Consider the following 144,179-nt stretch of genomic DNA (forward strand, 5'->3'; position numbering starts at 1 on the left):
TTCTCCACACTGGTCAGACCACCGAGGAAGCCAGCGGCCACCATCTTGGAGAGCTGACTTTGCCATCGCCAGTTTTCGACTGATCACAGCTCATTCAGTGATGGAACAGGTCTGTGACATCTTGACCATCCCCTATACAGCAGGGAAATCACATAAAATCTCTCCCCGGCTTTCCAGGGGCATGATTAATAGAGTGAGCGTGAGTAGAGGCCTGGGGGAAAGGTAAAGGCACCTGACCCCCAACTCCTCCCTCCCACCAGCGGTGAGAACAAAACCTGTTTCGCCAGCTCTAGGAGGAGGGGCTAGCGGAGGGAATCAAAACAGTAAGGTGCCGGTTCCCAAAAGCCGCGCTCCACGTCCAGGAAACTGCAGGCACAGAGTGCAGTTTGAACTGCCGAGAGGTATCACACTGGGAAAGGCCTGGCTGACAGGAGAAGCCAGGGGACTAGAAACCAGGAATAAACCTAAGCTAACAGGTTTTGAGAGACACCAATGGTGGGAGGAGGGAGCAGACTCACACGGATTGTTTCCTATAGCCGGAGGGCAAAATCTTGGCCCGGAAGGCACAGCACCACCTACTGGAAGCGAAGAAAATAGAAGCCTAACAGTGTCCCTTTTTTCTTTAAATTTTTTTTTTAATTTTTTTAATTTTAATTTTTTTTCTTTTCTACAATTATACTATTGTTTTTTTAAATGTAATTTTTATTTTACTGCATTTTATTTTTTTAATTATTATTTCCTTTTCTTTTCTATTCTTTTTCTTTCCTCTCTCCCTCTCTCTTTCTTGGTTTGCTTCCTTACCTTTTCCCCATCTTTCCTCTTAAGCATGACCACCCAGATTACGTACAACTTACTAAATGCAAATAGATGAATACTACGAAACGGTCCATAGTCCGCCTAAGCCCTTAACTACCCCCAAGTACTCCTATTCTCTTGTTAATATCTGCCTGCATTGGAGCAACCCCCCAAAGAAGCTAACATATACTAACCTCCATACCATCAAAGCACCCGACCTCAACATAAAATCCTAAGTTCAAACCTCAATTATATACATGCCATCAAATTCTGTAGGCCTCTAATGCAATTAATGATTTACCTTAAGTCACAATTAAATCCAACATCTCGAAACATTGTCTCCCAACACAAAGGAGAGATATTGGAACTATAAAAACCAAAACAAATTTAAAGAAGAAAACAGAAACACAGCAGTCAAACAGAGTTGGAAAGCAATGTGAGTACCATGAAAAAACAAGGGAAAAAAAGGATTACAAACAATGCAGGACAACTTAAATTCACAGGAGAACCTAGAGGCTTCAGAAAAATGGACAGAGAAAGAACTCAAGGTATACCTAACTCAGATGGAACGGAATCTTAGAGAAGACATTAGACAGCAAGTCCAAACAATGAAAGTATACTTTGAAAACCAATTAAATAGGCAAATTCAAATGGCAAAGAACAAGCTATACCAGGAGATAGAGACTTAAAAAAAAATCAAACAGTATGCCTAGAAATTCAAGAAACCATAAACCAAATTAAAAACTCAAATGAGAATATTACAAATAGACTAGATCAAATAGAAGTCAGAACATCAGATAATGAAGACAAAGTATATCAACTTGAAAAGAATATAGTCAACACAGAAATGATGCTAAGAAATCACCAGCAATTTATCCAAGAGATGTGGGATGTTATAAAAAAACCAAACTTGAGAGTCTTTGGGATAGAAGAAGGTATAGAGGTTCAAACCAAAGGAATGAACAATCTATTGAATGAAATAATCCTAGAAAACTTCCCAGATATGAAAGATGGAATGGATTGCCAAATCCTGGAAGCCTACAGGACCCCAAACATACAAAACCGTAATAGACCAACTCCAAGACACATAATTATGAAGATATCCAACAGAACAAGGAGAGAATATTAAAAGCTATGAGAGAAAGGAGGCAGATAACATTCAGGGGTAAACCAATTAGGTTAATGGCTGATTTTTTCATCACAGACATTGAAAGCAAGAAGATCCTGGAACAACGTATTTCAAATGCTGAAAAATAATGGATTCCAACCAAGAATACTGTATCCAGCAAAATTAAGCTTCAGATTTGACAATGAAATTAAAATATTTCACGATAAACAAAAGTTAAAAGAATTCGCAGCCAGAAAACCAGCACTGCAAAGCATTTTGAGCAAAATACTACAAGAAGAGGAATTGAAAAACAGCACCCAAAACTAACAATGGGAGGTAACTCAGTAAAGGGAAGAACAAAAAATATAACCAAAAAGGAAAAACAAGCCATATTAAAATAAATAAATAAGCATGACTGGCAGTACAAACAATATATCAATAGTAACCTTAAATGTTAATGGCTTAAATTCACCAATCAAGAGACAAAGGCTAGTAACCTGGATTAAAAAAACAAATCCAACAATATGCTGCCTTCAGGAGACTCATATGATAGGAAAAGACATACACAGGTTGAAAGTGAAAGGCTGGGAAAAAATCATACCACTCACATGGCCCTCAGAAGCAAGCAGGAGTGGCCATACTCATATCAAATAAAATTAACTTCAAACCTAAGTTAATCAAAAGGGATAAAGAAGGCCACTATATACTGTTAAAAGGAACCATCCACCAACAAGACATAACAATTATCAATATGTATGCACCAAACAATGGTGCTGCAACGTTCATAAAACAAACTCTCCTCAAGTTCAAGAGTCAAATAGACCACAACACAATAATTATCGGTGACTTCAACACACCACTCTCTCCATTGGACAGATCCACCAGACAAAAACTGAATAAAGAAACTATAGAACTCAATAACACAATTAATAACCTAGACTTAACTGACATATATAGAATATATCAACCATCATCAAGTGGATACACGTTCTTCTCAGCAGCACATGGATCCTTCTCAAAGATAGACCATATATTATGCCATAGGGCAACTCTTAGTAAATATAAAGGTGTAGAGATAATACCATGCATCTTATCTGATCATAATGGAATGAAACTGGAAATCAATGATAAAAGAAGGAAGGAAAAATCCTGCATCACTTGGAAAATGAAAAATATGTTACTGAATGATCAATGGGTTACAGAAGACATACAGGAGGAAATCAAAAAATTCTTAGAGATAAATGAAAATACAGACACAACATATCAGGATCTATGGGACACAATGAAAGCAGTTTTAAGAGGGAAATTCATTGCCTGGAGTTCATTCCTCAATAAAAGAAAAAAACAACAAATAAATGAACTCACACTTCATCTCAAAATCCTAGAAAAGGAAGAGCAAAACAACAGCAAATGTAGTAGAAGGCAAGAAATAATTAAAATCAGAGCGGAAATCAACGAAATTGAAACCAAAAAAACCATTGAAAAAATTGATAAAACTAAAAGTTGGTTCTTTGAAAAAATAAATAAGATCGACAGACTCTTAGCCATGCTAATGAAGAGAAGAAGAGAGAGAACTCAAATTACCAGCATACGGGATGAAAAAGGCAATATCACAACGGACACTACAGAAATACAGAAGATAATTAGAAATTATTTTGAAACCCTATATTCCAATAAAATAGAAGATAGTGAAGATATGGATAAATTTCTTAAGTCATATGATTTGCCCAGATTGAGTCAGGAAGATACAATTTAAACAGACCAATAACAAAGGAGGAAATAGAAGAAGCCATCAAAAGACTACCAACCAAGAAAAGCCCTGGACCGGATGGATATACAGAGTTTTACAAAACCTTCAAAGAAGAATTAATACCAATACTTTTCAAGTTATTTCAAGAAATAGAAAAAGAAGGAGCTCTTCCAAATTCATTCTATGAGGCTAACATCACCCTGATCCCGAAACCAGACAAAGACACTTCAAAGAAAGAAAACTACAGACCAATATCTCTAATGAACTTAGATGCAAAAATCCTCAATAAAATCCTGGCGAATCGAATACAAAAGCATATCAAAAAAATTGTGCACCATGATCAAGTAGGATTCATCCCTGGGATGCAAGGCTGGTTCAATATACGGAAATCAATAAATGTTATTCACCACATCAATAGACTTAAAGATAAGAACCACATGATAATCTCAATAGATGCAGAAAAAGCATTCGACAAAGTACAGCATCCCTTTATGTTCAAAACACTAGAAAAACTAGGGATAACAGGAACTTACCTCAACATGGTAAAAGCTATATATGCTAAGCCTCAGGCTAGCATTATTCTGAATGGAGAAAAACTGAAGGCATTCCCTTTAAAATCTGGAACAAGACAGGGATGCCCTCTCTCACCACTTTTATTAAATTTAGTTCTCGAAATACTAGCAAGAGCAATTAGACAGACAAAAGAAATTAAAGGCATAAAAATAGGAAAAGAAGAACTTAAATTATCACTATTTGTGGGTGATATGATACTATATCTAACAGACCCAAAAGGGTCTACAAAGAAACTCCTAGAGCTAATAAATGAATTCAGCAAAGTGGCAGGATATAAAATCAACACGCATAAATCAAAGGCATTCCTGTATATCAGTGACAAATCTTCTGAAATGGAAATGAGGACAACTACCCCATTCACAATATCTTCAAAAAAAAAAATAAAATACTTGGGAATCAATCTCACAAAAGAGGTGAAAGATTTATACGATGAAAACTACAGAACCCTAAAGAGAGAAATAGAAGAAGACCTTAGAAGATGGAAAAATATACCCTGTTCATGGATAGGCAGAACTAACATCATCAAAATGGCGATATTACTCAAAGTTCTCTATAGGTTTAATGCAATGCCAATCAAAATCCCAACGGCATTTCTTGTAGAAATAGAGAAAGCAATTATGAAATTCATATGGAAAAACAGAAGACCCAGAATAGCAAAAGCAATTCTAAGCAGGAAGTGTGAGTCAGACGGTATAGCGATACCAGATTTCAAACTATACTACAGAGCAATAGTAACAAAAACAGCATGGTACTGGTACCAAAACAGGCGGGTGGACCAATGGTACAGAACAGAGGACACAGAGACCAATCCACAAAATTACAACTTTCTCATATTTGATAAAGGGGCTAAAAGCACGCAATGGAGGAAGGATAGTATCTTCAACAAATGGTGCTGGGAAAACTGGAAATCCATATGCAACAAAATGAATCTGAATCCCTTTCTCTCACCATGCACAAAAGTTAACTCAAAATGGATCAAGGAGCTTGATATCAAATCAGAGACTCTGCGCCTGATAGAAGAAAAAGTTGGCTCCTATCTACATATTGTTGGGGCGGGCTCTAAATTCCTTAATAGGACACCCATAGCACAAGAGTTAATAACTAGAATCAACAAATGGGACTTACTCAAACTAAAAAGTTTTTTCTCAGCAAGAGAAACAATAAGAGAGGTAAATAGGGAGCCTACATCCTGGGAACAAATTTGTACTCCTCACACTTCAGATAGAGCCCTAATATCCAGAGTATACAAAGAACTCAAAAAATTAAACAATAAGAAAACAAATAACCCAATCAATAAATGGGCCAAAGACCTGAACAGACACTTCTCAGAGGAGGACATACAATCAATCAACAAGTACATGAAAAAATGCTCACCATCTCTAGCAGTCAGAGAAATGCAAATCAAAACCACCCTAAGATACCATCTCACTCCAGTAAGATTGGCAGCCATTTTGAAGTCAAACAACAACAAGTGCTGGCGAGGATGTGGGGAAAAGGGTACTCTTGTACATTGCTGGTGGGACTGCAAATTGGTACGGCCAATCTGGAAAGCAGTATGGAGATTCCTGGGAAAGCTGGGAATGGAACCACCATTTGACCCAGCTATTGCCCTTCTTGGACTATTCCCTGAAGACCTTAAAAGAGCATACTACAGGGATACTGCTACATCGATGTTCATAGCAGCACAATTCACAATAGCTAGACTGTGGAACCAACCCAGATGCCCTTCAATAGATGAATGGATAAAAAAAATGTGGCATTTATACACAATGGAGTATTATGCAGCACTAAAAAATGACAAAATCATGGAATTTGCAGGTTAATGGATGGCATTAGAGCAGATTATGCTAAGTGAAGCTAGCCAATCCCTAAAAAACAAATGCCAAATGTCTTCTTTGATATAATGAGAGCAACTAAGAACAAAACAGGGAAGAAAAGCAGGAGGAAAAGATTAACATTAAACAGAGACATGAGGTGGGAGGGAACGGGAGAGAAAAGGGAAATTGCATGGAAATGGAAGGAGACCCTCATTGTTATACAAAATGACATATAAGAGGTTGTGAGGGGAATGGGGAAAAAAACAAGGAGAGAAATGAATTACAGTAGATGGGGTAGAGAGAGAAGATGGGAGGGGAGGGGAGGGGGGATAATAGGGGATAGGAAAGGTAGCAGAATACAACAGTCACGAATATGGCATCATGTAAAAATGTGGATGTGTAACCAATGTGATTCTGCAATCTGTAATTGGGGTAAAAATGGGAGTTCATAACCCACTGGAATCTAATGTATGAAATATGATATGTCAAGAGCTTTATAATGTTTTGAACAACCAATAAAAAAAAAACAACAGATGAATGGATAAAGAAAATGTGATATATATACACAATGGAGTTTTAGCATAAAGAAGAAAGAAATTCCCAGGTGTGGTGGCACACACTTATAATCCCAGTGACTCAGGTGGCTGAGGCAAAAGGACCTCAGCAAATTAGCAAGCCCCACAACAACTTATCAAGACCCTGACTCAAAAGATAGACGTCATTATCCAAAGGACATGTATGAAGACATAAATTGGGTGTCAAAATACTTTATATACAAACAGAGATATGAAAAATTGTGGTGTATATGTGTAATAAGAATTGTAATTCATTCCGCTGTCATTTATTTTTTTTAAAAAATCAATAATAAAATCTGTTATTTGAGACTCAACTAATTCTGAATAATCTATAAATATTAAGGTTTCTTCAAGTTCTTTAATATAATCCCTTATGAGGGTGTGAATGCAGTTGTAGAAAATATGCATAAAGTTGGTATAATTTTCTAAATAAAAATCACATTTTTCTGTCTTAACAAAATAAATAAATAAACAATAAAAAGGACTGGCGTAGAGCACCTCTGAGTTAGTTCACTTCCCAGAGCAAAAAAAAAAAAAAGAAGAAGAAAGAAATTATGGAATTTGCAGGAAAATACATAGAGTTAAAGAGCATTATGCTAAGTGAAATTAGCCAAATTCAGAAAGTTAAGGGACATATGTTTCTGCTCATATGTGGAAGGTAGAGAGAAAAAAAGTTTTAAAAAGGGGAGGATTCTTAGAAAAAGAGTAAGGTAGAGGTAGAAGGGAGGAGGGGAGGCCAAAAGGGGGTACTGTGGAATGAAATTAATCAAAGTAGGTTTTGTACATAAACAAAGATGCCACAATGAGACCTGCTATTATATAAAACTATTATGCACTAATAAAAAAAAGTAGACTATTCCAAAAGAAAAGTTCTTTTGAAAGCAGCAAGCTAATTAGAGGATCTTGTTAACATAATTGAGGAAGGCAGCTGCCCTAAACAACAGATCTTAAGTATAAACAGCCTTCTACTGGAAGAAGAGTCTCATGGGACATTCATTCCTAGAAAGAAGAAGTCAATCCTGGCTTCATCTTCAAAGAAAGGACTGAGTCTCTTTTTAGGAGTTAAAGCAGTTGGTGACTTTAAGTTGAAGTCAATGCTCATTGTCCATTCCAAAAATCCTATGGCCCTTAAGATTTCCACTAATTCTACTGTGCCTGTGTCCTATATATGGAATAACCAGGCCTGGATGACAGCACATCTCTTTACAAGATGGCTTACTGGATATTTTAAACTCATGTTGAGACTTGCCACCCAGGGAAAAAAAGAGATCTTTCAACATATTATTCCTCATTCCAATGCATATGGTCACCCAAGAGCTCTGTTGGCAGTGTAAATGAGATTGATGTTGTTTTCATGCTTGCTAGTACAATATCCATGCAGCAGCTCATGGATCAAAGAGTGATTTTTTATTTTCAAGTCTCATTATTGAAGAAAGAAATTTCATAAGACCATAACTGCCATAGATAGTGATTCCTCTGATGTATCTGGGCAAAGTAAATTGAAAACCTTCCGGAGAGGATTCACCTTTCAAATGCCATTAAGAACATTAGTGATTCAAGGAAGGAGGTCCAAATACTCATGGGTTTTGAAGAAGTCGATTCCAACTTTTATGGATGAATTTGAGAGGCTCTTCAAGGGAACTTCAGTGGAAGAAGTAATTGTATATGTGGAGGAAATAACAAACTAGAATTAGAAGTGGAAGCTGAATATGTGACTGAATTGTGGCAGTCTCATAACATTTTAACAGATGAGGAGTCTCTCATTATGACTGTAAAAAAAAGTGGTTTCTTGAGATGGAATCTACTTCTGGTAAAAATGCAGTGAACATTGTTAAATGACAACAATTGATTTGTGATATTACATAAACTTTGTTGATAAAGCAGTGGCAAGATTTGAGAGGATTGATTGCTATTTTGGAAGAAGATCTATTATGGGTAAAATGGTATCAAGCAGTATTGTGTGCTACAGAGAAATCTTTTGTGAAGGGATGAGTTGATCAAAAGTCTCAAAAAAATTTTAAGAGTTGAAATCACAAACAGTACTTTTTCTTTTGCCAACATTGTGATGCATGCCTATAGACCCAGGTACTCAGGAGGCTAAAGCAGGTGAATTGCTTAAGTCCAGGAGTTTGAGGGCAGCCTGGGCAATACAAGTGAGAACCCAAATGAATAAATAAATTAAAAGGAGTGGGTGGAGAAAAGTAGAAAAAGAGGGGAAGTATGTTATCTGAAAAAAAAATGAAGCTAAAACTCAACAACAGAAATATATCTGGAAAAATCCCTGAATATTTGGAAATTGAATAATGTCCTTTTAAATAACTCATGTGTCAAATAAGAAGATGGAAGTTGTGAAATAATTTGAAATGAATATAATTAAACATGAAATCAAAATTTGTGCATCTAGTTAAAGTAGGGCATAGAGGGGAATGTATCATATTAAGTGCTTACATTGGGAAAGGAAAAATCTCTCCAATCCACAATCTAAGTTTTTGCCTTAAACTGGAAAAATAAGAGCAAATTAAATTAAAAGTTCAAGAAAGGAAATAATAAAGATAAGATAATTAAAACATAAAAGTATAGAAATCAATAAGTCTCAAAGCTGATTCTTTGAAAAGATCAACAGGTGAAATGAACTTCTAGCCAAACTGATTAAGATAGGAAGAGAGAAGACTTAGATTACCAATATCAGGAATAGTAGAAGATATAGCGTGTAAATATTTAAAAAGTAAGCAAATATTATGAATAGCTATCAACAAATTCAGCAATTTAGAAAAAACAGACAAATTCCTTGAACAACACAAGCTATTAAAATTTATATAGAAAGAAAATAACTTGAATAGCCCTGTATCTATTAATGAAATTAACTCTAGTTAAAGACCTTCCAAGATATAAAATTCAAGGCTTAGAAGTCTTTATCGGCAAATGCTATCACACGTTTGTGGATCAAATAGTATCAATTATGAATAAACTCTTCCATAGAGTAGAAGAGGGAACATTTGATACAGGACTTGAAAGTCAATGTGTAATTGACTTCTTTGATTCTCCACATCAAAGAAGAAAGTCCATATGAACATCTCAATAGATGCAAAGCAACATTTTTTTTTTGGTCTTTTTTCTTTTTTTGGTGGTGCTGAGGATTGAACCCAGGGCCTTGTGCATGTGAGGTAAGAAGTCTACCAACTGAGCTATATTCCCAGCCCCAAAGCAACATTTGACAAAATTCAAAGAGCATGTTAGAAAAACTCACAGAGGTCTTGGTCCGGGTCCTGCTGAGGGCTGGTCAGGACTCACCCGTTGCTTGGGTTGCCCGGCAAGGGGAACGAAATGCTGCCATTCGCATAGGATACCAACATGGCAGAGATCTGATGTCAGCAGAAAGCGGTGGAGGAGAGATCTTCATCAATACCAGCGGTGACATAAGCAGTTGGTCTCCTGGTAAGGGGGGTGAGGCTCAGTCACCCACCCGAGTCTCCTCAATTTGTCCTCGAGCCAGAGGGAAGGAGCCGGGCCGCCGCCAGCCCCTGGAGCAGGCCCAGCGGCTCGCCAGCGTGGTGACCGCGTGACCCCAATTGGAGAGGGGGCGGAGCGGAGCCGCCACCCACAGCCGCCAGGTGGGCAGACCCACGACCCAGTAGTACATGGGCGTGGTAGGAGGGGCAGGGCAGAGCCACCCTTCGCGCTTCCAAGGTAAACAGACCTGTGACAGCCTGGCGGGTCAGGCCCAGTGGCCTGCCAGTGTGGTACACACGTCACCCCAACTCGAGTAGGGGCAGAGCAGATCCTTCTCCCACGCCCGGATCAGGCCCTGCCGGTGTGGTGGTCACGTGACCCCAATTGGAGTGGGGGCGGAGCGGAACCGCCACCCGTGCCCGCAGGGTGAGCAGACCAGTGATCAACCTGCAGATCAGGCCCAGGGGTCCGCAGGCGTGGTAGGAGGGGCAGGGCAGATCCGCCGCCCGTGCCTTCAAGGTAGGCAGACCTACAACAGACCGGCGGATCAGGCCCAGGAGCCTGCCGGCGTGGTACAAACACCACCCTAATTGGCGTAGTGACAGAGCAGAGTCGCCTCCCTTGCCAGGAACAGACCCAGCGTCCTGCAGGCGGGGTAGTCACGACACCCCAATTGGAATAGGGGCAGAGCAGAGCCTCCACCCGTGCCCGAAAGGTGGGCAGATCTTCGACCGACCAGCGGGACAGGCCCAGTGGCCTGCTGGTACGACAGACACGTCACCCCATTTGGAGTAGGGGCAGAGTAGAGCTGCCGCCCGCGCCTGCAGGGTAGGCAAACCTGCAACCGACCGGCAGATCAGGCCCGGTGGCCTGCCGGCGTGGTACACTCGTCACCCCAATTGGAGTAGGGGCAGAACAGAGCCGCCACCAGCTCCCAGAACAGGCCCAGTGACCTTCCGGCGTGGCAGCCACGACACCCCAATTGGAATAAGGAGAGAGCAGAGCCGCCGCACGCACCTGCAGGAAAGATACGCAAGCAGTATGAAAAGACAAGGAAAGAAAGGACCACAAGCAATGCAGGTCAACGCAACTTTAGAAGAGGTAACAGCTGCAGCAGATGGAATGTCAGATAAAGAATTCAGGATATACATGCTTCAGATGATCTGGAGTATCAAGGAAGACATTAGACAGCAAAATCAGACAATGAAAGATCACTTCGACAACGAATTACGCAAACAAATCCAGGAAGCAAAGGATCAACTATACAGGGAGATAGAGGTTATAAAAAACAAGCAATCAGAAATCCTAGAAATGCAGGAAGCAATAAACCAACTTAAAAACTCAATGGAGAATACTACCAGCAGAGTAGAACACTTAGAAGATAGAACATCAGACAATGAAGACAAAGTATTTCAACTGGAAAAGAACATAGACAGCTCAGCAAGACTGTTAAGAAACCATGAGCAGAACATCCAAGAAATATGGGATAACATTAAGAGACCAAACTTAAGAGTCATTGGGATACAGGAAGGTACAGAGCTCCAAACCAAAGGAATGAGCAGTCTATTCAATGAAATAATACAAGAAAACTTCCCACACTTGAAGAATGAGACAGAATCCCAAATCCTAGAAGCCTACAGGACGCCGAATGTGCAAAATCATAAGAGATCCACACCTAGACACATTATAATGAAGATGCCCAACATACAGAATAAGGAGAGAATTTTAAAAGCTACAAGAGAAAGGAAGCAGATTACATTTAGGGGCAAGCCAATCAGGATAACAGCTGATCTTTCAACACAGACTCTGAAAGCTAGAAGATCCTGGAATAACATATTTCAAACACTGAAAGAAAATGGGTTCCAACCAAGAATTGTGTATCCAGCGAAATTAAGCTTCAGGATGGAGAATGAAATTAAAACCTTCCACGATAAACAAAAGTTTAAAGAATTCGCAGCTAGAAAACCATCTCTTCAAAACATCCTCGCCAAAGTATTACAGGAAGAGGAAATGGAAAATAACAATGAAAACCAACAGTGGGAGGTAGGACAGTAAAGGGGGGGGGAAATAATCAAAGAGGAAAACAAACAATGTTTAGTAACAGAAATAAACAAATATGGCTGGAAGAACAACCCATATCTCAATAATAACCCTAAATGTTAATGGCTTAAACTCACCAATTAAGAGACACAGGCTAGTAGAATGGATCACAAAACAAGACCCAACAATATGCTGCCTACAGGAGACACATTTGATAGGAAAAGACATACATAGGCTGAAGGTGAAAGGTTGGGAAAAATCATATCACTCATATGGACTTCGGAAACAAGCAGGAGTGTCCATACTCATATCAAATAAAATAGATTTCAAGCCAAAGTTAATCAAAAGAGATAAAGAGGGACACTACATACTGCTTAAGGGAACCATACACCAACAAGACATAACAATCATAAATATTTATGCCCCAAACAATGGTGCAGCTATGTTCGTCAAACAAACTCTTCTCAAGTTCAAGAGTCTAATAGACCACCACACCATAATCATGGGAGACTTCAACACACCTCTCTCGCCACTGGACAGATCTTCCAAACAAAAGTTGAATAAGGAAACTATAGAACTCAATAACACTATTAATAACCTAGACCTAATTGACATATATAGAGTATACCACCCAACATCAAGCAGTTACACTTTTTTCTCAGCAGCACATGGATCCTTCTCAAAAATAGATCATATATTATGTCACAGGGCAACTCTTAGACAATATAAAGGAGTAGAGATAATACCATGCATCTTATCTGATCATAATGGAATGAAACTGAAAATCAACGATAAAAGAAGGAAGGAAAAAGCATACATCAACTGGAGAATGAACAATAGGTTACTGAATGATCAATGGGTTATAGAAGACATCAAGGAGGAAATTAAAAAATTCTTAGAGATAAATGAAAACACAGACACAACATATCGGAATCTATGGGACACATTGAAAGCAGTTCTAAGAGGAAAATTCATTGCTTGGAGTTCATTCCTTAAAAAAAGAAAAAACCAACAAATAAATGATCTCATACTTCATCTCAAAATCCTTGAAAAAGAAGAGCAAAACAACAGCAAAAGAAGTAGAAGGCAAGAAATAATGAAAATCAGAGCTGAAATTAATGAAATCGAAACAAAAGAAACAATTTAAAAAATTGACAAAACTAAAAGTTGGTTCTTTGAAAAAATAAACAAAATCGACAGACCCTTAGCGATGCTAGCGAAGAGAAGAAGAGAGAGAACTCAAATTATTAGCATACAGGATGAAAAAGGCAATATCACAACAGACACTTCAGAAATACAGAAGATAATCAAAAACTATTTTGAATCCTTATACTCCAATAAATTAGAAGATAGTGAAGGCATAGATAAATTTCTTAAGTCATATGATCTGCCCAGATTGAGTCAGGAGGATATAGACAACCTAAACAGACCAATATCAATTGAGGAAATAGAAGAAACCATCAAAAGACTACCAACTAAGAAAAGCCCAGGTCCGGATGGGTATACAGCAGAATTTTACAAAACCTTTAAAGAAGAACTAATACCAATACTTTTCAAGCTACTTCAGGAAATAGAAAAGGAGGGAGAATTTCCAAATTCATTCTATGAGGCCAACATCACCCTGATACCTAAACCAGACAAAGACACTTCAAAGAAAGAAAACTACAGACCAATATCTCTAATGAACCTAGATGCAAAAATCCTCAATAAAATCCTGGCGAATCGGATACAAAAACATATCAAAAAAATTGTACACCATGATCAAGTAGGATTCATCCCTGGGATGCAAGGCTGGTTCAATATACGGAAATCAATAAATGTTATTCACCACATCAATAGACTTAAAAATAAGAACCATATGATCATCTGGATAGATGCGGAAAAAGCATTCGACAAAGTACAGCATCCCTTTATGTTCAAAGCTCTAGAAAAACTAGGGATAACAGGAACATACCTCAATATTGTAAAAGCAATCTATGCTAAGCCTCAGGCTAGCATCATTCTGAATGGAGAAAAACTGAAGGCATTCCCTCTAAAATCTGGAACAAGACAGGGATGCCCTCTCTCTCCACTTCTGTTCAACATAGTTCTCGAAACACTGGCCAGAGCAATTAGACAGACGAAAGAAATTAAAGGCATAAAAATAGGAAAAGAAGAAATTAAATTATCACTATTTGCAGATGATATGATTCTATATCTAGCAGACCCAAAAGGCTCTACAAAGAAACTATTAGAGCTAATAAATGAATTCAGCAAAGTGGCAGGATTTAAAATCAACACGCATAAATCAAAAGCATTCCTGTATATCAGCAACAAATCCTCTGAAATGGAAATGAGGACAACCACTCCATTCAAAATATCTTCAAAAAAAATAAAATACTTGGGAATCAACCTAACAAAAGAGGTGAAAGACTTATACAATGAAAACTACAGAACCCTAAAGAGAGAAATAGAAGAAGATCTTAGAAGATGGAAAAATATACCCTGTTCATGGATAGGCAGAACTAACATCATCAAAATGGCGATATTACCAAAAGTTCTCTATAGGTTTAACGCAATGCCAATCAAAATCCCAATGGCATTTCTTGTAGAAATAGAGAAAGCAATCATGAAATTCATATGGAAAAATAAAAGACCCAGAATAGCAAAAACAATGCTAAGCAAGAAGTGTGAATCAGGCAGTATAGCGATACCAGACTTCAAACTATACTACAGAGCAATAGTAACAAAAACAGCATGGTACTGGTACCAAAACAGGCGGGTGGACCAATGGTACAGAATAGAGGACACAGAAACTAATCCACAAAACTACAACTATCTTATATTTGATAAAGGGGCTAAAAGCACGCAATGGAGGAAGGATAGCATCTTCAACAAATGGTGCTGGGAAAACTGGAAATCCATATGCAACAAAATGAAACTGAATCCCTTTCTCTCGCCATGCACAAAAGTTAATTCAAAATGGATCAAGGAGCTTGATATCAAATCAGAGACGCGCCGTCTGATAGAAGAAAAAGTTGGCTACGATCTACAGTCGGTGGGGTCGGGCTCCAAATTCCTCAATAGGACACCCATAGCACAAAAGTTAATAACTAGAATCAACAAATGGGACTTACTCAAACTAAAAAGTTTTTTCTCAGCAAAAGAAACAATAAGAGAGGTAAATAGGGAGCCTACATCCTGGGAACAAATCTTTACTCCTCACACTTCAGATAGAGCCCTAATATCCAGAGTATATAAAGAACTCAAAAAATTAAACAATAAGAGAACAAACAACCCAATCAACAAATGGGCCAAGGACCTGAACAGACACTTCTCAGAGGAGGACATACAGTCAATCAACAAGTACATGAAAAAATGCTCAACATCTCTAGCTGTCAGAGAAATGCAAATCAAAACCACCCTAAGATACCATCTCACTCCAGTAAGATTGGCAGCCATTAGGAAGTCAAACAACAACAAGTGCTGGCGAGGATGTGGGGAAAAGGGTACACTTGTACATTGCTGGTGGGACTGCAGATTGGTGCAGCCAATTTGGAAAGCAGTATGGAGATTTCTTGGAAAGCTGGGAATGGAGCCACCATTTGACCCAGCTATTCCCCTTCTTGGTCTATTCCCTAAAGACCTAAAAAGAGCATGCTACAGGGACACTGCTACATCGATGTTCATAGCAGCACAGTTCACAATAGCAAGACTGTGGAACCAACCTAGATGCCCTTCAATAGACGAATGGATAAAAAAAATGTGGCATTTATACACAATGGAGTATTACTCTGCATTAAAAAATGACAAAATCATAGAATTTACAGGGAAATGGATGGCATTAGAGCAGATTATGCTAAGTGAAGCTAGCCAATCCCTAAAAAACAAATGCCAAATGTCTTCTTTGATATAAGGAAAGTAACTAAGAACAGAGTAGGGACGAAGAACAGGAGAAGAAGATTAACATTTAACAGGGATGAGAGGTGGGAGGGAAAGGGAGAGAGAAGGGAAATTGCACGGTAATGGAAGGAGACCCTCAGGGTTATACAGTGGAGGGGGTAGAGAGAGAGGAGGGGAGGGGAGGGGAGAGGTGGGGAGGAGGGAGGGTGGATGATGGGAAGGGCAGCGGAGCACAACAGACACTAGTATGGCAATTTGTAAATCAATGGATGTGTAACTGATGTGAATCTGCAATCTGTGTATGGGGTGAAGGTGGGAGTTCATAACCCACTTGAATCAAAGTGTGGAATATGATATGTCAAGAAATTTGTAATGTTTTGAACAACCCACAATAAAAAATTAAAAAAAAAAAAAAAAAAACACCACATACAAACAAAAAAAAAAAAAAAGAAAGAAAAACTCACAGAAAACATTGTTCTTAATTGTGAAAAACTAAATGTTTTTCCCCTAAGAGCTGGAACAATGCTATGATATACACTCTTACCATTTTACATTATATCTAATAATTTAATAAAGTAATTATTAATAAGGCCAGTTTAATAAGAAACAAGAAAAAATAAATAACATCATTCAGTTTGAAAAGGAAAAAATAAACGCTTTCCTATCCACAATTATGACTGTGATTATCTACACAGAAACTCCAATGATTCTACAAAAAAGTTAATAAAGCTAATAAATGGATGCAAGATATAAGATCAATATATATATATATACATATATATATATATATATATTTATACACAAGACTTGTGTACTAAAAACTACAAATATTAATGAGAGAAATAAACACAACCTACATAAACAAAGAGAAATATCATGTATGGGAATTGAAAAACTTAATATTGTTAAGCTATCAATAATCTTTAAACTGGTCTGTAGATTCAGTCCAAGCGCACTCAAAAATACCAGCAGGACTGTTTTTAAATAGAAATTTAAAAGCCTATTCTAAAATTCACATATGGAAAAGAAAACAGAGAAACTCTAAGAATAGCTTCATAAATTTTTTTTAAACATGAACAAAGTTGGGGAACTCACACTCTTTGTTGCCAGAGTCACTAGAAAAATTTATAGGAATCAGACTGAGTGGGATTTAAAACAGCACGGATAAGTACAGTAATGGACCCACAACAGAGTTCAGAAATAGGTCCATATACATGTGGTCAAACGATGTTCGACAAAATGTCAGTTTTATTCACAATAGCAGGGTGGGGCACTAGGGAAGAATAGAGTTACTTTAGGTTAGGTAGAGGGGAGTGAAGGGAGGGGAGAGGGCTAAGGGATAGGCAGGATAGTAGAATGAATCAGACATTATTACCCGATGTACATATATAGTATATACAACTGGTGGGATTCTACATCATGTACAATCAGAAGAATGAGAAATTATACTCCATCTATATATGATGTAACAAAGTGCATTCTACTGTCATGTATGTGACTAATTAGAACAAATAAAAAAAGATCAAAGATTAAAACAAAAGCTTTCCATGCAAAAAATGTGGGCAGGTAGTATATTTCTGTGGGTGGGTCTAATTTGGTAATGGTTCGATTGTGCCTGGGTTTACTACCTATTCAGATAAGATTTTTAGCTTTGGTAGCATTAATAATGGGTAGAGGTGGGTCTGGGGTTGTGGCTCAGGGATAGAGAGCTCACCCACCTGTGAGGGCACTAGGTTCGATTCTCAGCACCACATAAAAAATAAATAAATAAAATAAAGGTATTGTGTCCAACTATAATTAAAAAGAAATATTTTTTAAAAAATGGGTAGAAGCCATTAAAAGCCACTGGTGGGGCTGGGATTGTGGCTCAGAGGTAGAGTGCTTGCCTAACATGTGTGAGGCACTGGGTTCCATCCTTAGCACCACATACAAATAAAATAAAGGTATTGTGTCTACCTACAACTAAAAAATAAATGTTTAAAAAAATAAAAGCCACTGGTTATTTTATTTTTCATTAGGCAATTTTTTAAGATTTTATTTATCTGGCATTTTTTTCGCTGTGGAACATAAAAGCAACTTTAATAAATGATAAAGATATGTAGTTAAATTTCACTGGCATATACATTTTTTTCATTTTATGTTCTATGATCTGAAAAACAAATACTTTCGGAATTGTATAAGATTTATGTCTATTGTAAACATTGCTTAATTTTTTTGTTCTTGGTTTAAAAAAACATTTTGTTGAAAATGCTTTTGAATATTGCAGTCTGTATCACGTACTAGATGGCTTATTTTGTCTACATGATCTCCTGTGTCACCAGTGTGTACTGTCTCCTCCTTAAAACAAACTTTTTCTTTGCTTTCTTTGCACAGTCTTTGGTTGCAAGTCGTAAGCCTGAGTCCAACAAAATTCCAGTAATTTCAAAAAATGTGGTATTAATGCTTTTCTAATAAACAGATAAGTTAGCTCAAGAAAAACAAAAGAAAAAGAAAAAATGATGAATTGGACTTCATCAAAATTAAAAATTTTTCCTCAAAAATGTCTGCAAAACACATATTTAAAAAAAAGACTGGCATCCATAATATATGCGAAATATATATATACCTATATATATGTATTGGAAAAATCCGGCATTCTCACATCCAGTTAAACATACACATACTATATGACACAGCAAGTCATCCCTCCCTTGCTTTCCCTGTCTCAAGGTCCTAAGCCTCGATCACACTTGCAGAATCCCTTTTGTCACGCCATGTAATATGTTCACAGGGGAATAGGCCATGGACATCTTTGGGGACCTATTATTCTGCCTTCCATAGATACTTAGCAATTGATCCAAGAAAAATGGAATCTTATACCCCCCCACAAAAAAAAATGTATATAATGTTTCCAAACTTTCATTAATAATCTCCAAACACTGGGAAAAACCCAATACATGGTGGCTGGTGAAAGAATAAACAAACTGTGAAGCATCCATACAATGGAAAGCTAATCAGGGGGGAAAAAAAGGCAAGAATGAACTGCTAACACAAGCAATAACAGATGACTCTGAAATGCATTTGCTGACTCACAGGCTACATTCTGTATGATTCCACTTATATAACACTACTGAAAAGGTAAAACTATGGAAACAAAAAACAGATCATCAGTTTCCAGGGGAAAAGTGTTGGCAGAGGAAATTAATTACAAAGGAATATGAAACAACTTTTTAGTATGATGGAAATGTTCTGGATCTGCTTGTGGTGATGGATGAACAACCACAGTATCTTTCAAAATTCATAGAATTTTACATTCGAAAAAGGTAAAAATTTTTGTATGTAAGCTATACCTCCATAAACCCCAACAAATTATGCTTTTGTAGTAAGGAAAGATTTGTTAAAACAGAAGTCAAAAGACATATGAAATTAAATACTTAAAAGGTTAATAATTTTTTTACCATATCAAGACCTTTTCAAAATATAATGACATGAACAGATGAAGTTTAATGGCTGTTACTGGTCATCTTGACATTCCTAAGTTCCCTTGGAATCCTTTCTCATGGCTTTTCTGGAGGTAGCCGTAAGGTTTCCTGGAAGCACTGAGAATACAGCTTGGATACAGCAGATTCCAGAACCAGATATAAGATGGACCTCTTTAGGTTTCCTGTCCTCTGGAGGCAGCCACAATTGAAAAGTAAGAGAGCTGAGCAGTAGGAATTGAACTGGGGCATGCTTCCTTGGAAGAAAACGGTATCTATGGTCTAAAGTATCCTGGAAGCCGGTGTGGGAGTCTTGGCTAGAATGGCATCATCCCTGCATGAAGAGTGCAGTATCTTCTCAGTGCTATGTGGAGACCACTCCAACAGGACACCACAGGATAGTGAGAAGCAAAGGAAATAGCAAACTAAGGAGGTGTGGGGGCTGGATTTAACCCTTTGAGAGCCGTGCTGAGACTCTGGAGTTCTTGGGAGAATTCTATAAGTAGAGTCAAGCTCAAAGGTGGGAGATTCTGAACTAATGCTAATTAGGCAGATATACAAAAAAAAAGGAAAAATATGAAACATTACTATAATTATATTCTGAGTTTATGAAACATTTCCTACTAAATGTTACCACAAATGCATGACTATATGGAAATGTTTTACTTTACGTATCTGCATTCTTCCACATTTTAAGAATTTGTATTATTTTTCTACTGCTATCATAATTACCACAACCTTGGTGGCTTAAACAACACAAATTTATTATTGCAGTAAGTTGGAACTAATGGGTGTGCCAGACTAAAGTCAAGTCATTGGTAGGAGTGTGTTCCTTTCTGGAGACTGGGGCGGGGCGGGGGGCGGTCCATTTCCTGGCTCATTCACCTTCTTTGCAGAATTCAGTTCCTTACAGTGCAGAACTAAGATCCCTGTTTCCTTTCCAGCTGTCAGCCAGGGCCATTCCCAGCATCTAGAGGCACCCACATTCTTGGCTGGTAGCTTCCTTTTCCCTTCTTCAAGCCAGCAATGGCAGGTTGAATCCTCCTAACACACTCTTCTCTTTCTCTTCTACCTCACTTTTCAAGATTGATGTGATTAGACTCTAGGGCCCTCCCAAATAAACCATATATTCCCAATTCAGGGTCCTTAAACTTGATCACATCCACAGTGCATTTTATCCTATCATGTAATATATGCACGGGGGAATAGGATGAGAAGATTTGAGGGGACCCATTATTCTGCCCTCTATAGATTGTTTCAGGTTTTTTAATACTTAAAATATTATCTTTTGAACTCCAATGAACAAATGCTTGTTTTAATTGATTCCTACAGACCTAAAACTCTTACTTCAAAGAGCAGAAGAATCATTTTATTTTTCATACTTTGCCTTTAAAATATAGGCTGTGTTATAGAATATGTGGAGAAAAGGAAAGCCTTGCACTGTTGGTAGGAATATAAATTATTATAGCCATTATGGAAAACACTATGGAGCTTTCTCAAACAATTAAAAATAGAACTACCATATGATCCAGTAATCCCACTACTGGGTATATATCCAAAAGAGAAGAAACCAATATGTTGAGGAGACATTGCATTCCCATATTCATTCCAGTGTTATTCACAATAACCAAGATATGGAATCAACTAAAGAGTCCATCAACCAATGAAAGGATGAAGAAATGCAGTCTATACACACAATGAAATACTACCAAAAGAAGGAAATCTCTCATTTGTGACAGCCTGGATAAACCTGGAGGACAGTATGTTAAATGAAATAAGCCACGAACCCAAAAAAACAAAACACTGTTTCACTTATTTGTGGAATTAAGAGTTGAACTCATAGGAGAGAGTAGTTACCAAAGGTGTAGGGTTGGGGAGATATTGGTCCCAGGACACAAAATTTCAACTAGGAGAAATAACTTCAAGAAATCTATTATGCATGTAGTGACTATAATTAGTATCAGTGTGTTATATTTTTTAAAATATCTGAAATAGATTTTAAGTGGTTTCACTTTAAAAAAATGCAAGGCAATGCATGTTAATCAGCTCTATTTAGCCATTCAGCAATGTATACATATTTCAGAACATGTTGTACACCTTAAATTTAATATATACTTTACATATATATGTATATATATATGTATATTCATGTAGTCTTCAAAATGCCTTGGCTTTCTTATCAGAAAAAAAAAAGCCAAACTTTTTAGTACAGCATTTGCCCTGCCATTACTAATATTTTCTTCAGTCCATTTCCTTATTTGACTTGGGGTTGATGAAGTAGTTTCGATAAACCTCCTGAAATAGATGCTAAGTGTTGTGTGTATGCTTATTTTTCTTTTAGGAAAAAGGTCCAGAGCTTGAATCAGATTTTATGTAAGCATTTGTAAATATGGCCATGTGCTGGCATAACATTTGTCAATCACAAACTACCTATACGGTGGTGGATTCCATAAGATCAGCAGGGAGCCAATTGCCTAATGGCATTTTAGCCATTCTAATGTCATAGAACAATGTATTTGTGGTGATGCTGGGGTGAACAAACCTACTGCACTGCCTATTGTATAAAAATATAGAACATACAATTATGCACAGTACTTAGTACTTAATAATGATAATGACTTACTGGTTTACGAATTTACTGCACTCTACTTTTGCCTATAAAATGCACTGTTTAACATACCTTATATATAATCAGATATGATAAATTATGGTATAATGGTGTATTAAGAATTGTAATGCAAAAATAAATAAATAAATAAAATGCACTATTTCTATTGATTTAAAAAATAATAATTTAGTATAAAACAGGATGCCATGAGGGAAAAGGATAGACTTTGGATCTCCTATGTTCCTGATCCAAACTAAAACTGCTTAAGTGGATGATGACACTTATGCAGGCGGAGAGGGAGGAAGAGGAGAAGAAATAGCAAAGGATAGCTAATTTGGTGTTGAACCACTGAGATGAGAACAATTCAGGATGTGTTAAACTTGATGAACTTTCAAGATGGTCCAAAAAATCAAAAGGAGAAGGAAAGTCATCTTAACTAAGGGAACCTAAAAAAGAAAAGATAGTCACATTATTCATAATCAAATTCAAGTATGGATATGGTAAGGGTTACCATAAACTGTGTGGATGAACAACAAATAACAGAGCTACCGCTGAGCCATAGCCACAGCCCCAATATACACAGTTTTTAAGCAGTTTTTTACCTTTTACCTGGCTAGCTTTCGAATCCCATCACATACCTCCCCATTGCTGTTAATAACCTACTATGTAGCCTCCAATGTTTTAAAACATCGGAGATATAGCATATATTCAGTAAAACTCATCTATTTTAAATGTATAGTTTGAAGCTTGACATTTTAATAGATTAAGCCACATAGATAATTTATGTAGCACTTTCATCAAGAAAGTGTATGCATTAAGTTATTATAAATACATAAACTTTTGCCAATAGTCCAATACTGCAATCCAACACTGGCCTCAGTATTTCCAAAAGACTAAGTATGAACACGTTCATTTCAGATGATTGTTTCTTGGGGGTTCCACACAAGCAGTTTGTGGAGCCTAGGTAATATTCAGTCTTTCTGGAAAGACCCAACGTTGGTACAGATCAATTATGCCTCAAAGATATCCAACAATAAATGCCTCGGTGCAAGTCCAAGTGGCCAGGCTACAAGTCTGAGTAAAGAAACTCCAGCTTTGACAGAAGTAGTCTGGGTCTATGATGAATAGCAAATTGGTCACACTAAAAACGGAGATGTCACTGTTTCTTTAGTGGTTTCCTTTAAATATTAGCAATTATGTGCACAGGACATGACACAAAGAAGTACTCAATTAGAGATAGCTGCATTATTTTTCCTTTGCCTAAATAGGACTCTGGAATATACAAGGCTATCACAAAATGGATGGATGAATGAAATTATGACCAGAGTCAACTGTTTCCTATGCACTGTTTCCTGACTGAACTTCTTTCAACTCTTCATTCCAAGCTGCATTCACATTTCTCACTTAGTGTCGGATATAGAGCCAGACTGACTGTGCTCGATTCTTGGCTCCATTATTCATTGTTTTTGGGAAACTCACACAAACTACTCAACTTTCTCAACTACAACATGGAGCTAACAGTAGGGCTTCTATAAGGACTAAAAAGTTAATACAAAAAAAAAAAAAAATAGACTGGCTTCCATATAATAAGCATTCAATAAACATTAGTAATTGCTTAATATAATATATAACACATTTTACAAATTATTTGGTTTTGCAGCCAAATTTGCAGTTCTATGAAAGCAAGAACTTATTTTTGTTCACCACCTAAAACTATGTTCTTGAATGAATGCCAACTACTCAGTTGGTGAAAGACCAGGGCTTTGCATATAATAAGCACACAATGGATGTTTGTTGACAGAGGAATAAATGGAGATGATAAGATGGTTAAGTGATTCAGAAAACTCACAGTACTGTATCCAAAAGGTAAAAAAGAGATTTAGGAACATTTCAGTTTATCTTTATAAATTTATTTTAAAAATAAAATTATAAACAAAATACAGAAAAATATTGACACCTGTAATAACAAGGAAATAACTAATCCATAGGGCAGCTTGTTGGAGAACAAAATCATGAGTTCATAAAGAAATTTTTATTGTGCAAAGGAGAAATATAATATCTAAGATTCATTTACAGTGGGCATTTGGCATTGACAAAAAAGTATTTCTATGTATACATTCAACATTTTGCAGCATATTTCCTTCAATTTATATTTCCAAATTCTATGCCAAATACACTCCAACTCACTACCAAAAATTTCTAAGATACTACTAAAATTCTGTATATTTGGTAGGAGTGCAATATTATTTTACTGGAAAATAATTTTTATGTTCCTACTAGATCAATTATATTTTTACTACTTCAATAAAATTCACCAATGTTTTCTTCCCACCTGAAGCCAAGCCTCTTCAGACAAATTAAATACTAACTCAAATGTGGCCAGTTATGAAATTATATTATAAATTTTCCTCCCTCATTGGAGATATTAAAACTTTTCAATGAAAAGATATCAGTTTTAATAAATTACTTTTTATTTTACAGTAGTTAGAGGTATTTCAGAATCAAGTTGCAGAATTTTAACTTCTTTCTAAAAGACGGCTGAAAGCACTTACCCACTGAGAGTTATTACCAAATTCCTCATCAAAATAAAACACATTAAGAAATCCACACAGTAGTTTTCTGAAAACTCTTCTCCATTTTCCCCACATTTCTCAAATCTATTATTTATTCATTAACAATATGTGACTTTCTTGCTTTGTTTTTCTAAATTATATAAGGTAGCTATTCTAGTTTCCTGATAATCCTCCCATTTCATTTTTAAATTATGATTTTATTAAAATCAACATAAATTACAAGTAACTTTCATTTTTGCTACAGTTCACTTAGAAATGTATTTTAACTTATTGAAGGCAGAATATTTCATGGGGCCTGTCTATATAGACTAGGCAAACAAAACATCAAGATTAGAAATTCTCATGCCTCCAACAGATTCCAGACAAAAATCTACGCATAATGTATCAATTCTTTCTTAACTATTTCAAATTAATTTCATTTCTTTTTGTCTAAGACGATAATGACAAAACAATGGAGATAGATAAATCTCAATGAGGTGACACGCTCTTTCTTTCCTATTTTCTTCAGGTTGTAACATCTTCTCCAGTACATAATGGCTGGCAGTTGGCAGTAGGTTGCTGAGTTGATACCACTTCTAAGTCTGATTCACGAACAAAAATCACTGCATCACCACTTACATTTATAAGACACTGTGCCTATAAGAACAACAAACAGGACCAGTTCAGTTACACTCAACAATACTCTCACAGGCTTCTGTTATACAGGGATAGTGTTGTACAGCCAAAACAAAACAAAACAAAATGCAGACTTACAAATCACTAGGAAAAACAACTAACTCAATAAACAAATAAGAAAAGAATGAGAGAATAATTCACAGGAAAAGAAATTCAAAAAGCCTAGAAACATATGAAAAAATACTTAGATACATATGTTCGTTAAAAAAAGTAGCGTTTCATTATTACCACGTGTTGGCAAAGACATGGGGCAATATAAACACATTTAACATTTCTGGTGGGTGGGGGTTGTGAAACCACTTTGGAAAGGAGTTTGATGGTATGAAGCAAAAAAAAGTAGACACTTTGTGATCTGCCAGTCTTACTCTCATTTATGTGTGTGTATATAAGATACACATACTGTATATACATTTTTTTCATGCACTAGAAAAAAATCTTGAACATGTTACTAAAAAATTACTATGATTTTCACTGCAGTGTGTTTGTAATAAAAAAAATAGAAAACAGCCTAAATAAATAATGGAATATAAATGAACTAAAAGTTCTAAGAACTTAGGATAGAACTCATAAATGTCATGATGAATTAATGAAAATAAATAGAATGTGGAAAATATTCTCAAAGGAGGGAAACTTCTGCAATATCTAAGAAAACTACAAACAAAGGCCTATGTTTTGACCTACCAATTTCATTTTAAGGAATTTTTCCTACAGATACATTCAGACCTCTGCTAATCACTTCTGTTTCATATTCGTTACAGTGCTGTATGTATTAGCATAACATTTATTAGAAACACCCTAAAAATTCATCAGTGGGGAACTAGTTAAAGAAATTCTGGTTGATCCATACCATGAAGCATTATGTGGCTATTATAAACAGTGAGGATAATCTTTTTGCCCTTAAATGGAACAATTGCCTAGAAAAATTCAGTGAAAGAACAAGCTGTGGAAAAAGGGCATATCTTTGCTTGAATGTATCTAAAATCTCTCATGTTACATGCTATGAAGTGTTATAGCTCTAGAAGTGATATACAAAAAAAAAACATGAATAACTTTGGTTGTACAGGGGAAGAAAGTGAGTGGATATAAGACAGGGAGAAATTTTCTGTTTATATTCTTTTAATACCCCTTCTGAATTTTGAATTATGTATTACCTATTTTAAAAATACATTAAGACATTTTAACACAAAATGAGACTATAGTTACATACATATATAATTTTTAAAATATAAAAGCCTACCTAGAAATGACAACAAAATAAGGATGGTCCACTAGGTAGCAAAAAGAAATAGGTCCATAGAGGCTCCCACCATATTTTTAATATTTATTTCTGAAGCTGACTGTCAGGTTAAAAGTGTTTATGTTAGACAATTCTCTATACTTTTTAAGGGTATGCAAGATATCACAATAAATTAAAAGTGAATAAAAACTAAATGACATGAAGTATAGCACCCGACATTTGAGCACCTAAGTGACAAGCAGTAATTAACAGTTATCATTCAGGAAGACTGGCTGTGGGAAGGCCCAAAGCATTTGGAATGAAAGAAGTGGGAGTATACTCTAGCTTTTCTATTTAGAGCCTCGTATTGAGCAATGAAATTCTGCAAGCCTCAGTTTTCTCACCTACAGAAGGGAGTTAATAATACCAATGTTACAAAGTGCTAGAAATGCAAAAAAGCACAGTTCATTTGGTGGAAAACTACATAAATCAATACATAGGTTAAGGGCATTGGGAAGAGGTAAAAGGTAAAAACATAAGTCTAAAAAAGTTGGAAGAGTCCAAATTTTGGAAGACCTTGTATGACATACTAATAACCTTAAATTTTATCATGTACTCTCATTAAAGACTTTGTAATATTTAAAAGATAATAGTAACAACTTTTATGGTATTTACTATCCACCAGGCACTTTAGTATATTACATATATTTCCCCAGTTTTTATCCCAATGTTACAGATGAGGAAACTAAGGCACAGAGAAAGATTTTGTTTTGGACAAGTTGATTTTGAAGTACTTGTCAAAGTGGTAATTGTGACAAATCGAATAAATCTAATACCAGGGAAAACCTAAAACTACAAATCTCAATCTCAAATACAAAATAATTAAGCAAGAAAGGATCTTTTCAATAGAACTAGGGAAATCCTATTACACTAAATAAAATTATTGTAAAGAAATGTTCAGTTGAACAAGGTTTATTTTTAAGATCTGATAGATGCTTTCTTCATGATCAGATTATATCAGATTGTTTACAACAAATTATTAATCCTAATCAGGATGCCCCTTCTCTGGTTTCTTCTCCTTACAGATGATCTGTCTTGAGGTAGTTCTTAGCGTCTTCTGATTTTTCTACCTCTCTCTTTCTACCTTTTTCTGCTCCACTATATACCCTTTTTACCTATTCTATACAATCTACTTGGCTCCAAATCTGATCAATAAACTGGTCCTGAATATACAACTTCAGTTAAGAAATCTCATTGAGCCCTAAATGCACACTGGCTATCTACCAAAAAATTTCCTAGATGTTTGATAGGTCCCCTTCCTTCTCTCCCTTCTAACTTTCCTTAGCTATCGCTGAAATTTATCAGAACGTTGTCTTCCAGTCTCACAGCATTACTTTTTCTTCAATATCTATTAATGAAATATGATATACTCCAATAAGAAAAAGATATAAATTGTTGAGAAAGTTAAGTAAATGAAGCACCCTTGAGAAGAAACTGATTGTGAAGAAACTGAAAATAAAGGTGAAATCACTTTCAATGGTCCCCTCTGCTGGGCCAGAAATGAGGAGCAATCACCAACAGCCATAAGGAATTTCATCCATCTACCACTGCATGTCATTCAAATAATATGATTTTTGATGTATGCCAAGAGGAGCACGTTGAGAAGTACTGCCTTTATCACAGCTCATATAGCCATTTACTTAAAAAATAAATCCTTTACAATTTTAAGTGAGTTATCTTAACTCAAAACTGATAAAAGAGGGGCTGGGATTGTGGCTCAGTGGTAGAGCACTCGCCTATCATGGGCAGGACCCGGTTCGATCCTCAGCACCACATAAAAATAAAGGCATTGTGTTGTGTCCATCTACACTTAAAAAATAAATATTTTTAAAAATGCAAAAAAAAAACTGATAAAAGAACCTTATTTTATAAATTTAACCTAGTAAGACCCTTTTTATTCCCCATGAACAGAACATTATTTAACAGAAATAAACTAGTATAAACAGAAATAAACTATTATGATATACCCTGCACTGTATGGCAGTTAAAACTGTTCAGCACCACAGGATAAACTAACCTGTACTTTTAGCTCTCTGCAGTCAGACATCACTGTACTCCAAATATCCACCAAGATGATGTTAGAAATAGTAGCTCAGGAGCAGAAGTTCCAAAAATGGTTAAGAATAACTTGTTTCCTGAGATGTGAGAATAGCACCTAAGCTATATATGACCATACTTATTAATAACTTCACTAAACTATGTTTTTAGCATCTAGAATCAAAGAAATCTGAAGAGCATTTTTATTCTGGGAGGGTGATGAGGTCGTTGGCTGGCCATAAGGGAAATTCTCAGGTTTCCCCTAAATCAGAGATTTCTAATTGTATCTCACCTGGTTTTTATTTGGATTCTCCATGAAGACACACTGCTTCATTATATAGGAGACGACAGCATTTCCTCCTAATGCAGCAACGTGAGCCCTCACCATTGCAAACACTTCAGCAATAAAGGCATGGAGGAAACCACTGACTCCTCCTTCCTAAACAACAATGTGCAAAATAATCATATTATTTATATGTATCTAGGAATGTACATAAAATGTCAAAGATTATGTATTAAATCATCCCAAGTTATCCTAATAACAGGCAAAAATTCATAGGATTTACTGTATGGATGAACAAACAAAACTTAATTACAAACATGGCTGGATGAGGATTCACTATCCTTACTTTAAACTTAACTGAAGCTCAGAGAATTTGTAATCTGCCCATGATAAACTATAATCACATAAGTAGTACTGACTGAATCTGTTTTGCACATTATATACTTATACCTAACAGGTACACAAAATAAGTATTCCATAAATATTTGTTAGGGAGTAAAATCCATTAGTTCAGGGAATTTTTTCCATGTTCAAAAAACAAACAAAACAGAAATTAAAGGTCAATCAAAGTTTACACTGTTTTGTCCACCTGTTTTCTAGAAATTCTCCTGGAGATTACTTAAATCTAGGAGGAAATTTCCAATTTTAAATTGGAAGTAAGGGAAAAGCTGAGTACACTGTTAGAAAATCATTTTAATAAATCACATCTTTCTAAAAAGCCAGGGCATTCTACATAGTCCTATAAAGGTCTTGCTTTTTGCAATTAAGGAATTAAGTGAGTTGTTTCAGATTGCCTCCAACTTAATCACAGATCAGTACGTTTTTTTTGTGGGTCTTATTGGTTTCCTTCTGTCTATTAAGAAATTTTGAAGGTAGAGTACCTATAGAACTTTAATTTTAAAAAGTTTCATTGATATAAGAAAATAATTTATCAGGCTGTGAATAGAACTGTAATACTGTGCTGTAAAGTCTCCATTAAAGAGAAATCTACTATGAAGCAACATTTTTGGGTACAGGAGCTTATGCAGTAGAGAAGATGTAGAAAATAAAGTCTTACAGATTTGCCAGGGGTCATGGTACATAATTGTATGTAATCCCAGTGACTCAGGATGCTGAGGCAGGAGGATTACAAGTTCAAGGCCAGCCTGGACAACTTAGCGAGACCCTGTCTCAAAATAAAATATAAAAAAGTCATGGATGGAGTTGGAGAATATAATGTTAAGTTAGCCAAGCCAAAAAATCCAAATACCAAATGTTTTCTCTGATTTAAGGATGTGATTCATAATGTGTTTGGGTGGGTGGGGAGGGCATGGGAGGATTAGATGAACTCTAAATAGGGCAAAGGGAGGAGGCATGGGGGACGAAAGACAGTGGAATGAGATGGACATCATTACCCTAAGTACATGTATGAAGACACGAATGGTGTGACTCTACTTTGTGTACAACGAGAGATATAAAAAAAATTGTGCTCTATATGTATAATATGAATTGAAATCCATTCTGCTATCATAATATAACAAATTAAAAGTCTAGTGTTATATAACGCTCAGTGCCAAAGTACCCCTGCATTCAATCCCCAGCAAAGAAAAAAAAAATTTTTTTAATATTTAAAAAAATAATTTATCTGGGGCTGGGCTGTACCTCAGTGGCAAAGCACTTGCCTAGCATGTGTAAAGCACTGGGTTCAATCCTCAGCACCACATAAAAATAAATAAAATAAAGGCATTCTGTCCATCGACAACTACAAAAAAAAAAAAAAAAAAATATATATATATATATATATATATATATATAAAATATATATATATTATATATAATATATATAAAGATTTTGAAAAAAATAATTTACCTCAAAATCTCCATCTAATTAATGAAACAATCTGTCAGAAATCATCATTCATTTACATAAAATGCATCATGTTACTCCATGCCAAACACTGTGCTAGATGCAGGACAGTGAGCATGATATTGAAAACAGTATGCAAGCTTGATTTCTTTTAATATTTTTCTTTTTTAATTGTAGGTGGGCACAATACCTTTTATTTTATTTTCATATGGTGCCAGGGATTGAACCCAGTGCCTTACACATGGTAGGCAAGCACTCTGCCACTGAGCTACAACCCTGGCCCCTGTAAGCTTGATTTCTAAGAAGTTTTTCTAGTAAAACTAAGGCGGGGGTGGGGGGTGGGGGGTGGGAAGCACAACTAAGTCATTTCCATAACAAGCATACTTTATTAAGTACAAACTGCTACTAAAGTAAAATATAAAGCAATTACCTGCTTTCAAGCCTCAGTAATTAAAAATTATCCCTATATCACAGTATTAATTTGCTTATAACATAAGATTCAATATAATTTCTTTTTACTGAGTGAAAATGAACAGCTCCATTCTCTTTTCAGAGGGATGAAACAATTAAGCTAAATTACATAAAATATCTACATAAACATGTCTATAATATGGTCCTCCACTATTTCTAAAGGTGATCCCTTAAAAATTGCTCTTTAAATGTATCTCAGGCAAATAACTACTGAAAACACTAAGCTGTTCTTTCAGGGCTATTATAAGAATCTAATAAAACATAGATAAATTTGTTTGATTTAATAAAGCTCTTGATAAAAATCTAGAATTTCTAACAACAAATGTGTTTAAACCTAACACAAACTCCTGGTAATAATACTAGCTACTGTATGAAATGCATTAGTTTAATCCAGAATCAATATATTTAAGTTATTAAAATAGAAATAAATAAGTAAAATATGTATTTGTACTTATGTATATTTATTATTTTAGGGAAAAATTATAATTTGAAACTTGGTTTTGTTACTAGTCAATCAAAGAAAATCCAAACGCCAACAAAATAACCTCAGTAAAATTACCTCACGAAGAGAAGTAGTTTCCCGAATAAAAAACATGTTAATTATCCCAAGATATTTAGTTATTTTTGCTCCAGGAATGAAAGAAAGAGGTGTCATCTTAACAACCCCAACTGTGGAATTTGTACAAGGTGGAGCAGAACGGTTCCGGAAATTTCCTTCACCCATTGGACTTGCTTTTTCAACTGTCACAGCTAAAATTGAAGAAAAGAAGAGGTAACATTAAGAACAGATACTGGTCATGCATATCGGTCACTTATTCCCTAAGGTTTCCAAGTAAGTGGTGACAACATTCAGCTGTCTGTGAGGCTAAGCCATGTCATGAAAGAAAAGAAATCATCATGCACTGCATGCAATTAAAAGAGAGAGAAAGAAAAACACATGAGGAAATGCTGGAATGAATTCTTTTGGAAGAAAAATGGCATTCCTGCAAAAGAAAATGTTGATGCGGAGTAGCTACACACACAATGATCAGTTATGAAGTGAAGAAAAAGAAAAAGCGGCAGAGCATTAAATTATCTGCTGTAGAAACCAATTATTACAAAGAGAGTGTGAAAGTTGTTATATTTCCCAGTACAGTTATTTCCATCTTTTTCAGACGACTTCATCATTGTCAACTTGTAGATAAACCTTATGTTAACTAGTGGTATATATTTCCTTTCCAAACCTTTTGATTAAACAAACTCATAATTTAAAAAACTTAGCAAATGACCTTGGCCATCAAAAGGTTATTGTTTATAAAGTAACACAAAATAATTACCACTTGCCAAACAACTGCTATCAGCCAGACATATTATGTGTATGTGTATTGCTTACAACCCAGCAACATAGGTTATTATCATCCCCAGTTTACACATGAGGAAGCTGAAACTAAGAGAAATTGAATAGCTTGCCCAAGGTCACACAGCTATTAAATTGGCACTTCCAGAATTCAAAACCAGACCTGGCTGGTTACATAGCCTCTGTTAATTACTCTAAAAGGTAGTTCCTTCCCTTTTAATGTAGTTTTTTTTTTTTTCTCAAATATAGTTACTTTAAAATCTACCAAAACACATGGGGTATATATAAAGAACATAAACATACTGAGTCTAGCAGTAAGATGAGAGTTAATTACTTTCTCTCCAGAAATACTTATTCTTTTAGCCCTCTGGATATCGCTTAGTAAGCTGACAGATGCAATATACAAAATACGCTGGGTCCTAGAAGAATTACCTCTTTGATGAGAGAGCTGGTGATTACCTTCCATCTAGAAGGAGATCATATCTATTTATATATTTTTAGTTATGCCTTCACAAAAAGTAATATTTTAAAAAAATTCTGTTTTGTTAAAATTAACAAATCTAAAGGCCCTTCATTTACTCTTCCTACATGACCATTAGAATCTGCAGCTTTCACACTCCAACACACGACTGATTGGCAATGTTAATACTAGGTAGTAAGGTCTAGCCTTCATCACTGCGAAATCAGGGATATGCTTCTCAGATCATCATAATGTGGTAGAAACATCCGCCTACTTGTCTTAATTGATCCGCGCCTTATGGTCTGAGCTTTCAGTTTAATGAGCTCTATCCAGCTGCTGCATCTGTCTGCAAAGGAACTGTAATCAACTGACGTTGCTGAAAACACAGACAGAAAACAAAAGAAAAAACAAAGAAAAAATATGGATGACGTCTCTTACTCGTCATAACACTCCTTCTGATGATGTAATTTAACTGCAACTTAAAAAAAGAATGGTCTTTTAAAGTCAGATAAGAGAGGTGGTAAAGAGTCAAGCTTTCGACACTGATTTGTCCAAAACCAAGTTCTTGATCATCTGGCTGAGCATTTTTGGTGATGTCACAGCTGTATGGTCTCTTGGGGAGAATGTTAGTGGGGTCTAACAGCAATGAGAGGACCACACATAAATAACTTTATTTTCCATTCTATTTAACTATTTTAGCTATTCCTATTAGAATTTAATTTACAATTTCAACATTATAACTAATCCCCTTCTCTATTTTTATCCTAAAATAAAAAATAAAAAGAATCAAAATGTTGAAAACACTTGGAAAAAAAAATCCTTACTAGTTGACTTATCTTGAATGAAAATATCTTCTTTCTACTATCAGTAATAAAAGTTAAAGGATCATTTTTGTCAATATTCTGTTTCTATGCCTGATTTTTGGTAACAAAGCCTCTGACAAAGGGGGTGGGAAGTGGGTATGAGTCTAATAACTTCCCCCTTTAAAAAAATAATTCACTACTGCTAATTTAAAAAAAAGTCAGAGCTAAAATTTTATTTTTAGAAATTGAGAAACCATTAAAATGCTAAAAAAATAAATATTTAATGAATAAAAAATACAAATGCTAACTACAATAAAGTCACATTGTGGTGTCTATTCCATTGTCCAGTGCATTTCTTCAGTGTCTGAAATTTTATGCACCACCTAACTAGAATTCCACACCTTTGGTGACTATTTGCTTAATTAAACAAACTCACCTCTCTGTGCGGCTGGTATACCTGAGTTAGAACTTGCACTCTCCAGGTGTTCTAATAAGACAATATGAACAACATTAGCTTGAATGCTAAGTACAAGCCAGCATCTCTTCTTTGTTGTTTGTTAATATCTTCTATAAGCCAGAAGAATAGGAATAAATCTTTATGGCTTCATTATAAAAGCAAACCAAATAGAAATATTTAGGTTTAAAATGTAGTTTCTATTGACATGAAAGCTAGCTCAGTTAATAAATAACATGGTAAGAAAGACTGCTTGTTACTAAAACACAAAATGAGTTTCAGAAACTTCATAGTCATAAGAAAATATAAACAGTAACAAATGTTAGTAGAATGACAGCAGAATGTAAGAAAACTAGACAAAGAGTCACTGTGTTGGGAGGCATATCTGACGTGAAACGTGGAAGAGACATGTTTGTAGGGAGTAAGAGCCAGTAAGATTAAAAATTACAAACAAAGTAATGCGCTATGACTCACAGATCAACACATGCTGCCTCCTACCCCTACCCTTCCTTACCATGAACCTCTTTTATTTGTTGGAACTATCAACAGCTCCCTCTAGTGGTAGCAAGACTTTGTGGAACGAAAACTGACTCATATTCAGAGAAATAACTAACAATTCCAAACTAGAATCACTCCCTTTCCAGCACCTCAGGAAGTTAGCATCCAAGGTTTTCCCTGATATTTTATGTTTAGTAAAGATAATTAAGGTATCATGCAAATGTAAGTAGTACTATAAGAAAGTCATAATCCAATTTTAAGGCCCATGTTCTATCCACACTAGCATATTTGAATTTTTGTTTCAAAGTATGGAACAAATGAAAGAATAGTGTTGCCAATTTAGAAATGACACATGAAATATACTGAGAATAATTTGGGCCAGTCAGTTTTTTAAAAAAATATAAATTAAATATATTTTTTTAATTTCTACTTAATGTGTTGATCTTTGGTAATATTCTTAAATTTATAAAAGTTTATTTTAAAATGTCATTTGTACATAGCATTTCTCCAAATTGGAAGAAGCTCCCTTTCAACCCCACCACCATTTTATAAGCAAGTGACCAGTAGCGAATACTAGAGAGTATACAGTGGTAGACAATCCTCTGGATAGATAGATAACAAATAAAAGGGAACACTAGGTAAGGTCCACAAAAGGTCTGCGAAGGTACCATGCTGTGCACATTCCCTGACTGTTGTGCCTAGAAGTCTAGTTGGGGACAGTCCTGATACAGGATCTTGAGGAGCTCTGCAGTCTGGGAGAAGATGGAGCCCATAGGAAGGCCAGCAGGAAGACTTATCACATATCTACAGAGAGTTCAGGACAAGAATGGACTCAATGCAGAAACTGGGACAGCAATGAACCTACCCCAGGCTTATATATTCTAGGAGAATTCAAAGGTTCTTCAGGGTTACTACCTTGGGCAGTACAGACTTGGTCAGTATAGAATTACAGAGAGTACAATAATTCATAGTAATTCAATGGAAAAAAAAATTAATGCATAGGCAGAGGAATGACTAAAATAATTTTTGAAAAATTACTAAAATTAAATTCTCTGTTATAACTCAATACTATCTGGGTAATATAGAAATCTGCAGAAGCAATTGTATACAATTTAATGACAAATACATAGACAGAACTTACTTAAATATGTAGTTATTTATTCCCACCTCTAAGTCACAAGTGGAAAAATCAAGGTACCCAATAATCTGTAAAATATGTGTGTTCCAATAAAGAATAAAAAGAGAATCTTTGTGAAGACCAATGAAACTGTTACAAGTAGTTGCCTCTTGGGAAGAGAAATAAAGGGAGAAGGGAGTTTTATTTTGGATTACATGATTTTGATGTTACTTGAACTTTTTAGTATGTATAATTCATACTTTTCCAAAACTAAATTTATAAGAGTAGGGAAGAGAGGGGACTCTGAGGAGGGGCAGGTATTTATTACCTGACTTCAAATATAAATGCATTTGAATTAAAACTGAAAAAAATGATGCTTTAAAACTAGAAACATTCTTCGGAGAAAGGATGAGAATTTCTTTAATCTCACTTAAAAAGAGCTGTGTTACATTTTAACATACTGCCTATGGTCTTAATTTTTCTCCTAACAGAAAAGACTCCAGGTGAGCAGATCCTGGCAGGAAATAGACTCTGATTGGCACCTCGGGCTAGTTTGAATACTTTAAATACCCAATGATTGTTCCTTCTCATTAAAATCAGGATTCCCAGTTAATAGGCCTTTCAAAAGAAAAGGCACCACAGTTATAAGAAATCTCACTTACTGAGAAACTAGTAACTCTGGTTAAAAAGAAATAAACTGAAGAACATGCAATCACTATCAATTTTAAATAAAAGACAGCAGACTTCATATTCAAGGGTAGAAATCTCATTTAAAGTCATTCAGGCTTTGTTGAGCATTAGTTAATGCTCAGTTGAGTGCCATTTGTATATCTATGTGGAAGAGCACTTTGTATGTTGGATCCCCATTCCAGCTGCAAAGAGAGCCTCAATCCAACCATACAGCAGTCCATTCTCTCAAAATTTCTATTCCCATTTCATAAAAGACAAAGATTAAACCCCATCATTCTCAAATAACCCTAGAAACTTAGTAAGTAGGACAACAATTTAATTATTCTTAGCACACTCTGGGAAGCCCTACTTCTAGTGGTGTGCGGAGATAAATTAACCCAGATTAAAAGCATTTTAGTGGTAATGAGCATATTGATGACAAAAGAAAAAAATGTGGCAAGGATTATTCCTCCTTCAATTTTATACTCTCCAATGTTTCTAAGGTTTGAGACTTCTTCATTCTTCTAAATAATTTCTTATAACCAATTCAAAACTATTGGCTAGCTGTTAATATGGTCTGAATGTTTATTCCAAAACTGTGGTTAAAATTTAATTGCCATCAAAATAGTATTAAGCTGGGTGCAGTGGCGCACACCTGTAATACCAGTGGCTTGGGACACTGAGACAGGAGGATCAAGAGTTCAAAGCCAGCCTCAGGAACAGTGAATGTGCTAAGCAACTCAGTGAGACCCTGTCTCTAAATAAAATACAAAATAGGGCTGGTGATGTGCCTTAGGGGTTGAGTGCCCTTGAGTTCGAGCCATAGTACCAAAAAAAAAAACAAAAACAAAAACAAAAAAAACCCCAGAATTAAGAGCTAGAAACTTTTAAGAGAGGATGAGGCCATGAGGGCTCCATTCTTGTGGAAAGGATTGGTACCATTAAAAAAGGGTGGTTCAGCCCCTCCTTGCTCTCTTTCTGCTCTTCCTTCCTGTGATGATGCAGCAAGAAGGTCCTTGCCAGATGCCAATACCTTGATATTGAACTTCTCAGCCTCCAGAACAAGTCAATAAATGTCTTTTTTTAAATAAAATACTCAGTCTTGGGTATTCTGTTACAGCAACATAAAGTGGACCAAGGCAGCTGTAATAAAGTTTCTACACAGATCACCCAATCTTTTGACGATTCATTTTATATCATTAAATATAAAGATCATCTTTGCTCTGAATAATTTTAAAAAGTATTTGAAACAATCTTACATACACATCTTTAAAAATTCCTAAAACTGAGAAAAATTCTACAAACAAGAATCTCTGGCAGATTAAAATACACATAATCTGGAGTCTTTAAATTTTATACTTTATTTTCCCATTTTAACATTCTCAGTTTTAAGTAAGCTATTATGATCAAAATTGGGTTTTATGTTCCTTTAGGCAGTCCCATCAATCCATAAGACACTGACTGGCTATGCCTCGTAACTATAAAATCTGGTTTAATGACTAAGTTAAAGCAAATGGTGTATCTGAACATTCAGTATAAATTTACCCATAAGGGTACTTAAATATTGATGAATTGATAATGAAATTGCCATTCTGTAGTTATAAATTATTAAGGTATAAAGAAAGATGGAAATAGCTTCAATTTGGGTAGTTCAAAAGAGAAAAATTCAACAGCAATATACATAGGCAATACATACATACATTAGATGACCAAAAAAAATTAACTTCTCTATTTGGGTAATTTATGTTTCCGATTAAAGGTGTACAAAGGTGTACAACATCCTAAGCCACTTGTCTTTTTCAATCCCCTTCTTATGTGCTCCTGTTTCCATCTCTATACATCCACTTTTCATCTTACTACTACCCTTTATGGCTTCTCTTCCAAGTTATTTGGGTTTTCTGGCAGTTGCCCAATTCACTTTTTTCTTTGCTTTTTAATCCCTCTGCCTCTGAATTTCACTGTCCTCAAGGTACCTTAAGAAGCTAGAGAGGTAAAGACTCTGTATTCTATTTCTTCATCAACTCCCTTCCCAACCTATTTCTTGGCTAAGTATTTGCATACATTTTCCTCATTTTGGTTTCTATTTTCCTTATTCTCTTCATCATCTCTCTCCTTTCAAAGCCTGCCACTGATTGTTTTGGACATCCAATATAACATGGAGAACATCAGTTGTTATTTTTACTGTTGTTACCATTTGGTCATAATGACAAAATACACAGTACTTTAAAAACAAAAACAGAAACAGCAGACAAGCAATAGGTTATCAGTATATAAAGACATTTTTTAGTTAGTATAAAGGAATTATATTTGTTAACTATTAATTAGTAGGAAAAATGAAAGTTCTTATAGTTTTTAGAAATTTATATTTCTAATTGCTAGTTTAAAATAATCTTAGGCAGATCATTAAAATGAAACCATCTTTTTAAAATCAAATCTGGTTTAACAAAAACAAACTTGTCTATAATAAAAATAAGGATTAAAAAAACTACTAGTGTGTAGACCTAATTATGGAAAGCAATGCATTGCAGGTACAAATCAATTAGGGTTTTTTTTGTTGTTGTTGTTTTTTACATCAAAAGCCAGACACTAATCAGTACTTGCTACACTCGTCAGGCTATAGTTACATCACTGTACACAAAGAAATCATCCAGCATAAAGCAAAATGAAAGCAAAAAACAAGATGAGTATTAAAAAAAATCCTCTTCTATTTGGTTTCACTCATATATTTGTACATATAATACTAATTAAACCTTTTAAAATATTTAAACTATCAGTGTTTAATAAAAATTTATGAGACATTATATTTATAAAGTACTTGAAATATATGGTACATGATTTATACATACTTGTCTAATCTAAGTTTATAAGCTCTGTAAAATGATAGTATAATTTAAGTCTTTAGACTTTTGAAGTGATATGCTAACCTTTTCTAAAAACTATATGCAGGGGATGAAGTTGTAGCTCAGTGGTAGAATGCATGTATGGCATGTGTAAAGCCCTGGGGTTCAATCCTCAGCACTACATAAAAATAAATAAAAATAAAACAAAGGTATTATGCCCATCTACAACTTAAAAAAAAAAAAAATTAAGACTACATGCATAAAATTCTTTAGCCAGACTGCAGTCTGAGAAAAATCTACTAGTATTTTATGTATTTCTCAGACTGCATTTACTCAGACTCCCCATTCTTATTACATTTACTCTCTCATCTTTTTATATATATAATTTTTAAAGAATCTTGAAAATGACTTAGAGAAAAATTAAGGTATGAATAATAATGATGAGGGGAAAGTACTATAAAAATTTTGATATAGTCATTTTTTTCTCATAATATAACCTCATATGAACATAAATAATTTATGTTGATACCACATCATGTATGTTCCTCATAGTATTCATATTCAGTAAGGAATTTTGATGACTTTATGGAATAATATCTTTTTGAAAATTATTGAAGCTCAGCACCATTTAATATTAAAAAAAGAGATAACTAGGAAGGTAACACCAAATCAACATAAATTTGAGACATACATAAAATTATTTTTGTACCTTGAGAAATAAAACCAAATATAATAAATGATGGAGGGAAAAAATTGAACATGGATGGACAATTCAGGCCCAGGCTTACTCAACACAATGAACCAAGATACATGTAACTACAGCATCATTTCTTCACAAAACATTTACTCGTTTTCAATAATATAAAAAGATAATGGAAGGTTTATCTACAAGTGAAAAGACAGAAGTGCTAAAAAACATACTAAGCTTGGCTCTTGAAACTACTCTGTCAACACACCAGAAAATAAGAATTTTTTTCAATCCCCTACTTGAGTTAAGACATGAGATGTAAACTAGAATCCATTGTTATTAGAATTAAAAAAAAAAAAAAAAAACTTATCAGCTTAACTAAACAACTTAGTAAATTTATCTGTATGAGTAGTTGACTTTTAAGCTTTCTGGCTACATATAAGAAAGCAGACACATTTTTTATTGTTCACTCCTAAACACTCTTAACTTTCTCTTTCCTGCTTAATTCCTCTAAATTGCTAAGCTTAAATTTTCAACACTTTCTACCATGTCAAAGCACATAATTACTCCATTCATATTATGAGGCTCTATTACCACATTTTTCAGACCTTTTCAAAACCCATCTTACCCTTAATTCTTCCAAATTACTTTCAAATAACCTTTAAAGAACAAATTTAACTCATGTCCTCCTGAAAAAACTCGAGGAAGCAAAGACAATAAATAAGCATGCATCACAAATCACAATTTAGAAACTATAAAACTATGAAGAGATACAGATGCATTTTTAGGTGTTTACTAATAATTTTAAAATGCAATATTCAACAAAAGGTACATAGGTTTTATAGTAAAGCACTCAGAGTAAAAAGCTTTACATGTATATTAGTATTAGATATTATGAAACTGATAATTACGATGATGATGATCATGATAATTTTGATGATGATAAAGGTAGCATGATCTGATTCAGTGGTTTTCAAATCTTTGAAACCCTTTCTTCAAATAAAATACAGAAAACTAATGTGTAAAATTCACTGAATCAAAGCTGCTCTGGTTCAGAGGCAGGTCCATCCAGAGATCTATCCTCTCAATCCTCACCCTTCTTTGCAGCCTGAGGCATCTCTGGAAAACCCCTATGGTTTGGAGGAGCAGACTTTAAAACTTACTGGATTAACTGATTAGAAGTTTCTTGAAAACATTTAAAATAACAAGTATAGAAGATCAGTATGACTTTGGGCACTAATTCAGCTTTTGACTTTTCTTTAAGTTTTTAACATGTTTATAGTAGAAGAACTATAAAACACAAACCCAAGTAATTGCAGAATTTTAAAGGCTGGAGAGAATCTTAACCCTCTCACATTTTACACAAAAGAAACTGAGGCTTAGAGAGGTTAAGTAATTAACCCAAATTCTTACATCTTGTCACAGTTCGGCAAAGAGGGCCACATCTGTTGCTTTTTTACCTCATTCATGATCCCTCTCCAAGCTCACTAAAATGATTTGCAAATGTTTTACCTCGTTCTTTAGTTCACAAAGTATCATCTTACACTAATGACTAAATAAGCATTAGTTACAACTACCTTGGATAGCATTTTGAAAGCTATCAATACAAATAAGGCAAACTTACAATTTAATCTTCTGTATTAATAATATGGTAACATTGAGCTAATATAGCCTGACTCCACAAATATCTGTTTCTAGAGATGAGCAATCAAATCTTTTTGTGTTGATTAGGCCTTGGAGGGTTTTTGCCACAATGTAGGGTAAGGATTAATGAAATGACACCTAAAAGTCATTTGGAATTAACCCTATGTAAAATACAAGTTTCCCTATAATATATGTGTTTTAAAACAAATAAAACTTGCTATCTAATGATTCAAGAAAGAATCTTGACAATAATGTTTTGTTTGGGAAATTATTTTTAATTCAGAAATATGAACTTAGCATATTCTTTAAATATGATTTTTCCTTTCTATTCTTTCAAGGAAATTGAGATATGCTAAAATTCTCATGGAGTTCTAAATTAGAATTTTAGGTGAGGACAAAAAGAAAATATGACCGAAGTTACTAGGTTAGAAAGCTCAGAATCTAATAATAGTTTATATTTTCATCTTCAAAATGTAAGTCACAATCCATTTATCTACAGATAAACCTTGAATTGGTTTGTAAAGATTCTACTGATACATATGCAAAGTGAACATAAAACTATTTTACACATAATTTGATATGAGATAAAATAATTAACAAGTAGGAATCACAAAACAACTTCACTTGTGTTACAGAATATAAACATAGAATATATTTGACTTTAAATAAAAAATGCATCATTTCTCAGAAAAAGCATTTATAAAAAATGCAAACTACATTTATTAAGATTATATAGTGTAGAATTAGGTATGATAGTTTTGAAAAGTTTTAAAAATTACACTGAAATCAGAAGAGAAATGGGAAAAATCTCCCATTTTTCTCCAAAGATTATACAGATCAAAATAGATGTACTGCTATTAAATTTACAGATAATTGTTTTGCACTTAAAAAAACAGCAGTGTCTTAAAAATACATAATAATGTTCTTCAATTATAGCAAAAGTTAACATATGACAGGAAGTTCATCCCTGTCTCCCTTGTACTACCCTAAAACTTTTCCATTTATCCTCTGAGGCATTCTGATGTCTGAAACTTTTGGTTATTTCTGGACAAAAAACTTACCAAATATAATACAAATATCAAATACACTACATGTGAAAAGTTATACTATGAAGTACAAATCTTTAAAAATAAAATGTTGATATATTTGAGGTCTGAGAATGGAATATCATATAAAAAATTACCTTAATAACTTATGGTGAAATTACTTGAGAAATTAAATGAGTATTACTTTCTCCTGTTAATGAACATGGAGAAACACATAATGAAGAAATGAAGGATAAATCTCAAGATTAAGAAAGATTGACTATAATGAGGAAAGTGAAAGCACTATAACTTGGATTCGCATTTGAATTTCTTACTTAACCAACCTTTAGATGGTGGGAAAGGATGTGAAGGAAGCGAATCTGAACAGAGTTCCAGTGGAAACTGCAGAAGTTCTTCATTATCTGTAGAAGCTGGAGAGGAAAGAAAAACAATAGTTATTTAGCACTGATCTATTATGATTTTTTAAGAAATTAAGAACTTGCAACCGCATATCTACTCTGTGGGAGTGTGGGAGTGTGCATGCACACACATGCACGTGTACGTGCATGTTATATTTCTCACCCCCACAAAATGTATACTGGCTATTTCATCCCTGGTTTCTTCCCTGGGTATCTTTCACCTGCATGATGTTGAAAGAGGTGCTGCTTTTCCTGATGGGAAGGTTGTCAAATTTTAAAAGATTAATTAATACCTATAAATCATTTAGCACACTGGCTTGTAAATAGTAAGCATTCAATAACAATTATTGTTCTCTTGTATAGTGTAACTTACTAGTTTATATGATGCTTAAAACAGCCATTATTTAATTTATCCAATAAATATCTGAACACATAATCATTTAATACATCTATTTGAAATTAACTCAATGATCAAATCTTATCAATTTCATCTATGTGGGATTTAAATCAACTTTAAAACATTCAGGTTAATCATGAATATTTTAGTTAGTCAATAAGTCATTTAAACTTTAGAAAGCATTATATTCTTCCCCAGATATTTCTTTTTTTATAATATCAATTTCTAATAATTCAGCTTCTTTGGAATATCTTAAGAATGGCACTTCTTAAATTTTATTGGATTAAGGACATGTCTGAGAATCTGTTTATAATTAAAATTTTCCTGAGAAAAACAGGGTCACAATTTTGCTTACTGTATCAATTAATTCTCAGGTGCCTTGAGGACCTCACCAGAGATCTTGGCATGGAACCCCTAAATTACTACAGAATTCACATGATATCATTCAAGTCTAAAAACAGCAGCATTCCCTATGTGAATACCAGTTAATCACTCAGTCATGTGTAAAAAAACAATCAAGTCAGCCATGTTTATCCAGTTACCTCAATAAAATGAGGTAAATATCTCTTCAATTAAAAAAGTCATTTAACCTACCTGCTCTTTATATTTATCACTGAATTGTAATGCAGACAATCATGAACTATACTTCCCATCCATTAAAGGTTTACCTCTTTGTAGTGACTTTTCAACATGTGGTTTTGTGGTCTGTAAAGCCTGATTTTTATCAAAAGTTATTGCAACTGCTGTGACTGTGACCTAAAATTGCAGAAACAATTATGATTAGCAAAATAATTGTTGCCAAAACTAAACTTCATAAAAATCGTTTTCCATATCATGAAAACAACCTATGTCAATTGGTTAATTTGCCTTTCCTGGTTAAGATTCCAAATGAGAATTATATATAAACTCAGATATTCTAACTACTATACTAAGCCCAATTTGTATAGCTAGATGTTCCAGAAAGAGCTCAGGAACTTCTCTAACAGATGGGGATTGGTGAAATCCCACAAAATAAGCACTCATCTATTATTCACATGCTGGAGCACATATATGAAGTCCACCTTCAGATAATCAGAGTTCAGAAAAACAAAACTGACATATTTTTTTTAAATATTGAGGTAAAACAGTATGTGTTTAAATTATTTAATTATGGCAAAATTATAATATTAAAACAAGGGGTAGGGAGGGGGAGCATGGGAGAAATAGATGAACTCTAGATAGGGCAGAGGGATGGGAAGAGAAGGGAGGCAACATGGGGTTAGAAATGATGGTGGAATGTAATGGACATAATTATCGAAAGTACATGTATGCAAACACAAATTGGTGTGAATATACTTTGTACACAACCAGAGATATGTGTACAAAAAATTGTGCTCTATATGTGTAATAAGAATTGTAACGCATTCCGTTCGTTGTCATATATAAATTTTAAAAAAAAATTTAAAAAATATTAAAACAAATCTGATAAAAGCTAGAAATCTTCAATAATAGATTGAATGTTAATTACCTGAATTAATTCGTCTTCAGGCAGAGATACTGTGAAATTTACATGGCAAAGGCAGCAGGGGATCATGGATCGTAGTTTAAAATACAGGCTCTACACAACAGAAAATATTAGTTATGTCACTTTGTTTTCATTTTTAAAAATTATAAAAGCTGATTTTGTCAATGTACACTACATTGTGGCAAATAAAAATATTTAAAAAGAGTAAAATAAAACTGTCCCACTTCTGTTTGTATAATATTAAGAATACTTTTTTTTCTTTAAGCTGGCCACATTCCAAGGTCTTCTTACATTTTATTTTGAGATAGGTTCTCACTAAATTGCTGAGGGTCTTACTAAGTTGCGTAGGCTGGCCTCAAACTTGTAACCCTCCTGTCACAGCCTCTAGAGTAGCTGGGATTATAGGCATGTGCTACTGTGCTGAGCAAGAATAAATTTTTAATGTTTAAATAAACAATAAGATTTAATAATAAAAAATAATGTGCTTTTCAAAATTTACAAATATATACCAGATTTTTTAATGAGATTTAAGCCATTAACTAATTTAAACTGCTTTTAAGAAAAAGAGGACAACTTTAGCATCCCACCTGCTGACAGAGATATGATCTTTAGGTATATAAAAACAATGCAGCCTACAACTGTGTAACGTCAAGATTCTGAAGGCCTTTAAATAAAATTTAGTCAGAAGGTTCCTACCTTGAGTAAATTTTCACAGAGATCATTAAAGTTCTTATTGAGAGCTTGATTAGTCAGGTTAAGACTGCTTAATCTGATTACTCTTACTGATGTGAACATCTAAATGTGGAAAGACAGAATAGCACGTCATTTAATGATTTTTAACTACATACTATAACAATTGATAAAAGTGCCAAATAGCAAACAATAATAATTAATATGCTATGAAAAAGAATAGTCCTTTTAATGGCAAAGAAGGTCAAAAGCAATGTCAAAAAAAAAATAGATACTTAGATGAACTTATTAAATAACTTATGTGCTATCTGCTTAAAATTAATAAAGGGTTTACCTGTATTTCTGATGTCCAATTATTTATACCAGGCATAATTTCTGTATTGCAACTATAAAAGCCTGCCAAAATAAATTATAATTAAAACATGATAATATTACTGATTTTATGTTAAAGAATAACATTTTTTTAATTATATGAAATTCCAACTGTAAAACCTTTTCATTCTTTTTTCTAAACTCTCTACCTACAAAAAACCTTTTAACTATCCTAATAATTACAGGGATGTTTTCATATATAAACATAAAAGTATTTAAAATCAGTTGTACCTAAGTTCTAACACAAGTATTTTTAAGTTATGTGTTTTAAGCCTTGAAGAAACAAAGTATATGACAGAATGTCACACTATGATAACACCTTTACAATAAAGTTAATACGCTTAACAATCATGAACTAAAACGCTGATACATAAAATTATTTTTATCTCAAACTCAATTTCTTCTGTTCACCTGAAGGAGGAGGAACATCAGTAAGGAGAGAATGCACATCTTCCATTGCATCAGTGTCATCAATCTGAAAACAGAAAGATTAAAACTGTTGTCATATTAGCAGTGAATGCATAATTATTCCAAAATTTTTAAATTAATGTTTTCTTTTTCTTTTATTTATTTGTTCTTTAGAATGCAATTTGGGGAGAGGAAGAATAGAAGATGTTCAGTGGAGTGACAAAGGGAAATAAAGGGAAGGGAAGGGAGTGGGAAAAGGAAAGACAGTAGAATGAATCTGACATAACTTTCCTATGTTCATATATGAATACACCACCAGTGAAACACCATGTACAACCACAAGAATGGGATCCTAATTAGAATAAGTTTTTTTAACTCAGACTTTTCTCAAGCTTCTATAAGAATATGTTTCAAAAGACTTTCAAAAAAAAGTAAGCAATCATTATCTCTCTGTAATTAAGAAGAATATTTTCATCAAATATAGAATTGCTTTTTAATGGAATTAAATAGGGTAAAATTTCAATGCATATCTAAAATAAGTATATATAAATTAAATCATAGTGTTCTTCTTTCACAACCTTTGCATTGTGAATAATAGTGAAAATAACTACCTGGACACATATTGACATTAACCTATATAACCCTATCCCAAAGACCTTCCCCTCACATCAAACTTGGAACGAACTCACTTTCAGTCCCACTACAGCTTAGATACCCACTGCCATACCTCAACCCACTGTTCCCTAAATGCTCCATTTGCAAGATCTCACGTATTCTCCAACCATAATTTCTTTGTACTTCAGTCTCTTACTGAATCCTCCCCTTTTCTTTCAGTCCTCTGCCCACATCTGAAGCACTGTTCCCAACACAGACTCTCAATCTCCATTTCTACCCCAACATAATTCTACCACCAGCTTCCAGCTTCACTGAGATCAAAACATCTGACTTTTTCTCTCTCAACTTGCACCCTCATTTAGTTTCCTTTCCTTTGGATTTCAGAGCACTTCAGATTTTTGGATTAGAAACATTCAATCTATATTTTCGTATTATTTCAACCCATACACTAATTGTTTCAGGAGTAAATGCATTATTCCATCAGTCATTAAATTCTGTTATTTTCAGGTTTGTCCAATTTCTATAATGAAACTTTACTGATATTTATCAGTTGTAATAACACATCAATTTAGTATCTAATTGTAAAGTGTACAATCTCTGAAAGCTTTAAGAATTAAGCTAGAAGCAATATTACCTCCAAAACAAAAGCATCTTTTTTCCCATGTGAAAGATCTAATTCCATAACTTCATCAGAACTTTCTGACTGAGATCTTAAAAGTCGTGAGCGTTGTCTAGGTTCTGGGATGGGTGATCCTATAATCTCTTCAGATATCTCCTAAAGGAAATATAATTGCTTTATATCACATGAGGCTATATTTTTCAGTCTGATTTTAAACTTTCATACTAATACACAACTTCCAAGCAGAGAAAAAAAATCTGCTAAATATATTTAATTAACTCTATATTTAAGTATACCCTTCTTAGCTATTTATAGGGGATATAGTTATTTCTTTTTATCCATAATTACAGCCTTACTGATGAACCAACCTAGAAATATATAACTGTCACAGAGATAAGCAAAACTGACAGAGAGGACTTTAAAATAAGCTCAGAAATCCATCACTCCTGACTATGTGCATTTTCTACTTAGCATTTTAAAGTCTTAATTATCCATAAATATTCAAAGAAATATTTCCCAAAATAGTTACTCACCTTTTATATCCTTTTTTACCCAGAGGTAATTTTCAAAGGTGTTAAGTATCAGAAACATGAATATGTGAACAAATACACATATACACATGTACTTATGCATATATTTGCTGTGCAACTTATTAAGCTAAATAAATTCTAATAGCTATAATAATGATAATAAATAAGTATATAGTGAAATCTCACATGGATTAGTAAGATTTTCCCTATTACTCAGTCAATGATCTTACAAAAGATTCTAAATCACTATTGGCTACAAAGAATTAACAGAAAAATGAGGACATGTGAGCACAGGCCTATCATTGGTATACCAGAGCTATCTTACAAAATCAAGGAAATTATAAGTAAAAGTTTTTCAAAAATAGAATTTTAAATGTTCATTTCTAGTACACATCTTAAACAAAAGATGACCACTGCAGTTTCATAACATAATAATCTATGGAGTACTTTCACATCCATTTATTTTATTTGCATTTCAAATTAACCTGTCCTATATAAATTTGATAAGATGCACAATATAATGACCACAAAATGAGAAAGAGCCAGACCTGGTGGCATATGCCCTGGCAATTTAGTGAAGCCCTGTCTCGAAATAAAAAGTAAAAAGGCTGGAGGTATTGCTTAGAGGTAGAGTACCCCTAGGTTCAATCCCCAGAACCACACACAATAAAAGAAATCACTGCAATTCAGGGTAAAGATATTTGCCTGTCTGAAGACTAGGTAAAGACCCTGTTTAAAATAGTTCTTTTTTTTTCTTAGTGCAATGTTCTTCTCACTAGATGCATTTCTTTTTATGATTTCATAGTAGTTGAGAATTATACCTCTGATCACTACATCATTAATCTAATAAATATAACTGTCTAGTACTTAATATATTTAAGATTCATATTGAGGTTTCATCACTAATACTAGTATTCTAAAAGTTTGTATCTTATTCTAATACCTTATCTTAAAGTTTGATTAAGTGGTACTACATCTCAACATTAGAAACATTTTTCAGTGCATTAAGAAAAAAAAAATCAAATGATCATCACATCTGGGGTTATTATCCTAAAAAGGGGCACACTGATCCATATTTTCAGGATGGGAATATATTGACTGCTGTACACAATTAAAAAAGACAAAACTATAATGTATACGGTGGCCTGGTAATTAATTTTGTTTATTAAGTTTGTCAAACAACTGAGATGTTACTCTAAAGGATTATAATGCAATTAGTATCTGAAATAAGGACATATTAGCAGATTCATAAATTGATGAACACTTTTATGCAAATATAGTCATCCTCAATACACAAAATCCATATATGCTGATTTTTTTTAATTGTGACAGACTCACTCCCTTCTCAAAATATAAGCTGTATGACATGTAATAACAATTCAATAAGTACTTACTGAATAAAGTAACCTAATTCACACTCAATTAATTACATCTCTGTCTTCAAGGAGCTTATATTGTCATCCTCAGTATCTTTAGGGAGTTGGTTCTAGGACTCCTCAAAGATTAATTAAAATCTGTGGATGTTCAAGCCCCTATATAAAATGGCACAGTATTTACATATAACCTACAATATCCTTCTGTGTTCATTCATTCACATTCTCCCTCTCTCTCTCTCTCTCTCTGTCTCTCCTTTGCAGCACTGGTGATCGAACCCAGGGCCTTGTGCATGGTAGGCAGTTGCTCTCTCTCTGAGCAACAACCCCAGTACCTTCTATATACTTTAAATTATTTCTAAATTATTTATAATAACTAATATAATGTAAATGATATGCAAATAGTTGTTATACTGTGTTGTTTAGGGAATAAGAAGAAGATAAAAGATATATATTTTCAGTACAGCTATAATTTTTTTTTCAAATATTTTTAATTTAAGGTTGGCTGATTCCACAGATGTTTGAACCATGGATATAGAAGGCTGACTATATTATATTAAAAGAAGATAGACAATAACATGTAATAGGCAATTTACTAGCAGACATTACAGTATAACAGGAACACAATGGAGGAAGAGTTATTATTTTGTGGCAGGTCAGAATGGATTTAAAAAAAATGATAAGCACTGTTTAGTAATGAATTCAACTTATTAGAACTAATAAATACAAAACAAATGGGGCTCTAAGATTTAACTTACAAGGCTTTCTCCCCAACTGGCATAAACACTACAAATAGATGTTCAAATATCAAAATACTATTACAAAAGAAAAATGTATAGCTAACAATCATTCATTATGATGGAGTAAGAGGAGTCTGGGTAGAGTGGTAGCTCAGTGGGAGAGAGTGATTTTCTGGCAATGTGTGAGGCACTGGATTCAATTCTAAGCACCACACATATAAATAAATAAAAAATAAAGGTCCATTGAAAACTAAAATATATATGTGTGAAAACTAATATATATATATGTATATATATATACACACACACACACACACACACATATGGTATATATATATATATATATATATATATATATATATATACACATACACATATGGTAGAGTATGAGAGTTTTTACAAAGATTATTTTTCAAGTATTAGTATATTAACATATCAACATTTTGATTCAACTGAGAGAAGCTCTAAGTCGGTGTTGCCCAACAGAAATATAAAGCAAGTCACACAATAAAGGGAACAAATTTTTACCCCTCACACATCAGATAGAGCTCTAATCTCTAGGGTATATAAAGAGCTCAACAAGATAAGAACCAAAAAAACAAATAATCCAATCAATAAATGGGCCAAAGACCTGAAAAGACACTTCTCAAACTTATGGAAAAAATGCTCATCATCTCTAACAATGAGAGAAATGCAAATCAAAACTACTCTAAAATACCATCTCACCCCAGTAAGAATGGCAGCCATTATGAAGACATACAACAAGTGTTGGCGAGGATGTGGGGAAAAAGATACATTCATACACTGCTGGTGGGACTGCAAATTAGTGTAGCCAATATGGAAAGCAGTCTGGAGATTCTTTGGAAAGCTGGGAATGGAACCACTATTTGACCCAGCTATTCCTCTTCTCGGACTATACCCAAAGGACCTAAAAACAGCATACTACAGGGACACTGCCACATCAATGTTTATAGCAGTATAATTCATAATAATTAAGGTGTATTAAGAATTGTAATGCAAAAAAAAATTATGAATGTAATGCACTCCTCTATTGTGATGTATAATAAAAAAGATGAAATCAATTTAATAAAAGATTTTAACTTGATATATCCAAAATATTAAATTTTCAACATGTAATGAATAAAAAAATATTCATGAGATATTTTACATTCATATTTAAATTAAGTCTACAAAATTCAGTGTGTACTCTACGCTTGGAACAGATCTCAGTCAGACTCATCACACAACAAGTGCCCCAGTGGCTACCACACTGAACAGCACAGCTCTAGGCATTAGCCTTAGAATTCCTCTCAACTTCACAATTTTGCTAATCTGACAAAAGCTATCTGTCTGAAGTTAGAATTCAGATGTACTACTGTAGAAGACCACAAAAAATATGTGGTCCATTTTTCTATCCAAAATATTCCCTTTGTGGAAGTATTTCATATCAGAGACTCATAAAAACAGTTGCATTCTAACTCCAAAACATCTTTCTTTCAATTCACACTAATGAAAAGGCATCTGTAGAGGAGGAAGCACTGTGATACTTACGGCAAACTTAGCAAGAAAACTGACTATGAAAATGACTGACAAGCAAATTGTAAAAAAGCAGCTGTAATGAAATATCTCCTTTTCCACTTTTACCATAAACACTTTCTTTTTATTAAAATAAAGACCATTTATAATCTTAAGCAAAAAAATATATTTATTAAGAAGCTACTACAAGGAACTTTTCTAAGTATCAGAAATACAGCCCTGATGGAGCTTCATTCCACTGGTTTTCACAGGCAACAGACAAAATTAAAAACTTGCCTGCATGTGAGTGTGTGTCAAAAAGTCACATCCACACACAGAAAAGAGTTACAGAAAACAACAAAACATAGAAGGATGAGAGAAAGCACCAAAAATGGTTTGCAGAATTGCATTTTAAATACAGTGGTCAGTGTAGGACTTCTCAAAAAGGAAACATTTGTGTAAAGATGTTAAGGGAAGTGAAAGAACAAGTAAAAAAAGAGAGCAAATCTAAATCAAGCACAGTAGCACACACCTATAGTCCCAGCTGCACAGGAATTTGAGGTAGGAGGATCACTTGAGCTCAGGAGTTGAAAACCAGCCTGGGCAATGTAGTGAGACCTCAAACTCCCCTCCACCAAAAAAAAAAAAAAAAAAATCCAAAATAAGATGACCTACTCATAAGCAGTGTATTTACAATGTAGAATTGTTTTACTTACTGGAGGATTGATTTCATATAATTCTTTGTTCTTAGCAATTGTATCATTTATCTTCTTTTGCATATGAGAGATATGCTGTTCATATGAACCATCATTAGGAGTCTTCCCAGCAATCTGAATACCACCAGGCATTGGTAAAGCCGCTAAATATACACCTGTGGCAGACTTGCAAAATAGAGAAATAATCAGATAAAATATTTAAGAATTATGGTCTTTAAGTTTTCATATTTAGGGCTGGGGTTGTGGCTCAGTGGTACAGCACTCGCCTAGCCTGAGTGAGGCACTGGGTTCAATCCTTAGCACCACATAAAAAAATAAAATAAAGATACTGTGTCCATCTACCACTAAAATATATATATATTTAAAAAAGGTTTCATATTTAGGAATGTGATCCTGTGTTCTGTAAGAAAACACAATAAAGCATCAGTACACACACAGGCCATCTCTAGAAGGGCATGCTAAAGCCTAACTCATAACAGGAGGTGCTTTCCTCTGAGAAGGATCCTGGGTAGATGAGACACATACAGTGTGAAAGAGGAAATTTACTTTTCAGTGCATACACCACAGTATTTTTTTAAGTTTTTACTTTGTAAGTATAAAAAATAAGCTGCATAAAAAAGGACAATAGTAATAAATAACTAAAAAGTTGCTACAAATTTTTTTTGATGAATGAGTATAATATCAACTTTTTTTAAAAAAAAATTTTGTAGTTGCAGATGGACAGAATGCCTTTATTTTATTTATTTTTATGCAGTGCTGAGGATTAAACCCAGTGCCTCACACATACCAGGCAAGCACACTGCCTCTGAGCTACAGCCCCAAGCCAGACAATTAACTTTTTTTTAAAGTTATTGACAGACCTTTATCTTATTTATTTATTTATATGCAGTGCTGAGAATGGAACCCAGTGTCTCACACATGCTAGGCAAGTGCTTTACCTCTGAGCCACAATCCCAGACCTGACAATCAACTTTTAACAGTGGCAAAGTAAAAGGGAAAGTTTTGCAAGTTAAGAAATTTAAAAAACCCTGAAGTCCAGGACATTGCACTTAGTTAAGATCACATTCAATAAATGTAAAGAAATTTAATCCAGGTATTTCTCACTGAGAAACTCAAGAAAATTTCACTATATAACCATAATTGCCACAATTTTTTTTATTTAATGTAGATTTATTTAAAATACTTAATTAAATAACTATTAATTTCAGACTCTTAAAATAGTTACCACAAACTATCAGTACTGGAAAACTACTATGGAAAATAATAACAAGATGAGATTTACATATATGTTTATGTTTATGCTACTATACACAGAGCAACAAAATAAGAAGTATAAATAGCAAATTGTTAAAATCGAAGAGGCAGAATGGGAAAGAGAAGATAATTCTTTTGACTTTGAATATTTATATATTTTGAATTTTTAATTAATTTTTAACTAATCAATTGACAATTCTGTCAAAATCCACCCTAAAAGGGGCATGGCAGCCTACAATGAAGTCTGAGCAGACCAAACTGATCTCAGGAATGCTCTTTATTGACTTGTTCACTGGCATCCATCACCACACCCATAACCCAGTGTCTGATGCTCAACTGCAGAACCTCTACTATGCTACATGAAGCTGTAGCACAGCAACTTTCTTAGCTCTATTCATTAATGAGGCAATGGCCTTGAATGGTTGAGTACTGGGCTGTTTGCAGTCCAGTTCCAGCACACATAACCATAACACTTTGTAGTCTCAACCTATAATAACATTTGTACTTTTCTCTCATAAAGTGAAGACAGTATTACATTCCTTCTAGTTTAGCACAGGCAGGACCAGACACCTAGCAGACACTCATGAGAGTATTAGCTATTATAGAAGCTACTCTTGAGATTTAAGTAGAGAAAATATAAAACAGCACAAAGAACAAAATATCAAATAGCTGTAATGTCACTTAATGATCAAGAAGGGAAACGTGAGTATGAAACCAGAAAATCAGTATTTGAGTCAAAGTTAAAATTATACCAGGGACATAAACTGGTTCCGTAGGACTCAACCATCAGAAATGTTTGGTTTAGTTATTAGTCTTTAAACCTTCAAATTTGAATCCAGTTCTTAGTTCCCATAGGTATTCATCAATTGCTAGTCTTGTATTCAGCCCAAATTACTTATTTATGTTACAGTCTTGCCAAGCATGCAAATTTTTAGACCTCTGAATTAAACATTTTTCTCTAGTTACTCTAAACATCAAGTATCTTAATGTAAACCAGATTAACTTCATTATTACAAATTTCTATTGCTAAAAAAATTATGATACCTAATAAGTACATTTATTATAAAACAATTATATATTATAAAACAATTCTCCCCTACATACAAAAATTTATATATTTGCTCTTATAGAAAAGACACATGAAATAGTAAGCAATTTGGCATTTTATCTACAAAATAAAAAGATATACTAAAAAAAATTCCAAGTTCCATAAATTTCTTAAAATTAAACATCTATGCATGTCTTAGAAAGATGCCAAGAGAATTCAAATTTGAAAATTGCCAGTGACACAGACAAAAATCCTGACTAGCAAAGTATCTAGAAAACAAAAGAATTTCCAAAAATACTGATTAGATTCCTATGATCATTATGTTTTGCAAACACATACTTCTCTGGGTCCTTTGCAATTTACAAAAGTAGCACTAACTTTCTCCATTGATATCTTTCCAGACAGAACTCATTTTCTCACAAAACAAGGGGAACATGAAGTGGAAACAGAGTTTTAACCAGTCTCACATTTTACTGGCACTTAAGAATACACATTTTGCCAGGCATGATGGTGCACGCCTGTAGCCTTAGTTACTTGGAAAGTGAGGCAGGAAGATCACAAGTTTGAGACCAGCCTGGGCAACTTATCAAAACTCTATCTCAAAATAAAAAGTTAAAAGGCTGGAGTGTAGTTCAGTGGTAGAGAGTTTGCCTAGAATATGCAAGACCCTGAGTTCAATCCCCTGCATGGGGAAAAAAAGATATACATACAAATATTTTATTACACATTCCACTGTTAGCCATAGGTACAAGTTTATGATAAAGCTTACTTCTCTAACAGTAGGCAGGAAAACATTTAGCAATGTCTGCAAACATGTTTGGTTATCAGAACTAGAAGGGTGCATTAGCATACAGTGGGTATGGTGCTTAACATCTACAATAAAGAAGAGAGCACCCAGAAACAAGGAGTCACCCTGCACAAATGTCAACAGTGCCAAGAGGTAAAAACCCTGTTTCAGTAATTTGTAAACAATAATAAAATCTGGATCCACAGTGGTCAACTTACTAATAAGTTAAAAATGATAATTTTTAGATATTTAACTACTATGATTATGGTTACAGTCCCTTTAAAATATGTGAAAACCTACACCAGAGTCTTCCCTACCTAAAAATGCCCCAACCATTGCAGGTCTTGATGGTAGTTTCTTCAACTAAGTTTTTTTAAAAGACTGACTCCTATAAAACAGAATCTACTACAACAATAGAAATCATAAAACCAAAAGTTTCTAAACTTACTGCTAAGCCCATCAACATATTTTCACCCACTGTGATCTGGATTCTTAGTCCAAACAAAGCGTTCATTCCTTTGAGTTTTAGTTTATTCATTAGCTGAGTATGTACTTCATATTCCATAAATGGCAAGAGATTACTGATAGCTGTGGCATTTGCTTCTGCCTGTGCTTTCTTTTTTAAGCGACATAACCTGTAAAGAAGAATAATTCAGTCAGTGGACAGTATTCTTGATATTATCTTAAGAAATGTCAAAAAGTTTAAAAACTTTCTAAAAGTGTACTTAATAAAACATTTATTTGTTCCAAATCGGCTTATTAAGTTACATCAATAATATTTTCTGCCATTTTTATTACTATGTAAACTCACTGTAAGTCTTATTTCGGGATGGGTTTTAGCTCAGTGGTAGAGCACCTGCTTAGCATGCATGAAGCAGTGGGTTCGCTCCTCAGCACACTTAAAAATAAACAAAATAAAGGCATTTTGTCCATCTACAACTGTAAAATTTATTTTGTCTTATTTCAATAAACAGAAATAAAAAAATTCAGTCTGAGGACATAGCTCAGTTGGTAGAGTGCTTGCCTCACATGCACAGGTCTTGGGTTCAATCCCCAGCATCACCAAGAAAAAAAAAATTAAAAATTTCAAAATGTTTAAATGAAATAATATTTATCAAATCACTAGACAATATAATTTAAAAGCTAACATTCCAAACTGCCAATGATCATACGACAGATGACTAGCAAAGGGAAAAAAATTATTTTACTCAATAAAAGAACACAAAAGTAGATAAAGAAAATGTGGTAGGTCTATACACAATGGGATATTACTCAGCATTAAAAATAAATAAAATCATGGCAACTTCAGGTAAATCGATGGAGCTGGAGAATATAATGCTAAGTGAAGTAAGCCAATCCAAAAAAACAAATGCCGAATGTCTTCTCTGATATAAGGATGCTGATTCATAATGGGGATGGAGAGGGGGGAGCATGGGAAGAATACACGACCTTTAGATAGGGCAGAGGGGAAGGCAGGGCATGGGGGTAGGAAAGACGGTGGAATGAGACTAATATCATTACCCTAAGTACATGTATGAAAACACGAATGGTGTGATTCTACTTTGTGTTCAACCAGAGACATGAAAAATTATGCTCTATTTGTGTAATATGGATTTAACTGCATTCTGCTGTCATATATAATTCAATAAAATTTAAAATTTTTTTTAAAAAGAATATAAAAGCATCTAATTTAGACCAGAAAGTCTACCTTCAAAGGGACAACAGACTAATATATTATTTCTCAACAGTAGCAATAAAAGCCAAAAGGCAGTAATAAAAAGCTATCTTCAGGGCTGGGATTATGGCTCAGTGGTAAAGCACTTGTCTCACATGTGTGAGGCACTGGGTTCAATTCTCAGCACCACATATAAATAAATTAATAAATTAAAGGCCCATCAACAACTAAAAATTATATTTTTTAAAAAAACTAACTTTAATGAACTGAAAGGAAATAACTGTCAACCCCAAATATGTTTTAAATATAAAAGCAAACACATTTTTCAGACAAACAAAAGAGATGGTTCATCACCAATAGATGCATTAAAAGAATTACTTAGGAATATATTTCAGAAGAAAATTCAACATGACTTTGTAATGAATTTGATAGGGAGAGGTTGAGAAAGAGGACAATATCAAAGACCAAATTTGGCATGAAGAATTGGGTAGAGAAAGGTAGTCTTTTGTTGTTGTTGTTGTTTTGTTTTGTTTTTATTCAAAAAGAAAAGACCAATCTGGGCTGGGGTTGTGGCTCAGCAATAGAGCTCTCACCTAGCACTAGGTTAAATCCTCAGTACCACATAAAAATAAATAAATAAAATAAAGGTATTTTGTCCAACTACAACTAAAAAATAAATATTTTTTTAAAAGAAAAGAAACAATCTGAAAGATGATAAGAAAATCAGCAATTCTACTTGGAACAAGCACGAGATGTCTGTGATATATCAAAACAGGATGTGAAGTAGACAGGTATATGAATCTGAAGAACAGAAGTATGTTATTTAGAGTTATAAATTTAGGAGTCATGGACATATAGATAGCATATAGATTTACAAATTGACAGAGGGTCCAAACCCATTGCTTTCGAAAATCACAAAATGCGGAGTCATCAAAGACACCAAAGGCCACATAGAGAGGTAGGAAAAAACAGAAGGTGTGACATTGTTAAGTAAGAGAAATTTCAAAAAGGAGAAAATGACCAACTGTGTCACTAACTGGTGAGATGTCAAGCAAGATGAGGACAGAAATGTCCAAAGGACTTGGTAACCTTGCAGTTGGTGAGAACCTAGACAGTTACAGCTGTTTGCTGTATGTCACAATTTAGAATGTCCTACTCTAGTGCATTTTTTGAAGAAACTCTCAACAGTTAAGTGAAGCAGTAAAAGAAACACCACATAGTACTGTTTTTTGAAAGAAAAGGTCAATTTTCACAATATACATTGTTATGGTTTAGATAGGAGGTATCCCCCAAATGCTCAAGAATTAGACAATGCAAAAATTTTCAGAGGTGAAACCATTAGGTCATGAGAACTAAACCTAATCAGTGAAATTAATTCACTGATTGGATTAATGGGGCAGTGGCTATAGGCAGGTAGGGTGTTGCTGTAGGAGATTGGTCACTGGGGGCCTGTCTTTGGATTTTTGTTTTGTTTTTTGTGGTGCTGGGGATTGAAGCCAGGGCCTTGTGCATGCAAGGAAAGCACTCTACCAATTGAGCCATATCCCCAGTCCCTGTCTTTGGGTTTATATTTTGTCCCAGTTCTCCATGCTTCCTGGTTGCCATGTCCTGAGTTGTTTTCCTCCTTCAAGCACTTCCACCAGGATGTCCAACTTCATCTTGGTTCAAGAGTAGTAAAGTCAGCCTTCTATGGACTAAAATCTCTGAAAATATGAGCCCCAAATACACTTTTCCTCCTCTAAAATTGTTTTTGACAGGTCTTTTGGTAACTGTGGCAAAAAAGCTAACATATATATAATGTCATTTAAGCAATCTATGCTAGTAATATCCCTAGCCTATAAAGAGGTTAATAATAACCATGATGAACATTTGTACAGCATTTAAATATTTAAAAACTCTTTCTGCACATAAACTTATTTGAGTTTTATACAGATATTTTTTCCTCCTAAAGTACATGGAATAAAGGTTCCAGTAGAACTGCACAGCCTATCCAGGATCAAATAGGTAGGAAACAATAAATATTTATAACTCCATGCCTGATAATTTTTTTAGGGAACACAAATACTGTATTTACAAACACACCTTGCTTGAATAAGACAACCTTTTCCAATAACTATTGCATCTATTGGGAGGTCTATAGTTGTAAAGAGAACATCAGGAACTTTTTGTTTCCTGCAACTATAGCAGTATGTGAGATGAGCTGGAAATGGCATATTCAGTTCATCATATGGTATATGGCAAAATCCACAGCCTGCAGGCAAATTTTCTTCAAGCCTATATAAATACATTAAGAAAAATGAAGAAAGAAAGAAAGAATTTTTCAGTTCTCAGCACACACACCAAAAATAAAAAAGGCATTCTTGAAAACCTATGATTTTTTTCAGAAACAAATATTACCTACTTAGTACTTCTATACAAACTATATAACTTTTACCACAGGAGTAAGAGTACCACTTTGACTGGTAAGAATTACAAATGACCATAAAATCAGATCTGTACATTGTTTCTATGAGAGTAGCTTTAAAATAGAAAACCATCTTGTACCAACTTTGACGACTCATCAGCTTACCATTGTTCCAAAGATACTATATAAAAACAGATGGATGGACAATAAAGGTGACATTTTCCTACTAACTGACAAAAGTAAGCACAAAAAAATTTCTTAGGGAAAAAGAACATTTTACAATTAACTTACTTGTTAATTAAGTTGTTTTAAAAAAATACCTGTTTTTATTTGTAAATGCATTTATTTTATATTAATGTTTTTATGTAGTAGTTAATTCGAAAACATTAACATAAAAACAAATGCATTTACAAAGAAATGCAGAAAAGGTAAAAATAGGTATACTCCCTAAGACTTCTAATTTCCAATGACCAAATTCTAACACTTCTGACAAACCAAATGCCAGTGTCATAAATGACATACATATCATAAATAAGCCACAAGCAAACCATCTACTCCTCCCCATTCACTGTAAAATGCCTATTTGTGAATTCATTTTAAAATAATGATACATGTTTTCAGTCACTAAATTTGAGAAAATCAAGACAAGAACTGAAACAGTGTGAAGCTCCTCAGAGAACCCCAAACTTTCCAACAGCCATATCTTCTAGAGCTCTGGAAAGATGTGTCTAGATCTCTCTAACCTAAGGCAGCCTACTAGATTAAATATGGCAAGCAGACAAATTTAAAAAGGGGAGAAGGAAAACTCACACTATATAAACTAGAAGACAGGCAATCTATAGATTTCTTATATACATTTTTTTCATTGAATTTTCATAATAACCCTGTAAATCACATTACATTACTCCTAGTTGTTATTATTATTCTACTGTAGAAACAGCATTTCATATGTTAGAAATATGAGGGAAGTCAAAACAGATCTGAGTGAACTGTATGACCTTGAATAAGTTACTTAACGTCTCAGAGCCTCCTCTACGAAAATGTAATACCTACCTAGAAATGTTTGTGGGTGTTTTTGACAATTAAGAAAACTACAGCTAAACATATATCCCAAACTCAATGTAATACCTAGCAAACAGCAGCAAATACTAGTTCCTAACTATACTAATAATACTAAAAATAATACTAATAATAACGAACTATGCTAATAATAACTAATACTAGTTCTTAACTTGAAATCAACCCAGAAAATTAACTTGCTAAGTCACACTTAATACAAAGTAGCAGAACTCATATTTGAATTTCAGCGTGAACCCAAAGTCCATGTTAGGAAGGGGTAAACCATAACAAGGTTTAACTAAACACTTCACACAAATTTGAACATAAGTGATACATCATTATAAGGGATAAGAATAAAAGCATGAAAATTTCCAAAAGCATTTGAAATTTGCCTTTTATTCTACATTCTTTGAAAAACAAATTTTTTAGAAAGCACTGATAATTTTTTTTTTTTACTTGTTGATAGACCTTTATTTATTTATTTTATGTGGTGCTGAGAATCAACCTCAGCAAAAGCACTGATAATTTTATAGCAGGAAAAAAGATAAGCTTTTTTGTTCACAACTAGAGATGGCATCTGTTGTCCTGGACTAACATATTTGAAAATTTACTACACATACCTAAGCCACAAAACAGAAAAATCCAAAAATGGGAAAAATAATTTATTAAATTAGGCTTCTATCTACTTAAGAATTAAATCTAGCGGGGTGGGTATGTAACTCAGTGGTAGCTGAATGTCGTTTGCCTAGCATATTTGAGACCCTGGGCTCAATCGCCAGCATGAATCACACACAAATCTGGGCTGGGGCTTGGGCTCAGTGTTAGCACACTTGCCTGGCATGAATGAGGCACTGGGTTTGATTCTCAGCACCACATGTTAATAAATAAAATAAAGGTCTATCAACAACTAAAAAGAATATTTAAAAAAAAAAAAAGGAATTAAATCTACTGAAGTGTTAAGAACCATATTTCAGGAGTGAGAAAATTAACAGAATTATAATATTCAACAGAATATTATAATTGTTTAACACACTTTAAAATTGACCTATTTATAACTTTTGAGGTTCTGAAATACAGAATGGCCAACATCCATTTAAATATTGACAAAAGAAGAACTTACCAAGGTTCTCTTTTGACTAGAGCTAAAATACATTTGTAATATTCAGATTTGCCAATTTATACTAAATTTGACCAAATATAGAATTATTTTCATTTCCTTACTTAATTTATAACTAATATATTAATACTGGGGAAGAAAGCAAGCATGCAACGTTGTGTCATAAAGCATAATTAAAATAAATTTTATTCAGGTAGACTCTGATATCAAACCAATAGCTTATATGCATGTATATGCTTAAAAAAAGAATATGTTTATATATACAATTGATGGTTTTGTCTGTTTATGAAAAACATTTTCATATTTACAGTAACAAAAGTTCAAAGGGACTAAATAATTAAGTCAGTCACAAAGTTTATTTTACCTAATACTCTTACTTTCTGTTTTACAAATACTACAGTTACTTTCCATGAAGTTTTTATCTGTAATTTTATACAGTATAGTGATTTGATTATTTTTGTGAAATAAGAACTTTTTTTTTTTTTGAATCTTATTTCATGGCCTCTTTTTTGTTTTTGAAGGAGGCATAAGGGGGAAAGAAAGGCAAAGTCAAATAAAATAATTTGTATATTATAACAAAGTCTAAAAATTCCTCAATTGGTAGTTGCTATGGTTTAGATATGTCCTATCCTCCCAAAAGCTCATGTATGCCACAATGCAAGAATGCTCAGAGATGAAACGATTAGATTTGAGAGTTGTAAACTAATCAATTAGTGGATTATTCCACTGATATGGATTAACAGGGTGGTATCTGTAGGCAGGCAGGGTATGAAAGTAAGTCACTGGAGGCATGCCTTTGGGGTTTCGATTTTGTCCTTGATGAGTACAGCTCTCTGTCTGCTTTCTGATATTAACATGTTCTATACCGCTTTCCTCTGCCACTCCCCTCCAACCCTGAGGTATGGACTCTGCCAACCATGGACTGAATCTCTGAAACCCTGAGTCAAAATAAACTTTTCCTCCTCTACACTGTTCTCATCAGGTGTACTGGTCACAGCAAAGCAAGAGTGGACTAAAACTATAGTCACACATGTCACTTATCGTGACAGAAATAATGTGTGTAATACAGTGCTGAACCCCATACTTACCTGTTACCAAAGATTAGTTAAACATTAGTAAAGTGCCACATCCCAATTTCTATACTGTACCACTGTAAGCCACCCTAATAGACAACTATTCTGGTTCTGAGGGGAAAAAAAGGAGACAACTTCTCCCTTCTCTGCCATTACAGAAAATAAGGCAGGCTGCCATGACAACCTCTGTTCCAAACAGCCCTCCACGGTGCCATCCTGCAGAAATCGAGGGTTCAGAACAGCCGCTGTGCCAGATGCTGATAAAATACAGACCTCTTCACTGTAAAACAGGAAAAATACAAACAAGTGAATATTTTCAGGCAATATAACTTTGGAAAATGCTAAATATCAAAATTATTACAAGAGTGATAAATTCAAGTTAGACTTTACTAAATATTGAATAATACCACAGGATTTACCTTCTAAATCTGGGATAGAAAATGGAAGTAACTTTATTAAAATGGAGAGGGCAAGAATTCTCTACAAATTAAAAATTGAAAAACAAGGTAAAGCATAATATTAATAACAATAGCTACCTGGAAGATTTAAATGTTTCAAACTGTAAGCAGTAACATACAACATTGTTGGATCCAATAATAATCCACTACATTATATTAGAATACTTTCTTAATGCATATAAAGTTTTATTAAAACTATTCTAAAAGTATAACTATGTAAATATCTATATTGCCATAGCTTACTCTGAATCTGAATGATTATAAAGGTGCCTAAGATATTATTCAAAATATACTAAATGGAGCTTAATATAGATCAAAATATATGATAGAAAATTGATTTTAAAATAATTTTTAAAATTCTTTATATATCATCAGTTTTGAAAGCTAAAATAATAAAACAAATCAACATAACTACTGAAGGCTATCACCCAAAACAAATAAGACAAGTAGCAGCCCAGGGACAAAATGTAGAAACAAGGAGTAAATGGAACAGAAGCATAGAAACATACAAAAGAAATAGTCATGTGAAACATGAGTGAGTACAAGAATGCAAGGCATAAAAGGTACGAGGGCACTGGCAATTTCAGAACGAATAACATGAGTTTGCAAAGGTTCTGAGTCAAGAGGTTCCAAAGCAGAGTGCACCTCAAAGAATTTAATCTAGAACACTAAACAGGATGGGTTAGAACAGAAAAAAATAGTCAAGATAGTATATAAATACAAAGATTTTTTGTTTTTAAGGTCTAGGGGGGAAAAAAGGGAATTTCTGGCAGATGAATTTGAACTTCTAGGTAAATTCACTAGACTGATATATAAAACAGACTGTTGCACCTGTGATCCCTCCTTAATTCAATGGCCTAATACTTAGACTCAGGCACCTGTAACCTATCTTCAGCCGTGCCATACCCTTTGGCATTCTTCATTTGCTATATCTTTAGCTTTGAACATGCCCTGTGACTTTTCTCTTCATTTACATAATGCATATTCATCTCTCAAGATTAAGTTCAAGCAATAGTTACACCATTAATATTTATTTCTATCCTCTTTTTGATTTTCAGCCCTCCGGGATCTTGAAGTGTACTGGTAAATCTCAAATCATAAAATGGATTATACATGTCACAATTCTCCAGGAGGAAATGTAAATCTGATGGTAACAACTATGTCTTTTAAAATCATATCACTTGATATCACTTGAACCTGAAAGCCTATGAAACTAAATCCATGAATGAGGTAAGACCATCTGTCAGAAAATAAAGCAAAACAAGCATTACAAAGCTGGTAATTACCTAGAGTAGAATAGCTACCACAGGAATAGAATAGTTCAAATGTATAATACATAGTCTGCTACAGAAAAGAAAAAGACCACCAAAGAGTGAATAGCATGGCCCCATAATACTCACATTTACTACATTTATTTTTCTCTAAAATAATGATAGCCACAAGAGCAGAGAATCTGGCATTAAGAATTATCCAAGAGGGCCCGGGTTTATAGCTCAGGAGTAAAGTGCTTGCCTAGCCTGAGTGAGACCCTGGGTTTGATTCTCAGCACCACATTAAAAACAATAAAATAAAGGTTAAATTCTTAAAAAAAAAAAAAAAAGGATGAAAGAAAGAAAGAAAAAAAGAAAAGAAAAATAATTATCTAAGAATAGAAGATGGAAAATAGGAAAGTAAAACAGCTTCTAGCTGACATAATCATAAATTTTTCATAAATTTTAGGGAACATTGATAAACTCCTCTGAGAGCTTCAACTTATTCATTAAAATGGAGAAAACAAAACCTATCCAATAAAAGTCCTTCAGGGGGTAAATGAGAGTATTATACTGGCACATAGCAAGTATGAACACTATTTTACTACAGTTCATGACTTTGCAGACTCCTTACACTGAAATATTTAGACCTCTTGATCTTTTATAAATGAATTACCAAGTGTCTTTAAAGTTTGTAAACTTATTCTACCTCCGTTTACTAACTGGAATGTAACTTTATTCTGCTAACAAATCATCCTTTGATGATTTAGCAGAATAAATTTTAATCATAAATTTTGAAGAGGCTGAAAATAGGGTTCAAGGATGGCAAAAAGAGCAAATCAAGTCAGACTGAGGAAAGAAAATGAGAAAATACTTAATACAGGTCAAAAGAAATGAGGTATAAATGAGCAAATGAGTTGGTGGGAAAATATTATTATCTGAGAGTAAAATTTTAGAATTTCAAATTTTTTTAATGAAATAGTTTTAAGAGGCAATAACCCAACCACTCAGAAGATTGAGGCAGGAGGATAGCAAGTTTGAGGCCAGCCTGGACAACTTATTTGAAATCCTATCTCAAAATAAAAAAATTAAAAGGATTGGGGATGTAGCCCAGTGGTAGTGCCCCTGCATTCTATCCCCAGCACTGGGGTAGGGGAGAGAGATAATGAGGTCTGAAACATGGTTGAAAGTCAAATGGCAATAAAGGACTCTGGCATGAGAAGCTTCAACCCAGGCAACTAGAAAGAATATGTAACTGGAAGAAATAGAAGACAAGTAATGAAAAGCAGAAGAATGTTTGGAGGTAGGGCTGTGAACAGTAAAATGGTTCTGATTTTAAAAGAGGGCAAGCTGTTCAAATGAAAGAGAAAAAGGAGCTGAGAACTGAGGATATGGAAGCCCCTTCCTACCTTGGAAGAGTTAGAAAGGATGATTTGTTAGCAGAATAAAGTTATATTCCAGTTAGTTAATGGAGGTAGAATAAGTTTACAAACTTTTAAGACACTTGCTAATTCATTTATAAAAGATCAAGAGTTCCAAATATTTCAGTGTAAGGAAAAAGTCTACAAACTCATGAACTGTAGTAAAATAGTGTTTATACTTGCTATAATATGTCAGTATAATACTCTCATTTACTCCCTGAAGGACTTTTTATTGGACAGGTTTTGTTTTCTCCATTTTAATGAATAAACTGAAGCTCTCAGAGGAGTTGAGCAATGTTCCCTAAGCTTCACAGTGATTAAGTGGGAAAGATGGCACATTAAATGTGGCCCAAAGCACCCCAAGACCCAAGCTCTTGACCCTCCTATTCTTTGCTTTACATCTGCATAAAGCTTTTTCTCCATTCACATGACAAACTAGATTCCAGTGTCTAAAAAGCCAAGTTGTTGTCATCATTTACCAGATGCTGGTTGACTCACTGTAGCCCACTACAGCATGACAGCCTAAGGCTTTAGCATGTGATTTTATTTCTTGTCTGATTTCTGCCCACCATGCATCTCGAGTTTCCGGTTCATCTGAAAAATAAATTTTAAATCAGTTCACTACTCAACAGCACATTGTCTTTATGAATAAGCAATGTTGAAAATAAACATATTATTTGAGATAAAGAAGTACTGCTCTACAACATTTTTAAACTTAACATCTTTAAAATGCTACTTCTCAAAAAGCATAAGATTTAACATTTTTAAATTGGTTGCTAGAAAGCAAACCACTCAGCTGTTTGCTTTATTACTTTAAGGGACACCTATAGGCATGTATTTTATTAGATACAACTTAAAATGTAGATCTAGAGTTTCCAGATTCTAACCTTCACCAAGATAATACCCTATGTCTCACCTGTGTGACTTATGTGTCACATCCATAAAGTTAATAAAAATTCTGATTTCATTCCTTTTTTTTTTTTATAATCCACTATAGTCTGGGTTTTTTCAAATACAAAGACTTGTCAATGTTTAAAGAAAAAAAAGTTGTGCTGGGTCTGTAGCTCAGTGGTGGAGCGCCCGCCTCGCACGTGTGAGGCACTAGTTTCGATCCTCAGCACCACATAAAAATAAAGTTATTGTGTCCATCTACAACTGAAAAAATATTTTTAAAAAAACGGGGAGAGAGAAAGAGAAAGCTATATGCAGCCATCCTTCTACAGAGTTGTGGGTGCTAGATCAAGTGACATGAAATAAGGGGATAGGTCAATAAAAAAAGAAAGCAAATACATCTAAAAGATTATATATATATTTGGCTAATGTATAGAAGGACAAATTTCAGATTGAACATAATAAACTTTTATATGGCTCTTTATGTCTGAGGCTGTATGCTCAGTGGTAAAGTGCTTGCCTAGCATGCGGGAGGCCTGGGTTCAATTCCTGGCACTGGAAAAAAAAAAAAAAAAAAAAGACAAGAAAAGCTTAGACTAGCAGAATTATATTTTATTGCCACAGGGAAGTCTAATATTGCTTGCAATGGAGCATTTTAAAAGTGATAGCTGTCACACATACTTCCTAATCACTTGCATTTAGCTGCAAACTATTGGTGAACAGCAGCTGCAAATTAGAGTTAAGTTTTTACCAGCAAAGATGTTAAAAACAGAACTCAACAGTCTATAATTAGCATATCCTGATTTGTTTCTTTTTGTGGCCTATTCCTATCTGGGAACAATTTGAAAACTTAATCAACTTTAAATAGGGTGCTAAGCTCTTATTGTAAAAGGTTCCATAGAAAAAGAACTATTAAAACTGAAAACCAAACAATCCAACACCACTTTCTATTTTTAAATTGCAGTATATATCCATTTCAAAATAAGTAGAGTAAGTGGAATTATACTCACTATTAAAATAGTGAAGACAGCAAAGTAAAAAAGATTAGGAAGCTTGTTATAGGTCACATTCCTATGAAGTGATTGTTTCCTCCACAGGGAGGAGAGCAGCAAAAGGTAGAAATGAGGAGATAAAAGCCAGAACTAAAAATTATGCCAGCCAGTTCTTGAATTTAAGTTTTGGATCCAAGACAGAGCTACCCTAAAACTTTCTTTCAGAAGAAAAGAAAGAATACAGACTTCAGGAAACTGAGGAAAGATCAAAGTACAAGATAAAATAAAGAAGGAAGAGAAATAGAAAAGACTACAATCTGTTAGCACTCAATACTATGAAATTAAGAAATGTGTGAAACAATTAGGAGGCCCTATTTTGCACAAATACTACATGTCAAAGTTTTTCTTCACATTCGTAACTGAAATGTGTACATAAACAGCACAGATAGACTTTCAAGCTCAAATTTGCTTTTTCTTCTAAGACATACGTGCTTGTGAACCACTCTGAACATCCATTTAACATCCTTTCCTAAAAGAGAATCTTTTATAAGACAAACAATTACTCAAGTTGTTGTCCTCATCTATCAAATTATTTCTGATGCTGAGAAAAACATATCACAAATAACAATAGATGCATAATTCAGTTTAGAAAATAAGTGTTTTCCTAAAAGACTACATGAAATAAAAAGCCCAACTTCCTTAAACTCACTATTAGAATCTGCTACTTACTTTTTAAAGCACTTGGGAAGTTTAAAATATTATTTCCTAAACCCAATAATTGTATACTATATTTTTTAAAAGAATAGATTTTCTTACATTAGGTTTGCCTACATCTATCTATACCATAAGTAACATGCAGTAGCTTCTCTGGTTTAAAAACAAATTTTACAGGAAATAATCCACATTACTTTAAAAATTAATTTTAAAAATGGAGAAAGCTACTTATTATTGTAAGTTAAAAAATATTTATTTAGAAATGGCCAACAATTTAAATGGAAAAATATGTAATAATTCCTATGAAATACGTGTAACCACATAGAATACAGAAGTTACCTTACATCAAACTTACCTTGGTATAACACATATAATAACCAGGTAATTAAACCAAACACCATGAAAGAGTCAGTGGTTGATTAAAAAAAAAAACACGGAAAAGCTGAATGCAGCGCACGCAAGTGGAGCATTCATATTCTTCTGACAAATTCACAAGCAGCCTTTATTTTGACACATGAGCCACACAACTGCACATGGGAATGCCATTATTGTATTTAATAAAGTATTTACAAGTTTAATAAAAAGCTAGAGAGTTACACAGCATGGGAGCTAAGGAAGCAAATGGTATATGTCCATATCCAGATAATTTGTTAACTTTGGTTTTTGGCTAAAGCAAAAGCTCAAGGAACGAAGGGTTTGCAAAGCAGATTCAGCATACAGGAGCCAGGAACAGTGATATTTTGGCGCATGCTTGGATCAGGTGACAGTACAGACTGAAAACTATGGCAGCTCACTGAAATGGTTACAGAAAGTAATGGCCCTAGATTCTAGGTGAAAGCAAGGCAAGCATACAGTAGGGAGCACTTAATCACAAATTAGTAATTGTATTAACAATAATAATCTATAACAAGGAACCAAAGGATGAATTTTGTGTCTATTAAATTTAGGGGTTATTTAATTATAATAAAATTAAGATTAATCAATTTATTTAATATTGAAAAAAAAATTGAAATTGATCTTAAAGCCTTTATTACACTCAGGCCAGAGATAATCCAGAGAATCCTCAAGAGTAATTATGATTAAGACTAATTTATTAAAAATAAGAATTGAGATACATCACAGTATTTAATTCTATAATAGAATTTTTAAATTTAAAAACTGCTAACTATATTTTTATAGGAAACACACTATTGAATCTGAATTGTTTTAATTCACCCTACAAAGTTAGAAAATTGAGAATCTACCATAGTAATATAAAAGCAAAACAGAGTTTGGCTCAAAAATTTATGGCAACTATACCTGCCACATATGAAACTGGATACAATTTGGTTATTTGAAGGATATACAGCTGAGATGTGTGCTCATCTTGAATAGACATTTCAAAGATATTTTAAAAAAATAATATATATACACATCTTCACTTTAAATACCATGCTCCTCCCAATAAAATATAGAATTGTTTATAAGATACCTTTTAAGAAAAATTAAAATTTAATTATTATATAAATTATATTTCACACTATTTTAAGTTTTTTTCTATGGGTCTAAACTCTTCATAGATAATATCACAAATCTTTTAATATATCCTTTTAATTGCAGGATGAGCTGAGCTCTAAATCAGTATCTCCTTGATGTCTCTTTTAGGGATAATGTTAGCACATGCAGGCCAACATCAGAATTAATTCATTTATACTACTATTACTTTCTAGAGCCCGATCACAGCTTGATATCTTGCCATCTTTTTATTATTTTATCTTATTTCTGAAGTGCAGATGAAACGGGTAAAGATTCTTAACAGTTTGTATGTCAGAAAGTAAAAAACTGGTAAACTCAACATAATGTGCCTTTATTAAACTCAATCCCTTTGAGATTTTAGGTTGGATCAAGTAAAGGTTTTAAATACAATGGTAATCTATCTCATTAAGGATAGCATGAAAAGCTATATTCCCAAATACCCGAAAGTAATATTCCAATCAATAACCTTAAGAAAGATACATTTCTCCTAATGAAAGAGAAATAAGAGAGTTTAGGTTCAAAGAGTTTATAACCTCAAACGAGGTGGGGATTAGTAATAGACTAAGAAAAGGAGTCTCATTATGGAAGGTGTCATGTGCAAATACAGAGCAATCAAGACCTAGTTAGAAATTTGGGATGTTAGGATGGTAGCTGGCATATAACCCATGTTGGACTATACTGGAGTCTTTGTTACTTGTTTAAAAAAAAAAAAATTCTGATATGTAATCTACTCAACTGTGGAATTTCACTGTTTCTATACATAGTGCAACTACATATTCATTATTCCAAAATTACGGGTAATATAGAAAAGCTCATATATTATATCGGTACATTTATGCATTCTTGAACTCTACGTTCTTCCTGAAAACTTTTTAAAATACTGACAATCAAAAGTTGCTCAACTACTTTAGGTTTAGTTTTTACACATCTGCTCATAAGTACCTCTAACATAAAATAAAAATAATAATTGCTGAGATTATCAGATGAATTCAAGTTGCAAGAGAACCTACCACCCATCTCCATTTATCTAGCACACGTGTGTGCATACACACATACACACACACACACACACACACAAACACACACCAGAAAATAGTATAAGAATTAGCCAAGACCAGGTGTGTGAAGAGGACATCTGCCTTGCAGTGTTCCTTCCCCAGCACCAAATACAGTGCTCCCTCACCTTGCAGGCACTCCACAAATATTCACTAAATAAAAAGATTTTACCAAAAATTAAAAAACAAGAAAAAAAATTTAGATAAGCAGACTGACATACATATTCTATAAATATTGTTAAAATTAAACGTTTTGTGAAAATATTCATACTTTTTTTAGTTTTTAACTAAATTTTTGCTTCCAAAATATGATGAATTTTCTAAACAAATATTTTGATAACTAACAAAAAAATTTTCTAATTTCAAACAACTATTATAAAGTTTTGCCTTATCCCTAGTAAAAATTTATTGTATAGTAAAATAAACTTAGGTATAATATGTCCTAAAATCTATGATTCGTCAAAAACATACTTTAAAATTATTTAAATATTCTCCAAAACAAAAGTTATTTAGTTTTTCATAAAATCCAACTTGTTTTTACCAATTCAGGACTTAAATGATTAAAAGCATTTCAAAAATATATAATTTCATTTTCAAGCCAGATTATATAACTATTATGTATTTCTCTCTTGCTACTTCCTGAAAAAACATCTCAGCTGACATACATCCCATACAGAAAAAGAATATAGCATATTTTCCACAACTACACTGAGACCATCACTCATTAAAAAATTTTATGTGTGACTATCCGGAAATAGTCTTTATCAAGAGATAAAGCAAAAAAGATTATGCCCATTTGAAAAACAATGGGCTGGGACTATTAATATTTACTCTACTTTTTATAGTTCAACTTTCCAATAAACTTGTGTTTCCAAGGACAGAGTCAATGGCTAACTGAAAGCTTATAATTAATTATAGGATAATCTCTCTCTCTCTCTCTCTCTCTCTCTCTCTCTCTCTCTCAGCTGAAAACTGACACTAGCTTGCTTCACTTGCCACATTCCACTCATTACCTGTCCTGTTGATTTTATATTCTCAATATTTCATTAATTTGTGTTTAAGAGTATAGATTCTGAGGCCAGGATGCTCAGGTTCACATTACAGTTCAAGTCACTTTCTAGGTGTCCATACCTTGAGGAAACTGTTCTGCTTCATTTTGATCATCTACAAAATGGGATTAGTGTCTCCCTTAGAGATTCATTTTGAAAATTAAACAACCTGCTATTATAAAGCACTTAGAAGTGTGTCTGGCACATAGTAAATTCTCAATAAAGTTAGCTCTCCTTTAAGTCTCCTTTTGTGAATCACCTGTCTCCTTATCTCTAGTCTTATTGACTATAGTCAATGATCTAATGCAAATATAACCATGGATGCCTGTTTTGTTGTTGCTGTTGCTGTTATTTTTCTGTGTGTGTGTGTGTGTGTGTGTGTGTGTGTTAACCCAGGGCTCTCTACCACTGACCTACATTCCCAGTCTTTTTTGTTTTTATTTTGAGACAGGGTATCACTAAGTTGTTCAGGCTGGCCTTGAACTTGTAATCCTTCTACCTCAGCCTCCCAAGTCTCTAGAAGACCCTGTCTTATTACTGTGTGCTTCTGTTCCTGGCATGTCACAAACAACATCTGTAAATATGCCAGAAGTCAGGGCACCTGCCTATAATCCTAATTACCCCAAAGGTTAAGGTAGGGGGTTAGCAAGTTCAAGGCCAGCTTTGGCAACTCAGTGAGGCCATTTCAAAATAAAAACTAAAAAAGGCTGAGGATGTAGCTGTGTGGAAGAACACCTCTGGATTCAATCCTTAGTACTGCCAAAAAAAGAAAGAAAGAAAGATAAGAAAAAGAATTATAAATACAGTATATTCCTTCCTAACAGCAAGATTTACCATTCCTTTCTCAAAAACATAAGAACCACCAGTTGTGGTTGGCATGCCTGCAATCCCAGTGACTTGGGAGGCTGAAACAGGAGTATTGCAAGTTCAAGGCCAGCCTCAGAGACTTATCGAGACCCTCAGCAACTTAATGAGACCCCATCTGAAAATAAAAAATAAAAAGAGCTGGGGATGTGGCTCAGTGTGTTAAGCATCCTGGTTCAATCCCCAGTACCCAAAAAAATAAATAAATAAATAAAAGAAGGGGTCAATTCTTCCTGCTCTATAAACATATTTTCTTTTACTGTAGTTAACACAAACTTAAGATAGCAAAGCAGGAAAAAAACAGGGGAATAAGCTAAACTACAGAAGATATTTTTAACTCAGTGGCAAAAGACTTAGTTAAGGATGATGTAACTACGTAAACATCATCAAAGAAGTACTGGCTGAGATACCGTTCTGCTAAATGCTGGAAGTTTTAGAACCACATACAATGTATATATTTTTTCCCTTCTGGTACTGGGGACTGAATCCAGGGGCACTTTAACACTGAACTACACCCAGCCCTTTTCATTTTTGATTCTGAAATGGGTCTTGCTAAGTTGCATAGGGCCTCACTAAATTGCTAAGGCTGGCCTCAAACTTAGAATCCTCCTGCCTCAGCCTCCTGAGCTGAGGCAAGCACCACCATGCCTGGCACAAAGTATGTATTAACTGAATATGCTGCCTACGATATAAGTCTATGAGAGTCTCCTATATATCTTTCCAATCTGAACTCAAGAATTGCCACCTCTGTAAGCCCCCTGACACCCAGTTAATCGTGTCTTCTTCATCTAGTATAACACCATACTACATTTAATAATTTTATACCTCCCAAGAATATGAGTTTTGTGAAAGCAGGGGGATTGGCAACCTTTGCCTTCTAGTATCTAGCAAATTATATGGCATAAAATAGTCATATGTCACTCAAAAATAGGGATATATATGTTCTGAGAAATGCCTTGATGGATTTTTATCATTGTACAAACATCACTACATGTACTTACACAACTAAGCTACATCATCAATTGGGCAATAATATATTTATGGACCACCATCATATACAGCCAAAAATTTATTATGCAGTGCATGACTGTATGTGCTTATGTGACATATCTACCATATTTATGAAACAGTATTGTGTGGCATAACATGCTTTCCTATATCTTTCTACATTTTAATGTTTCTTAAATGAGAATGTCTAATAATTAATAAGTATACTTAATGTAGTATCATTTCTTTTTCCTTTCTCTTGGAAGGCTACAATGTATCACATGACACATGATGTCAGAGAATCCTGGAAATTCATTATGAAGGAACAATTCTAGCAATAACAAAAACAATACTAACAATTACTTTTCTAACTAACAAGTTCAATTTTGATTTTCTATTATAATATAAAATAGCAACAGCTAAACAGTCCCAAATTACATAGGATACATAAATGATTTGAATATATATTTACCAAAAACATCATATTTTCTTCAGAATTATCAAGTGCTTTTTCCTGAACTAATATCAAAACCAACCTTATTTATGAAGATGTACCAGCTATTACAGGCAAATCCTAATGCCTCATCAATGAGATGAGAACAATTAACTGAAAATATCATTGGTATGTTCTTTTAACATTCATTAATATATCTATATTTTTTCTTCATATACTTCTCACCTGGCATTATTTTAAATGATGGCAAGATATATTCCTTCCTCAACCATGTTTCTTTTTGTCAAACTCTGTAATTCTGCTTACATGAAATAATGTCCCCATGTCTACAAGATTTAATTTTGCCTTTCCCACTTTTTAAGACTGTTCTATCATTTGACCAACATATATCTCACCCTGAACACCTCTGACCTTCCTTAAACTATTAAAGATCAATGCACTAAATGTATTTTTTAAACACAACCTTGTTCTCTACCCACTGTACTAAACTGAACATATTTTTAAAATGTATAGCTTCTATGAAATAAATCCAACAAGATATTTCTAAGTTTCTCATTAAAAGTTAATTATAGAATACTACACTAAAAATGGTAATTTTAATTAAAATCAATGACAGCATGATGGTAAAAACATGAATAGAAAATAGAGGCAATTTCCCTAAAGATTTACCAATTGACACCAGTCTACTTACTGTAAAGGTTGGACCTAATCAGATTGTTTAGCAGATTGAATTATGATAAATCTACATGATGAATATGACTTGCTTCAGAATCAAACATGCATTACTTACATTAGAGTTTATCTCTTGGACTCCTACAAACTCAAAAGGTTTATAATATTGAAAAGATTATGGGATATTATCTAAAATACTAAGCCCTTTGGTGTTTTTGATTTTCTGTAAGATATACTTTTGGACCCAAAGAACTGAAATTTTTCTTTAGGCAAAATATCAGCTTTGATACAGAATTAAAATAGTTCTATAATTAAATTTAATTCTAAGATAGTAATATAAAGTTTAGATGTTTATATTAGTAAGAGAATATGCTTTTTTCAAAAAGAATTGACTGGTTCTGACTCTAAACCACATCATCAGCTGTAAAGTTCTCTTAGTTTGATTTCTTGAAAAGCTATAAACTATATCAATATTTAAATGGCTCAAAAAGAAAAATTATATTCTCATATGGAAGGAGAAGGAGGAAATGTTATAGAAGCTGTTAATCTCCAAAGAAATCTGCTCTTGAATTGCCAAATTTTGGAACAGTTCTAGAATTATAAATAAAAATGCTAACAATTACATTTTTTAGAACTTTAGAAAACACTAAGTATATTCCACTCATATCTATATATGCAGTGTAAGTCTACTTTTTAAAAGATTTATCAAATTAGTCATATATAGTTATGAATTAACAAATATTTGCTTAATCATAAAATTAATGCCTGTATAATCTCCCTGATATGAAAATTGTCCAAAATATATAATTTAATTCTCATTTGAAAGTTAGTCACAAAAGAAAAGTCATTCATAATTTATGGTATTTCTATGGTTTTAATTAATTCATTTTAGTTAACACATTTTTATATCTGCATTTCCATGGAAATTACAAGTTATTACATATGTATTGCAGAATATATCTTTGTAACTGAATTGATATTAAACCTATTTAATCTAGAACACTTCTAAAAACTTCACTGAGCTGCCATAATTTTTGTCAGCATATGTAGTACTGAATGACCATTAAAATACCTGAATTGAAACTATTCCAGTCTAGTAGTTTGTAAGATCTTGTGTTACCCATAATTCCGACAAAGGCTGAGTTCAAAACAGCAAATTAGTAGATCAGTTTTAGGTGGAGAATAGTAGGATAAAACAAACAAAAAAAAAAACTATAAACAAAAACACAATTGACAATACCACTCGACAGGAACTGGAAAGACAGACAGCAGAGTTAATAAGAAGTAGAAATAGAAAGGAAAGAAGAAGCATGATATAGTAAACTAACATTAACTAGTCTAATTGTTTAAGTTAATTACCTTGATTTTTTTTAAACCACCCCATTCTTCACCTTTATGCTCCTGTTTACTTAATAGTTAGCAAAGGAGAAAGTTCAAAAACAGAAAATTGCCAAATAATCCAAAGAGTTTGGTAGGTGGTAGTGCTTCTAAAATATTATTTTTTTCCTTGTATACTGAGAATGAAATAAAAATTTCCAATATTCACTAGTCAAAAAATAGCTAAAAGATTAACTTGAGGGTGAAAACAGTATTTTCAACATTGACACATATATATCACTACCCAAGTTTCTATTAGCAGAATGACTTAGTGTTACAAAATTACTACATCGTCATTATAGTAGATGCTAATCCAGAGTTTAATTTTCTCAACAAATTAACATTTTTTCATAAAAAAATATTTAAGCAGTTTAGTGATTAACAAATGATCTTAAGTAAATGTTCCTTTTTAGTGTATAATACATACATAAAACAATCCAATGAATGATATTTTAAATCAAAGTAAGATACTATTGAAATCATTAGAATATATAATTGACATGTATTTAACTAAAAGGAAAAAAAATGAAAATGTAACTCATACACCATTGAAAGCATTTATATGTATATGCCTATAGTCTTTTGGGAACAGTCCATTAATAACTGAAGAATTTCTATACCTGAACTGAAAAACTATTCTGAAAGTGGGGAGAAAGGAGGAAACTGGTGACTGCTAATTAGGACACAAAAAAACATTCTGTAACAGGATTCTCATGTTCTTCACTGGACCTAGATTCTTACAGTTGTAACAAAGCTATAATAAATTGCCAGGTCTGATAACCCCCCTCAAAAAAACAGTCTTTTGTTTAAAAATAAATAAATAAATAAGTGGCATTTAAAACACACCTCTACATGTAAGTTTATTTAAGTAAACTTTGTTCTCCCAGACTCTACCATTTATTCAGAGTACATGGAAGCAACAAAATAAAATAAAAATGTTTTCATTTTAGAAGATATTACCAATGACTGAAAATAACCTTAAAGCTGTTTTTGGAATCTCATTAGTAGATACCATCTATTAAAATACTGGAGTCAAAAATCCATAGAAATATAGGTGACTAGCATTGTGTCACCCAATTAATGTCACGTACCTTAACTAGTATTTCCTTAAACTTTCCAAAAAATTCAAAGTCCTAAACACAAAGATATAGAACTTGACAGTCCCCAATATCTTACTACCATAAAGTAGCATTAGTCTTAATTTTTCTCTAAGAAACAAAGAATACACAAATACTACAAAGAAGAAAAGTTCTTAAATTAACCAAAAAAAAAAACAATAAGAAATGGGGAAAAAATAAACCAAAGAAGAAAAAGAAAAGACTGGTGCTTAAAGCCGTATTTGCTAAGCTTCTGAATTAAGTAGACCCAGCTAGCACTTCTTCTCTGAGTAGTATTCAGGGTCCTGAATAATTGCATCCTCTCTGAAATTAACTCACACAAAATGAAAGCACGCAACATGGATTAAATATTGAAAAAGCTGAAAGAATGGTAATGCTATAAATCCTCAAAATCATTATCTGCAATGTTTTCCACCCAATAATTTTAAAGGATTCTACTTTTTTTCATAGTTCTCAGTATAAGCATCACAAAGATATTACTTCCCAGAGTGACAAATTAAAACTTTCAAAAATATGTATGTACAGATGCCAAATAAGAATACTAATATAACTTCAGGTTTAAAATATGTCATCAAAATTAGTGACTTGAGCAAATGATTGAGCATCTAGATAATGAGAGATGCAAAAATACATTCCATATGTAAGTTCCTACCATTTCTCATGCTTATTTTAGATTTAGAAAAATGACCAGAGTATTTCTAATCTAAGGGCCTGAAATTACTGGGGCTTTGATGACTATCTTCTTTAATAATTATGGTCCCATGTTTTAAAGTGAGCTACTATTCTCATTTGTTCATTTACATAGAACAAATAGTTACAAAAAAGAAACCAAAAAACCAAATATTAGTTTGTTCTTGTTCTTTTTAATTTTTAGATACTGTACACAATATTTAAAAGGATACCTCTTTTTAGAAACAAAGAAATTAATGATAAAAACATATTGCTAGTAAAAAGAATTAACATCTTAAATTAATGACCATAATGGTCAAATTGTAAAAATTTTCTATCTTCCCCTGTCAAAGAAAATTGCTGATTCAAAAATCATTTAGGAATTTCCTTAGCCAAAAATAAATCAAGATGTGCTTGTTTTACATAGAAAAGTAACTAACATATACTTTTACTGAGTTTGATCATTTTTTAATGAAGATTACTACAAATATTTTAAAGTAACATGTGCCAGTTTATACTTTCTTTTCATTTTTTCTTTTCAGATAGATTTGGTCCATAAAACATAAAAATCAGTTTTAATAAACAGAATTTAAATAAAGGAAAGCAGTAAAAGCAAGAACATACCAGGATTGTGGATACGATCCAAAAGTTTCACAGAACGTGCACTAACAACACCTCCAACGTGCACAAGGAATCCAGGAGGAAATGCAGTCAGGGTAAAAAATGGAAATTCCTAGTAGAAAGAAAGGGAAAAAATATAACTGTCCACATGTGAAGTATAAAAAATTTGTTTATTAAATACATTCTATACATTAAAATAAAAAGCTATCCATTATACATTACAAATATTTTGTAATTAAAATTTTCCACATACACAATATTAGGCAGACTCCAAAGACCCTTTTTTATCAAATCTCATTGTGAAAAAAATGTTTTTAAGAGTTCAAACATGAGACATCTGGAAAGCACATTTCCTACTCTAGTACAATTTTACAATGAGATGAGAGAATAAGCCAACCCCTCTATTCCATTATCTATTTACTGCCCTCTCAAGCACATCCACAATATAAGATACTGGTAAGGATTCCAAAGGCTTGGGGAAAGAGACCTGAAAGAAAGTGGGATGAATGGAGGGGGAGTAAGAGGATGAGCAGTGTGGATTAAGAGGAATGAGAAAGGAAAAAAACAAATTCCAAGTCAAGGTGTGCAAAGCATCACAGTGTGGAAATATTTACTATCCTCACTCTGTCAGCAACAGTAACAACTGCAAGTACTTAAACATATATTAAGAAAAGAGGAGGACTGACATTGTGGCTCAGTGGTGGAATACTTGCCTGGAACGTGTGAGGTCCTGGGTCTGATCCCTAGCACCATAAGCGGGGGTAGGGGGAAGGGCAAAAAGCAGAGGTATGGAGAATATGTGATAAAAATATGTAGTAAGAGTTAAGGAGGCAATACCATTCCACAAGGTCTTCCAAACTTTATTCTCCCCTTTTCTCTTAAGGACAGAAAACCTCTCAACTTGAGAGACAAGGAGAAAAACTCAAAAGAGAAATGAAAAAGTAGGGAAAGGACATTTATAGGCATGTACCCAGAGCGGGTACAGTGTACATGCCTATAATCCCAGCAACTCTGGAGGCTGAGAAACGATTGCAAATTAGAGGCCAGTCTGGGCAACATAGTGAGATTCTCAGCTATTTAGAGAAACCCTATCTCAAAACAAAAAATACAAAGGACTGGGGATGTAGCTCAGTGATAAGGTACCCCTGGGTTTAATCCCCAGCACCAAAGAAAGAAAAGAAAAGAAATTACACCCAGGAATTAGTTGGCTGCTCAAACATACAGGCCCCCTTCACATTATACAAAATGGAGGCAAGTAATGGGAATTTGTTATCTGACCTGTCTGGCTAGAAAATAGATGAATGTAGCTCCCTCAACCAAAAGTCATTTACCAGTAGCCTCAACTATTTTTGAATGTAACAGATCTGGAAATATGCAAAACAAAGCTCTTAATAGTCAAAAGAACTATCAGAGCTACAAGTATTAAAGTTCATGCAGTTTTATTCATAGGGGATCTCTCCACAGATGGTATTCACTGTTATATATAGTAGTTACATAGTTATATATGTTAGGAATGTATAATTCTAAAATTTATATTATTTTCTAGACCATGGCAGATTAAATACAAAAAATAAAACAGAAGGGACAGAAAAAGATACAAAATACTGCTACAAGCAGGCACATAAAATAGCAGCAAGATTTCTGACTGGCTGCTTAAAGCATAGAGAATACAAACTCACATAAGCATAATTCACAAAACATAGCAATCCGGAATCATTTAACATAAAGGCAAACAGTCCTGCACACATCAGTAATCCATGAAAGTAAAGTATAAAAAATGTATGTGTGTGTATATTTAAAAAAAAGTTGGTCAAAATTTAGAGGAAATTATTAATATACGAACAACAAGTAATACATTCCACTATTGTCATGTATGTAAGAAATAAATTAAAAAAAAAAAGAAGAAGAAGAGGAGCAAGAAAAGACAACCTTATGTAAGAAAAGAGTAAAAAACAAGGTTATGGAATTGCTTAGGTTTGGTCCAAATAACAGACAGAGGGAAAGAAGGGAAGAGGATAGAGGGGGCATATATCACTTAAATATATCATAAACTATTTAGTTGGAATACACATCATCATCATCATCATCATCATCAATTTTTTAAAATTTATATATATATTAGTTGTCGGTGGACACCCAATACCTTTATTTTATTTTTATGTGGTGCTGAGGATCAAACCCAGTGCCTCATAAATGTTAGGCGAGCACTCCACCACTGAGCCACAACCCTAGCCCAATGAGCTATGATGCCAGCTCATTAATGTAAGTTTTAAATGACATGTATAGGTGAGCTTATGTTATTAAAAATGTTAGTATTTTCCATAATAAGTTGGGTCTTTAGGTTTGTCCCTTCTCTGTGCACCACCCCCTCCCCCAATTAGGAAAATTGAGATTCTAAAAGTACCTCAAAATACATGAGGTATGTGATGGTCCCAAAGAACAAAAAAAAAATACTTTACACTTAATCTTTATACTTAAGTCTTTTACATATCTAAATGACAGACACTGAAAATAATTTTTTTGAAACTAAATGGAAAACTGCTTTCTTCTAAAGCTAAAAAGTAAATTAGGTAAATTTACACACATTGGAAAACATATGCATATAATATTTTAGATAAGTACTAAAAGTATGAACTTAAATGATTTCTCTATTCAGGACTTTTTAGTCTTCTCCCCAAATTTTGGGAGATTAGATAAAGGAATGAGAGGGAAAGCAACACTCTAGAGCAGAAGGATAGTAGTAGTGGCTGCCCTCCGAAACATGAAGGCTCACTGCCAACTTAAGCTCTAACGTGTCACTCAATTAGCAAACCAATTCACCTTAAAATACAGAACTTAACCTATTGGAAGCAAAAATGTCACTGTTGAAGCTGGAGTTGTGGCTAACAGGTAGAGCACTTGCCTAGCACGTATGAGGCACTGAGTTCAATCCTCGGCACCACACAAAAATAAACAAAATAAAGGTATTGTGTCCATCTACAACTAAAAAAAAAAAAAAAAAAAAAAAATTTAAAGTCAGTTAATCAAAAGTCCATCTTCAGACTATTCTCTAATTAGAAGAGTTACTCTAAGTACCTATCATCTCCATTACATCAGCACAGACTGCTGTTGCACATTTACACTTGCTCTGTGGGAAGGATGTCAAAACTATGCTTTATAGTCTCTCCCATTCCCTGAGAGAAGGGTCTATTGTTTCCAGGTTTAGATGAAAAACTGAGGTCATGAGGACCTTTGATTGATATACTGCTTCTGAACAACAAACCTCATCATCTGGTTCCCCTGTTATTTCTGGTTAAAACACTGAGTGAAAGACTTGATTTGAATCTATAGTTTGTTCATTCCACTCAACAAATTTATAGATTTTTTTCTTCCACTGAAAGGACAGTTTCCTTAAATGAGCCAAGCACACCCTGCTTTCAAAGCCTAAATGTGAATTTTAGCAATCATAGAAGATATTTTCTCTAGAAGTCTTTATATTTAAAGGATCTTTCCCTGTGGTCCCGACATGGATTTTACTTGATGCTTTGGCATAAGCCATATGTATGAAGCATAAAAATATTTAACAGTGTATGATTAAAGATAGGCTGGTTGAAAAATCAATAAAACATGATTATTTTCAAAAGATTTAAATGGAATTTTTCAAAAAGATATACAAATAGTTTTTAAAATCATATACTCTTTTTATTACCAAGAGAATTTTTCTAGATATAAAACTCCATGCCAGATTCCTACAATAATTTATTGTACAATTTTAACCTACTTTTAAAAGATTATAAATCAGGGGCTGGGGTTGTGACTCAGTCGTAGAGCACTTGCCTAGAATGGGCAAAGCCCTGGGTTCGATCCTCAGCACCACAAAAAAATAAATAAGTAAAATAAAGGTATTGTATCCAACTACAACTAAAAAATAAATATTAAAAGATTACTAATCACCAGAAGACAGTGTTTTATATCAATGTTTCTCAAAGTATGTTCCTCATAAATAGGTATTTTAGAAGAAGATTCCATGATAAAATATATTTGGGAAATACTGAGTTAAACTAAGTTAACTAGGTTTTTATACTATAGAAAATTATACACCCCAGAACCTAAAAAGTAACTTGGTTTTTTTTTTCCTCAACTTAAATATAAATAAAACTTTTACTTTAATTTTTCATCTCCCAATAACCTGGCATCTATTGCCAAGATCTCTTAACGTTTGTATAAGAAAACAATATTTTTATTTTTAAATAAATTAACCTATTAAATGAGGTTGGGCAGTGAAGTATCTCTTTAAATAAAATTTGAAAGGGAGATTTAGCGAAGAATAGAAATGAGTATTTTTTAAAAAACAATATTCAAAATGATATAAGACACATCTAAACAAATGGGAAGATTCTTCATACTTCTGTACAAATTTTTCCCAAAACAAAAGCCATTCTAGATATACGAAGCTCTGGGTTTGATCCCCAAAACTGCAAAAGCCAAAAACTATACTAATGGCAGCACAGGTGAAAGACAAAGTCAACAACCATGAAGTTTTGTTATTTATTATTCATACAGGGCAGAGAAGTAGTCTTGTAAACTTAAGTAACTACCACTGCATAACAAATGATATAGATGTACTACCACAGCAGTTACACACCCAGCTTTTACAAAATCATAAATGAAAACTAGAGTTCTCAACACCTTTCCTTTTAATTACATGAAGATTGTTCAGTAATGTATGCCCAATGTGTTAATGTGCCAAGATTCTAAGAATGTTTAAAAGCACATTTAAAAAGAGATTCATGCTAATTAAATCCAAAATGATTTTCATTAATTTTTCCCCTTCAAGTGAAACAGTTTTAAAGGTTCTTAAAATGGACAAGGCATATAATACAGACAAAATTCATTATATCCAAATTTAAGGCAACCTAAGTTTTTCTGTTGATGTGAATTCTAGAATGGTAATTTGATTACAAGAAATCATATACCAATATGAAGGACTTTGTAGAGAACACAAAAACAGGAAGAGGCAGACATAAGAGTATTCTGGCCTAAAAAATGACCTGCTTCTCTTCCATGTTTTAGTGTTTTGCTGTATTTGGTTTTAACATGTGATTTAAATGTATGGATGAACCTTTTGGTGGTAGCAGGTGGTATGCTTCTGAGATGTGAGAGTGGCTGAAAGGTGCTGCTCAACCGGGTATAAAGCAAAGAACTGGATACAGCTCATCGTATGGGTCTGCTCAATTCAGCTCTGCTGTTCCTGTCCTTGTCTAAAAGGTAAACTGTGCACACATGGATACCTTCAATATGAGGAAAAATAGCCTAGAAAAAGAAACTCTCTTATTATTGTAATAAGAGAATCTGAAAAACATTGTTCTCAACAGTCAAAGTGTAGGAAAAAAAAAAAAAAAAAAAACCTTTGTTTTATAAAACGCATCCTTTCACAGGTTATTTACTATGCTTCACCTTTTTTTCTCCCAAATGTTGGCATAAAAGATAATAAAGAAAATTCTATACATGTTTATAGCTTCCAAATCAAACATAATAAAAGCTATGAAACTGTGTCTTAAAATAATTGACATAACACATAAAATCATGCACTGTATTAGTAGAAAAAAAAGAACATGAGCCTAATGGAGCTATTAAATTAAAAAAAAAAGTTGCATTATGGAAAAGAAAAAAGCTGGCAACATTTGTTAAAAGCTTAAACAAAACTTAAATGACTGAGATTAAAACTGGAAAAGCTTCTAATATAAGAAATAGGCTCTCACACATGTTTGGAAACATACCCGCCTTCTACAGAACCTATGAGGCGATCCTCCCTTAGCAATGAAGTTTATAAAAAAGAGAGAGAGAAAAATCATCCAAAAACTATAACTACTCATTTTCCCACTCAACCAATGCAAGTAAACATTAAACATAACAATCAAAATAGATGTATTATATTAATGAAACACTATATTAATCTGTAAAATTATGTAGAAAATATACATTTCTTATCTCTCAGAGGTTGACCACTGATAAAAAATAATTTTGTTAAGTAAAAATATTACTAAAGAATTGTTTTTAATAAATGCTACTGATATATTGTTTCTTCAAAAATGTTATTTCTTTATAATTTTAATGACAAAATTAAAAATGACTTCAGTATTCAATGGATATTTCTTTAAAATATTTCTAATAAATAATTAGAGGAAAACATAAAATAGTTACAGAATTACTCCAAGTCAAAAGTAAATATTCATACACAAGTTGGATTTCAAAACTATAATATTTTCAGATATGACCAAAAACAGTTTGGTTTTGGAAAGTAAATATGTACACAGAAGCATAAGATCATAAGTTCATATTAACAGTGTAAGAATAAGAATATCTGGTAAATCTTACCCTCTGCTCCAATGCTGACTGTGTCTGTTGTCTTAAAAGAGCTTTAAATGGCCCCCCTTCTTTTCCAGCACTACCACTGCCCATTCCTACAGAACATTAGCACATAAATAACAACCAAAAAATCCAACTATAGAAACAGAAAGTATAATTGCATTCAACTTCATAAATCTCATGAGTCAAAATATAAAATGATCCACACATTTAAAGTATTCAAGATGGCAACTAAAGCATATGTTTTACTCTAATAGACTGGCAAAATTTTCTTTGGAAGCAAGATGTCAAAGTTCTGATCATGGTTAGCTTTAGACTCAATGTGTTTTAAGAATTATGAAAAGAAATTATGTTAAAGATGATAAATATTTGTATAAATAAAATAAAAATCATCAAAATGATAATTATTATTATGCTAACAATTTAAGAACACTAAAACAAAGAGAAATAGTAAGTGTTTGACTAAGAATAAATACAGAAAAGAAAAATGCTGAGATCACTAAAAATATCCCAAAATTCTCTAAAGAACATGAAATCTAGGTAATTTTTAAATTTAGTATATTTATTTTCTGATAACTTCCCATTTCTAAACATAACATCATATAAAATGGTATTATTTTGATATATGTCAACATTCATTCCAAAAAATAAAAAGAAATTTTTTGGAAAAAAAAAAAAACAAAACTCAAAAGTCACAGAAATGTAATAGACACATTACAAATGTACATAATTATGGATGTAAGAATTATATTTCCCAAGCTCGTATCTGTATTTTTTAAAACTTAATTTTAAATTTCTTTTCCTATCTTATTTTATTGTCTTGAAAGAACCACTGGATAAACTATGATCCATGAAAGCAGGAGATGGGTGAGAACCCAGGATTCTACAGATTGGAATTCATCCCACCCATTTCAAACTGAAAATGCATACCTTCAAATTTACTACAAAAACTTAAAAAGGAGCTAATTTAATTTTACATTTTTAGCTGTTCTTGGATAAGGAAACAAAGATTAGCATGTGTATAGTCCCATTCTGTTCTTTAAAGGTAAAAAGTAAATTCAATTTTCTTAGATTAACCTAAACATTTTTAAGAGACTATACAACGCTAAACAGAAATTAAACTAAGATCTTTATATGAAGCATATTAAAAGCCATAAAATAAAATGTAAATTTGTAGTGACAAGGAAAAAATCAAAAAATATAGAATAATTTGATTAATGCAATGATCAGAAAAAAAATGGATAATTAAAGAATATCACCAAAATGAGACTTAAACTGATTCAAACAGAATAATTTACTAATGTAACCATATGGTTTAGCAATGAGATGATACAGGTCCAACGTGAACAGAATTGGTATGTAGGGAAGAAAGTAAAGCATCTAAAACAGAAATGCTAGTACTAAGAACTTAAATAATTATTGTGAACAGCCAGATCTATGTCATTAGACATAAACTTTTTTTAATGTATAAAATAATTTACCAAATATTCGTAATTATCCATCAAGTAATGCTCAATTATATCCTATGATAAATCTAATTGTTCAACTCTTTATCAGTAAAAAAAATAATAGAAATACATCCTGTAAAAATATGCAATAATTCTTTATAGTATGAAATAATTAAACTTTTTCAAAGTTTAAAGGGATTAAAAAGCTGACATAATGTGATCCTACCAGAAGCAGCCAGGAACAGCTCTTCACTGAAAGAAACACTTTTCCTCAGAACTGGGCTGACAAGGCTAGAATGATGAGGGGTAAGGCTAGATTCCGAGAGGAGGAGACAGGACTTTTTAAGATGAAGGGAACCACAAGAGAGAGAGGGGGAGCTGGGACACAGGTAAATCCTAGGTCCCTGTGGGTAAGGTGCTGTGGAGGAAAGTAGCAGAGAAAAGATGCAGATTCAGAAGATGATCAGGAAACACAGGATAAGGAAAGCAATGATGAAGCAGCAAACATAACAGTAAAAATGAATTTTAAAATGTATAGACAAGTTATACTAAGCATATGAAAAGTCACTAGCAAAACTGTCTATCCAATATAATACAAATAAAAGGTATATTCTAAAACTTAAATGAAAACCTTTCAAACTCTACATTCTTTTAAAAAAATTTTAATGACTGAGGATTTAATGCCATTTTAATCATTTTTGTCTTACTTTTAACTGACTTCTTCAAAATACTTAAATTACCTACCCTTTTCTTGTTTATGAATTCAAAGGGTTAAAGTGTACCACATTTCAAAGTGTTAAAGCCTGAAACTTGTTGCCTCAACTATAAACACTTATTTAAAGTGGTAAAGTACAGTATTTTTAAATTTTACTAGCTAATATAAAAGATAGCACTGTGGGTATTTGAATTGAATATCTACTTTAAAAAATAAAATCAAATGGCACCATATTAGGTGTAGGCAATTGTCATTATTAATCTAAAATAAATACCAACTTTCTTCTGTACAGCTTTGAGATATATTAATACTTTTCTTTTTTCTCTAAAATTGTTCACACTTTAATCTGATCACAGTACTGTGTGAAGTACGGATATTTGAGCCTCATCAGGGTCCAATAACCTCTGGATCACAGAAACTATACATAGCTAGCTACCTGATTAAAAAAGAAAAATTTAGTTCAAGTCAGGTGTCGAATTAGTATTCTAACACTAGCATTTGAAAATCCCACTCTTATTAGTTGACTACTTGGGGAAAAAAATAAAGCCTCATAAAATGTCATAAGTTAAAATTTACAGAAATAGTTAATTTTTTTTTTAAAAAAAGAGGAGACCTACCAGAAAAAACAAGCAAGAACATTAATTATAAACAACAAAAAACAACTTTTTCTATCTAAGCTTTATTACTTTTGTTCTACTTTTGTCTTCCCAGTTAGTAATGATAAATCAATTATAATCAGATTATCTCATTCCAGTATTTCTCAAGATACTTATTCTACATATGGATAAATTAGAAGGCAGAAAAGCATGACAAACATGCTGAATTATAGTTCTAGGAATTTTAAAACAATTTTAATTTTACCAAATTACTTCTCTATGAAAAACAGAATGCTCCTCAGAACTATTCAGATATCTAAGGGCTCATGCTAAGGCCAAGAAACTAAAAACCGCTAATATTTTATAAATAAGCTATTGAGGTAGTAAATATTTATGGGCAAACAAACTGTATTTAGAGCAAGCTTACACACGAAAATTAATACTTCATTTGTAAATAAATTTTTAAGTACTAATAATACAAAAAGGTTGTCATTGCTAATACTGTTAATTGCCTATCAGTTAAGAGAAGCATGGTTCAACTGATTTATATCTTAACAATCTGCTTTAGTAGGCATAGACTTTAGAAACAAAAAGCCAAGGAAATACTCTCAAAACTCTATGTGATATGGCAAAGGAAAATAATAGATAAGAGTATTGAAAAGTGGCCTGGAATACAAAGTTAGTGAAAAAAAGCTTCAAAAAGTATCCTTTAAATACTATCCTAAGTCTGTCTAATTCTGATTGTCATGAATATGAAGGCCAGACTCTCCTATTCTTTATTTAAAAAACATTTTTTACTGTACTTTGAGTGATTCAATTTTTATAGCATAAATATGGTTAAAATGTCACATTCCAAAGCATCCATTATAGTCAAATACTATCTTATTTTTAGATGTTTGTTCATAAAGTCAGTCATCTCTTAGCTCTGCAACAGACCGATCCAGGATAAGCACCACCACCACACCCAATACCAAAATCCACAAATGCTCCAGTTCCTTACATAAAATGCAATCATATTTGAATACAGCCTGTGTACATACTATGCATTTTAAATCATCTTTAAATCATCTTTATAATACCTAATGCAATGTAACGTAAATAGCTGTTAGCAATATTGCTTAGAGAAAAATGACAATTTTTAAATCTGTACATGTTTAGCATAGATCCAATTATTTTTCAAATATTTTTAATCTATGGTTGGTTGAATTCAGAAGTGGAACTCAGGAAAATGAAGAGCTTAATGTATATGTAAAAATAAAGTTATTATCAAAAGAAGTAAGTCTATAATTATCTTTATGTTTTAATGACATTTATAAAAAATAGAAATTAAAGCTATGAGCTTTAAAAAAAAAAAAAAGTCCTTTCTCTATAAGTAGCACTGGTTTGGAATTAGCTTTCTTTTCATTGTTTTCACAAAATCTGGGATCATTTTATAAATTTCTTTTCTAACACAAAAGTAAGTCTATTAAAGATGGTAAGTTTAAAAGTAATACAAATAAGAACTATACTTTAATCAATCTGATGGGAAAACTGCCAGACAAAAATACTATTTACAAAAATTATAAACTGTTAAATGTTTTAACTTATTTTTAATTTTCCTTAGAAATAACAATAATTTAATGCTTTATATAAGTTAATTCTATTTTAGGGAGTAAGATACTAACTTAATCTGTATGAACTTTTTATCATAAACATATGCATAAAAACCCACAAAGATTACTCATAAAAATACAAATAGGAGAGGGAAAAAATTATAAGTTTAATAAATTGAGAAATATTCAAGTATAACTAAAAATAGCATTTTCTAAGCTAGAGAATAAAACTAGCAAACCCAGACATTTTAAATAACAAATTAATAAATAGATGAATAGCTATGTACTCCAAGGTAATCATTTCAGTTCTGAAAATTATTTTTATAATCAAATCTCAGAATTAAATTCAGAGAGGCACAAACAATGAATTTAAAAATGCTAATACTTCAAGGAGTTTGATTGTAAGCCACTAGTGTTACTTTCTATTCAAATGCTTTAAGATGTTATTCCTCCTGAGTATGAAATGAAAAAGTCTACACACAAAAATGAATTTTGGACTTTATGGCTACACTCTGATTAAATTAACAAAATGTTGATCTTTAAACAAGATAATTTCTGAACTAAAAAAAAAACCTTAATATTTTAATTGTAATAACTGAAAATAATCAAGTCACATTATTTTTTAACTTAAATGCCAAAAACAGGAGGAAAGATTTGGATGGAAAGCTAGTAAGAAACAGAAACAAATTTTTTTAAAAAAAGAAAAAATAAAAGGTGGGTGGAAGCGCCTTACCAGTTTTGGGTGTCAAACTCAAATCTGTGTCAGAAGAAGAGGACTGTCGACTGTAGGACTTGGAAGGTGAAAAGGAATAAGTTTGGTTTTTCAGAGGGGTTGAGGGTCCTGATGAGTGAGTATTGGGATTGGGATCTTCATTGAAGGGAATCCTGCCAGAAGAAGGTGGAAAAAAATAAGTAATCATGTGCCAAAGGGCTTGACGGTTGGCAGCATGATCCAAACACCAGGAAAGTATTGGGGCAGGGCCAGCAGTCATTTCTTAAATGTGGAGCTGGGAATGAGGTCAAAGACAACCAATTGCTGTTTAACCATTCATCATTCTCCAGATAAATATTATCTGCATTGAAACAGTTAATAAGCCAAGTGATAAAGCAAAAAAAGCATGAAATGACAGACTTAGGGGCTAAAACATATTAAAAGGAGAAATTAAAAAAATGACAAAATATTTTAAAATGATTTTTTAAGTTACAAAAGAAAAAATGATGGCTACAAATGGTGTGTGGAAATATTCATAATTGTTTTCATATTTGCACACACACAGGTATCTTCAAAAGAAAAAAATGTTTCCTTATCCTATAGCATCAAGAGTGCCACAGCTAAAAACACATCAAAGAGGAAAATGAATATAGCTACATAGAAACATCACATTTAATGCAGAATAGTTGCTTACCTGTTTTCCAATAGCTCTCTTCCACAGAATGAAACAGACCCTACCGTTAACAGGTTTAGTACATAAAGAAAACAAGCAAACTAGAAGGTTTGGTATCTATTTCATTTAGAATCTTATTAACAATTTCATTTCTAAAAAATTATAGAAATAATCACAAAACACATTTTGAGAGATTCTCCTCAAAACTCACAGTACACTTATATAAGATAAGGTTCTGAGAGGATCTGTGGAAGAGACTTTGGAAGCTGGAAGAACACTTTCACTTCCATAATGTGTGAGCCTCTGCGGCAACTAAATACAGAAGTTCTTCACTGCAGCTGGACTTCCAGTAAGAAAATGAAGAAGCAAAGATTTGTGGTACCTGCCTACGCTACCTGCCTGCCTGCCTCTGCAGCCACTCTGCCCGTGGCCTGCCTCTCCCCAGCTCTGGAGTCTGAGCAGTCTCGTACCAGTATAGATGAGAGTGGGAACAGACACAGAGAAGTTCTGAGTAAGTCGTGAGCCAGTAGCAGTGTGAATTGGGCTGTTGTGAGTCGAGCGGCATCCAAGGCTTGGAGGATGGACCAGCGGAGACCTGAGGGAATTTGTGGTCAAAGTGGAAGAAAAGAAAACAATACATACAACAGATTGCAAAGTTATGTTAAATAATTTTGAAGGAGCTTTAGTTCAAGGAGAGAAATTATTTTTAAATCCCTCGCATGCAAAAAAATAAGATGAAATTCAAAAAGAACATCTAAATATTAATTTGTTAGGATATGGTTGTAGTTTGAAAGGTTCAGATTAATAAATTATGATTGTAAATAAGAAAAAATACTAAGATTTGGATTTCAACTTGCTTTAATATATTAATTTCATCAAAATGGAACTTACTATGCAATATTTATGGGAAGAAACACCTATAAAAGTGAGAAGTCAAATATAAAGTTCTCATATTACCTTTGAAACTGAGATATAAACCGCAAATATATTTATATTTTTCTATGAAGAAAGCTTAACTAACAACTGTTTCTGTCTAGAATCTCACAACAAGAATATTTAAGAATGTGAAAACTGACACATAAAGAGAAATGAGTGAACTGAATGAATATAAATAGATATACACATTCTAGTATATAAATAGATACACACATTCTAGTATTTCAACGTATCAAATATATAGCTTATAACCAGGCTACACTGAAAACAAAACAAAACAAAGGGACACTGCTTTTACAAGCATACTAATAAAGCAATGTAAATAATGTTGTCTAGTTCTCATACTGAATATACTACATAAACTACATTCTGAATTGAAATTTTGTAAGATACTAACTTATATCCTCTAATAGAACACATCTTTGTGTATATAGAAATAAACTTAGATTAAATATATAAATGTAAATTCATATTAAAAAATTTAAATTTCAAGAGGAATTTGGCTAAAAAAGTTATACTGAATGTAATAAATAGGTATATTACATAAAAAAGAATCGTGAACTTCATGTTAACAATTATTTCACTGTACAATATCTTTGTTTTTGTACAACGGGGGGAAGAACCCTATATAAATAAACTATCATATCTCCCATTTTTTAGAAGTCAAATTAAAAACAGGCAAGAGTTCTACTTTTCCTGTCCTTTCCTTAATGAGTGTACTAACTGCTCAGGGAAAAATCCCACCAATCATAACCTGTCAAGGATCAAACATGAGCTGTCACTTATTGGCCACAAAGGTTTTTACCAGCTTCCACAGGCTACCTTTTGAAAATATTATTGATTTACAATGGGAAAAGTGTTTCTGCTTTTGTTGCTAACATAAATTTTAAAATGTGTTTTGTATAACTGATGAAAATCAAACACCTTATTGGCAATCAATTTTTATAGAAACAACTAAGTGAGATTTTGTTTGTTTGTTTTGTATTTTGTTGCTAAAGCATGAAAACAATCTGAGAATTCTTACACTGAAAAAGTCTAGTCTAAGAATCAGAGCTGTACATAGGAAAAATTATGGCTGAAGTCTCTTAGAAAGCATTTTTAGAAAAGTGATACATTAGACTTAACACTTTTTACCACCAAGAGTTCAGCAAGAAAAAGGGTATTATATTTTGCATTATGTTAAACATTTAAAAGGAAAAAAACTCATGAAGTAGAACATACCATTAAAATGTTCAAATTATGACATCAAATTATAATTCAAATACACTGAAGCATACCATAATGTATTCTTGGAGTTCTGACTCTATCAGTCTTTGCATGAAAGGCTGCCTCACAATAACAACCTATGGTATTTCTAATATTAAGTCCATTCTATACATTGTAATATCTAATTCACTTAGGTAATTCATTTAATCCATTAAATCCAATCTACACTACCTTTTATCAAATTCCTATCTAGACTCAGCAATGTTATATGATAATTAAATACTAGAATAATTATAATCAGCCAAAACATAAAATAAGTTTGGAAATAGCACTCAAACTATCAAGAATACAATGAAGCTGGCTCAAATAAAGTTGCCTGAATACAGAGGGTTTTTCTAAATAACATGAACTAGGTAGTAAGATGCTGTTCAGAAAATCCTAATAAAACAACTTAAATTCTTCATTGTGTAAATGTTTGATAATTTAAAGAAAATGGCTATGACAAATTAGAAGAGGAGAATATCTATACAATCCCAGAAGGTTTACATCAATGGATCTCTTCCTGAAAGCATGTGAAACATATTCCCCTGCTATTCATATCTCATCCTAAGACACCAACAGATAATACAGCTTTTTCTTTCCACTAAATATCAGAGTGGAAAAAGACCTTCAGATATCACAACTGTAAAAGCCAAGTCCCTTCAATCAGTGTAGGTAAAACTAGAGAGTGTCAAGTGGAGAGAAGGAGGTCTTCACTTAAACTTGCTATGAAAAGAAGGGGGAAAATTCTAAATCCCTCAAAAAGTTAAACCTGCAATCTGATTCTACCTCTAGCAGCTGACAGTTCATGTTCTTCCAGACCTATTTTAGCAACTTCACTCTTGAGTTTATTTTTTTTAATTACTTCATTTGTCAATGTGTTTTCAAATAAAATTATGCAATTCCATGCTTCCTCTTATGAATAAAATTTAATCCAAATGACTAAAGGCCAGAAAAAAGGAAATGGCTAACCAAAAAGAATATGCTTAAGATAAAATGTCATTTTAAAAAGGGTCAGATTTTAGAACACTTTTTTTCAAGACTGTGATTGTTTTCCATTCAATCTCCCTTAAATATGGCTGAACTGGGAAATGGTTTAAGTTTTCTGACTACAGAATGCTGACTCCCAGACAATCAAGAACAGGAGTCAGTAAACTCCAGCCTGCAAGCCAAATCCACCTGCCATCTGTTTTGTAAATAAAGTTTTACTGGAACTCAGCCATACCAATTAGTTTGCATATTGTCTATGACTGCTATGGTGCTATAACAGTGGAGTCATATAGTTGCATTAGCAAAAACTAAAATTATTTACCTGTCCTATGGGGGCATTTATTTAAAAAGTTTACCAATCCTCAATCTAGACATATCTCTAAATCAGTGCTCCTCAATGAAAATACTATTGGCATTTAGGATGGAACAAGTTTTTGTAGTTACAAGTTGTTCCTTGCTGTGTCAGTATCTCTGGCCCACAAAAGAACCTACTAACCTAATCACTATGACAGGAAAGTCCTTTTTCAAATCACTTATTCAAAATGCTTGAGAATAAGAGTTCAGATTTCAGATTTTTTTTCAGATTTTGAATATTTACAGACTTTACTCAATGAGCATCCTATTCTGAAAATCCAAAATCCAAAATGTTCCAAAATCTGAAACATTTGAGTGCCAACACTAAAAAACATTCGAATTTTGGAGCATTTTGGATTTCCAATTTTTTAATTACCGATGTTCAACATATAACATCACCAAACTGGAATCTCTGCCTTTGACACAAATAAGAACACATAGACCAAATCCAACCAAAGGAACCACCACACATAGTTTCTAGAAATAAAAATTTATGATTCTAACCTCTTAGATAGGGGATGGGCAAACTCATGGGTTTTTCTGTTTTGTTTCTGATAAATAAAGATAGAGACCCTATTGTCAATGCCTGAACTATTTAGCATCTCTCCTTTGAAAGAAAAGTTTGCCAAGCCAAGCACAGTGGAATGCACCTGTAATCCCAGCTCCTCCGGAGGCTAAGGCAAGAGGATAGCTTTGAGAACAGGAGTTCAAGGTCAGCCTCGGCAACATAGTGAGACCCCCTCATCACAAAAACAAAAGTCGGGGGAGGACAAGGAAATGTAGAGGAAGACAAGGGGTGGAGGGAAGGGAGGAAGCAAAGAAGCAGAAATAAAAGAAAGAGGGAGGATTTGCCAACTTCAGCCTTACACAGACCCCAGTATTCCTATTCAATTATTTTATTTTAATAAACTGCCTGGCCTCTGTAGACATCTGAGTTTGAGACTCCTGCACAAGCCAATCCTTGTTCCTCTCTATACTATGTTGCCAATAACAAACATAATTGGATTATAATTCAATTATAATTATAATTATAATTGAATTAATTATAATTCCCTAAAAAATAAATAAAATTCCACACATTGCATGAATATTCATTTTATGTTTTAGATACATAATGTCTAAAGATGTAGAATAGGGGCTGTGGATGTGGCTCAAGCGGTAGTGCTCTCGCCTGGCATGCGTGCGGCCCAGGTTCGATCCTCAGCACCACATACAAACAAAGATGTTGTGTCCGCAGAAAACTAAAAAATAAATATTAAAAAATTCTCTCTCTCTCTCTCTAAAAAAAATAAAATAAAATAAATATGTAGAATAGTTTAAGTTTATACTACTTCACGTTTTATATTATAAATAAAATACTAGGATTATGTAAATATTTTTAAGTTAAAGTTTGACAGTCATCTCTGATAAGAAAAATCACAGAAGAAAATGAAATACACATCAAACAATGCTACTAAAATGTTGTAAAGCAAATGAAAATGTATAGGTAAGAGATAAAAATCTCCATAAGAACAATTTCATTAATTCATACTTACTCCTTCATTTCTTTAGATGGAGAATTGCATGCAGGAAGGAATGCTGCTGGGCTACTTAATTTATCCAGAGTACACGCTGTTCCTATGGCTCGTACCACTAACCCAGACTCGCCCTCCAGATCAAAACACTGTAAGTAGCCAACAACTGCATTTCCTCTCATTTCGAGTACTTTTAAGCCAATCTTCCTTTGTAGTTCACCTACCACAAAAGAAAGAAAAAAACTCATGCTTTGTTTCATTTCCCAACAATACATACTATAAAGCTAGATAAGGTAGTGACAAAAAAACAAGTTTAAAAACATTATAGAATTTTAGAACTTGATGGGAACTTAAAAAGATTATCTGGTCTAACTTCCTACTTTCAGGGAAATGAGACTCATTCATGCACCTCATTTACCAAACCTTTTTTTGGTTCTGTGCTATGTGCTTGGCATTCTTCCCTTCCTCAAAGTGCTAGAGATGCTTGGGTGAACAGTAAAGGTAAAGTTCCAAATCTAGTGAAGTTTAACATTGGTGGGATAAAAAGATAATTAAATAAGTAAACAAAAATAGATATTATAGAGAATATATAAGTATAAACATAATACATAGAACATAATTTTATTATAATACAGTATGATTATGTCACAGCACAAATATACAGAATACAAATATAATACATTTATTAAATATAACATATATTCTTGTTTGTGTCTTTTGTGAATATATATTGTATACACACACACGCACACACAAAAATAAATACAAATTTCAAGTAGTAAATGAGTTCTCCAAAGAAGAATAAAGAAAGGTAATGAGATAAGAGTGGCAAAGGAAGTGCCAGGAGCGATAGAGGAAGCTAAACAACAAATTCTCAGGAAAAGACTACGAAAAGTCTTGAACAGAGAGTATCATTTGAACAGAGAGTTTCAGAGACAGGGATAAAAGATTTACTTAAGTTCTGACTATAAACCAATGCTAGAGGAAAGAAAACTAAAATCCAGTTTCCTGCTCAGGACTCCTTTCTGAACCTCCTAACTCAGGGCTCTTTCCACCCACTACCCCACTTCAATAACACAATTTCCTTTCATTACCTAGTTTACTACAAGCTTCTGATTCAGATTTCCACTTGTTAAAAATGTTCAGCGGGATGGGGCCAAGAGTAGGGAATCAGTCACCTAAAATCTTAGCCTTCATTACAAAAGGAAAGCAAAAACTCAGTATTAATCAAAATGAAATTATTTTATTTATACCTGACATTAAAGAAATGAGTCTCTGTCTAGCCTCATTTGATGCCCTTGGTGTACGAATTCGATCGATCCATTGATATTCTGGGTCTTCGTTGACTACAAGTTCTTCTACAAATCCATGAATTATCACAGCTCTATAGCACTTTGGAATAGACGTTGCTGTTAAAACAAACTATCTATTAGAGCTTCTGTTTATCACAAGGTAAAAATGAATTTTAAAAAATGCATGTCAAAGTTCTTACCTTTTGGATATACAAAAACATCTTTTATATTATGATGATCTCAATGTAATTATGTAATTACTAGTGTAATTATAATATTCCCAATTAAAAAGTCTTCTAAGACACATTTTAATCTTACAAATAACTTTTCTCTCATGACACACCTCACTTTTTCATGTAAGCCTGATAAATATGAATTGTACTTTTACAATTAAGAAAATACCTACAGAGCGAGGCCTGGTAGTGCATGCCTGTTGTCCCAGCTACTTGTGGAGCTGAGGTAAGAAGATTGCCAAGTTCAAGGCAACTTTGGGCAACTTAGTGCGGACCCCGTCTCAAACTTCAAAAAAAAGGAGGACTAAGGATGTAGCTCAGTGGTAGAGTGCCTAACTATGAAGCTCTGGGTTTGATTCCCCAGTACTACTGAAAAATAAAAGAAGAAGAAAAACAAAAGAAAACAGCTAGAGACCTTAAGTAACACTCCATATCATATAAAGTTTTAAAAATCAAAATATCATGGTATTCCAAAAACCTGTACAATTTATACATTTTATATATCAGTTAAAATAAATTTAAGTTTTAAAATCAAAATTAAATAAATGGATGGAGTCAGAGAAGATAATGCTAAGTGAAGTTAGCCAATCCCAAAAAACCAAATGCCGAATGTTTTCTCTGATATAAAGAGGCTGATTCATAGTGGAGTAAGGAGGGGGAACATGGGAGGAATAGACAAACTCTAAATAGGGTAAAGGGGTGGGAGGGGAAGGGAAGGGGCATGGGCATAGAAATGATGGTGGAATGAGATGAACATCATTATCCAAAGTACATGTTAAAACAAACTATCTATTAGAGCTTCTGTTTATCACAAGGTAAAAGACATGAAGGATGTGAAGGTACTTTGTATACAACCAGAGATATGAAAATTGTGCTCTATGTGTAATATGAAATGTAATGAATTCCGCTGTTGTATATAACAAATTTAGAATTTTAAAATTTTTAAAAAATTAAAATTATTTAAAAAATAAAAATCAAAAACATACACAGGAAGGGAATCACAAAATGTGATGAATCTAATATTGAATTAAAAGTACAGTGACATGGCAAAAAAAAATCAAAATTAAAGTTAACTAGTTTATTATTAAGACAAATTATTCAGGGTCCCTGGCAGAAGTTCTTCTGTATACCACATACTGCAGTTTTAAGAATTAGACCACTACATTTCTGATATAACCAAAGGAGTCAAATAGCCCTGTAGTTTCTAATAATCCATGGTCATATAGTCAACTGGTCCAACAGTCATTGCTCTATATAATAGACTTGTTTAATATGTGCTCACTTAAGACTCATTTAAGTAAAATGTCAGGGCTGGGATTGCGGCTCAGTGGTAGAGTGCTCGCGTAGCACGGGCGGGACCCAGGTTCCATTCTCAGCACCACATAAAAAATAAATAAATAAAGGCATTGTGTTGAAAAAAAAAAAGATATATATATATATTTAAATAAAATGTCATTGAATTTATGTAAGATCTTAAGGGGTAGAATCTTAGAACATCTACACCAAACTAGTATATTAAAACAGCATTCATGTATCAAAGATAATCAACTACCTAGTGGTTCTCAACCCTACTAATAAGGATTGGCTAGAAGATGCCCAAATTTGCACAGGCCAGACTCATATATTTCAAGGAGTTCTTGGGGCTTCATACTCGCAAAAGCCTATGTGATATGGGTTTGTACCACAGTGCTTGGCTAAAATGTTCTGCTCCTATCCTTCAGTGACCTATACTACAATAAAACATTACTGGATTTTTCAAAAATAAATTTCAATAAACTTGTAAAAATTAGATAACATTTACTCTTAAATCAAATAAATAGCCAGAGAGCTACAGTAATTGTTTCTGGAAAATTAACAATTTTTTCTTTAGTATTAAAATCAAAGTATACCATTTTTATTAGCCTTCTAAAATATTAATTGAATTTTTCTACATTTAAAAATCATTAAATTTCCTGTTAAATAAGACAATATATTTACTTACTGCAAAAGAATTTGACTCCACACGATGACTGTCTAAATCGATTTAAATCATTGAAGAGGTCTACTTTGACAACTACATTGATTTCTCCACGGATACCTACATATTCAAAAGGAAAATCAATATACCTTAAGAAAATAGTGTACAATAAATAATGAAGCAAATAGATGCAATTAATGGTTTCAAAATAATGTATAAATTATAATAATAATGTTAACTTTGTATCTTAATTACTTTCATTATCAGTGGTTTTCTTGTATTTTCTGAAGCAGAACACCTATGCACAAGAATGAATAATTTTCACTATTACCAAAAGTCTGCATTTATTTGAACTAAGACTGAATGGAGCAGAATCCCATTTAAATTGATGACAATGACAACGATGATGATAACGATGGTGGTGATAACATTTGCTGAGTACTGACAGATGGCATATTAAATGTTTTTCATATAGTATCTCACTGTATTCACATCAACCCAAAAAGGTAATTTCTGTCATAGTACCATACCCATTTTACAGAGAAAGAAACATGTAAATAATAAAAATTAAATAATGTATTCAGTGTCATTAGCTAGTTAGTGAAAGATTCCAGGATTTAAGTAAGATCTTTATGATTTCAGAGTATATACTCTTAACACTTAATGCAAGATTATAATTCAACAGAAGTTGTATTCACTTCAATGAATAAAATTTCAAATAAGCTAACTAAAAAATTTTGAAAATATGATATTGATCAAATTATTCTATGTGCATGTACAATATGGCATAATGAATCCCACTATTGTAAATAATTAAAATACACCAATTTTAAAATTCCAAAAATAAGGGTTTTCAAAACATAGTCTAATAAAAAAGAATGATCCAGCTCTTAGCTCTAAATATTTACTAAATATTTTCACTTGACTGTTTGACTTCAAATTCACTTATGGCAGAGGGCCTTCTAAGAAAAGTCATTTATTAATTTATCTATTGAAATCATAAGATTGTATTTCTAACAAAGAGCCCATGAACATATTTAACTCCCTATAAACAATATTTAATAGTAAATGGTGGGGAAATTTATTCATTTATATAGCTATTTACTACCTTTAATCCAAGTCCAGATTAGTATTTCAGCCTCTTTTTTTTTTTTTAATTTACTCATTTAATTTTGACCACAGGGTATTCCTGTTTTGCCTAGGCTGGTCTCATACTCCTAGGTTCAAGGAGTATGAACTTCTGCCTCAAACTCCTGAGAAGCTGAAACTAAAGGCTCATAAGGCCACAACTGGCAGTATATCAGTATATTTTCTTAATTGGTAACATAAAAGATGACTAGATTTCTGTTTATAAAGGAAATATGTGTGTGTGTCTGTGTGTGTACGTGTATTATATATGTATGTTATAGAAAATAGGGGAAAAGTTAAAAAAAAAAAGCGGAGGGGAGGCAAACAAGAAAAATAATCCAGAAAAGTAATTATCTAGGATAAACATTTGATAATGTATTCTGCAAATTTCTCCAATGATATCATATAAATATAATTCTTTGGGTTCTAAACAACTTTGAGATCATCATATAATGAATGCTTTATAACATGCATTTTGTAATCCATAATATATCATGCACATTTGTTGCACTGTATTCTGAAAACGTGTTCTTTTTTTTCTGACTGTATAATTCAGGTTCTATATTTGCCCTTACTTATTTACTCATTCATTCATTTATTTTGCAACGCTGGGGATCACTTAATACTAAAAAAATTTAGTATTAAGAGAAGTATTGTTACATTTTTCAAATACCTATAATTTACTTAATGATAACACAGATTCTCATTTCTGCTCTGCATTCAGTTGGTGGTAACATCAAATGTCAGAAAAACTTCCAGAAAATTCCACTGTATTCTTGGAATAAAGTGAGAATAAATGTAGTAAATATGTATGAATATTATGCGAAAAATAGTTCTCAACTCACAGACCCTATGAAAGCATTTTTGGAGACCCTTAATTATTCTTACAGTATACTTTGAAAACCCTGCTTTAACAACAAAAAAACTTTTTAAGATTTTATAAGCAAATATTATCAGTTTGAAAATGTGTTTTAGAAACAGAGTACCAGCAAAATTAATTTTCTTTTTTGAGGTGTTAGGAATCAAACCCAGGCCCTCATGCATACTAGACACTCTACCACTGAGTTACATCCCAGTACAAGATAATTTTTAAATAATGCATTTACTTACTATGTTGCACAAATTTTGCAGGCATAATTTTAATTTCCGATCAGGAGTAAAAATTCTATGAACAATATTTTACTATTACTTTTCTACCTGTCTATTTTTAAAAAGGCATGTAAGATATACATTTTAAAACCATGTAGCAGTAAAGTCTTTAAGAATAAATATAAAACATTAATTTTATGATATTTCTTAAATTATTACTCCTTACCATGTATAGTGTCATAAATTGGAAACCATCCTGAGATGACTGTTGCAGCCTCACTGTACAGTAAAGGATCAATATCAATGTACACTTTACCAATGGCATCATTTGCACTGTAAGTATCATGGTCAAGAACTGTGATCTGTAAAGGTTCATCTTGTAAATCTTCATCATCCACCTAAAAGTATACCTTGAAATTAAATCTAATTTTAAAATCTTAACTATCACAAATGAATACATATACCAAATGAAAACAATGACTTTTTTAAATTTTTTTTAGCACTGAGGAATGAACTCGGGGGCTCTCTAACCCTGGGCGAGTCATTTTTCAAAATGTTCTGAGACAAGACTGGCTTTGAACTTGATATCCTCCTGCCTCAACCTCTTGAGTTGCTGAGATTACAAACGTGCGCCACTCTGCCTGGCTAAAAATGACTTATTTCTGTAAAAGAATAGATATCTAAGCACAAAGATAAAAAGAGATTAGTACACACATAAAAACAGTATGATGTCAAGGATTAGGAATTAGAGATTAGGGTTATAGCTCAGTGGTAGAGCACTTGCATACCATGTGCTAGGCCCTGGGTTCAATCCCTAGTACCAAAACAAAACAAACAAACAAAGGGTTTGCTCAGCTCAAAGTGCACGTTAATTCACTGGTCCCTCCAGTACTCCCCATTTCTCTACCTTCTTCTGCCAGCCTAGAACACTAGGAAGATGCCTGGAACTCCAGCTGCTAACTTGGAACCTGAAGTGACTCTGAGTCACTTTGAAGACAAGCCAAAGTACGCATACACACAATGGCATTCTATTCACCCAAAGGAAGAATGAAATCATGTCATTTGCAGAAAAATGGATGGAACTTGAGAGAGTATTATGTGAAGTGAAATAAGCCAAACTCAGAAAGTCAATGGTCATATGTTTTCTCTCATATGTGGAAGCTAAAGAGGAAAAATGTGGGGAAAAGCACAGCAAACTCTCATAAAAAGATAAGGGAGACCAGTAGAGGAAAGGGGGACAAGAGGGAGGGAAAGCAGAGGTACTAGGGAGTGAAACTGCCCAAATTATACTGTTATATTGTGTGCATAGACAAATATGTAACAACAAATCCCACTTTTATGTTCAATTATAATGTACCAATAAAAAATACAAAAAAATAATTAAAGTCACATGATTCTCATGAATGGATGATGAAGAAAAGACAGAAAGGGTCTTGAATCTAAAATGTCTACATGAAGCTATATACTGACCGTCTCAACATTTCTTTTATATGAGAGAAAACATCTACTTTAAGATATTTGAGTGTTAAAAACATACACAAATAAACAACAGTTAAAAAAAAGAACTTTATAACATCAACTATAAACACAAAGTTTATGCATATTCTTGATATCATATATGCTATTAACTAGAAGCACTAGTCAAAATAGTAATTTAAATTGTAAAGAAAATGGCTGGTGACTATAGTTTCTGAAACCATTAATATTTTAAAAATCTCTTACTTCAGAAAAACTACAAATAAACACAAACACACTTTTTTTTTTTAAGACAGGGTCTTGCTATGTTACCCAGGATAGTAGCTTCATTCACACAATCCTCCCATCTCAGCTCATTAGTAGCTGAGATTATAGGGAATACCATAGAACCTATATTGTTTAAAATAAGCTGCTGAAGTATTCCTTAGCCTTAAAAATTAACAGTATTGAATCATCAACAAAATAAAATGGTATTTTCTAAAATGATAATTTCTTAGCATCATAAAAACTAACACATGAAGCCTTCCTCCTCCTAGCTTTCCAATAACAATGTAATTAATTAATATTTTTTAACCGTTTCTAGGTTATAAGAAAGGAGGAAGTCTCAAAGAAGGAAGTCTCAAAATAAACCTATGTAAGTATTCAAATGTTTTTCTAGGACAAGAAAGATGCACTTCATAATTTTATAAATCTGAAATCATGTAAGCAAGTTTCTCTGCTCACTTTCTTTGACTTACATAGTCCACATTTTATCTTAATAATGTAGTTGAAAATGGTACAGATTGAATGTGTGCAATAATGCATTTTTCAAAATATAAAATGGCATTTTGAAAACAGCTAAAAAGAAAATCTGTACATATCCACAAGAAAAAAATGCAGAGACAAAACAGTTCATGACAAAAAAAAAAAAATCAACTAAACATGAAAAGAAAAGTTGGAGGCTCACTTCCTGATTTAAAAACTTAATTACAAAGCTCCAGTAATCAAAACAATATGGTAATGACATAGGGACAGACATATAGATCAATGGAATAGCTCCCATACTTCTATGTACAACTAATTTGTTTTAACTTATCTCAAAGGTAAAGTTGAAAATAGTTTACAATAATTTACTGACTTCCAAACCAATGTTATCCAAACAATATGGAACTCTATTTTTAAAAGAGTTGGAGTTAATGGGAACTAGAAATTTTCTTCCTTAGAAAGATCCATCTGGCTGGAAACCTTTGGATAAAAGCCATTGGGAGATTAGGAATAATAGTTTCTACAACTGCATCCTTTTGGTATACAGTTGGGATAGCCAAGTTACCCCTCACCAACTCACAGCCACTCTACCAATAAGTGTGGTCTGTACCTCACACGCGCCCTTTAAATTGATTTCTGAGAAGGACGGGAAAAGAACAGTTTCTTCAACAAATGATGTTGAAACAACTGGACTTCTTTGTATAAAAGAATAAAGTTGGCCTCTTACCTCAAGCTATTATAAAAACGAACTCAAAATGGATCAACAACCTATGTATAAGAGTTGAAACCATAAAACTCTCAGGAAAAAACATAGGGAATGGATCAGGGAAGCACAAGCAACAACAACAAAAAATACCTCAAATTTCAACAAAATAAAAAACTTTTATACAAATGGTAGTGTCAATAAAGTAAAAAGACAACCTATTAAAATGGGAGAAAAAAATTCACAAGTTATTTACCTGATAAGGAGTTGATATTTAGTATAGTGAACTTCTACATATCAACAACAAAAATATAAATAACTCCATTAAAAAAATAAACTGGGGGAGGGGGCAGTGGTATCATGGCATACACCTGGAATTCCAGTGACCTGAGAGGCTAAGGCAAGAGGATCCCAAGTTCAAGGCCAGCCTATACAACTTAATGAGATTCTGTCTCAAAATAAAAATTTTTAAAAGGGCTGGGGATGTAGCTCAGGGTGCACAGTAGCACTTGGTTTACAGAAGGTCTTGGGTTCAATCCCCAGCACTGCAAAAAAATTAATAAACAAAATTCACAAATACAGTGAAATATTAGCTTAAAAAAATAATATTCTGTTACCTGCCACAATGTGAATGATCCTTGAAAACATAAGGAAATGAAAGAACCAAATAAAAAGGGACAAATATTATGATTCCACTTAAATGAAGAGTCTAACATAAGCTAATTCAAAAAGATAGAATATAGATAAGTTACTAAAGTCTGAGGAAAAGGAACTAGCGAGTTACTGCTTAGTAGGCACAGAATTCCTATTCAGGGTATAAAAGTATTTTGGAAATAGTGATGGTGGTTGTACAATACTGGGCACGTAATAAATGCTACTGAATTGTATACTTTAAAATGGCTAAAATGGCACAAAAAAATATTGTGTATGTTGTTCTTAAGTACTTCTTTATATATGCTAAAATCCAAAAAAATAATAATAATAATAAAATAATACACTTTAAGGCTTTTTTTTTCCATCTGCATTACCATATACTATATTTTTTTTAAGGTAAAAACTCAGTGTTCTGGGGCTGGGGATGTGGCTCAAGTGGTAGCACGCTCGCCTGGCAAGCGTGCGGCCCGGGTTCGATCCTCAGCACCACATACAAACAAAGATGTTGTGTCTGCCGAGAACTGAAAAATAAATATTAAAAAAAATTTAAAAAAAAAAAAAAAAACTCAGTGTTCTTTTAAAAACTTTTTTAAAAACTCAGTGTTCCTAGTGAGGCAGAAATAGAAATATTCTTATACTGTAGAAAATCTACTATGCCTGAAATGAAAGATACTTTTATCATTCCTAAAGGAAAAGAGTCACTTAAGAAAATATATACTCAAAAAACATGGGCATTTAAGAACTTACCTCAAACTTAAACCATTCTGAATTCCACTGTGGATTGAGTGACTTGAGGTATACATCTGTTTTAAAGGTGGTATTACCAAATTTTACCTAAATACAAATAAGAAACCATTCAGAAATGTGAATAGACATCAGAAATGTGGAAAAAAGTAAATGTTAATGTCAGCCAAGCAAGGGGAGAAAAATTAAGCATAGAGGGAAAAAAAAGCCAACTATCCCCTAAGCCAAGAGGAAAAAGGTATGCTCTGACAAGGTGCTTGCAGATTCACCTAATTTCCATTGCTCTGCTTGACCAGCTAGCTGCACAGGAAAAAACAAAACATAGATCATAGATCATTTTATTGGCATGGAGGAAGGGGTTAGTGCGGTCACTAAATATGCTGAGATGAAAGAGGACAGTCCTGGGCTGGAGAATTAGCTCAGTTGTGATTGTGCATGCATGCACAAGACCCTGTGTTCAATTCCCAGCACCACAAAAAAAAAAAAAAAAAAAAAAGAGGAAAGTCCTAGACTGACTGCTCAGTAGTAAAGCAGTTTCCTTGCATAAATAAGGTCCTCACCCTCAAACAGAAGAAAAATCTTAAGGAGAGATGACATGCTAAAATAAAAATCAAGAGGTAAAGACCAGCTCACTATCCTCTTTTCTCAGCAAGAGAATCCAGAAGCACAGCCCGTTATTAGAAAAATTTAGTAATATTTCTTTCTATTTTCTAACTTACCCATATTTGTTATTTTCTTAACCCCTTATCTGTACTCACACAATATGATAGGCAATAAACTATTATGTTTTATGTTCCTATCTTCAGGGAAAATGAAAGGGGTTGAGTAAGGAGACTTATCTTATTTCATAGACAATCTTGGCAAGCACTGAATCCCAAAGACCCAAAAATAAGTAAATAAGGAAACAAAGAAGGAATAAAAGTAAGTTAAAATCCCTGGGATTTGTTTCCATCAAAGAATGGTGATTGGGCTGGGGATGTGGCTCAAGCGGTAGCGCGCTCGCCTGGCATGCGTGCGGTCCGGGTTCGATCCTCAGCACCACATACAAAGATGTTGTGTCTGCCGAAAACGAAAAATAAATATTAAAATTCTCTCTCTCTCTTAAAAAAAAAAAAAAAGAATGGTGATTGTGAAACCTCAGACCAGATTTGGAAGTGGTCAAGATGCTGAAGAGCAAAACAGTTAGACAATTACTTCTTCACTTGCCTCCCTTTTCTACATTTGATCTCTTCAAACTCTTTCCCTGATTCCTTCAGTTATCATCATCAATTATTTTTCCTAATCTCAAAATACACTAAGGATTATTCACTTTGGTCACAGCAGTTTGGCACAGTGTATATGCTTTGTAAATGCTGGTTCAATCAGGTAAAAATTATAATTGCTGATATTAATTGGTCCAAAAAATTTCCAAAAGCAAAATATCTAAAACTCCAATTATTTTTCTTCTCTGAATATTTCTATTATTTTATCATTTAGTTTGATTTATCATGATATAAACCATTTGGCACATAAGCAGTTTGATTAGGGGTATAAAAGAATTAAAAAGAGCAAATAAAAATAGCAGTTTCTTGCATGGTAAAGAATATCATGAAGCCAGGGCCAGGGATATAGTTCATTTGGTAGAGTACTTGCCTCGCATGCCCAAGGCCCTAGATTCAATCCCCAGCACCACAAAAAAAAAAAAAAAAAAAAAAAAAAGAATCATGAAGCCAAAGACAAATAAGAGCAGGTTGTGGTGGCTCAACCTATATTCCCAGCATGTTGAGGCTAGGGCAGGAGGATCACAAATTTGAGACCAGTCTGGGCAACCTAGCCAGGCCCTGTCTCCAAAATAAAAAATAAAAAGAATTGAGGGCTAGGGATGTAGCTCAGTGGTAAAGTGCTCCTGGGTTCAGTTCCCAGGAACCACCCCCAACTCCCACCTCCTGCCACAAATAAGATAACCAACCTCATTGTAGAGATATGGAAATTAAAACATTTTTACTTAGGCTGGCAAAGATCAAATGGTTTGAAAACAATGTTGATGAGGCACTCTCATAATTTTCTGATGCAAGTATAATTTAGAAGTCTGTACAGAGAACAGTTTAACATATACCAAAATTTTAAATGTCCATGTCTTTTAAGCTCTCAATTCTATTTCTTGAGAGCTTAAGAGGTGCATAATACATATCAGCATTATAGTAGCAAAATATTGGAAACAATCTAAATATTCATTAATTTGGAAATGACTGAGTTAACCACAGCCTGGCCACAAAATGAAGTACTAAATAGAAGAATAAAACAGCTCCCTATATACTGATAAGAAACAGAGGTCAAAATAAAATAGAGCTGGGGATGTAGCTAGCTCAATGGTAGGCTGCTTCTCTAGCATGCCAAAAGCCCTCAGTTCAATAAACAAACAAACAAAAACTTTATACTGCAGAATGGTGCATATAGCATTCTTTGGGGAGAGAAAAATGAAAAACATTAAAGTATATAGATTATTTCTAGAAGGACTTACAAGAAAATTTAATGATGACATAAGAAAGAGATTAATGGGTTGGTTAAAGTAAAGGCAGTAAAAATGAAAGTTGACCCATTTTGTATCTTTTGAATTATGAACCATAAATATGTATTACCTATTTTTAATGTATCATTTTAAAATCCAAAATATTGGAAATTAAAAACTCAAATGGCAATAACATTATTCTAATCAAATTATATAATTCCAGATCCAATTCCAGGAATTTAACTTAGAGAAGTACTTCCACAGAAATTGCCCTCCCCCAAAATATAAAAACTTAAATAGTCATTCAAAAAGAAAGTAATTAAATAAATCATATGCATCCCAATTAAAAAATGGAGTTGATTATATATACTGTCATAGTAAGATATAAATAACAGAAAAAGGGATAAAACAAGCAGAAAAATATGTAAAGTTTAATTACATCTCTTTCTAAAAAGGTGATATGCATATAAAAGTAATTTTTTTTAAAGAAGAGGAAGGGCCGGGTGCAGTGGTGCAAGCCTGTAATCCTACCGGCTTAGGAGGCTAAATCAGGAAGATCTTGAGTTCAAGTCAGCCTCGGACCTTAGTAAGTCCCTAAGCAGATCAGCGTGACCCTATCTCAAAATTAAAAAAAAAAAAAGGATTGGAGATGTGGCTCAGGGGCTGAGTGCCCCTGGGTTCAATTCCTGGCACTAAATAAATAATAAATAAATAAATAAATAAGAAGAGGGAGGGTATACAAACACAAGCCAAAGAAAAAACAGCAATTCTCCCTGAAGAATAAGAATTTCCAAATTATATTTCTGAGTGTTCAAATGCTTTTTAATGGGAGGTATTCACGTACTACATATTTTTTTTCTTTTCAAATCACAATGTTAAAGAAATGAAACTCAACAGGGGAAAAGAAACTTAGGGAGAGGTTTTTGCTTACTCACTAATCTAATTTTCATTATATTTCAATACTCAAGGCATGAAGGAAATACAGCCAATCTCCAAACTTAGAATATTCCATCATTTTTAATCTCAATTTAGAATTTTTCAACTTCACAATGGTGCAAAAGCATACCCATACAGCGACTCTGCTTTTCACTTTCAGTACAGCATTCAATATATTACATGAGATATCCAACATTTTACCATAAAATAGGCTTTTTGTTAGATGATTTTGCCCAACTATAGGCTAATATAAGTGTTCTGAACATGTAATTGAAAGAAGGGTTCAGAAGGCTAGAAGGCTAGACTAAGATACAATGGTTGGTCATTGGGTTTTTTTTATTGTTTTGTTTTGTGGTGCTGAGGATTAAACCAGGGTCTGGCATGTGTGACCCACTACTGAGCTGCATCCCCAACCCTGATATTTAGTAGTTTAAGTGTATTAAATGCACACTTTTAATTTACAATACTGTCAATTTACCATGGGTTTTTTGAAATAAGATCCCATCATAAATTAAGGAACATCTTACATATTTTATTGGGATAAATTATTGTTTAATTTACCTAAAACTTTTGAAGTAAAATGTTGTTAGGATTATAAAAACATTAAAATGCTAAATAAATACACTTAAGGGTTTGATTCACCAAAAAAGCAAATCATGTTTTAAGTTCAGCACCCTCTTTTGTTCCTCACCATAGCTCTGCTATATTGAACTTTTTTTACAACAGTGCATTCTAGATAAAGATCTGATAGTTCCCAAACTACATCAAACAAACAAAAAACAAGATTTCAGAAAAAGAAAAAGTCTAGAGTATGCATTCTGCCAAAATGTAATGATTTTTTTCTACTAGTAAAGGAGAATCACAGTTCATTTAGCCTTATTCAATTCAAAGGATATTTTATTACTCAGTAATTAAATGTCTTCCAACTTTGTTAAAGAACATCAGGAATTTTAATGCAGATTCCACCAGTAAAGTAAGGCATTCTCTTTTCCCACTCATTAGCTAAATTACCTTGAGAAAGTTATTTAACCTGCTATTTAAATCTACTTTCTCCTCTGAAAAGCAGGGTTGCTGGGAGCATTATATGAGATAATGCATGTAGAAACCTAGCAAAATGTTTGATACAGAGAAAATATTCATTAAATATTAATTTCTTTCCCTCTGAGTATTCCTTCAAAAGCTCCTAGATAAACACAAAATAACAACATAGTTTAGCCAAACAGTTTGTAACATGCACATTAATAGAGATATATTTCATTAATTATTCCCTTGTTCAGAACCCCATTTTACTCTTCCTAAAGATTCCTGCAAGAATCATCTTTAAGTACTACTGGTCTTCACTGGCTCCCCAAACTCCTCACATTCATAAAGAGTAAAAATTCTCAATCAACCAGTACCAGAACTTAACCAGTTACTCAAGCAACTTGATTAAACCAGAGAATCGTTAAAAAACAATACAAGCCAGGCACAGTGGCACACATCTGTAATCCAGTGGCTTGGGAGGCTGAGGTAGGAGGATAGCAAGTTCAAAGCCAGTCTCAGCAACCCAGCAAGACCCTGTATCAAAATGAAAAATTAAAAAAGGGCAGGGAGTCTGGGGCTACAGCACTTGCCTTGTATGTGTGATCCTTAGCACCACATAAAAATAAAACAAAGTAAAGGCACTCGATTCATCTATAACTACAAAAAATTTTTAAAAAATAAAAAAGGGGGGCTGAGGTTCTGGCTCAGCGGTAGAGCACTCGCGTAGCACGTGCGAGGCCCTGGGTTCAATCCTGAGCACCACATAAAAATAAATAAATAAAATAAAGATATTGTGTCCAACTACAACTAAAAAATATTAAAAAAAAAAATAAATAAAAAAGGGGGCTAGGGTTGTGGCTCAGTGGTAGAGCACTCGCCTAGCTTGTGCAAGGCCCTGGGTTTGATCCTTAGCACCACACAAATAAATAAATAAAGGTATTGTGTCCAACTACAACTAATAAATAAATAAATAAGGGCTAGGGATGTGGCTCAGTGGTTAAGCGCCCCAGGTTCAATCCTCTGTACCAAATAATAATATAATAAAATTGTAATACAAGCTGAAACATGTTAATATAAAATATGTAAACATTCATTCCTGCCTTCTAACACAAGCAAAGGCCTCTTCTTTGAGTACAGGTCCACTATAGATTTCTATATCTTTTTTTTGCATAAACCACATTCATGTCATCTGTGCTTTCTGGTTTGGGTTTGTAAAGTGACAGAATTTTAAATCACTTGTAAAAAAAAAAATAATAATAAAGTATCCTATAGTGGGGACCGCCCTGGATGAACACGACTTTAAGGACTATAAGTCCGAAGTAACTTGGGTAGTTACCCCAGATCAGATAACAAGGCGTGGGTCCAGGTGTAGGCGTCACCCCTGGGGTTGAGTTACACTCACCTGTTCCTTTGTAATCCTACCCCTTCTGCCTTTTTTGGATAGAATGTTCTAAGAAACAGCATCCACCCCCCCACCCCAGCCAAATAAAAGCCCCCTTGCAAACATGCGTGCCCTCTCCCCCTACCCCCGCCTCTCTCTCTCATCAGCCTCTGGTGACCTTCTCTTGCCCTATTTTGGGGATCCTGAGCCCAGGAGACAAGGAAGACATCCTGAAGCTCATATAAAAGGTATTTTGTGTCTGTATGGTATTTTGTGTCACCCCAAGTTCACACGAGTGACTTTAGTTCAGCCTCCCACACTAGATGGGGGTGGCATCCTATATTTTTCATAATCTTTTCTCCACCTAATTCAACATCAATTTTTATAGACTATTTCTATAAGTCTTTACATAGCCTTATTAACTGAATTCTACCAATTTATATAAGGTTTAAATTAATTACAATAACAACGGTTGATATAAACAGATTTGCTAACAAGTGACATAAACAGATTTGGGAATAAACACAACCACTTCTGGGTAAAGTATATCAGCCAACTTATGGGGGCACACTCTCTTTAGAGTAGTCTAATGATATGGGGGGATCTAAGAATATGCTTGATGGAAGACATGCAGAGCACTGGAGACTGCAATGAGTCAGTCAATGGAAGTTGGCTAAGAAAGCTTCTATTACACAATCTTCTTACTCTGATTATCAGACTACTCAGCACTCTGTATCCACTTTAACTGCTTTTATTTCCACTTCTATTTGACAGAACCCTTCTTTCAATTACATGTGCTCTCTTCCTCCTTTTGCTTTTACCAGGCTCATCCTATTCACCTGAAAATGCTCCTTTTTCTTTCTGCCTATGGAAATTTTACCATCCTACAGTCCCAGCATAAAGATTTCTTTTAACTAGCCAGGCCTGGTGGCATGTACCTGTAGCCTGGAAGACTGAGGAGGGAGAATCACTTAAGCCCAGGAGTTTAGGGCAGCCTAGGCAACACAGGAAGATTCCCTCTTCAGAAAAAAAAGAGAGAGCGAGCGAGCCAGCCTAGGATTCATTATCTCCCTTTCCTGTGAGCTTATATTACTTATAGCCTATATTACAAAATTTATCCCCTTATTATGTGGTAATCCTTTTTATCCCCTTTTTCCTGCTTTAATTTTCCCCTTTCTGCTGGATTATTCCTATTATAACACAAATATGTTCTAGTATTTTCTAACATGTTTTAAAATATCTAAAACCTACATACTTAGGTACCACAGTATTTTTTATTTCTCCCTTCATACCCATATTTCTTGAAACAGTTGCCTACTCCTGTTATTTCTATTTCCTTATTTCTTACATACTTTAGTTCTAACTCATTACAGTGTGGGCTTCATCCTCATCAAGTCTTTCATCAAGATCAATAACAACCTCTATATTGTCCAATCCAATGATTTCTATGTTCTCTTATTTGATTTCTCAGTGCCATCTGACAGATGAGTGTTTCTTCTTTCTAGAAACTTCCTCTGGCCTTTTAGGACTTACTTCCTTATTTTTCTCCCCCCACCTTGCCCCCTGCCCACCCACTGCCTGACAATCTCAGCTTCCTTTCTCTAGTCATCCTCTAATATACCTCTTGATATTTTTTTCAAGGATCCATCTCACTTTTCTCTTCCCTAAGAGTTAGAAGTTTGCCAAAAGGAAAAGAATCAACTTCTAAGAAAGCTTTAGAAATTCTAGTAGTGTTTTGGGGGAAACAATAGTAGTAGTTAATGAGAAAGGACTAGAGATAGAAGGAGTCCTACAAGGCAAAAGTTACAACAATGAAGATTTGTCCCATGTCATGACATTTAAATGTCCCACCACATAGGCACATGACTAAGAAATCTACCTAGAACTTAACTCAGTTTTACAGATCAAAGTATAGTTTTAGAAACTAAAGCCATCATATAATCAAGAGACACCTCTGGTTCTTCTCCATGAGTTGAGTATTTTGGAAAATCAGATAACCAGTAGCAATGAAGATCTATGAGATGCCAGAACTACACCTCTGCCTCACTCCACGAAGGGCAGTCATTTGATTTTACACATAAGTAAGGCAATCTCCATCGAATGTTCCAGCTCTATTTTCTCCAGGGCACACTCTTACCATCTAGCATACTGCATCTTTTACTTATATTTTTTATGCACTTCCCCCTCCCACGAAAAGGTAAGTTCTATGAGCAAAGTAGTTTTCACTTTATTTACTGCCCACTACAGTGTCTGATGCATACAAGGGTTCAATAAATATCCACTGACTCAATCTGATTACTTCCTGTTTTCTATTATGCTTATGGACAAATATTTCAATATTGAAATCATTAAAAAATACCTTTATTTCTCTGTCATACTATGATAGAAGCACTGCATTGATTTTTTTATTATGAGCACAGATAAATTATATTAGCTATGAAAATCATGCCAGAATATTAAGAGTAGACATCAAAATATCTATTATATTAAGGGGGTACTAAGTCTCAAAGGTTGAGAAACACTTTTAACCAGGACCTCTCTTTAGAATACCAGAGTAACAAATCCAATTGCCTCCTTTACAATCACAAAGAAAGGTCCTAAAGACAATCCCACTCTAACATGCCCAAATGGAAACTGATTATCTCCAATATGTCTCTATCATCCCTGCAGCATCTCAAAATATTACCCCACTGACTCCAGAAAGCTAGGAATCATATTTCAATCTTCCTTTCCTTTCTCCATGACTCCAATCTATCAACAACTTCTCTAGTCTACTTTCAAAATATATCTGGAATTTATCCACTTCTCTCCACTACCAAAACATTACCTTGTTATTTGAACTATTTCAGAATCTCACAGCGAGGTGCCTGCCTCCACTGTTTTCCCTTCAATCCATTCCCTACATAGCAAAAAAAGGCTCGCTTAACTGCTTCTGATTGAAATTAGAATAAAATTCCAAGCCTGGTGTGTGGCATAGGCCTGTAATTTCAGCAACTCTGAAGCTAGGCAGAAGGATCACAAGTTCAAGGCTAGCCTCTGCAACTTAGTGAGATTCTATCAAAATAAAAGGGCTAGAAATGTGGTAGAGTGCCGCTGTTTCACTTCCCAGTACCACAAAAGAACATAAAATAAAATTCCAAATCCTAATCATGGCTACTTGACCAACTTTCCAACTTTATCTTATACCATTCTCCCCTTTACTCACAACATGACTGCCATAAACATGCTCCTTCACTTCCTACAACACACCAGTCTCCTCAGTGTCCTCCCTCTTCTGGGACTCTTTTTTCCTCCTTTTCCAGCTTCTCTTCTGTCCCCTTGCCTTATGCTTATGCTTACACACACGCACTCCCGTTGGCTCCTTTTCATTCAATCGGTCTTTGCTTGCCTGACACTCAGACTGATTTTATTCAACCTAAGGTAAATGTTCCCTATTATTCCCTTTTTATTGTTTCTTTACGGTACTCACCACAGTTTATAATCATATATTTAATAATTTCTTTGCTTTTTAAATGTCTGTCTCAGTCACAAAAATAAGTCCCTTAAAAGCAAGAAAAAAGTCTGTCTTGTTCACTGTCATATATCAGCTAGACCAGTAAGGATCACAGGGACTAGCAAATTGCTGACACTTAACAACTATTTATTGAACAATGAAATTAATGAGTCACCCTTGAACCTGATCTCCCCCCTCACCAGCAAAATCCAGTTTTCAAGGCCTAAGAATTTTAATCTCAAAAATATTCTCAAATCTTTACTAATCTATTCCCATTTCCACATATTGCCTTGACAATTTTACCATCTTCTTAACTGCTTTTCCTGCTTCACATCGGTCCAGTACATCAAGGACCTATCAGGCTAGGAATAGAGCTCTGTGACATAGCACTCGCCTAGCATGCACGAGGCCCTGGGTTTCATCCCCAGCACCATAAATAATAAATCAATAAATTCAGGTAATCCCCAAAAGAAACAACCTAATACAAATATAATCTTTTATTTCCACTGAAAAAGCTCCCCTGGCTTACCACTGCCTATTTATAAAGGAAAAATATCATAGGAAATTAGATTTGACTCAAACCTACCAGCCCAGCCTCAAACCCTCAAACTCACATACCCCTTTTATTCCAGACACATCTCAAATTAAGATGGTTCCCTGAATATACCAGGTGTCACATTCTTGTCTTTGTATTCCTTCTGTACAGTAAAAATTCTGGGTGTCCCTCAAGGCCCAATTCAAGTGTTGCTTCAAATGTCAGTTCCTTACAAGTTTTCCTAAACCTTCAGAGACAGAATTAAGTTGCCATATTTGAATTTAACACTCTTCATCTTGCGTGGAGAGGCAGTAATAGCGTAGTGGTTAGGAGAAATGATTGCCAGGCTATGGAGATTTACAAGCTAAGTAATCTTATGCAATATATTATCATCCCTGGGCCTCAGTTACCTTATCTGTAATATGGGATAATAATTAAAAAGTACTTAGCACAGATATGGCAATAATGAAATACAATTCATGTTACCTATTAGTTACTAAAATGTGTGGAAAAAGTATGCTTTGGTTATCTGTGTATCCCTATTACCTAACATCTAGCCAAAAGCATACAGAATTTTTTCAAATGAATATGAAGTTGGGATTAAGAATTACCATGACAAGTAGAGGTAAACTACAGTGGTGAGAGAACATTTAAGGAATACAAAAAATATTTTATATTGAGATGAAATCAGGCTGTATATTATCATGTATCTATTAACTTTAAGCATTAATAGCCTAAACGATTATTGCTGTAATCCTTTGGCTCATCACGTCGACTTTTATTGCAATATTTTCTTGGCTTCTTTCAGCCTCTGGTTTATTACTTTCCAGGCTGTACACCTGCACTAATTTGCATGACTTTTAAACTAATCATTAGATTTAAAAAGCAATTTTGTAATTTAAATCCATAGCACTTAATGACTTCCTACCTCAAGGCACTAAATTTACACTTGAAACAGCTCGTCAGACCTACCAGTCTATACAAGAGAGAAAGTGTTCCAGTTGTGTTTGGAACTTACACTGATAGTTCTGAAAATGTCAGGCTAAAGGTGGATATTCTACAATGTAGGATAGGACTCGGAATGCCCATAAAGGGCTGTAAGTACATTCTCACGCAGAGGTCCATCACACAGGCGCCAAAAGTCATCCTTCCCCTAGAGAAGGACGTGCTTGTGTTTCCGTGGCCGCGCGGCCACGCCTTGGGATCTGTGCTGACTGGCAGGTGGCCTGTTGTGAGTCCAGACATTAGGGTCACCCGGCATGCAGAGCAGTATGAACCTCTCCGCGCGGCGGGGTGTACCGCGGACTGCGGCCAGCCATGCACCCATCACATGGGCTTCGGCCTCGGCGGACATCCCTCTAGGGAGGTCTGGACAAGCACGACAGCAGGGCAGTGGAAAGGGAATGGGCTGAGGGGTTGGGAGCAGGTGGGTAGAGCCTTCACTGGGCTTGGCGTTCTCTGGTTTTTGAGGGGCAAGACCTTGCACCAACCTCCACGAAGGCATCAGTCAGGTCACTAGCACGGTCCATCACTGGCAAATGGCGCCCGGCCACGATTTTCACCTTCAGCTTCCCAGGCATCGTCTCGGCTTCGGCCTCTCCTTGGGCTCCTGCAGAAACAAACAAGCGAGCCTGCGCCGAGAGCCCGGCGGGCGGGGGAGGGGCGCGGGCGTGTGGGGAGCGGCGCGCGCGCCGGCGGGAACGCGCGGGGCAACTGACAGCAGAGGGCGCGCGGAGGCGCGCACGGGTACCGCGCCGCCGCGCTGCACTCACTGTGGGACAGAAAACGGGGTTGTGTCGCGCGGGCGCTGAGGCCTCTTTCCGGAGAGGTAGTCAGAGAGAGGACCTTGGTGGATTCTGCCGGTCTGGTACAACAGTGCTGGGAAAAGAAGAAGCTAAACCCAGTCAGCATCCCGTTGAGCCTGTGCGGCACCTACAAGTATTTCTCCTGCCATTCCCCCCTCCCCCGCCCAAAAAAAAAAAAAAAAAAAAAGATGGCGGCTCTCGGAGCGTGGAGGCAGCATCGATCTTTCGGCGCTCTGCCCGCTTGGCGGAGGAGAAATTAAAATTCGCCAGGAAAAGATTAAGGGGGCGGGACTGACGTCGAGGAAGCGGGAGGGCAGGGAAACGGGTCGAGTCCTGCATCATTCACCGAGTCGCGCGTCGCGTTGTGTGGGGTGCCGCGCTGCTAACCGGCAGAGAACCCCGCGTCCTCCAGTGAGCGGCGGCTTGGCAAGCCATAAGCGCCTCTTTCTGGAAGGGCTGTGACAGACTTAGCTGCAGTGAAGATTGCTAGAGGAGCCTGCCTTTAAACACCCGTTAGTGGTTGGTAAAACCAATCTAGCTGGTTCCTACGTGGAAGGCGTACAGGTGCCTGTGATTAGATTCAGTTTTCTGTGAAATAAAGAAATATCAGGTAGTATTGTTTCCCGAAATGTTTGGTTCAGCCATCCGCGCTTGTACTGTGTACTGGATCATAGATGTTACCTTGGGCGAGGAATGGGAAGGGAACACTCTAAAATCCAGAGTCCCTGAAAAGACCCCTGCAGGCATAGATCATCTCAGTGTGGTTATCAAGAACCTAGGAGCGGAAAGGGAAGACCTGCCTTGGGAAAGTACAGTCAACTGTACTTGGGTTCATGAGAAATGAACCCGAAGAGCCATTACATCTTTCAGAATTGACCCAATTACATATACGTGAACGTACTAAAGTGACGTATTATTTATAGGTCCAGAGGATCAGAAAACGATAAGGGAAATTGAGGCACAGGAACCAGATAATAAAATCACTTCATACCAAATAACAAAACCAGCATTAACAATATACTTCATATCAAATGCCCAAATCAGTGTTAAAAATGCTTGTGGAAAGATATATAACACAGGAATCATCAGGAACTAACATTTTCTAAATGAAGATATCAGCAGCATAATTTTTTTTTTTTTTTTGCCTCGCAGGCCCCCCTACGCTGGGGTTGAATCCAGGTCCGTGCAAGTGCTAGACAGCTAGGTAAGCATTCTACCACTGAACTATACCCCCATGATCTTTTTAACTTCAAAAATACTCAACTGGCGTGGTGGCGAGTTTATGTAATCTTAGCGACTCAAGAGCCTGAGGCTAGAGGATCACAAGTTCGAGGCCAGCCTTAGCAAGTTCGTGAGGCCCTACTCAACTTAGTGAGACCCTGACTCAAAAAATAAAAAGGGCTGGGGATGTGGTTCAGTGGTAGAGTGCCTCTGGGTTCTATCCTCAGTACCCAAAAAAGAAAGAAAAATGTTCTATAGAGTTCTGCACTCCAAGCATTAGTAACCCAGAAATGTTTTCAAGACAGAAATTGCTCCTACAGAAGGAATACTGTTAACATGAGTGAGAAGTTGAACTATCTCAAAGAGAAAAACAACTTGCTCAAAATAAAAATCTAAAGGATAGGGCTGGGGTTGTGGCTCACTGGTGGTGGAGCATTCGCCTTGCACATGGGAGACCCTGAGTTCGATGCTCAGCACCACATAAAAATAAGTAAGTAAAAATAAAGGTATTGTGTCCAACTACAACTAAAAAATAAATATTTTTTTAAAAAATCTAAAGGATAAATTATTGATTTTGTAGTATGAAACCTTTGTCCATTCAAACTATTACAAAAAGATAAGAGGCCCCAATTTTCTTGCAAATTTCCCTAGATCCAACTGTAGCTTTTGCTGCATTCTGACTACCCTTAAAATGCCTCTGCCAAATGCAAAAAATTGGCCTGCCCTATGTGATCAGTGTTTGTTGTTTTTGTGGTAGGGTACAATTTTTTTTCCCTTGAGATTGGGGGTGGAATGAACCCAGGGCCTCACACATGCTAGGCTACACTACTACATCCCTAACCCATGAACTAGCTTTTTCTAATATAATGAAATCATAGAATCATCATGTTACTAGTTCATTTTTTAAAAACATAGGGAAAAATATAAGAAAACTGAAGTTTAGCAATAATCTTATGGAAAATAATGCACTGTATTACAAGATGTTGTAATGTAAAATATATTTGCAAATTGCACAATGAAAGGTTAGCAACTTTGGCCTCCTAATTAGACTATAAGGTACATACCTGTTGCCTTAGGCTTCATCAACAGAAGATTATAATTAAGAAACTTCCTGAATACTGTTTTTTAATGGAATTAAGCCTGACTTTAGTTTAACTGTTTCCTAATAATTGCACTAGTTTGTTTTAATTAATGCTGGGAACAGTGCTGTCCTTCCTGACAAATCTATCATGATCTGACCTCTGATTACCTTCTTTAGCTTCAGACCCTGCCCTTATTCTTGCATTTTAGATCCTATAATTATGAGTTATTGCATATTGAATGTTTTCTATATGCCAGATATTTAATTCAGAGCTCTCAGCAGCTTTGTAGCCATTCTAAAATCCTATGAGATAGGAATTATCAGCCTTCCTTCTTTTCTTTTTGTTTTTTAACTCAAGGATTGAGTCTTCATCTTATAGATGAGTAAACTGCAGCTTTGCAAAGATGTGATTTCCCAAGGCCCCAGAGCTGATAATGAGGGAGGCAAGATTTAAATCTAGGCAATAATTCCAAGAATCCATGCTCTTTAAAGGCTGCATATAGTTTTCCAGTAAACTATGCTTTTCCCTCTGCCTGGAATATCTTCCTCAAAGTCATTTTACTAATGCATATGAATTCAAAACTCAGTTCAAATATCACTTCTACATCTTCTGATTTCCTTCCTAATAAAGATACTCCATTCCTGCCTATGCTGCTACTTAATCTAAAGCATCTTCCCTTGTAGTAATTATCCATCTATAACCTGCCCCTACTAATTTTTGACCACCTTGAGGGAAAGGATTGCTTCTTACTCATCTCTCAATTTTCAGTTCTTTACCCGGTGCCCTTTGTGCAGTGAACAAATGCTTATGCATTAAATTGAGTAGAAATTAACCAACTATTACTACTTTGCTCTCTCCTCTTTTCTGTCTTCCTAAAATGTTGCTTTTAAACTCTCTTCATCACTTTAAAGTTAAATTTCTCAAGGATTGTCTGTATTTAGTGCCCTCTCTTCACCTCCCAGACAGACCTGAAACAACTATTTATATTCAGAGTTAACCACCACCACTGTACCAAAACAGTTCAGACTAATGCCATCAATAACCTCTGTTGCTAAATCCAGTGGACACTTTCAGTTTTCATTTTACATGACTCTCAGTAGCATTTCACACTCTTGACCATGTTCCACTTAAAATAGTCTTCCTCCTGTTATTTAGACACCATGCTTCTCTTACTATTCTGGTATATACTTCTGTCTTTTCAGCCTATTCAGTATCCTTAAGTATTTAATATATGTTTTTCTCAGGTTCATTTCCTGGACATATTCTCTTCTAACTATACTCTCTCCCTAGGTGATCTCATCCATGCCATTGATTCCAATTTTGAAATATTTAGCTTAGAACTCTCAATTTTTATTTTTAATCCATAATCTCTTGTGGGATTTTGATCCTATTTCTATTTGAATTATCAAAGAGACCTCAAAGACAGAATGTCCAAAACTGAACTTCACCATCTACATAGTCAATTGCTCAAACCAGAAACTCACTAATTTAAGTTTAAGAGTAGATACATACAAACAACAAGCTAAACTCAATTCAGTTTTTTTGTTTTGTTTCTTTTTTCTTTTTTGGCAGCACTAGGCATCAAAACCAGCACCTTGTGCATGCTAGGCAAGCACTGTACCACTGAGCCATATCCATAACCCCCAGTTCAGTTACTTTTGCTTTGATTTATTGCTAAAGTAAGAAATCAGCTGTGTAAAAATTAAAATTGAGATAAGTAGGCAGCTAGGTAGACTCATCTTCTATTGGTTTTTTTTATGTCTAATTGGTTCTCTTGTGGCATGCCTAATGTATGATGGGCATAAGAACCACATCTAATAAAATACTCTCCAGATTGGAAGATTATTAAGGCAGAACACATTACCTTACATCAGTACCTATCAATGCACTCAGTGAGCCATAGTACCCAGATGTAATGGGCAGGCACTTCCTCATTGTTCCAGCACAAGGATAAGATCCCCTTATTAGTGGCCATTATGGTTTAGATATTAGATATCTCCAAAAAGCTCATGTGTGAGACAATGCAAGAAAGCTTAAAGGTGAAATGATCAGGTTATGAGAGCCTTAACCTAATCAGTGCATTAACTCACTTGAATGGATTAACTAGATGGTAACTCTAGGTAGGTAGGGTGTGGCTGAAGGAAGTGGGTTGATGGGGGTGTGCCTTTACCGTTTATATTTTGTTGTAAGGAGAGCTCTATCTCTGCTTCCTGGTGCCTGGTTCCTTGCTGCTTTCCTCCATCACACTCTTCTACCATGATTTTATACCTCACCTCAGGCCCCAAAGAATACATTTGGCTATCTATGGACTGAGAGCTCTCAAACTGTGAGCCAAAATAAACTTTTCCTCCTTAAAATTGTTCTTGTCAGGTCTTTTGGTCATAGTAATGAAAAAGCAAAATAAATCAGTGACTATACTACAAAGCCTAGAATTTTCCATTTATGACTACTTAAAGGCTATTGTGGTTTGGATATGAGTTGTTCCCTAAAAGCTCTTGTGTTAATGTAGGAATATTCAGAAGTGAAATGATTAGATTATGAGAGCTGCAACCTAATCAATCCATCTTAGTTTGAACAGACTGACTATAACTATGTGGTAACTATAGGCAGGTTGGGTATGGCTGGAGGAGCTGGTCACTGGTTGGTGTACCTTGGAAGGCTTCAACTTCCCTGAGGTTCCCCCCACACACAGCCATCATGAACAGAGTTTTCCTCCACAGTACCCTTCTGCTACGATGTTCTGCCCCAACTTGGAGTCAGCTGACCATACACTGGACCTCTGAAACCATGAGCCAAAATAAACTTTTCATTGTCTAAGTTGTTCTTGTCATGTATTTTTGTCACCGCAATGAAAAGCTAACTGACTAACAGAAGGACTTTGTGGAAAACACGGCACAATTGACTGTTATATTTGACTATTCCTTTTCCTCACCCCTGACACCCATTAATCACCAAATTCTATTGTTTATAATTCCTAAAGATCTTTCAAATTCATCTATTATCCACCGTTTTCTATTACCTAGAAGTGGTATTCCCACTACCACTTTTGCCCTCTAATCCATTCACCACAAAGTAGTCCAAGGGATCTTTACAAGTAGATAATGTATATTGCTTTCTTTAGGATTTTTTTCCCCAAAGATCAGGGATATTCCCTTTTCTTTTCAGAACTTTCTTTATAAGAAAATGTAAAAAATGTTCAAAACTTCAGAAGACAAATATCAGTCAAAAGTAAGATTGATTATTTCGCTTTGCTTTTTGGGATCGTTTAAAGTCATATTCTGTGGATTCTCCAACTTGTCACCTAGGGTTATATTCTTCTATTTGATTTTAACATTATCTGCAAATTGAACAGGTTCTATTCACCTCAGTTCATGGATCTGAGTTAAACTCCTGACTTCAAAATTTTAACCCAACAATGTTTCTCATGTTATACAGACCATTTTTCCTTTGCCTATTAGCTGACACTAATGGTTTTAGAGTTTTATAGTTCTATAGGCCATTATCTTCAAGAAGCACTAGCTGTAACATTAATTAGATTAATTAAATTGACACATAATTTCTCAACTCATTTGTTAACTTCCAGCATTTTCCTATTGTTAGAGGAATGGACCGATAATATATCAAATGTATCTTGGAAAGCAAAGCTAGATATATTTGCTAAATTTGTAATGAGCAGTTTATTATGGCTCCCAGGCTAGCATTATTTAAAGACATTATCTGCAGACAAGTGGACAGTTACAAATTGCTACAATCGATGGGAAGAACAAAAGTGAGCTGAGTCCATGGCCAGTCTGCCTATACAGACCAGGTGATGTGGTATCCACTCAGTCTTTCCAGAGAACTGCATAAGAGGTTTCTAACCTTGCTTGAGATTGTGTTGCTTCCCAGAGGAGAAAGTAGATTCACATATTATGTACCATACAGGTAGGCAGCTACTGAACTTCAGATAAGGAAAAGCTGAAATGTTAGCTTTAAGTAGGAATATTTATAGGAACCATGTTAGAATCAGAAAGACAATTACATGTCTTTTAATATTAAAAATGTTGAGACTGAATAAGTATCCCAAGTATAAATTCCACCACATACCCCAGTACTTCAGTCACTTCTTTGTGTCTTGCACCTTATTTGAGCCAAGAAACCCAGTATTGTTACCTCCAGCTAGGGGAGATTTCCTCAAATATCCCTGTAGGTATATTTCCCGTTTTAAACTTTTCTGTGTCTACTGCTATTAAGATAAAACTAGCTAGAGTATAGCTCAATGGTAGAGTGATTGCCTAGCATGTGTGAGGCCGTGGTTTTAATCTCTAGAACTACATAAAGAAAAAAATAAATAAACTTTTAAAAAGCCAGGCATGGTGGCATATGCCTATATTTCCAGCTACTTAGGAGGCTGAGGCAGGAGTATCTTTTTGAGTCCAAGAGTTTGAAGCCAACCTGGGCAATGATATGTAAGAAGACCCTGTGTCAAATAAACAAAACAAACAAATAAAAACACAGCAAAAATAAAACTAAAATTTCTAATGTAGACCTTAGGATTCTACATGATCTGGCACCTGCCTTTTTTTAACTAGCTTTATTTCTCATGACTCTCCTACTATTCCAGCTATTTTGGTGGTAACAGCAAAAAAAAAAAAAAAAAAGGGAAAAAAAAAAACACCATGTACCTTTCCTTAAATAATGAAAACCAGAGCCAGGTATGATGGCACACACCTGTAATCGCAGCAGCAAGGGAGGCTAAGGCAGGAAGATCACAAGATCAAAGCCAGCCTCAGCTATTTAGCAAGGCATTAAGTAATTCAGTGAGACCCTGTCTCTAAATAAAATATAAAAAAAGGCTGGAGATGTTGCTCAATGGTTAAGTGCTCTCAGGTTCAATCCCTGAGATTGAATAAATAAATACCAGGATAACTGGAACACCATAGGGAAAAAGAAAAAAATTAATGTGTTCCTTGCATTGTCACACTTGGAATTTCTATTACAAAGAAGTAATAGTCCGGATATATAAAGAGATTCTTTTTTTTTTTAAAGAGAGAGTGAGAGACAGAGAGATAGTGAGAGAGAATTTTTTCTTAATATTTATTTTTTAGTTTTCGGCGGGCACAGCATCTTTGTTTGTATGTGGTGCTGAGGATCGAACCCTGGCCGAATGCAAGCCAGGCGAGCGCGATACCGCTTGAGCCACATCCCCAGCCCCTGTAAAGAGATTCTAAAGTAGTTACAATCCTTTTAAAAATATATACAAGATAGAGTTGGGGTGTTGCTGAGTGATAGAACATTTGCTTAGCTCTGGGTTCAGTCCCTAGCAGAAAGAGGAGAGAGAAAGAAAAGGAAATATAAATAAATGGTTCATAGAAAAGAAAGTCAAATGTTCTTTGCCATATGTAGAGATGCATAATAAGAAAGATGCAAAATGATGCCATAATGACTTGTCATTTCTTTCATATCTTGTGAAAATCCAAAAGTTTGACAGCATCCTCAGTTGACAAAGCTATGGGGACATAAATACCCTCAAATATTTCTGCTGGGAAGGCAAAATAATACACCCCTTATTAAGGAGAATTTGATAACATCTAGCACAATTGGAAATGGATTTGTGCTTGACCCCAAAATTCCAAAAATCTGTCCCAAAGAAACACCAACATAAAAGCACAAAAAGTTGTATACACAGTGTAGTTGTGGCAACACTCTTTGAAGCAGCAGAAGACCAGAACCAATACATATGCCTACCATAAAAAGACTAAATAAACCATTATTTTGCATATTTGAATAGTCTACACAGCTAAAACATTAATAAAGACTATATTTACATATCACTATAGAATAATCACCAGGATATACTAGTTAAACATTAAAAAACAAGCATAATTAGAAAAAATATATGTTGAGGAAAAGAAAACATGCATCTTTTAATTAAGAAAGGAGAAAAAAATAATATATATTGATATATCATTTTTAAATAAAGGATAAATAAAAATGTTTAACTATTTACAGGTAGAGAGGACAATGAGGTTAAGAATAAAGGTCAACTTTTCTGAATATATCTTGTTTTGTAGCATCTACTTTGGAACTATATAAATGATTTACATAAATATGAAGTAAAATAAAGCAAAAAAATTGCTTGAAAATAAATAAATAAATAAACCCAATTTGCAGAAAGAAAGTTTTGTTGATGTTGTTGTTGTTTGTTTTGTTTTGTTTGGGAGAACTGGGGTTTGAACCCAAGGGAAGGGCACTCTACCACTGATCTATTCCCCTAACCCCTTTTTATTTTTTTATTTTGAGACAGGGGCTCACTAAATTGCCAAGGATAGGCTTAAACTTGCAATCCTCCTGCTTCAGCCTTCCAAGTAGCTGGGGTTATAGAGGTTTGCCACCACACTTGCTGAGAGATGGAGAATTTGCCATACAAAAAAGAATTATTTCAAGTACCTTTAGAACATAGGAATGTGTTTATACATCCCTAATGGAAAATATCCTAAAGAAAAAAAAATGCAAAGCTATCTTAAACTTTTTTGTAACAATATTAATAATATTGTTAGTAATAATTTTGGTATTACATATCTGAAATAATGTATGTATAGCTACATATATAGGTCTATATTTTATGTGGTTCTATAGATATATGTATATTGAGAGAAAACATGTATTTCAATTTCATCAGAAACTAAGATTTTCATGATAAGAATGAAAACAAATACAGTATAAAATTTTAAAAATATAGTATAGTAATCCTAATTCATGGTTAAAGGTATCAGTATGAATAGTATGAATTTATAATCTATTTTATCTTTAAAAAGTTTTTTCTAACTCTATCCATTCAAATGCCATAGAAATTTTAACCAAGCAATGCCAATGAACCAAGGTTGTGGTCTATACTCTAAATACCATTTTCCACTGAAAAGAACCAAGACAACTTCCTAGACAAATAGTTAACTGTAGGTCTGGAATAAGAGCACTAGTCATAATTGAAAGCAAGTTATCTGTGAAAGATTTCTGGGGTCATAACAGTGATTTAGGATCCAGTAAAAGAGGCTCCCTGTGGCCTAAGGTGGAACAATTTGAGCCTCAAGATCAGTATTGCAACAAATCAGAACACATCAAATTTGGAAAATTCAGAGCCCTTAATAATATTAACAACAATAACAGAAAAAATTTAATCAAACAAAACTCACTGATCCCTCTAGACAATGCGAGGACAGCAACACATTAGTCTAAAAACAAAAACTAAATATAGATGGTCCAGGTTTCAGTATTTGAACTTGGAATATTTTGATGTCATGAGATAATGATATGCATTCAGTGGACACCATACTTTGCATTTTGAATTTTGATCTTTTCCAAGCTTAGTGATATACCCTATAATAGTCTCTCATAATTCTGGGCAGTAGTAGTAAGTCATAACTGCCTGTCTGCCATTCGATCACAAGGATAAACAACCAATACTCTACAGTATACTGTATTGCTAAGCTCTGGAGTTCAATAGGTTAGATTTATTAAATGCAGTTTCAATTTACAGTGTTACCAATTTACAATGGGATTATTGGGACTCAATAGTCTAGGGGAATATGTAAAGAGAATAAATCAAGCATTTATTTTGCTTTTCCTGAAAGAACTGTACTGCAGGGTGACCTGAGGTACAGTTGATGAGAAATTTTCTCTATATAGAAATTTTCCAGTTAATAAATGAATAAGGAATGCCAAATAAAAGTATCACTAATCTGTCACTCCTAATGAAATCTTGGGGTAAAGCAATCATGATCAATATTTACTGGCATCACAAAAATAAAAACAATCAAGTTTATTTGTCACCTGAATTGATGCAATAAGACTTACATAACACCTCATATGAAATATTCCTGAAAAAAAAAATTGAACCTGAGTCTGATCAAACCTCTATCCCTCATTATCAATTTTATAGAAAAGACAATGTTCAATAAGAATGGGGATGCAATCAGGAAAATCTAAAATAGGGTCACTTGTAAGGAACAAATGACTGTTTCTGAAACATATTACAAGAAAAATGAAGCCAAGAAATGTCATACATTTGAAAGATTTAAGACTTGATTCAACCAAATGTATTGGATGAGTCTGATTGGACCCTTATGTTAACAAACAGCATTTCTGAAACAATCAGGGTTTTTGTTTGTTTCTTTCTTTCTTTGTTTTGGTGATGCCATGGGTGGAACCCAGGGCTTTACACATTTCAGGCAAGTAATCTATCACTGAGATATTCCCCTAGATCAATGAAATTTTAATCTTGACTAGATATTTGATACCTATTGTTAAGCTTCTTAGGCATAAAAGTAGTATAGTTACTTTAACTTCTAATATGTTTAGATACATAATAAAAGTTTTCTTTAAAATTTTCTTCTTTTCAGCTATTTAGGCTATTTTTTTTTTTTTTTTGCCTAAAGTACACATTACTAGTGCTAATATAGCTACATCAGCTTTCTTTGGGACAGTATTACCATGATATATAGATTTTTTTTCTTATTCTTATTTTGCAACTTTTGTGTTTATAATTTTTGTTCATTTAGTATAAGGAATGTTGTCAAATACATGAATTTGTTGAATGAAGGCAAAGGTTGGTAAAGAAAGTAAAGTTTTCACCTAAATAATAATTTCTCAGTGCTTTACTTGACCAATTTTTGGCCCTTTTAATTATAGTCACTCCTTTTGCAAACCTTTTAGGAACTTCTGACAAAGGATTCACCCTTCTCCCACTCCTCTTGGCATTCTGAAGCATTTCCTTCCCTCTAACCACAAAGCAACTCTAGCAGGAGGGTCTTAGATATCAAATAGATCCTATAATTTTATGTTACAGAACTGAATTGAGGTGATAATTTTTCTGTTTTGTGGACACTCCTCTCTCTTCCTGTAACATGTAAGCAAAGTCTAATTTAAAATTTTATTTCGGTGATCATATCTGCTACAAGTGTAAAAAGTTCTGAGACAAAAATGAGGTTTGTTGTGGGCTCAGGTTGTGGCTTTGTGGTAGAGCACTTACCTGGCATGTATGGGACACTGAGTTCAATTCTCAGCACCACAAAAATAAATAAAATAAAAGTATTGTGTCCATCTACAACTAAAAATTTTTTTAAAAAATGAAGTTTATTGTAACTTGGAGAAAAATAAGCAAGAGGAAGAATGATAGCTGAGTGCTTCTTGTTCTTGAGTCCTTGTTTAGGAGATAAATTGACTCATTATTAGATTTTATCTTTCTCATCTCTGAAACAAACCATGCATTTTCTCATTGTTGCTCTTTTTCTCCTAGTTTAGAGTGCCCCTTTTCTCACCACCTCCTCAAATTCTACCAAAATCTTACGGCCCTTTCCAATATAATTACATTTACTAACAATATTTTACACATTATACAAGGCATAAGATGTGCACTTGGGGCTGGGGATGTGGCTCAAGCAGTAGTGCGCTCGCCTGGCATGCGTGTGGCCTGGGTTCGATCCTCAACACCACATACAAATAAAGATGTTGTGTCTGCCAAAATAAAAAGAAAAACTAAAAAAAATAAAATTCTCTCTCTTTAAAAATAAATAAATAAATAAATAAATAAATAAAAGATGTGCACTTAGTCTCAAGATGTTTGCAACTTAGGTGCATGACTAAAACATATACCCATTAAAAAAAAGTAAGTATAAAAAATGACTTAATGTTAAGTTTTAACTGAATGGTTTATAAATACTAAATCATTCAAAAAATAATCTGGGAATAAACAGGGTAAAAGCCTCAGGTGGAAGTTATCATTTGAGGGCTGAAAGATTAGCTCACTTTCCTAGCTTGAAGGAGGTCCTGGGTTTTATCCCTACAACTGAAAGAAGAAAAAAAAAAAAAAACAGGAAAAAATAAATTTTAAAAAATAGGTGCAATGGTACACACCTGTGATTCCAACTACTTGGGAGGCAAAAGTAGGAGATTGGCAAGTTTGATGCCAGCCTCAGCAATTTAGCCAGACCCTGTCTCAAAATACAAATTCAAAAAGAAAAGTGCTGGGGATGTGGCTCAATGGTAGACCCCCTACCATCACTCCCAGGTTCAGGTACTATTCCCTGTGAGAGAGAGAGAGACACACACACACAGAGACGCGAAAGACAGAATTTGAATTAGACATTTTTGGATTTCCAAGATCTAGCCAGTGAGAATTCTGCTGTGAAAAAATTAAGAGCAAAAATATTTTTTTTTAAATGCTTTTACTGGGGCTGGAATTGTGGCTCAGTGGCAGAGCACTTGCCTTGCATGTATGAGGCACCGGGTTTGACCCACAGCACCACATAAAAATAAATAATCAAAATAAAAGGTATTGTGTCTATCTACCACTAAATTAAAAAAAAAATTAAAGAATGCTTTTATTGCCAGGTGCAGTGGCACATGCCTGTAATCCCAGAGGCTTAGGAGACTAAGGCAGGAGGATTGAGAGTTTGAAGCCAGCCTCAGTAAAAGCGAGGCCTACAACAACTTAGAGAGATCCTGTCTCTAAATAAAATAATAAAATATAAAAAATGGCTGGAGATGTAGCTCAGTGGCTGAGTGCCCCTGAGTTCAATCCCCAGTACCTGCCTCCCCCCAAAAATAAAGAATACTTATATGGCACAGTCTAGAAAAAACTGACAATACTAATTAGACTGGAGTTTGGGTTTGTGGAAAAAAGTGATAACTTTGAAGAAAGCTAGGTTATGCCTGGAAATATATATGACAGACAAAATTAGGAGGGAGATGATTCAATAGATAAGGCTGAGGAAGCCATTTAAGGATTTTGCATGGAAAGAAGCCTAATTAGAACAATATTTTACTATGATGACAGTTACATGAGAATTCAAGATAAATTCAAGATGGAAAGCAGAGAATCATTGTTGTAGTTTAGTTAGTTATTAAATTAACACAAATGTGGCAACAGTATAAATGGAAGGAAAAATTGCTGAGATTTGGATACTGTAGAGAGGAGAAAATAAAGAAGATTAAGAAGAAAACATGCCTCTGTTTTGAAAGAGAATAAAGAAGACATGGTGATTGTATTTCTAGAAAAAAGTAAAATCTGAAAAAATGAGTCCAGTTTTGTACATATTGAGTTCCATGAAATCCTCCCCAACTATTCTGATTTCTTTTGACCACATCAAAACTTAGTGACTTAACAGTATTTATTGCACTCACATTTGTGTGGGTTGGTGGCAGTTGCTCTGTCAGCTTTACCCATTCATGTGTCAGCAAATACATAGAGGGTTGACTAGGCTGGGATATGGCCTTACATGTCTGGTGTTTTGGCTACACTGGTCAAGTAGGGGTTTCAAGTCTCCTCTGCATAGCCTGTCATCCTGTGGTGGGATAGATTTGCTCTCACATGATGTTCTCAAGCAGCATTCCAATAGAGCAAAGACAGTCTGCTGGTGAAATTTCTTGCCTTAATTGTTTCCAGAGTTTGAGAATTTCATCTATGGTGAGGATCCAGAGTCATGACCTAGTCATGTCTTTCCTTGCAATGTTACCTCCCTCTGTTTGGGTGCGTAAAATGACATAAAATTAAATTTTTAAAATTTTATTTAGGGCCTTAAGAGGTAAGCTTTCTTTAATTCCTAATAGAAATGTTAAATGCATACAAAAATTTCATGGTAAAAGAATAAGATATAAAAACAAAATACTCTTCATCCTTTCCTCCTAGACTTTGTTATCATTGTTCTTTTATTTTGGGTTTTTTGTTTGTTTGTTTGTTTGTTAGTTAGTTTGTTTGTTTGTTTGAGATGTAGTCTCACAATGTTGGCCAAACTAGTCTTGAACTCATAGGCCCAACTGATCCTCCTGCCTCAGCCTCCCATCTGGGACTTCAGAGATGTGCCACCACACCCAGCTAGCCTTGTTATTATTTTTAAAAATTATGTTTTTTTTAAATCAGATTATCCTAGCTTTGGGGTACTTTCCAGATAAATGAGAGATTGTCACATGGCACATGAATGCTCCAAGGGCCCTTGTCATCCACAATTTGCTCTGCCTTTTGTTCTTCTGGCTCATACATGATGGCTTGAAATGTTTCCTGAGGATTATATGAAATTTTATGGAAAAAAAGGAGGAATTAGCAGAGTGAGGTCACCTTTGTCAATGATCTTAATTATTATAGTCTTAGACTAACCAAATATGAGTGTTTAATAACTAAGAAGGAAAAAAGAGCTGGCAGGTGGCATCTGGAACTTGCCTGGAAAGTTTTGACTTGGTGTCAAATGAAGCAAGCTTATTTGTATTTGGGAACTTCGAGGTTGTTTGAAATTTAGTAATTAGAGCATCAAGACCTCATGGACGGATGAAGTTGTTGTAAATTAAGAAATGTGACTTGTATTGGGCCATTTTAGGCCCCTTTAACAGCCATTTATAATCACCTCTGTGTTGGATCTATCATTTTTGTGAACACTGGATAAATGTATGCTAAGCTTGATTGACTTCTGGCCCCTCCCAGTCTTAAGGCTGGGAAGAGACAACACCAGAATCCTGTAGGAAATTATCCTGCTTTTTTGAAAACAACATCTGAATGTGGTCCATTTCCCCACCTTTTTGTAGTTCACCTGCTGACCTCTCCTATTTTCTTGAGACTGTAAAAGTCTCGTGTAATCTCTTCATGGAAGAACTGGGTCTTTGGGAAACTATGTCCTTTGGAAGCTTATGTTGTTAACTTGAGTTTGTGTTCCCAGGGGATGGGTCATTTGTGTTGGCTCCAAATGAACCATTTTCCCAAAGTTGTTATTTTCTGTCCACACAAGTTAGGAATTGAAGCTAATCGGAGAATATGATACTTTTATTTTGTTGTTCCACTATGTATCAAGCTAAAATATAATAGTTATTTTAAGTAGTTTTTCTTTGGGACAGTGCTGGGAATTGAACCCAGGGCCTTATGCATGCTTGACAAGTGTTATATCCCCATCCCTAAATAGTTTTTCCAGGATAAATCATAATTAACTGAACCAAGGGCTTGTTACAGTACTATTCTCACCTTACCCAGGATCTAGCCTATCTTTAAAGAACACATTGATGGGCTTTTGTAGTCACATGGTGATGACAGCAATCTTAAAAAATGGTATCTAGGAGAAAATAAATATCTTGCTCCTCAGAATCTTTTTTAAAAATCATTCCCTAAGTGATTATAAAAGCACAATGTTTTTGCTTAAAATTATTGTCTAGTTTCTATATAATATTATGGAAACTTTGGATTTCTAATATTCTAAATGAGGCACAGATTCTAAAATATGCATAGCCAAAACACCAATTAGGTGAAATCTAAAAACTGCCAAATAAACTGAAGAAGAGCCTATCTAGAGATTTTTTATTTGTTTGTCCTTTATGTTACCAGGATTGAACCCATGGCCTTGGAAATGCTAGGTCAGCGTTCTGCCAATGAGCTACATCTCCAGATTTTTTAATTTTATTTTGAGACAGGGTCTTACTAAGTTGCCAGGCTGGCCTGAAACCTGTGATCCTCCTGCCTCAGCTTTGCAAGTAGCTGGGGTTTCAGGTGTATGCCACTAAACCTGGCCTATCTAGTTTTTACTCACCTTTTATTCCTTGCTTATGTTACTCAGGCTTTCAATTCTATACTGCCTCCACTCATGGTGTTCTTGGTTTGTTTTTTGGTGCTGGGGATCAAACCTAGGGCCTTATGATTGCTAAGTACTCCTGCCATTGAGCTACACCTGAAGCCCCGGTCCCATGCTTCTAGTCTTTAAACTTTGTGGTGCTGGGAATTGAACCCAGGGCTTCAAGCATGCTAGACTAGTCAAGCACTCTACCACCGAGCCACATCCTCACCTTTCCCATGCTTCCATTTTTTTTAAAAGCAAGGCTATTGCCTAATTTCTAGACACCTGACATGTGGCATCTATATGTAATATGTCATCAACAAATGGATATTTTAAAATTAAATTTTAATTGTGAGGTGAAATTATTAAACCCACATGCAGTTATGAGAAATAATAGAGAAAGGTCCAATGTCCTTTTTTTTTTTCTTTTCTTTTTTTTGACCTACTCTCACTATCTGGCCCAATCTGGCCTGAATTCTAATGCTCAAGCAATTCTTCTGCCTCAGCCTCTGGAATAGTTACACACCCCAACACCCAGGTTCTATGTACCCTTTACTGAGTTTCCTAGGTCCATCAATCCAAACTCAGAAACTGCAAAAATAACTGTTAAGTGAAATAAGACATAAGACACAGAAAAACAAATACCACATGTTCACAGTAGGGTAACTATAGTTGACAATAATTAATTGAATATTTCAAAATAGCTATTAGAAAAGGTTTTGAATGTACCAATGCAAAGAAATGATAAATGTCTGAGGCAATAGATATGCCTGTTACCCTGATCTGATCAATATACATTGCATAATGTATTGAAATGTTACACTGCAGCCCGTAAATATGTATAATTATTATGTAAATAAAAACATATTTTGGGGCTGGGAATGTAACTCAATGGTAGAGTACTTGCCTAATATTTGAGTCCTTGGATTTGATCCTCAGCACTTCAAAGATTAATTTATATATATATATATATATATATATATATATATATATATATATATATATATATTTTAAAGTAAAATGAACTTTATTTGGGGTTTTAGGAATTGCAGTTCAAGAGACACAGATCTCAGACATCAGTGGTCTGAGAAAGGCAAGAGAAGTAGGAATTACTTGTTTTTTTTTAAACCACTTTTTTAAAGAGAGAGAGAGAGAGAGAGAGAGAGAGAGAGAGAGAGAGAGAATTTTAATATTTATTTTTTAGTTTTCAGCGGACACAACATCTTTTGTTTGTACGTGGAGCTGAGGATCGAACCCGGGCCGCACGCATGCTAGGCCAGGGCGCTACCGCTTGAGCCACATCCCCAGCCCGGAATTACTTGTTGAAAAGGAACAAGAGCTACATGAACCCTAAAAGATAAAAACAATGTTTAAAAAAATGGAAATGTCCATAATACAAGAGTCTCATAACCTCTTGATGTGTACCTTGAGTCTTTGGGCACAATATAGGTCCTTCCAGATGCATGCAACCAAAGGGTAGAGAGGCTTTCATTGTAATTTTCTTTTATTTTCATATCTCTAAGGTTATGAAAGGTTGCATCTTGCAAAACTTTAGTTTAATAATGCAATCGTTACTTGATATTTTTAGCTCTTCAAAAAAATGTTTTTATTATTGCTATTTTATTAATTAGCTAACCAACCACGTGAATTCATCCATCAGCAGGGGTGGCCTTCATGGGCTCCTTACCTGCTCCCATCATTGCGTAACCAAGCGAAGACTCATGCTGAAAGAATTGAATTAATCATTTTAATCACACTCATTGGAACTAATTATATAATTGTAAGTTGTTGAAATTTAATTCCATTAAAAGATGGTTCTCTGGGCTGGGTTTGTGACTCAGTGGTAGAGTGCTAACCTAGCACATGCGAGGTCCTGGGTTCAATCCTCAGCACCACATAAAAATAAATAAATAAAATAAAGGTATTGTTTCCAACTACAACTAAAAAAATAAATATTTTTTTAAAAAGGTGGTTCTCTATGGGTATGCAGGGGAAAAATGCTAAGAAAAATCTCAGGTTTTTCAATTTTATTTGTTTTCAAAATACATACCCCTATTTCAAATACTACTTCATGAGTATTGGTGAAGTAGGCAGAATTCTAAAGTGGATCCCAATATTTTCCACTCACATTTTGAGACTGTGGGATCCTCAGGACTATGTATATGATGAATTTAACTCTTAAGATTATGTTATATGGCAGAGTTGAATTTGAGGTAGGGAGTTTATCCAGCTGGTCCTGACCTCATCATCTGAACTCTTTAAAAAAGAGTTTTCTCTGATTGGTCACTGAAGTAGAAGCTTAAGAACAGGGCTTCCGGGATTAGAATATACTCAGTGGTCCAATGCCTGCATAGCATGTATGAGGCCCTGGGTCAGATTCCCAGCACCACACACACAACTGGGCTCCAGCTGGCCTAGATGAAAACAGATATCCATTTGTGAAGTAAGTATGGTGGCCACAGGGAAAGAACTTAAAAGCAACCTCTAGTTGCTGAGAGCAACTCCTGGTCAGCAAAGCATGGGAGTCCTCAGTCCTACAACCCCCCAAATTGTACTCTTCCAACTACATCAATGGACTTAGAAGCTAATTTTTTTCCAGAGCCCACCCAAACAAAATGTCTGTCTAACTTACTGGTCTCAGCCTTGTGATACCAAATATATCCATACCATAATAGACATCTGAATAGTTGATGGTGTAGAGGATGAGAAAGAAACTCAGGTGATTCTAAAAAGACCTCTCCCTTTAAGAATCAGCATACTGAAATTACACTTTGAAACTAGGGTAAATGTTTCTGTCCTCCAAGTTTCATATGTTGAATTTCCAATGTGATAGAATTAAAAGGTTGGGCCTTGGGAGTGCTTATGTTGTGAGGGTAGAGACTTCATGAGAGGAATTGGTAGTTCTATAAAAGAGACCCTACAGAGCTGCTTGCCTATCTTCCCTCTGAGGACACAATGAAAAGAGACCATTGTACTGAAACCCGAGTTTGAGATAAAACCGAATTCTCCACTTCTGTGGCGTCAGCTCATAGGGTCACAGCTGCAAAGCCTGATTCTTCTCCATTGCTATCGAGTTATGGGTTGAAACTCTCAGTGTTGTAGCTCTATAGGTGGGCTATGCCCTCCAGTATTACAAGGGACACCAGCAGCTTGCCACCAACTTCCTTCAGGATTCTTGTCTTGCAAATCCAAAAAATGAAATTCACAGGACAACAGAAGGCAAGAGTGAAAGGAGTAGGATTCATTCAAATGTGAAAAATAGAAACAACTCTTGTAGGGGCAAGAGGTGCGTGCTAGACTAGGGGTTAATACAGTATTTGGGTCAATACTGTTCTTCTAAATTTATGCTAACCAGGGTTTTAAAAGTACTAACATTATTGGTTAACCCTTGAACTGCTATTCCACTTTGGTTTTCTCGCCATTCACCTGCAATCCCATCTTCCTAGGAGGTTGAAATCAGCAGACTGTGGATTCTCTGGGGTTCAGAGCAGAGGTGATTTATGGAGCAGGCATCCACACTGGACTTGGCCAGGCCACAGGGGTTGGTAGGGAGTGACAGTTTGGTGCATCCTGGCTTACTATGCCTTAGGCCTGTGCTGGCATGGTGGGCTCTGTGGCAGGCCTGAGCTCACCACCCACACTCCAGCCCACCTAGACCATTGCTCCTAAGCTCCAGGATAAGGACTTGACTTCCGTGTGAACCAAGAAGTAGGCCCTCACCAGATACCAAATCTGCCCTGTACTTTGACTTTGGACTTCCCAACCTCCAGAATAGTAAAAAGCATATGTATGTTGTTTTTAAGTCACACAGTTTATGATATTTTCACAATGGTAGCCAAGTGAACTAAAACATAGAGTATTACAAAACTGTATGACAAAAGGAAAATAGAAATAGATAAAGTGTCATGTGGCCCTGACTCATGTTTGAATCATATTTTGTAGCAGCAAGCAAACACAGTAATCAATTCCCCATTATCATGAATAAAAAGAAGAAAAAAAGCTTCTTGTAACTGGCACATAGTCATTTCTAAGTATGTGTCCAACTATTTAAAAAACTTAAGATACTTTTGTTAAAGTTTTAAATTTTCTAATTATTTTACCCTCTCTGGCTTTATTGCTTCATTTATTTGTTTCTCAGAAGAGAGAAAATTTCTCATTAATTTGCTCAATGAAACTGCTTCCCACTTTTGTGTTTATGGCATGTTTAGCAAAAAACCCATTTTATGTTTTTTTTAAATATTTTGGTTGGCACAAAGACAAATTCAGTTGTATTTTAAACTGAATTGTCACTAGTTTACACATAAATTTAATATAAACACCTAATCATGACCCTCTTGGATTGAGAAATCACATTCGTTCACTTAACAAAAATCTATTGAGCTCCAGCTGTATATCTTTAAGTTCTAGGAATCCAGTAACACAACATGACCCCATCCTAGGAACTCACAGACTAGATATGGAGTGTCAGGGACTAGAAGGAAATTCTCCTTCAAAGATTAGCCTGACAGCCCCCTGGGAGACATCCTGCCTGGAAGGCATCCTGCAGCCACCTATCTCCCTGGAACATCCTGTGGTTATCAGGATCATCAGACATCTTGCACCTGGCAGTTTTACCACCCACATCCAGCAATTGTTGATTAGAGAGCTTCCCCATCCCCAGCATATAAATACCCCTGTGTGAACAATAAAAGTTTGCAGCTTGATCAGACACCTGTCTTGCTGTCACCTTTCGTGTCTCTTGTCCCTTCTTTCCTCCCCATCTAGGTTCGCTGCCCACGTTGATATGTCCTGCCGGACGGGACATTTGGCGCCCAACGTTGTGTGCTCGAGCCTTTGACTGAGAAGGAATGCTGTCCTCCGGGAAGACTTGGCCAAGCGGAGCTCGAGATCGCCTTGGCAGACACGACCGAGAGACAGATCCAGGAGGAGAGTGAGGATGACGCAAGGTGAGTGACCCACCATGGGACAAGCAGGTTCGTCATGTGATTTGTTTTTGTCAGGCCTCAAGGAGGCCCTCAAGACGGGGGACGGGGGGGGCGCGTATTAAGAAAAAGGACTTAAAATTATTCTTTTCATACATAGGAGAATTGTGTCCATGGTTTCCCCTTGACGGGACCATTGATGGTAAAAGATGGCTTAGAGTAGGAGACTGATTATTATGAAGATGATGATGATGATGATGATTATTATTATTAAGATTATTATGAATCCTTTGGCCCAGAAAAGGTGCCTGTTCCCACCTTTTCTTACTGGAACCTAATTAATTCAAAAAAAAGAGAGAGATTTTTTGGCCTTTATGTTCTAGAAGTTTGTGCTAGGAGAGTGAGAAAAAGGGAGAGAAAATGTGATGTTTACCTGGAGAGAAATAAGTTTCAATTTTCTATTGTTTTTGTCAATACTCAGAAAGTATGTACGGACCTTTTTACTACATGATTGTCCTATGAATCAGAATGGCTGTAACTCAGCCACTGGGGACAAGAGACATTAGCCGCTGCTGCTCGCTATGGGATCCTAGCCCCTGCGGCCAACAGTGCTTTTAATCCTTGAATTACTTGACCTAAATGCCAAGCACAGACTAACTTAAGATCTGATGGTAATGCTAGCGTTTGCTTCTAAAAAACCTTTGGAGCACCCACGTGCCACAGAAAAAAGTGCAGGATGTACACGAGCTGCAACCCCAGGTCGCAGAGACAGAACAAGCTGCTACCGCAGTAGGATCTTGGCCAGGCGGGGGAAAAGGCAGACAAAATCAATCAAAATGCAATCGGCTAGGAAAACTTTTGCCCCTAAAATGGGCAGCGGACTCCATGTTGTTTGCATCACCATGGTAACCATGGGGTGACTGGCCAGAAGAGCAGGCTTCCTGGTCCCACCTCCCACACTTCTGATTGGTTCTTCCACAGTCACTCAGACAGGACTTCTAGTTCCACCTTCTAGCCACTAATCTGTACTACTGTGTTTCAGATTTCTACCGGAGCTGTTCAGAGCCTGAATTTTTAAGAATGCCTACCTGTAAATGCTAACGAAAGATATCTTTTTCAGACAAAATTTAATTCCACAGCTTTCTATGTTGCAGCCCTAAATTTAAGTTAGTTCTGAGCTAAATAACCTGACTTTTCTCTATAGTTGTGTTACTAAATAATGTTCTATTGATGAGAGATATCAAACATGCTTCTTTATATTTTACTTTTAATTTTGGAGGTTATGAGGATGCATTTGCTCGCCACAGGAACAAAGCCGGCAATGTTCCTGTGATGACCAAAAAATGCTTATTCTCATTCCTAACTATAAAAACTAAATATGTATACTCAACAAGGATTTTATTTCAGTTACATTAAGTGACGTCACATAGAAGAGTGCACTCCTAGTTAAAAATAAATTAAAATGGATCCAAATATTTTAAGACCACGTGGTTACATAAAATTAATACAATTATAAGTTATGTTATTATTCTTAATATATATATTTTTAAGATATTTAGATAACCTATATTTGTTAATCTATAAAATAATTAGCACATGCCTAATTTATTAGTTAATATATATTTGCCTAATTGTTTTTCTTCAACAGAAAACCCATAATTTATGTTTTGTATTTACATTTATCAGATACTCTGCCTTTTCAGTTACAGATATTTGAGATAAATGTGTTTACTATAAATTTGCTTTTAAGTGAAAATACAATCTTCAAGTAGTTTCTAATTCTCAAAGTTACTGTTCAAACTCATAAGATGATAATTATAATTATGTCTACAAAATATCTAAGGATTTTAACTATATTTTCATTGATATTTCTTATCAAAGTACAATAATTTGTTTATAGATTCTAAGGTTTTCAGAAATTGTTCCAAATATAACAAAAAATTTTTCTAAAAGAAAAGGATGCTTCAACAAAGAAAAAGCACACATGGATCCTAAAAAGAAAGAAATCATCTTTGGGTAAAACAAGGTCTTTATATTCATATTTCAATGATAAAATATTTTCCTAAGTAAAAAAGATTTTTATATTGTTATCTAAACAGATGATGTAAAAAGTTAGAAAGATTAAAAAAGAGATTTATATATACTAAACTGACTATAATTAATTTAAGGGTATTTCAGGCTATTTTTCCTAGTTTAACTATACTAATGTGAGCTAAGATTTTGTCCATATTTTGACATGATAAACAACCTATTAAAATGTAAATTTATTTGTTTAAAGTAAGATCCTTATTGCCTAATAATTCTTACTGTTTAAGACAAAGATTAGTTTTGGTAAATAAATTCACATTGTTGATTAAACATTAAGTATATTGAACTACTAACTTAAATCCGATTTTAACAATTGTCCTTAGAGACTAAAATCAATTGATTCTAAGACACTGAGATACTAATTTCTACATATTTTGTTTGTTAGATAATCATAAAATTAAAAAAAAAAAAAAAAACAGGACTGACCGCAGCTCATTCAGCCATAGAACAGGTAATTTCAAGCTGCAATTCGCCTGCGGCTTGCAGACAGATTGCTAGGGTTCAGTGCCTGGGTGCTTCTTAGAACCTGATCTTATCGGAGTGAACACCGAGCGCGGGGCGGCCGAGTTCCGGCTCCCAGAACCGTCCCGGAACCACCCTGGCCCAGGGCTGCGGAGCCTGCGGAGGCTGCTTCTTGGACCCTGCTCCTATTAGAGCATACACCAAGCACTAAGCGGCCGAATTCAGGCTCCCGGAACTGAGCCCGTGGGGACTGCTTCTTGGAGCCTACACTTATAGGAGCTTACACTGAGCACGGAGCAGCCGAGTTCCGGCTCCCAGAACTTCCCTGGCCCGGGGCTAGGAGCCCGCGGAAACTGCTTCTCAGTCCGGGTCCTGCTGAGGGCCGGTCAGGACTCACCCGTTGCTTTGGTTGCCCGGCAAAGGGAACGAAATGCTGCCATTCGCATAGGATACCAACATGGCAGAGATCTGATGTCATCAGAAAGCGGCGGAGGAGAGAACTTCATCAATACCAGCGGCAACATAAACAGTTGGTCTCCTGGTAGGGGGGGTGAGGCACAGACACCCGAGTCTCCTCAATTTGTCGTCGAGCCAGAGGGGAGGAGCCGGGCCGCCGCCAGCGCCCGGAGCAGGCCCAGCGGCTCGCCAGCGTGGTGACCGCGTGACCCCAATTGGAGAGGGGGCGGAGCGGAGCCACCACCCGCACCCGCAAGGTGGGCAGACCCACGACCCAGTGGTACATGGGCGTGGTAGGAGGGGCAGGGCAGAGCCACCGTTCGCGCTTGCAAGGTAAACAGACCTGTGACAGCCTGGCAGGTCAGGCCCAGTGGCCTGCCAGTGTGGTACACACGTCACCCCAACTGGAGTAGGGGCAGAGCAGATCCTTCTCCCATGCCTGGATCAGGCCCTGCCGGTGTGGTGGCCACGTGACCCCAATTAGAGTGGGGGCAGAGCGGAACCGCCACCCTTGCCCGCAGGGTGAGCAGACCTGTGACCAACCTGCAGATCAGGCCCAGGGGTCCGCAGGCGTGGTAGGAGGGGCAGGGCAGATCTGCCGCCCGCGCCTCCAAGGTAGGCAGACCTGCAACAGACCAGCTGAACAGGCCCAGGAGCCTGCCAGCGTGGTACACACACCACCCTAATTGGAGTAGGGGCAGAACAGAGCCGCCGCCAGCTCCCAGAACAGGCCCAGTGACCTGCCGGCGTGGTAGCCACGACACCCCAATTGGAATAAGGAGAGAGCAGAGCCGCCGCCCGCGCCTGCAGGAAAGATACGCAAGCAGTATGAAAAGACAAGGAAAGAAAGGACCACAAGCAATGCAGGTCAACGCAACTTTAGAAGAGGTAACAGCTGCAGCAGATGGAATGTCAGATAAAGAATTCAGGATATACATGCTTCAGATGATCTGGAGTATCAAGGAAGACATTAAACAGCAAAATCAGACAATGAAAGATCACTTCCACAACGAATTACGCAAACAAATCCAGGAAGCAAAGGATCAACTATACAGGGAGATAGAGGTTATAAAAAACAAGCAATCAGAAATCCTAGAAATGCAGGAAGCAATAAACCAACTTAAAAACTCAATGGAGAATACTACCAGCAGAGTAGAACACTTAGAAGATAGAACATCAGACAATGAAGACAAAGTATTTCAACTGGAAAAGAACATAGACAGCTCAGCAAGACTGTTAAGAAACCATGAGCAGAACATCCAAGAAATATGGGATAACATTAAGAGACCAAACTTAAGAGTCATTGGGATACAGGAAGGTACAGAGCTCCAAACCAAAGGAATGAGCAGTCTATTCAATGAAATAATACGAGAAAACTTCCCAGACTTGAAGACTGAGACAGAATCCCAAATCCTAGAAGCCTACAGGACGCCGAATGTGCAAAATCATAAGAGATCCACACCTAGACACATTATAATGAAGATGCCCAACACACAGAATAAGGAGAGAATTTTAAAAGCTACAAGAGAAAGGAAGCAGATTACATTTAGGGGTAAGCCAATCAGGATAACAGCTGATCTTTCAACACAGACTCTGAAAGCTAGAAGATCCTGGAATAACATATTTCAAACACTGAAAGAAAATGGGTTCCAACCAAGAATTGTGTATCCAGCGAAATTAAGCTTCAGGATGGAAGATGAAATTAAAACCTTCCACGATAAACAAAAGTTTAAAGAATTCACAGCTAGAAAACCATCTCTTCAAAACATCCTCGCCAAAGCATTACAGGAAGAGGAAATGGAAAATAACAATGAAAACCAACAGTGGGAGGTAGGACAGTAAAGGGGGGGGGAATAATCAAAGAGGAAAACAAACCATGTTTAGTAACAGAAATAAACAAATATGGCTGGAAGAACAACCCATATCTCAATAATAACACTAAATGTTAATGGCTTAAACTCACCAATTAAGAGACACAGGCTAGTAGAATGGATCACAAAACAAGACCCAACAATATGCTGCCTACAGGAGACGCATTTGATAGGAAAAGATATACATAGGCTGAAGGTGAAAGGTTGGGAAAAATCATATCACTCATATGGACTTCGGAAACAGGCAGGAGTGTCCATACTCATATCAAATAAAATAGATTTCAAGCCAAAGTTAATCAAAAGGGATAAAGAGGGACACTACATACTGCTTAAGGGAACCATACACCAACAAGACATAACAATCATAAATATTTATGCCCCAAACAATGGTGCAGCTATGTTCGTCAAACAAACTCTTCTCAAGTTCAAGAGTCTAATAGACCACCATACCATTATCATGGGAGACTTCAACACACCTCTCTTGCCACTGGACAGATCTTCCAAACAAAAGTTGAATAAGGAAACTATAGAACTC

General features: G+C 34.5%; 1 protein-coding gene across 24 annotated transcripts; it reads right to left on the reverse strand.

Annotated features, from left to right (window-relative positions):
• Nucleotides 1-23,950: 23,950 nt before the first annotated feature.
• C2cd5 (C2 calcium dependent domain containing 5) lies at nt 23,951-118,134 on the reverse strand. 24 transcript variants are annotated; one of them, XM_058576144.1, is made up of 30 exons: nt 117,945-118,134; nt 117,663-117,781; nt 106,320-106,406; nt 102,222-102,393; nt 99,803-99,898; nt 97,550-97,705; nt 96,318-96,516; nt 90,606-90,757; nt 87,196-87,387; nt 85,531-85,616; nt 84,933-84,965; nt 79,177-79,285; nt 76,461-76,526; nt 66,675-66,789; nt 63,251-63,346; nt 59,496-59,687; nt 56,187-56,373; nt 52,650-52,814; nt 47,791-47,931; nt 46,545-46,608; nt 46,096-46,157; nt 45,768-45,866; nt 45,075-45,164; nt 44,236-44,323; nt 43,096-43,182; nt 34,253-34,303; nt 33,288-33,389; nt 31,777-31,967; nt 28,910-29,056; nt 23,951-25,265 (listed from the first exon to the last, which is right to left on the reverse strand). In XM_058576144.1, exons 1-30 carry the CDS (start codon nt 118,081-118,083, stop codon nt 25,134-25,136), a joined length of 3,615 nt encoding a protein of 1,204 aa, XP_058432127.1. In that variant the 5' UTR covers nt 118,084-118,134; the 3' UTR covers nt 23,951-25,133. The 24 variants fall into 24 exon arrangements, with proteins under 24 accessions (XP_058432127.1, XP_058432128.1, XP_058432129.1 ...); XM_058576145.1 differs by lacking the exon at nt 84,933-84,965; XM_058576146.1 differs by lacking the exon at nt 34,253-34,303.
• Between the last annotated feature and the right edge of the window lie 26,045 nt (nt 118,135-144,179).

Source organism: Marmota monax, unplaced genomic scaffold (assembly GCF_021218885.2).
Source record: "Marmota monax isolate L192 unplaced genomic scaffold, Marmota_monax_Labrador192_F-V1.1 WCK01_AAM20220418_F8-fsc00012, whole genome shotgun sequence".
In the NCBI taxonomy this organism is placed as follows: Eukaryota; Metazoa; Chordata; class Mammalia; order Rodentia; family Sciuridae; genus Marmota; species Marmota monax.

What these genes read in the sequence shown, in the direction of transcription:
- C2cd5 (XM_058576144.1), bottom strand. Translation starts at nt 118,083, where the DNA reads ATGCTGACTGGGTTTAGCTTCTTCTTTTCCCAGCACTGTTGTACCAGA. An exon ending in ATTGGACATCAGAAATACAG is followed by an intron (nt 45,867 to 46,095) that starts GTAAACCCTTTA and finishes TTCCACATTTAG; the next exon opens with ATGTTCACATCAGTAAGAGT. An exon ending in TCCTTTCCCACCATCTAAAG is followed by an intron (nt 34,304 to 43,095) that starts GTTGGTTAAGTA and finishes TTGTCTTATTAG; the next exon opens with AACACCTGGAGAGTGCAAGT.